Source organism: Tursiops truncatus, chromosome 12 (assembly GCF_011762595.2).
Source record: "Tursiops truncatus isolate mTurTru1 chromosome 12, mTurTru1.mat.Y, whole genome shotgun sequence".
Classification (NCBI taxonomy): Eukaryota; Metazoa; Chordata; class Mammalia; order Artiodactyla; family Delphinidae; genus Tursiops; species Tursiops truncatus.
Window position 1 is genome coordinate 19,183,754 of NC_047045.1, and position 144,179 is coordinate 19,327,932.

Below are 144,179 nucleotides of genomic sequence, written 5' to 3' on the forward strand. Positions count from 1 at the left end.
CTTTTCTGTTAGTTCTACCAGCCTTCACCGGTCTCTGATTCCTCCCAGTTGAAACTGTGTTCATCTTTTCAAGCCCGACTCACAAGCTACTGTGTCCACTGAGACCATTCTAATTCTCCCATACACGTTCTTCTGACGTCACGGCAAACACCCTCCTTTCATGGCATTACATGTGTTGTGTCAACATTACTGGGTTTTGTGTATTATCAGATGACTTTTGAGGGTAGGGAAGTCTAATTGAATTTTGTTTGTCCTTGGTACGTTCTCCTGGGCCATAGGGCTTGTCCAATAAACCTTGGAATACACTTCTGAGTGAATGAATGCACCCTAATTCCCCTACCCTGGGGCAAGGGAATTACCTAAAAATCCCGACAAGAAACAATACATGATTTGGGGGTGTGATCCAAATTTGTAGTTCTAAAGTTGAAACTGGATTCCTCAAGTGCCAGTGGCAAAGACAAACTGTGTGGAGAACAAATGCACCTTGTTTGTAAACAGAGTTTGCAAAGATAAACCCATATGTGTTTTCCAGCTGGAGCTCATAAGCAATTTCCCCAGGGTTCAGCCTTCAGTGTGAGGGAGTCCCCCCTGCAGATGAAGCCTTGCTGTGTTAATGCTTAACACACCTCTAGATTGGGTTACACTGTGGAGGCTCCACATGCTTCTAGAAGAGGGTTTGCCTGGAAAAGCTGTAACTACAAGCATCCTTCTATGCCCCCATCCCGTTTCTTGCCTCCAGCTGAGGGTTACTGTACATAATTCTGAATATAACTACCTAAGTTGTCTGCAGATTTCTCACCCTTCCTTAGTCCTGGATAAGTGGTGACACCCTGGCCCGAGCACCGGGTGATACTGCCCCCGTACTTCCATGTTACATACTCTTAGCTGAACTGAGCAGAGTGGATTCTGTGACTCACAGCATATAACACCATCGTTAAAGAGTAGCAACATTTGATCAAGTCCAGACTTTAGCAGGTCTTCTTTTTGCTCTCTGGGAATTAAGATATGTCAGGTATGAAAAAGCTGTTCAGCTGGAGAGTGGATTTCACTGTAATTTTCTATGATGTATTTGTAAGACTGAGTTAAGAGGCAGCACCCAATGCAGAGGAAGTACCCAATTGAGTGCTAGTTCCGGAAATAACTTTTGTAAGACCTAAGGTAACTAGTCATCCAGGTTTTCCTGGGACAGAAATGTTTCCCAGGATGTGGGATATTCAATTCCAGAATGAGGAAAACCCCAGGAAGACCAGGACAACTTGGTCACCCTAACAGCTGGTGGCTTGACAAAGTTACAGAAGAGAAGCTCTTTCTCAGGCACCAAAATTGTGCCAAAATGCTTGTTTAAACACTGTATCAACTCCATATAGATTTTCTTAGGCATATTTATGGGTCTATGTCTCATCTTCATATATTTTATATCTATATATGGCTATTAGATTGAATCATGTGAAATTGACAATATTCAACTATGTTTGACAAAACCCCCCACCAAACCCAGCCTTTTCATATTCAACCTATCTTTATTTACATCTATTTTCCTAGGCTATGTGTTGAGCACCTTTCATGTATTAATATACTTAATTATCCTAACAACCTTTGCAGATTAACTGTGGTTACAACATCTGGTAACAACAAAGAAGCTAAGAAGTTAAGCAAAATATATAACAAGAAACAACAAATTAGTTGCTAAGTTTTCATTACCCACTGAAGACCAAGTATCTTCAATCCTTATCAGTAACTTGTAAGGTGGGGCTTTACTGTACTTATTTTATAGATTAGTGAAATGGGATAAAGAGAGTTTACACAAGGTGCTCAACTTTCTTTGGACAGCATTGCTTGTTTCATGCTTCCCTTCACCAGGCCACTTTTCTTCTAAGAGTATGCTGGCTTCAGGCATGACCTTGATCTCCATGGATTTAATTAAATACAGTTGTTTTTCAACATTGTGTTGTGAAAAATTACAAACGTATAGAAAATTTGTAAGAATTTTATAGTGAACGTGCTTATTTCTATGACGTAGATTCTATAATTGTTAACATTTTTCCATATTTGCTTTATTGTATATCTACCGACCTGAGCATCTGTCTAATCATCAAATCATCTTACTTCTTGATGCATTTCAAAGTGAGTTATAGACATCACTACATTTTACCCCTAAACATTTCAGCATGTATATTATTAATGAGTTCAATATTGATTTATAGGCTTCTTTTTTAAAAAATTGAGACATAACATTGTATTAGTTTTAGATGTATTCGGGCTTTTTTTAAAGATAAAATTCACCTAAATATTAAATATACCATTTGATGACTTCTGACAGATGCATATGCCTACATATGCCCATACCCTTATAAAGCTGTGGAATATTTTTATCACGCAGAAGATTGCTTCAAGCACCTCTCTAGTTAATCTTGACCCCCACTTCTACCTTCAGAGGCAACTAATGTTCTGATTCTTTTCGCCATAGATTACTTTTGTCTATTCTAGTACGCCATATAAATCCAATCATACCATAAGAGCTACTTTGTGTAAGACTTCTTTCAACTAGCATAATTATTTTGGAGAGTTCATCCATGTTTCTGCATGAGTCAACAGTTTATTACTTTCATTGTTTTCATATTTATATTATCCCATTGAACGAATATGGCACAGTTACTTTATCCATTTTCCTGCTGATGGACAGCGGAATGAGTTATTGATGGGTTGTTTCCAACTTTTTACTATTGTGAATAAAACCTGCAGTGAACATTCTTTTATAAGTCTTTGTGAAGACATATGATTTCATTTCTTTTTTGTAAAAGCCTAGAATTGGAACTGTTCACCCATAGGTAGTTACATCTTTAATTTTATAAGAAGTTGGCAGACATTTTGCCAAAGAGATTGTGTTCTACCAGCAACGTATGAGAGTTCTGGTTGTTCTATGTCCTCACAACTTTTGATGTCAGTCTTCTTAGTCATTCTGGTTGCTGTGTGTCAGTCTCTCATTGTGGTTTTGATTTGCATTTCCCTGATGATTAATGATTTGATCATTTTTCCATGTGCTTATTGGCCATTCATATATTTTCTTTACTAAATGACTGTTCAAACTGTTTGCTCGTCTTAAACTTTTTAAAAAATTGAGCATGAATTCTTCTTTTTTTTTTTTTAATTTATTTTGGGCTGTGTTGGGTCTTCGTTTCTGCGCAAGGGCTTTCTCTAGTTGTGGCAAGCAGGGGCCACTCCGCATTGCGGTGCACAGGCCTCTCACTATCGCGGCCTCCCTTGTTGTGGAGCACAGGCTCCAGACGCGCAGGCTCAGTAGTTGTGGCTCACGGGCCTAGTTGCTCCGCGGCATGTGAGATCCTCCCAGAACAGGGCTCAAACCTGTGTCCCCTGCATTAACAGGCAGATTCTTAACCACTGTGCCACCATGGAAGCCCCAAGCATGAATTCTTAATGGCAGCAATATTACTCCCAAGTGGATGAAAATGGTGTCTTGAGAGGAGGGGTGAAAATATCAAGTATTACAATGGTTTCTAGCCATACAAAGGGCCACAGTACATAAAAATATATACAGTATATTTGTCGTATTAAATTTTAATTGGGGGGGAATAGGGAAACAAATGTCTAAAATGTCTCCTAGGGAGAGCTGTAATGAAAATAATGTTGAGAAACTCTGTGACTGGGTTGTGCAAATTTTTTGTATATTCTCTATACAAGGCCTTTGTCAAATGTATTTTTAGCAAGTATTTTCTCCCAATCTGTGGTTTGTTTATTCATTTTTGTTATTGTATCTTTTGATAAGCAAAATTTTACAGTTTGATAAAGTTTATATTATCATTTTTTTAAAAAGATTGGTGTTTTTTGTGTCCTGCTTAAGAAACCTTTGCTTACTTTTTGCTTGTGAGGAAATTCATATTTATGAATTTTCCAAATATTTTGTTGTTAATTTCTAATTTCATTTCGTGTGGTAGTAGAAAATACTTTGCATTATATCAATCCTGTACATTTATTGAGGCTTGTTTTATAGCCTAACATAGGATAGTCTGTCCTGGAAAATATTCCATGTGTACTTGAGAAAATTGTGTATTCTTCTTCATCTTCTATTTGTTCCATCCATTATTAAAATTAAGGTATTGCTGTCTACATTATTATTGATGAAGTTCTGGTTCTCTCTTCAATTCTGTCACATTTTAGGGTTCTGTTGTTAGGTGCACGTATGTTTATAATTTTATGTCTCATGATGAGTTGACCCTTTTATTGTTGTAAAATGCTCTCCTATAACAATTTGGATAAATATAAAATGTCTCTAATAATTTGTTTTAAAGTCCATTTTTTTCTGATATGAAAGTAGCCATTACAGGTCTCTTTCTGTTACTGTTTACACAGTATATTTTTCCTATCTTTTGGTTTCTTATCTATTTACATCTTTGAAACTGTATCTCCTCTCTATAGCATATAGTTGGATCATAAAATTTTACAATTTTATTCCACCAATCTCTGCCTTTTGATTGGAGTGTTTAATCCATTTATATAATGTAATTACTTAAAGGTAGAATTTACATCAACCATTTTAAAGTTTGCTTTCTTTTATCCACATCTTTTTTTTCCTCTATTTTTCCATCACTGCTTTCTTTTTTTGTTAAACATATTTTCTAATACACACATTAATTTTCTTGTTTCTTTTACTATATTTTGAGTTATTATCTTACTGGTTACCCTGGGGATCACAATTTATATCTAAATTTAAACACTTTATTTCAGATTAATATCAACCTAATTTCAATAAAAGCTTCTCTTCTATCTGGCTTCATTCCTGTCCTGCTCATATTGCACTATTGTGTGCAAATTACATCTTTATACATCACATACTCATCAACACAGTCTTATAATTATTGCTTTTTAAAGTTGTCTTTTAAATCAGATAGAATTACAAAAAAAGAGTTAAAAACAAAAATATACTGCCTTATATATTTATCTATGTAGTTATCGTTCCTGTGTCTCCTTATTTCTTCACATAGATTCAAGTTACTGTCCAGTGTCCTTTCATTTCAAACTGAAGGATTCTCTTGAGCATTTTTTGTAGGGAGACCTGCTAGCAACAAGCTCTCAGTTTCTGTTTACCTGGGTGTGCATTAGTTTCTCTTCCATTTCTGAAGGACAGTTTTGCCAAATACAGAATTCTTATCTGACCACACTTTGAACATTTTATCTCACTGCTTTCTAATCTTTGTATTTTCTGATGAAAAGTCAGATATTAATCTTATTGAGGATCATTTGTACATGATGAGCTGTTGTTTTCTTCATACTTTCAAGATTCTCTCTGTCTTTCTTTCCACAGATGGATTACGGCATGTTTAGCTTTGAATATCTTTGTGATTATCCTACATGAAGCTTGCTGAGCTTGTTGGATGTGTAGATTAATGGTTTTCATCATATTTGGGATACGTTTTAACCATTATTTCAACTATTCTTTTTTCCCCTTTCTGATTTCTTCTGGAACTCCCATTGTGTGTAGGTATACTTGATATCCCACAAGTCTGTGAGACTCTGATTATTATTATTTTTTATTCCTTTTTCTATTTCTTCCTAAGACTATGTGATCTCAACTGGCCTACCTTCAAATTAACTGATTTTTCTTCTTCTGCCAACTCAAATGTGCTGTTGAGTTCCTATATTGAAATTTTCATTTGAGCTTTTGTACTTTTCAACTCTACAATTTCTGTTTTTAAAATAATTTTTATTTCTTTATTGATGTCTTCTATTTTGTGTGATATTGTTTTGAGTTTTTCATTTTATTATTTGTACATGGTTTTCTTTGATTCTCTGAACATATTACAAATAGCAGATTTAAAGTCTTTGTCTAGTAAATCCAACATCTGGGAGTCCTCAGGAACAGTTTTATCAACTTCATTTTTTCCTGAGTCTGAGCCCGTATTAGTCAGGGTTCTCCAGGGAAACAAAACCAATAGGGGATCTATCTATCTATCTAACTATCTATCTAGATATATCTCCTATATACACAATTGCTACCTTCTTTAATTTACCCCACATTCGTTTTCCCCATGTTACTGCATGTGCTAGGCTATGTTCCCCTCTGCTTCCACTTTTTCCACTTGTTTCTCACTTTGGTCTCTGTTTTTAAGGGTAAGACCCAAATCTCTTGGCCTTCTCAATGCCTCCACCTAGTTGGAGATCATCAGATTAATGACGTTAGTGGTCACTTCTTCTTTCTGATCTTGCTGACCCCTTTGACTATCTTGAACTATAACCATGCTGACCATCCTGGCTTATGTTTTATACAGCCCCCACACTCTCCATTTATTTATTTATTTCTGACTTTCAGATGCCTTTAGCTCCTTCTAATTTACTGGAAGAAGCTGTTAATATCCCTCGATAATTTTTCTCAGAAAGGACAGTTTAATACTTTCTCAAGTACAGGCCCCTTTCTGTATGCTTTTTACTTATTTCCCTTTCCAACATTTTTGTTCTTTCACAATTGTAAGATAAGAGACAAAATGCTTGTATTTTCCATGTGGGAACTACTACTCATATTCATATTGTTGCTGCTGAAAGACCTTCTTTTAAACTTTTAGACTTCTCACTGCCTTGAACGCGCATAAACACTCCATGCTTTAGGTCTATACACACAAGCTGAAACCCAGCAGCACATAGAGTAAAAATACATTTCAAAAACTGGTTATTTTAAATTGCTAGCAAAAAAATTCAAACTATTAAGGTCTTTTTTTTTTTTTTCCTACACCCTTCTCTGAATTTGAAGATGTGTCATATAACACATATCTGAGATAATGTGGGAGCAGCCTGGGAATGGTAACTGTGCATTCTTAAAACAACAAAAATGTCATGTAGCACTTTGGTTTAGATAAGTGAACATTTGGGCTGAGGACAAGATGTAGGCAGAGGATACTAAAGCTCCAACTAATTAGGGAGTTATCACTTGAAAAGTTACATAGCTCTGGGTCACTGAAGTAACAGCTATCAAAGGAAACTTCTGGGAGCCATCTTGCTTTCATTTCACAATCTTCTGATGACAGAATAAGCATTACGATATGGTAGCACGTTCCTTGAAATATCACTGCCCTTTCCATGTCAGTGACAGAATACAAGGATCATCAAGAAACAGACAAAAACATTCCAATAGTTTGAAATGCTGTGACTTTTCAATTGATTTTATTAGAATTAACTAGACTCAGCTCAAATTGCATAAAATTAAACTTCTTGAAAATGATAAAAGCAAACAGTGCCTGTTGCTCATTAAAACTCCAAAAAATATTCAAAAGTGTTTTGACGTCTGTTTGTCTCTGTCAGGATAAGGACTTTCCTAATGATCATAGGAAATCAGAAGTTAGAGCCATAAAGGGTGGAATAAGCTTTTCATCTGTTTTTAAATTTCTGAATATGATATGTAGGCATAAAGGAGCCATAAAATTCCATTGTCTCTTTTAATTTAAGCTACATTATAGTCATCTCTAATGTATAAAATATTGATGCATGTCTTCAGGGTCACACACATATACACGTAGAACACATTTTTTATGAAGGTCACAATCGGAAATACGGTCGTAAAATATGAGCATTTCGATAACTAAATGTAGCAGAGAAATTAAGATAAAGAAGAGATCATTTGGGGATTCAGTGGTCAGGAAGAGTTCATGATGAAGGATGTACTCCTTGAAAGATTAACATATTTAGAGGTGAGCAAATGGCAGTAGCATAAACCAAAGCTGGAGGTTGAGATCCACATTAAGTAGGACCTGTATAGGAGCCCAGCCTTACTGTAATAAGGGGCTCAGGTAGGGAGTAGTGGGACGAAGCATCCTCTGAAGCCATGTTGCAGTTACCTATCAGACCCGTTCTACTTCCTATGTCAGGAGATGTGGGCAGCAGCATCTCTGTTGCTTGTCCTTGTCCGGCATGCTGCTTCATGGCAGAACTTCCATGGCTTCTTAACTTGTCCTCTATCTCCCTGCTCCTTCTTCCCCCCACTGCTTCTCCTTGCTGGCCTCATTCCTCAGCTCTCACAGCCCATTCAATCATTCAAGCGCATATGATTGAATCCTTTTGTATTACTGGAGCTCTTTTAAAATTTAACCTTCCCTCATTTGGAGAAGAAAAAACAAATGAAGTAGCTCCCCAAATCACACGACACAGCAAGATTTTAAAAGATAAAGACATTAGCACCAAAAAATATTTTAAATACATAAATAAAGGCAAAGGCAAAATAAAATTTTAACTGTAACTACTAATGATGGATTTTAAATTTGGCTCTGAGCATGTTAGCAAGCAAAGTGCAGGGGGCAGGGGCACCAAACAGTATTTACAGGATTTACACACCTTAGGACTCTTTACTCCATAGGTGGTTATTCTGGTGTAACCGAAAGTCTTCAAGACTGGAAATAAAAAGCATATGAGCCTAAATTCTAGTCTTAGCTCTGCCAGTAATGGCTGTGGACACTAATCACTTTAATCTCATGAGGTCTTAGTTTGAACAGTCAATAAAGCCCTTCCCAGCTTGAACATTCTACCATCCTAGTATATAAAGTTTTCTAGCAAACATGTCCCTGTGAAAACCCAACTAGAAAGGAATGGAAAGTGCAATAGAAAAACTTCTAAGTGTCTATCTTCTTCAATCCCTGATGATAAATGTATTAAGGTAGGGGACAATACATTAATAGGGCTGTTAGATTGAACCATATGAAACTGCTGATTTAGTTCAAATGTAGGCAAATATTTCATGTAGTTCAACCTCAAATAGTGTTTCATATAGTTTCATATTGTTCATATAGTTTCCTACAGTTCAACCCAGTAAATGTTGTGTTAAATTGAGATAATCAGGGATACTTCAGCAGGAGGTGTTGGCTTTAATGTCCTTGAATCAAGGCAAGGAAGGAATAGTGTTGGCAATAAAATGAAAGGAGGGACTGGGTCCTTGGGCTTTAGACTTTAATAGTTGTCAAGTGTGGACTCCCTAAAGCCAAGCCACCTGGGTTCAAGTCCTAGCTCTCCAACGTTTCCAGCTGTATAAATTTGAGCAAATGATTTAATCTCTTTGGGTCTCAGTTTCCTCACCTACACAACTGGAATATCCAATTGGTAGGGCTGTTTTAAGGATTTAAATAGATAGAAAGCTTAGCACACTGCTTGACAACTGATTAAGTAACTGTTAGCTGTTAGCTGCGTTGACTCTGGGTGGGCAACTCAAGAAAGTGCACAGAAAATGTGTAGGCAATGACTGGCAACCTGAGAGATACAGTGGAACCATCTCTCTTGCTACTTGGTAACCTATAATATAAAGGACACGGGAACCTGGCTTCCTGGCCAGTGACTCTCGGAATTTTCTAAACTGAGACTCAGTCAGAAATGCAATTTACATCCTAACCTGCTATACACACATGCACACAAACATACTAAAGCAAAATTTTACCAAAAAACTAACTCTTACTGTGTGTTTTGCATTTTGATCTATTCTATTCTTCTATTCTATTCTATTCCATCCTATTCTAATTCTATCTTTTTTTTTTTTTTTTTTTTTTTGCCGTACGCGGGCCTCTCACTGCTGTGGCCTCTCCCGTTGCGGAGCACAGGCCCCGGATGTGCAGGCTCAGCGGCCATGGCTCACGGTCCCAGCCGCTCCGCGGCATGTGGGATCTTCCTGGACCGGGGCACGAACCCGTGTCCCCTGCATCGGCAGGCGGACTCTCAACCACTGCGCCACCAGGGAAGCCCTCTATCTTATTTTTAGACACTGATTCCTAACCACTAAATTGATTTTATAACCTAGTAATGGGTCTCCACCCAATAGGTCACATTTAGGAAAGTACCAGACTGGGTCATATTTAGCTTTGAGTAAAAGAATGTGTATTCTGGTCCAACAGGACTGAGAATGGGCTCACATGGCAGTGTCAGGGAGAGAGGGAATGCCACTGCTGCACTTTCTACCAGCTATGAAAGTCAGTCTACCACCACCGCATCCATATTCCTGCCATACCGGCCACAAGGATATATACCAGGTACGTTTTAGCCAAATGTTAATGTGTAGATACAAGCAACTCATTTCACTTTTATCCAGAGACTCTAAGATAAAAGTTTACATCATCAAATGCAGTAGTGAAATGATAGTTTAGATATTTGTAGTTCTTATTCTACCGGGTTTTCAGCGTTGCGCTTATCATTGGGTTAAAAGTGCAATTAGCAAGTGTAGCTTTTCCTGGCAGGCTGTCTAGCAACATCTTCCCTACACACCAGCATGTAAGTGATATTCATCAGTACACACCACATCTTTCACAGTAGCAATTTTGCTTTCAGCTTATGAAGCATCAATACGTCACCATTTTTTATTCGCATTGCACCAAAAGATACTTTCTTATATACCAAAGTGCACGTAACAGTGTGGTAATTCCACAAATAAATCATTATTACTTGATAATGTGTTTCACCTTTAAGTTTTCTATGAAGGTTAGCTACATCCTTATTCAGAGGATCATTCTGAAAGACATCTTCTAAGTAGTGTACATTCAAGGCCAAGGGAAGGGTAGAACACACAGGCCCGGGAAGCCCACCTGTGATTCCTGGGACCCGGATAGAGAAGCAAGGTCTAGGCAAAACCATAGCATCACGAATCTTACTCGTATCCAAATTGTCTCACAATATTCTTAAAGTCCAAAGAAAAAAGCCAGAGGTTTTTTAAAACATCCTCAGTTCAACACGTTCCTTCTTTCCTCTTCCAGAAGTCATCGAATGGTTCCCTCCTACATGCAAAGCCTTTTTCTAGGCTCAGTGAAGGATAGAGAAGAGCCATAAAACATGACCCTCCCTGAGATGAGTGGGATAATAAGAAGTAGCATTCCTGAGCTCTTAGCTCGTGCGGAGCACTGTGCATTTTCTCATTTGATTCACGTAACAATTCTGAGGTGTAGGTACTATCGCTATCCCACATTATAGATGAAAACCCCGAAGCTTAGAGAGTTTAAAACGTCAGTAGGTGGGGCTTCTCGGTGGGGCTTCCCTGGTGGCGCAGTGGTTGAGCGTCCGCCTGCCAATGCAGGGGACACGGGTTCGTGTCCCTGTCCGGGAAGATCCCACATGCTGCGGAGCGGCTGGGTCCGTGAGCCATGGCCGCTGAGCCTGCACGTCCGGAGCCTGTGCTCCGCAACGGGAGAGGCCACAACAGTGAGAGGCCCGCGTACCGCAAAACAAAACAAAAAACAAACCTCAGTAAGTGGAAGAGCTAGAATTCAAATTCAAGACAGCTGACTCCAGAACTCATTTCTTCCATGATGTATCAATGGGATTGGAAACTGGTCTAAAAGGTTGCAATCTGATGAACCAAAGAACTAGTGACAAACACTGCCCAAAGCCAGTTGAGTACAGACATTTTTTTTTCTCACTTGGGTATTCACAAGTGAGAATATACATAATAGTCTCATAGTATTTTGGGAAATTCATAAAAAGGGTCCTGCACAAAAGTTTTCTGAGTGCTACAGAGACTGTTAAATGTGTCCTCTCTTTGCATTCATACTAAATGTAGCATTTCTACTCTTTATATGGGCCACAGGATCAGTAGATTTTACAGAGAAAACAGCCTATGTCTCACTTTCTAGATGAATTTCAAACTGTGTCTTTATCCAAGGCTGACTATATTTATAATGTCATGTAGGCAGCCTGGCCATTTTTAGACGGTATTAATTCACTCTATTATGTTCAAGGTCCAAGAAAGGTGTCCAGTTTCTCTCTCCATCTCTATTTATAATAGCTCTGCTAGCAAAGGGGATGTTACATTTCTACTTGCCTGGATATATGCATTTGGATTTCCAAAGAATTCATGTAGGGAAAGACTTGTGCTCTTACTCTTTGAAGTATGCCATTTTTAAAGGCAAAATATTATATCAAGAGAGATTTATGTACATAATATAATGGTCCTTACAGCTTCTGGTCAATCAGGACAGGAGGTCACTGGTGGGTACTAAAGGAATTGATCTACCTAGAGATTTTCAAGGATGAACTTGCCTCTTCAGGGCTCACAAAGCACAGGTCCGTCATAGATGAGACACACTTCATGCTCTGAGCCGTTAAAACCACAGGACCACCATTGCCAATCTTAGAGCAGCAGCATTTCTCCGACTGTGGTCTGGGATTGCTTGGTTCAGATTCATCTAAGGAGCTGGTTAAAAAAAAATGCAGATTCCACGTGACTCTACCTGAAGTCCTAGGTGAGGCTCTGGGATCTTCATTTTAAACAGTCTTCCCGAGTAATTACATTTTGAGGAATGCTGGTCTCAATAGTAGCTCTGTGAGCCTTAAGAGAATTGGAAGCCAGTGTATCTTCAGTGCATACATTTTGAGAAATTACAAAAGGTTTCATCAGGGTTTTCTAAAGCAATTTCTGCGAAATAACAATCCCAAGAGATGATTTGTAATAGACAATTTCCACGGTCAAATAAGTTTGGGAAAATTCCTTCCAAGATCCCTCCTCTTAGAGGTTCCTGTCCTACATATTAAATGTTCTGAGAAGTACTGCAGGAAAGAAACCTGTTTAACTAAACACAAGTGTTTCCCAGGCAGGTTGCACCACAGAACTTTTCTTTTTGGAATAACACTTGCTGATTTTCCGTGGAACTAGTATTCTTCAGGCTTACTTTGGGGAAATGCCAGTTGCAGGCTAATGGTAGAATTTCCAGAGGAGATGAGCTAGGTTTGGAGAAGCAGGGCCCCAGCTTTAATTCTTGATTCTTAGGAATCCTTATGGAAAGGTGAGAAACCCCATAGCTTATTAATTACACTTCACATCTGTGTGGTTTTTATGGTTCCACAGGCCCCTTTTCACACCTTTTCTCGTTAAAGAAAAATCCTCACTTGATTCCTGTGAGCCAAGCAGATCGGGTATTATTATCCCCATATTACAAGTGAATAAATACATTTATGGAGGGTAAAGATTTTGCCTCCCCAGGTCATGCATCTCTGACTCTTGTGCTTTCTTCATAGCATCCAAGCTTTAGATGACCTGGCAGCTAAGGTTCCCAAAACATATCAGCCTCTAAAATTTTGCTACATTCAGTAATAATGTATTATCTCTTTAATGGAACTGGTGATGATACCGATTGGCAATTGGTAGAAAGACCTATGAATTATTTTTCCAATAGTGGTGACGAATTGCCTTGAACTCAGGTCCCCTTCTTCATCCTTTCTGTACTCAGTGGAGTCCAGTGGTCCAGGCTATTATGTACAGCCATGGCTGTGGGAGGGGGGATTTGTAACTGGGAAGTTATTTTCATCTATGTAACTTTATTTGGTCTTTATAAGACATGAATTAGATTGCTCCTACACTATGCCCTGATTGCATGAGTTAACATATTCCACTGATATAATTTGTACTTCTTTTAGCACATAAAACCTAAGGCTTTTAAGGGTTATTATCCTAGTACATTTTGTCTTTTATTTTTATGGCTTTTTTTTTTTTTAACATTTTCTACAGCTTGACTTCTCTAGGGCTTATTCTAATTTCTTTTAGTCCCAAGACTTAAGGGCTTTTATTCAAACATGACAGCCACAGAAATATTTAGACTAATAGCTAAATTATAAGATGTTTAAACACATCTGTAATGAACGATTCCAAACAGCGAGCGTAGATCTGCATGTACCTGGGAAAGTTTTCTGCCTGTCCAACAGCCTCGATAATGTGGATAAATGACACATTCCTAGATTTAATATATCTTCTCCTACTCTCTCTCATCCATCATCTGCAATTCAGTCTTAAAGTTTGTGACAAATTTGGGATATGACTATAGCTTGGTGTAAATTTCAAGGATTATTGAACATAGATAACTGAACAAATTTCCCCTAGGTTTTAGTTTCTATATATCTTTTTCAACATCAAAAAATTTACCAAGTTGTGCCTAGCAACTTCTTTTCTTCTGGATTAAACTGGGCTTTATTTTCTTAGGCTTTTTAGCTACAAAATATAGATATTTCTAGAAACAGTCCATTCTCCACCCCAACCCTGTAGTCTCTTTTGTTATGACTGATCCAGAGAAAATAAAAATGCATCATGTTTGAAGTCTATGCCATTCGAGGGTAAACCGTGTCTTGCTTTGAGTCATATTATATGTTCATTATATCTACAAAAACAATTTGGATAATAAAAGTGCCAAATGTTAACTCAAGCTATAAACATACAATGGCATATTTACATCATGCATCAAACTTTTCTAGATTTCTTTTCTTAATGCTTCTCATCTTGCACTAAAATTCTTAACCCATTTGTTCCATGATTTATGGGATAGATTAATTATTTTTGATTAATAAAAATTGGAAACTTTAATTGGACCCTATTTGAGGTTTGGTTGCATTAAATGAATCTACTGGTGATCAAAAATGTATTTTTAAAGGGAGTTTAGGCTAATATATCAACAAATGAGGAGCTATAAACATGATTAATATACACATTAGACTTTCCTTATCACATTGTGCTGGCAGTTTCTATCCGGTCACAGCTGAAATTCCATTGAGTTCTTTCTCCTTTTGTATAAAATACAGATTATGTGGAGACAGCAGTCTGAGCAACTGGAGTTTCATCTTGTCTGCCCATTAATTATTAATGCTGTTTCAGTACTTCTTATCTATCACTGCTGAGAGATGGAGGGCTGTATTTTTATAGTCATTTTCCAGTAAGAAAACAGGCGGGATGGTGCCTCTGCACTTGGCAATACAGAAAGGATCAAAAGTACTTGCATTTTTATGAATCCTTGAAAAAGGAATGTTCTAAATCACTCATTTGACTATTATCCTGAAAGGTGTTATGATTTTTGACGAGTAAACGAAAGCCGAGAAGAGCATATGTCTATTTTGACAACTTTTTCCAAAATACCGTGATTTCCAAGGTATTGCATCCAGGCCACTGGGAGAATTGGAGATTATGCGTTGCCCAGGTTACATCGATAGGTCCATGTGAGTACAATTTAGCTTTAAGGACTTGATGGTCCTATAGAGGTAGTGTTGTGATTTGAGCCCAGGCTGCAATGCAAGGACATTAGCCAGGCCACTTTGGGCAAGTGACTTAGAGTGTTCAGTTTCAGCTCCCTCATCTGTATGAGGATACCTTTTTAACGGGGTGGTGAAAAGGATTTAAATAAAACAGCATTTAAATGCATAGCAGGTTTCAAGCAATGGTAGTAAACCCTGAAACTTCATTGCTATTGTCTCTTTTGTTTACTAAAGTCAGTGAAATGTACAACTGTAATTTTCAACAGGAAATAAAACAAGAAACTGAAAAAGTGGATTCAAGGAGTACTTCAACCACTTAAACTTTTTTTTTTTACATCTTTATTGGAGTGTAATTGCTTTACAATGGTGTGTTAGTTTCTGCTTTATAACAAAGTGAATCAGTTATTCATATACATATGTTCCCATATCTCCTCCCTCTTGCGTCTCCCTCCCACCCTCCCTATCCCACCCCTCTAGGTGGTCACAAACCACCTAGCTGATCTCCCTATGCTATGCAGTTGCTTCCCACTAGCTATCTACCTTACTTTTGGTAGCAACCACTTAAACTTAATTGAAGCTGTGGGCTGAGAGGGAGTGAGGTGGAAAGGACGGAAGTAAAATTCCTGGACTAGGATAGTCACCTATTCTGATGAATAATAGAAAAGTAGGAGATCTGATTTACTAAGTAGAATAGGATTTGGGCTATTGAGACACTTTTCTATAATTACTTGATGACCTTAAACAGATCACTTATGTTCCCGCCCATTTTCAATTTCTCCTTTATTAAATGTATGGAGGAAATACTTGCTATCAGTGAATGTGTGGAAAATCTCAGCGCCCATGAGAACACACACATAGCACACACACTTGCATTTCTCTGAAAGTTTACATATACCACAACAGCATTCTCCCAACAAGTAGCAGAGACCACAGATTGTCCCCCAGGATCCATTTTCCTCTTCATCCTTTTAGATAGAGAACACCCATCCTCCAGTTCTGTCAGGGCTTGTAGCCACCCAGCCAGAAACTCCCTTCCAGGTCCCCCTTATGGCCAGGTGTGACGAGGTGACTAAGTTCTTGCCATTTAAATGGGAGCATAGTGGTGTATGTAAGTTCTGAGTCACGTCCTTAGAAAGAAATTTGCTTGCCCTCCATATCTCTCTTTCCCCCTTCTCACAGGCTGGGTTTGGGGCAGTGACCTTACATCAACCATGTGGACAGGGTAAAATCCTAGCAATGTGCAAAGTTACAACATGGAAGGGACCTGAGTTACTGGATGACCTTGAAGAGAAGAGGCACGTACGCATTCTATCCCATGGACTGTAATGCAGAAAAGAAATGAACTTCTATAGTGTTTGATCCATTCCATTTGGAGTTTATTTTTTTTGCAGCAACTTACCTTAACCCTATTGAAACAAGTTGGCCACATCCTTCCTAGGTGTTAGGGCTCTTGCCGTGGATGACTAACTAACAGATGTTTGTAACTTAAAAGAGTAAACCTCCTTTGTGATGCAAATGGATCTGTCAATCATTGTGACTTGCAGCAGAATGTAGTTACTAGTTCAAAAATAAAAGATAATTTTTGATACCTACTGAAAAAGTTGTGGCATTTATTTATTCTTTATCTTTTATTTTTGGGGGACAGATAGATGAAGGAAGGAAGGAAGACTGAGGGTCGTACAAATAGAAATTGCTTGCTGATGGTGTCCTGGCTTTTGTGGTAAGAATGCCTTTTAGAGAATCTGGGACAGAAAGCAATACTGTCAAATCTGACATACATGACAGCTGTTGATACCAAAAAGAGTGAAGTCTCTTTGTACCAATCCCTAACTCCCTTCTCTGCATGTATTACTACTTCCCATAGGACATGGTAATTATTATTTTGTATCACAGTGCTGTGTTACCAGCCAATAGAAACACAATAATATGGGTGCGTACACCAGTATTAGCACAACTTTAATCTATAATAAGAACGAAATGCCTTTGAGCTGTCTGCACTAAACTTAATATGTAACATGTCATGATAAAAATAATAATGATAAAAATTGATATTATGGGGATGATAAAGGGATCCTTTCACCTCAAAAGCATGGGCTTAATTCACGGCCTATATCTCAAAAGTTTAACATCATTTTTCTAGTCAGGTAATGGATTAATTTAGGACAAATGTAGTGGTTCATCCTAACTCCCTTTATAACGTGCATGTGTAACTCCTCTCCCAGCCAGGGGGATCATGTGAAACTAACTGGCCCACACTTGGCTTTAGCAGAAAAAAAAGTCTAAATAACTGAGCTAATCAAACCAGTTATGTTAAAAGTACATATGCAGAACCCCCAATGTTATATACTTGATTTCCTGCTACCATCATTACAACACCTCATAAGAAGTTAAGAAAAGGAATATCATATATACTTTTAACATAGAGAAGGCATTAGTGGTTAACCAGTTCAAATCTTTGTGAAAAATATTCCCAAAGTATTGCATACTCTTCCTATGGAACACTGCTGAGCAAATAATGGGCATTTATGTATTCTGTGGTGTATCTGTGGCCTAAGAATTAGTCAGGGGCAAAAGTTACGTCCCGTGTTTTAACTACCAAGTGATCTTCCTGGTCTGATTAAACATATAATTTTAGAAACAATTTCTAAAAGACAGTAAACATTTCATGCAAGAATCCGTTGAGCTGCTGCTGAATTCCTGGTTCCATGGTTTCTCTTTATAATATCTGAATTAGTTTCACGGGTGAAGCTATAGTCAACTTCTAAAACGTGGTAGTGAGAGATCTGGCTCAGTGACAGGACAACCCAAATCAGGAAATGAGGGAAAATAACAACCCAGAGAATAATGGCTGAAAGAAGAACATTAATGCTAAATAATGAAGAAGAATGTAAACAGATAAGCGATTCAGAGAGCCCTAGACCTTTAAAAGGCTGAAAGAGGGATGGCAAAGATAAAAAATGATAAGACCTGTCAGGAAGAACAAAGTCAATGTGTGTACATTATTCAGTTTAAGGAATTAGAGTCACAAGGTCAAGTGTGGGTAACATTAAATATGAATAATGAGGAATAAAATCAGTAAAAAGCAAAGCTAGTTTCATAAATCAATTCCAGAGCAACTTGGCTGGGGGATGGAAAAAGGAGAATGGAGGATAACCCACTGTAGCCTGTTGAAATGTCAAGATCTATTACCAATTACTAAATATCAATGCATTCGTGCAAAATCTCAGTGTTTGGGGTCATAAAACGGTGCACGCCATTGACCAAGGGGAACTAGAGAATTTGCACTTTGAAGTGTGTTTAAACAGAACAAAATAAAACCAAACAGAAAACACTGGCATTTGTAAGAGGAGGGAAATGCATGTGAGAGGGCAGGAACACGTGGGCTCCCATCACTGTGCGTTATCCCAGGGTGGTCTCTGAGCTGACCTTGAAAGGAACCCCCTTTTCTGCCTCTTTGGCAGTGTGGACAATACTAAGGAAGAAGCTGCTATAAAGGACAAGCAAAAGGGGAAGGTCTGGAATGAAGACTTGGGCCACAGTCTATACGCCAAGGTTAAGGGCCAGAACTCCTGCTCTTTATGCCTTCCCACTGGAGCTGTAGAGGCAGGAGGAACAGGGATGGCCCCCTTGAGGAAGAAGGGGAACGCTGGAGTCAGCCACTAACACCAGCTTAAAGCCCAGTGTAAACAGCGTGCCGGACACATGTGGGCTGCCGAGAGAGTGGTGATGAATAAGCCTATAACCAGACAAGGACTTCAAACAGGAGGAGGCTGAGCGGTGATGAAAATGATTCAGTGCCCTCACCAATTACTCGGGAGAGGCAGAGAATGTGAGGAAAATAAAGCAGTGTCCATATTTATCAAAGCACTTGACAAAGGAGAGGAGGATGCACAATTAGAGAGAACAAATCATCGGGACAGGAAGAGGGAAAGGAACGAGGCTGTGGACGGTGTGAAAAGAAGAAATCTAATGATGGAAGAGCAGCGCTATAAGATGGTAGATTAATTCACTCTCACTGAATTGCAGTGAATCCAAACTAATGTTCCAGTTCCAGTGTTTTAATCCAAGGGAATGTAGACTCAAGCACTGGTCTCTACCTGTTCTGGGATCGTCTCCATTTGCAGGCTCTTTCTCCCTTTAGGAAGGGCTGAGATCCAGCAGGTACCCATGGGCAGAGCCTGACCAGGTGTTACAGTACATGTAACATACTTCATTGGGCAGTGTTTATAGAATACCTGTTGCTACAAGGTTTGACTATCAACCCTACCTTCAATTATTCTTTGATAATACAGATCTTCCTTGACTTACAATGGGGTTACCTCCTGATAAACCCAGCGTGAGTTGAAAATATCTTGTCGAAATGCATTTAATACACCTAACCTAGAGCTTAGCCTAGCCTACCCTAAACATGCTCAGAACACTTACACGAACCTACAGTTGGACAAAATCATCTAACAGAAAGCCTATTTTATAATAACGTGTTGAATATCTCATGTAATTTATTGAATACTGTACTGAAAGTGAGAAAAAAAATAAAAAAACAACGGTTGTATGGGTACAGATGGTTTTAAGTGCATCCGTTGTTTACCCTCCTGATGGCAGGGCTGACTGGAAGCTACAATTCCCTGCTGCTGCCCAGTGTCACAAGAGAGGATTGTACCACACCAGGCTAGCCTAGGAAAAGATCAAAATTCAAAGTACGGTGGCTACTGAGTGAATATCTCTTTTGCACCATTGGAAACTTCAAAAATCATAAGTCGAACCATCCTAAGTCCAGAACTGTCTGTATTCTGAACCCGTTTGAACTAAAACTTTTTTTAATTTATTTTTTTAATTAAAGTATGGTTGATGTACAATATTCTACAAGTTATAGGTATACCATAATTGTGAATTCACAATTTTTAAAGGTTATACTCCATTTATAGTTATTATAAAATATTGGCTATACTCCCTTTGTTGTACAATAGATCCTTGCAGCTTATTTTATGCATAATAGTTTGTACCTCTACTCCTATATTGCCCCTCCCTCTTCCCTCTCCCCACTGGAAACCCTTAGTTTGTCCTCTATATCCATGAGTCTGCTTTTTTGTTTACTTACTAGTTTGTTGCATTTTTTAGATTACACATATAAGCGATATCATACAGTATTTGTCTTTCTCTGTCAGACTTATTTCACTTTGCATAATACCCTCCAAGACCATCCATGTTGTTGCAAATGGCAAAATTTCATTCTTTTTTGTGGTTGAGTACAATTTAATTGTATATATATATATATACCACATCTTCTTTATTTATTCATCTGTTGATGACACTTAGGTTACTTCCATATTGTGGCTATTGTAAATAATGCTGCTATGAATATTGGGTTGCATGTGTCTTTTCAAATTAGTGTTTTTGTTTTTTCTGTATATATACCCAGAAGTGGTATTGCTGAGTCATATGGTAGTTCTATTTTTAGTTTTTTGAGAAAACTCCGTACTGTTTTGCACATTGGCTGCACCAATTTACACTCCCACCAACAGTATATGAGGTTTACCTTTTCTCCACATCCTTGCCAACATTTGTTATTTGTGTTCTTTTTGATGATAGTCAGTCTGACATGTGTGAAGTGATATCTCACTGTGGTTTTGATTTGCTATTCCCTGATGATTAGCGATGTTGAACATCTTTTCATGTGCCAATTAGCCATCTGTATTTCCTCTTTGGAAAAATGTCTATTCAGGTCTTCTGTCCATTTTTTAATTGGGTTGTTTGTTTGTTTGTTTGATGTTGAGTTGTATAAGCTGTTTGTATATTTTGAAAATTAAGCTTTTGTTAGTCAAATCATTTGCAAATATCTTCCCCATTCTGTAGGTTATATTTTTGTTTTGTTGATGGTTTTCTTTGATGTGTAAAAGTTTTCAAGTTTAATTTGGTGGCCTTTGTTTATTTTTGTTTTTATTTCCATTACTCTAGGAGACGGATTTTAAAAGATATTGTTGCAATTTATGTCAGAGTGTTCTGCTTATGTTTTCCTGTAGGAATTTTATAGTATCCAGTTTTATATCTAGGTCTTTAATCCATTTTGAGTTTATTTTTCTATATGGTGTTAGAGAATGTTCTAATTTAATTCTTTTACATGTAGCTGTTCAGTTTTCCCAGCACCACTTATTGAAGAGACAGTCTTTTCTCCATTGTATATTCTTGCTTCTTTTGTCATAGATTAATTGACCATAAGTTTGTGGATTTATTTCTGGATTCTCTATTCTGTTCCATTGAGCTATGTGTCTGGTTTTGTGCCAGTACCATACTGTTTTGATTACTGTAGCTTTGTAAGTATAGTCTGAAGTCAGAGAGTGTGATTTCTTCAGCTCTGTTCTTCTTTTTCAAGATTTTAGCTATTCAGGGTCTTCTGGCTATTTGGGGTCTTTAGTGTTTCCATACAAATTTTAAAATTATTTGTTCTAGTTCTGTGAAAAATGCCATTGGTATTTTGATAGGGATTGCATTCAATCTGTAGATTGCCTTGGGTAGTATGGTCATTTTAACAATATTAATTTTTTTCCAATCCAAGAACATGGTATATCTTTCTATCTGTTTGTGTTATCTTCAATTTTTCATTAAAGTCTTATAGTTTTCTGAGTACAGGTCTTTTACCTCCATAGGCAGGTTTATTCCTAGATATTTTATTCTCTTTGATGGTAAATGGGGTTGTTTCCTTAATTTCTCTTTCTGTTAGTTCATTGTTAGTGTATAGAAATGCAACAGATTTCTGTAGAGTAATTTTTTATGCTGCAACTTTGCTACATTCATTGATGAGCTCTAGTAGTTTTCTGGTGGCATCTTTAGGATTTTCTATGTATATTATCGTGTCATTTGTGAACAGTGACAGTTCTACTTCTTCCTTTCCAATTTGGATTCCTTTTATTTCTTTTTCTTCTCTGATTGCTGTGGCTAGTATTTCTGATATTATGTTGAATAAAAGTGGTGAGAGTGGCCATCCTTGCCTTGTTCCTGATCTTAAAGGAAATGCTTTCAGCTTTTCACCATTGAGTATGATATTAGCTGTGGGTTTGTCATAAATGGCTTTTATTATGTCAAGGTAGTTTCCCTCTATGCCCACTTTGTGGAGAGTTTTTATCATAAATGGATGTTGAAGTTTGTCAAAAGCTTTTTCTGCATCTATTGAGGAACAAGTGCAAAGTTCAATTGGGCAAATGTTAGGCTTGAAGAAACAGACAAAAAGAAAGGGATGACTAAGGCCAGGGAGTCCTACTTGTTTAGGGTTGGGGTGCCAGCAGATTTGCAGTGGCCCCTTCCAAAAGGATGGAAAGTTACTCCTGCATTTGGCCACAATCAGTCACAGGTAAACACATTTCCCCCCATGACATTTGGACTAGTTTTTAAAATATAGTGTTTTATAGTTTTTGAAAAAGGAAGTGTGATATAAATCTCTACTATGCCAGTCTACCAGAGTGAGAGCAAAATATCTCAGAATGTGAAACCCTGTGGTCTGACACCAGGATATGAAGTGCAGAGAAATATCAGTGGCACCGATGATTTTACACTCTTAGATCATGATTTTTCTTGCAGATCCTACATCTTGTTGGACTTATCCTCTTACCTGGGTCACTAAGAACCTTGGGGTTATGTACTTAGCTTCTTTAACAGGCCCAGCACATGGACAGTAGTTAATGAGTAAATGAATGTTTGTGGAATGTATCAATAAATTTAAATGGCACTAAAATGGTGCCAAAGGATCTCTGAGAACTGAGAAAAATTATTCGTAGGATCCTCAGAGAATTCTATAATTGGAGGAACTTTGTAGACTGTCTAGTTTAGCCACCCTCCCTGAACATCTCAGGGACCTCTCCACATCACAGGATGGCCTTCTCTTCTTATGGTGAGCTCTGACTCTTACACACATCTGCTTCCTGTCACTCCCCAAATCTTTGTCTCCACCAAAATGAAAGCCATGGGTAGAATGAAATAACACTTTTGTGTTGAGTTTTATCTTCAAGCTTGTCACCAGCTTCCAATCTCTAGGGGCCCAGGGCCCCATAGTGTGGCATGACAAGCCCCTTCCAGCACTGTGGCTCCCCTTTAGAACTCCCGTCTCTCACCTTCTCCAACCTCTAATCAAATACACAGGTCTGGCATCCTATTTGAAATAAATCTAATAAACAATCTGTACACTTTAAAATAGACTTCCTGGGAAGAATGTCTTACCCTGAGGTGTTCTTTACTGATAGGAACCTATAAACCTTAACATATAAGAGTGAAAAACTTTGAGGGCAGATGGAACCCTCTTTACCCCTCAGATCTCACTCTGTGGGCAGCTTTGTGAGTTGGCTCTTCACCTTATTTTGTCCTGACCTTCCACTAGATGGAAGACTAGAACATTTTGCTCCCTTGCTTAGTTGCAATTCTCAGGCACTTATTTTTGAACATATTCAAGTATCTAGATAGAGATTTTTTAAAGTTCTTTCTCCCTATTAAATATCAATGCCATAAAAAAGAAAATAATTTTCTTAGTTTTGAGAAGTACACAATTGCTACATCTTATAACTCTGTGTGGGTTTCCTATAAACAGCAGGTGTAATGGAGATTCACCAGAAAGAGGCTGGGTTTTGGAGTCAGGCTGTCCAAGATTCGAATCCTAACACATGTGCCTTTGAGAAAGTCACTTCTCTGAGTCTGTCTCCTCACCTGTAACGTCAGTATAATGATACCACATTCCAGGATGCTTTTGGAGTTCATATATTCCTGGCAAATAGAGGGCACTCAGTCAATATTTATTTCCTTTTCCTACCCAAGAAGAATTTTTGTGGAGAAACTTCCCATTAAAAATCACTTATTTCCTTTAAAAGAATAGGTCTTCATTGACCAATCTATTAAGCTACAACAAGAAGAGTAAATCCGTACTTTGCCAGACTTTTGCAGATCGGGAAAGGGCTTTCCATCAAAGCCTGTCCCAAATTGGGGTGGTGAAGCACCTGTGTTATTAACAAGTATGAATGGGGCTGTGCCTCCACCATACACTTTGCCACCACACCACTCTGCCTTGACTCAGAAATATGACTTAACTTGGACTTGGGAATCTGATTGACTGCTAGAAACAAATGTCATTCATTCCAGCATCACCCTGGAGACACTCTGCAGCCAGCTGAGTTCATACCATGGCTAAACCAAGTGACCCTGAAAGCCACTGTAGTCACTGCAGCAGCCCCTGGAATCATCCTTTACCAAGAGGTCAATATTCCAAAGTGGGATTACAGAATACCAGGCCAGCTCCGGTGCAGAATTATTCCTTTCTCCCCCATCTTTATTTATGCTATTTATTTTACCTCCAAAATACTCTCCCTTCATGACTCAACTTTTCAAAATTCTGCATAAGATTCATTTACTTCATGAAAAGAGCTGACCATCTTTAAAATCACTCTTCCAGCCTGCAGGTCTTTCTGCAGGGATTGGGTTACGTCTGGGAGTTTATGTTCCATGTATTTGTGTCACTTACTGTTTTTATTAGTCTTTTTTTATATTTAATTTAATTTAATTTTTTAATACAGCAGGTTCTTATTAGTTATCTATTTTATACGTATTAGTATATATATGTCAATTCCATTATTAGTCTTGTCTCCTTAAATATTGTAGATTGGATATTTCATGAGGTCAGGGGTCACTTCTTTGTTGACTTTGTAAGTTTCCTTGATGTTCAACACAATATTTACAATAAGATTAATTCACTAACTGATCCTCACAGAATTATTTGCCAGTATCTTGTCTCCATATAAAATAATCCCTTGCCTAGGTCTTCTTCATTTTTTCATTATTTCATTTCTTCCTTCCTTCGTTCATTCATTTTTTCATTCAATAAATAATTAACTAGATTCCAGTTAAGCTCTAAGCATTGGTCTAAGCCTTTGGGAAGCACAGGTGAATACTATATCCTCTTCTCTCAAGAGCTCCCAATCTTGCTGAGAAAGATGAATGATTGTGATGTAAATGGTTGGTAATCAATGACTATGACCACTGTGATATAAAGGGGCCAATCACTAACTGAGTAAAAAAAGGCCACAGAAAGTGTCCTAGGGAAGGTGGCAATGGGGAAGCATCCTCATTTACGCATATGAATTTTTCATACAAACAATATCAGTGGGGTTGTATTCCAGGTTGAGAGAAGAATACAGCCATCTCTCAGTATCCATGTGGGATTGGTTCCAAGATTCTGCAGGTACCAAAATCCATGGATGCTCAAGTTCCTTACAAGTCAGGGTTACACACCCCTACATGGGCATATACACCCCTTCTGCAGATGCAGAACTCACAGATACGGAGGGCCGGCTGTGTGTGCAGTAGCATTGTGTGTTTAGCCATGGGGCACAGGCAGAAAGTAATCAGTGGTGGGAAGTAAGGTTAGCGAGGTAGGTAGGGGGCAGAACCATGAAGAATCCTGGAAGCCATACAGGGGAATTGGGACTGATTCCTTTGGACAGAAGTGTGTCGTCAATGACTTTTCAGTCAGAGAGATGGGACTTGCTGTCCTCTTAATCACCTTTTAATCACTCACATCATCAGCTGAATTAGACTTATCCTAAGAGGCAGTTTGACAATTATGTGTTGGCTGGGCAAACCACATGCTGTTTTTTTTTGTTTTTTTACAGAGGAAAGCTGTCTAATGACCAGCCCTGAGATAGCATTTCAGAGAACAGTCAGCACCAGGAAGGGAGAATGAACTTCATGTTCCCTGTTTAACACGCTCCTCTAGATCCACAGTGGCAAGAGAGCAGGGACCCTGTCTGTTTTGTTGACCCCTGTATCTGGGCATCCAAGTCAGGGCTGGCTCACAGAAAGTAACCAACAAATATTTGTTGAGTAAATGAATGATTTCATGAATAAACCTGAGTCAAGATCAGATCATTTTGGAGCAGAAGTATCTCTTTTTTATTAAGCAAGAATTTGAGTTTGTTCACTAGAAATATCTAGTCCCCAAGGAAGTTGGTTTCTGATTTATATTTCTTCTTCTCCAATCTCCACTGATGGCCAGGCTGGTACTATAATAGTAATTAAACTCTCCTGTCTGATTTTTCCTGACACAAATATTTGTTTGTTTGTTATTTATCCTTTTGTCCAAATGAACATTCTTTTTTTAAAAAAATTGAGCTACAATTGACATATAACATTATATTAGTCTCAGGTGTACAATATAATAATTTTATGTTTGTATGTGTTGTGAAATCATCATCACAATAAGTCTAGTTAACATCCATCAACACACAAATTTATTTCTTGTGATGAGAATTTTTAAGATCTATACCCATAGCAACTTTCAAATATGCCATACAGTGTTATTAACCATAGTCACTCTGCCATACATTACATCCCTAGGACTTATCAATTCTATAACTGGAAGTTTGTGCCTTTTGACCATCTTCACCCATTTTACCCACCACATACCCCTGTCTCCTGGCAGCCACCTATGTGCTCCCTGTTTCTATGAATTTGGTCAAATGAATATTCTTAATTCCTTCAGATAATACAAATGGTGGTACTTGGGTCAAGATCTTAATCCACAGAATTTTCTCTCACTATAATTACTTTTCGAGGTAGTTAAGTAGATTTAATAAGTATTGTAAAAATTGTCAAAAATATTACTCAGCCATAAAAAGAAACGAAATTGAGTTATTTGTAGTGAGGTGGATGGACCTAGAGTTTGTCATACAAAGTAAGTCAGAAAGAGAAAAACAAATACCGTATGCTCACACATATATATGGAATAAAAAAAAATGGTTCTGAAAAACCTAGGGGCAGGACAGGAATAAAGACACAGATGTAGAGAATGGACTTGAGGACACAGGGAGGGAGAAGGGTAAGCTGGGACGAAGTGAGAGAGTGGCATTGACATATATACACTACCAGATGAACAATAGATAGCTAGTGGGAAACAGCTGCATAGCACAGGGAGATCAGCTCGGTGCTTTGTGACCACCTAGAGGGGTGGGATAGGGAGGGTGGGAGGGAGACGCAAGAGGGAGGAGATATGGGGATATATGTATATGTATAGCTGATTCACTTTGTTATATAGCAGAAAGTAACACAACAATGTAAAGCAATTATACTCCAATAAAGATGTTAAAAAAAAAAAAAAGAATCCTCCTGCCAATGCAGGGGACATGGGTTCGAGCCCTGGTCTGGGAAGATGCCACATGCCGCAGAGCAACTAAGCCCGTGTGCCACAACTACTGAGCCTGCGCTCTAGAGCCCGCAAGCCACAGCTACTGAGCTCGAGTGCCACAACTACTGAAGCCCCTGCACCTAGAGTCTGTGCTCCGCAACAAGAGAAGCCACCGCAGTGGGAAGCCCTTGCACTGCAACGAAGAATAGCCCCCGCTCACCACAACTAGAGAAAGCCCACACACAGCAACAAAGACCCAACACAGACAAAAATAATAAAAATAAATTAATTGTTAAAAAAATTTTAAAAACTAAATATGTTAGATGATGATGTGTTAATTAACTCAATGGGGAGAATCTTTTCACAATGTATACACATATCAAATCATCATGCTGTATACTTTAAATATCTTACAATTTATTTGTCAATTATACATCAATAAAGCTGAAAAGAAAAAGATACAATTATATGCTATCTACACTTTAGATTCAAAGACAAAAATAAGTTGAAAGTTAGAAAATGCAAAAAGGATATAATATACACACAGCAATGATAAAAGAGCTGGAGTGGCTATATTGATACCCTAAAAACACAGTCTTTAAAAAAAAGTTACTAGACATATAGAATGACATTTCATACACCAAAAGGGTCAATCTATTAGGAAGGTATAAAAATGATAAACTGTATGCACTTACAAAAAAACTCCAAAATACATGAGACTAAAATTGACAGAATGTAAGGGAGATATGGACACTTTCTGAATAATAGCTGGAAACTTCAATAACCCACTTTCAATAACTGATAAACCAATTAGGCAGAATATCAACAAGTAAATAGAGGACTTGAACACTGTAAGCCAATGCGACCCAATAGACATTTATAGAACACTCCATCCAGTAGTAGCAGAATACATGTTTCTCAAATATGTGCAAGTCACTCTTCAGGATAGCCCATAGGTTACACTGTAAAATAACCTCAGTAAACTTAAGAGTATTGAAGTTATACAATGTATGTTCTGTACCTACAATGAAATGAAATCAGAAATCAATAACAGAAAGAAATTCACAAATGTATAAATTAAACAACACACTCACTAATACCATGGGTCAAAGAAGAAATCACAAGGTAATTTAGAAAATACTTTGAGGTGACTTGATACAATATACCAAAACTTATGGGACGCCGCTAAGGCACTGTTCAGAGGAAAAATTATAGGTAAATGCCTATATTAAAAAAGAAGTTCTCAAATGAGTAGCTTAATTTTCCACCTTATAAAACCAGAAAAGAAGAGCAAAATAACCTCAAATCAAGCATAAAAAGGGATATAATAAAGTTCATACCATAAATAAATGAACACAGAGTAGAAAAGCTATAGAGTAAATCAAGTATATCAAAGTTAGTTCTTCAAAAGATAAATGAAATTGACATATTTTAGCTAGGCTGACCAAAAGAAACAGAAAGAAGACTCAACTACTAAAGTCAGAAATGAAAGAGAGGCTATCACTACCAAACTTATAGAAATAAAGGGGATGACTATGGGAATACTATGAATAAGTATGTGCCAACAAATTAGATAGTCTAGATGAAATTGACAACTTCTTAGAAAAATACAAATTACTGAAATCGAAGAAGAAATAGAAATCTGAATAGACCTGTAACAAGTGAAGAGATTGAATAAGAAACTTCTCAAGAAAAAAAAGTCCAGGTGCAGATGGCTTCAGTGGTGAATTCCAAAAAACATTCAAGGAAGAAGTAATACAATTCTTCACAAATTCTTCCAGAAAATAGAAGAGGAGGAAACACTTCCCCATATATTCTGAGAGGCTAGTATTACCCTAATCCCCAAAACAGACAAAGATACCACAGGAAAAGAATGCAACAGACCAATATCCCTTATGAATATACAGCTAAAAATCTTCAACAAAACGCTAACAAACTGATTCCAGCAACATGTCCCATGAGAGCAAGATTGGCTTAACATATTAAAATCAATTAAGGTAAGACATAATAATAGAACAAACCCATAAAATGTCTCAACAGATACAGAAAAAGTGTTTGACAATTCGAACACCCTTTCATGATTAAAAAAACAAACAAACAAACAAAAGACACTCAGCAAACAAGGCATGAAAAGAAGTGTCCTCAAACTGATAAAGGGCATCCAAGAGATGCCTACATTTACATCATCCTTAATGGTGGAAGACTGAATGCTTTCCCCTTAGATGAGGAACAAGACAAGGATGCCTGCTTTCACCATTTCAATTCAGCTTTGTACTGGAGGTTCTAGCAAGGGAAATTAGGCAAGAAAAAGAAATGAATAAAAGGCATCTAGATTGGAAAGGAAGATGTAAAACTATTTCTATTTTCAGGTGATATGGCCTTGTATATAGAAAATCCTAAGAAATCTGCTGGAAAAAATAATCCTTAATAAACAAGTCTAGCACGGTTGCAGGATGCAAAATCAATATAGAAAAATCAATTTTACTTCTATACACTATCAATGAACAATACAAAAATGAAATTAAAAAGATAATTCCATTTACAATAGTGTCAAAAAATAAAACACTTAGGAATAAATGTAATACAATAAGTGCAAGATTTTTACACTGAAAACTATAAAACATTGTTGAAAGAAATTAAACAAGACTTAAATAAATGGAAATACATTGCATGTTCATGGATCAGAATATTTAATATTGTTAAACGACAGTAATATCCAAATTGATCTACAGTTTCACGCAAATCCTATCAAAATCCCAGCTAGTTTGTTTCCATGAGTTGACAAGCTGATTCTAAAATTCATATGGAAATGCAAGAAACCAAGAACAGTCAAAAAATATTGAAAAAGAAGACCAAATTGGAGGACTTACTTTCCAGTTTCAAAAGCCACAATAATCAAGACAGCATGGTACTGCCATAGGAATAGCCATATAGATCAATGGAAGAGATTTGACAGCCCAAAAACCACTCTCACATTTATGGTCAATTGATTTTCTAAAACAAAAAGTGTCAGAGAAATTCAATGGGGAATATTATCCTCAACAAATATCCATTAGATATCCACAGGCAAAGTATGATGTTGGTCTCCTTCCTTTTCTTCAAAGAAGACATACAAATGGCTAATAAGCTCTTGAAGAGATGCTCAGCATCATTAGCCATTAGGGATATGCAATACAAACCACAGTAAGATATCACTTGATACCACTAAGGAGGCCATAATAAAAAGGGTAAGCAATGACAAGTGATGACAAGCATGTGGGAAAATGAGATCCCTCATACACTGGTGGAGAGAATGTAAGATGGTTAAGGTGCTTTTTGGAGAACGGCTTGGCGGTTAGAGTGGATTTTTGTTTCATTTAATTAACAAATCTTTCTCAGATCCCTAACACATGCCAGTCATTTGTACTAAGGGCTCGGGATACAAGATAGCTAAACTGTCATCCTTATTATTACATGAAGAGAGATCTGTAAACAAAAGATCGCAATACAGAGTGCCACGTCCTACGTACTAGGCTTGATGTTGGAATAAAGGAAGAGAATAGCAAGGAGCTCAGAATGACTGAAGGGGTGGGTCAGGAGTTTGAACCATGCAGAGCAGATAAGGTGTAATCCTCTAGGCCACTGAGAGCCACTGAAGTGACTTAAGCAGTAGCACATCTGCCCTGTCAGAGAACCCTTATGGTGACAGCCTGGAGTACGAACTGGAGAAAGACAATGAAGACCTAACCTGTGGCATTATCCATGGGATGGACAGAAATATGTAGATTCAAGTGACGTCGCTGAAGTAAACTCTAGGGGGATTTAGTAATCACTTGAATGTGGGGTGAGGGAAGTGGAGAAATAGTAAATAGTTCTCAGATAGTGGTATGCCGGTAAATGTTTAGCAACTGCCTCCCTGAAGAAAAAAAGTGTGCATATATAAAAATACATAAGTTTATTATAAATTTTACTGATATAAAGTATGTATAGTACATAATTTTAAAAAAATAATAAAAGTATGCAGTATTCTTCCCTGTAAATTTCATTAGGCCAATTGATTCTCACAGAATGCTTTCATTTCATTAATTTTTGCTGAAGTCATATCTGTGGCTCATCTATAGTTGCAATCCACCCATAGTTTGACAAATGAAGTTGCATGCCAACCTGCTAACACTTTACCCAATAGAATTATTTCCATTAAGTCTGACAGGTGGCCTGCTATTAAACTATTTCCCACCCTCCTACAAGCAATATTCAGTAAACTGAAACTTCTTCCAGCTTCAGCACTAGACATGAAAAGTTGATGCTTTTAACTTGCATTATTAACACTTTTCTCCATCACTTTCTTAAGATTAGACAGCCAAAAAAAAACCCCATCAAGCCCTGATGTGCGGCATTTGCCAGTTTCCATGGTGAAAATGTTCCCACTGCAACTGATTTCAAGCTACCTATGTCATGTCACGAACCAGGGAGTTAGGAAGCAATGCATAGAACACCCGTGATATAGTATTTCCAATATACAGGTACAGTATAAACTCGAGAGCCTAGGAAACAGTAAGACTATTGGGAAATGGTGATTTTTCAAATATTTCTGACCTTTGGTTTTAGCATAATTTATTAAACTATAATTTTATATAGTTTAAATTTTAATGATGGCTGTTTTAACAACTGGTTTGCAAAGTTCTGAGTTTGTAAAAACTGGCTTGTGTGGGCTGGTATGAACTGGCTCCATGCCCCGCTACCAGCAGATGGTCTGGCTTGGGTGACAACTTGGAACTGAGGATGAAAGGACATACACTTTGGATCAGGTAAATACAGCACCACAAGAACACAAAGTTAATCTTTTTTCATATGTGTAGCAATAGTGGACTCAGTTCATACATCAAGACCACCACCAACAAAAACTTCTGGCTTAAACAAGATAGAAGTTGGTTTCTCCAAAGGTATGGACACCAAGCGGGGAAGGCGGGGGCAGGGAGTGGTGGTGGGATGAATCGGGAGATTGGGATTGACATATATACACTAATTTATATAAAACAGATAACTAATAAGAAACCTGCTTTATAAAAAAATAAAAACAACAACGACAGAAAGTGCTAGTTTGGCACATATTGAATGAATAAACGCCCCCCCCCCAAAAAAAAAGAAGTTTGTTTCTCTCTTAGGTAAATCCAAAGGGAGACTTTGCCGAGGCTGCCCTAGTGCCATGTTTCCATTGAAATATCATCGGCCGAAACATAGTTACATGGCGCTTCTAGATTCATAGAAGACTAAGGAACATAGTCTTTCAGCTGGATGGCAATGCCTGGCTATGAATCAGAGTTCACATTATTAAAAATAGGGGCTTCCCTGGTGGCACAGTGGTTGAGAGTCCGTCTGCCGATGCAGGGGATGCAGGTTCGTGCCCCAGTCCGGGAAGATCCCACATGCCGCGGAGCGGCTGGGCCCGTGAGCCATGGCCGCTGAGCCTGCGCGTCCGGAGCCTGTGCTCCGCAACGGGAGAGGCCACAACAGTGAGAGGCCCGCGTACTGCCAAAAAAAATAAAAATAAATAAACAGATGAATGAATATTAGGAAGAAGCTTACAGTCTCTACCCCAAAGTTTTCTACCCCATTATTTTTCCATTGACTTACCAATGGTAATAGGAAGAAAACACAATACACCTTAAAAGAGCTCAACCCATTCAGAGAACAACATTTGAGTACCTAAAGTGTGTTCTGTTCCAGTCCAACCGGGTCTGCCATCATCAGACCTGGCATGGGCTGTGCCCCAAATAGGCTGGAGACATTTTCTCCTCGTTATCACCTTGTTAAGCAACCCCCTGCCTCTCAGGCATGTTCTGGGGTCTTAACGAGGTGATAATGAGGAGAAGAATGATGTGGCAGCTCTTGGTCTGGTCTAGTCCTCATAGATCAGAGGAGACCCACGCTTTAATTAAAAATACTTTGCTTTGATATAAAACTTTCAGAAGACATATTTTTTCAATGTACCTGATTAGAAGGAAACAGGGAGAAATGTGTATTTCTATAATGCATATCTTGGAGATGTCTTTTCTCACTATCCAAGCGAAGAGAGGTGTATTCCTTGATATTACAAGAAAAGACACAAAATTGAACAGATAGGGGTAGGGAAAGTGGGGAGAGAAAACAGACTTGAAGAAAAAGAAGTCTAGGCAATCTACATCTTACAGACAGAACATCTAGATTTTCCCTCCATTTTCATCTTACCATTTGGTGCTCTGTGGGCCTATTCTCTCTAGAAAAGTGTTTCATTATATCTGTGTGTTCGGTCCACTAGTGCCACTTCAACTCATTATACAAACCAAATAATTCATTTAAAATGTAAAAGGTTTATATGCTATTTGAAGAATATACTTCACAGTGATTAATTTGAAGGGCTTCCTTTATTTCTTTAGAATGTAATTTTGGATTGTTTGCTGAATGTAAATGATAGCTTCTTTATTGCCTACAAATGATATTAAAATCAACTTCATCAGTGCTAAAGATAGTCAGTCAGTGATCACTTCTGCTTGACGGGGAAATCTATCAGTAAATGCATGCATTTAAATGGTCTTTCTTCTTAAGAGGTCAAAATACTTCCCTTACTTTTAGGTGTTCTCAGTTTATCTCAGTGAGATAGTTAATAAAGAAAGAAGGAAGGAAAGAAAATTTATAGCCACTGTGTTACACATGGTGACATGGAGTACTCCTTTTCACGAAGCAAAGCATTGGATCACAGCCCAGAAGACCCATCAGCACTGTTTCCCAGTGGCCGTCTATCTTCATGACAAATCCTGACCACCCAACAGTCCATTTGGCTGTGGTGAACACAGGGGGACGAAGAGAAATGGCCAAAACCCACCACGCTGACACACCATCATGCCACAGTCCATTTGTTCAGTTGTGCTTAAAGTCTGAAGCAAATGGAGTTGAAGGAATTTTCCCAAGGCCAGTTCCTCGTAAATGATAGATTCACTTCTTCACCTATTTGGCCGTGTCACACAGTTGATTTAACTATTCCACAGACAATCCCATTTTATTATTAGAAAGTCATTACACCTTCATCTGATTTTATTTTCTGGTCAGTCCCTCTGTGGCCCATCAGTGTCACGATCACTCTTCTTTACACCCTCTCATAAAGAAAAAAAAAAAATCCAGAACAGTATTTTTCTATCTGAACTAAGCTACTTCTCAATAAGGAACTTTCAGGATTGCTAATGCATGAAGTGTCTTGCTAACATCTGATCTTGATTTCTTCTATTAACTTCATTTCCATTTTTCTAAATATTTGATTAAAACTTAAGAAAGAAGAGTTCTATGGCTTTGTTTTCATTGACAGGTGGAAGTTGGAGATCACTTCTAAATGAGTATAATCAACTCTAGTTTGTTTTCATGGAGAAACGCAGGAGCAAGGATTATTCTAAGTAGTAGATGATCAAAGACATATTCATGTCTTCTTGAATAATCATAACTTTCTTGTTAAGATGCTACATTAATTTTTATCCTCTGACCTTTTAGCAAACAATTGTGAAGAAAGAAGTATAAAAATCACAATCTGAGTAGCAAAGGAAAAGCTCAAACATTCCCCAAACATAAAACACATTACACATATTAAAGTGTAAATATATTTTACACTTTAAAGCCAGATTGTTTTCTGTCTTTAATGAGTGTAAAATACAGATTTGACAGACACAAAATCAATATGAATAGCATTTCTATTTAGCTTGAGTCTAGAGAAACAGCCTGTTCTTTCAGAAAAGCATTCCTGTTAAAGAAGAATAATTTCACTCTCATTTCTCATCATACGGAAAGTGACAAGATTGAATTAAAGCAAATACTCAGATTTTTACATATCCAATTACCCTGAAGCCAGGATCTAGACTAGCAAATTAGAATACTGTGTAAATTTCTCTAGCAAATTTACAACCAAACAGATTATTTTGCTGTTTAAGTAATTGGGATTGGACAAACCCTCCAAACATCAGGTAACCGTGAAACCCGGGCACTAATGTTACTCTTTCAACATCAGCTAGAGCATGAATGAGGAAGTATAAATGGCACCAGAGGTGGATGTCAGTTTTGATTTCTAGCCCTAAATCGGCCACCAAAGAGATGTGTGGCCCTAGGCAAATTACTTCACCTCTGTTGGCCTCAGAATCCTCATCTATAAAATGTGAAAGCTGCGTTAAATGACTTTTAAAATCACTTCTAGTTCTGTGGGGTTTATGCCCAGGAGGAGAAAGTGAGGGCGACAGATCCCCTCGAGCAATGTGCTCAGGGTTTTATAATAAAACCCAGTCCGGAATCCTCCTCTCCTTTTGCTCTAATTATGTCCTTTCTTTCCCACGCACTCCCCAGCACACCATTAGGAAGTACAATGAGGAAGAAAGAAAAACCTCCTGTTGCATGCAAAAAGCAGATCTGCCCGTGGTCAAGGGTTGGGTGAGATGGAGCCTTTCGCTAACGATATCGGATTATATTTTAATTAGACGTCAAGTTCTAAAACCACGAAGCCGACGTGATAAAGAGCAGGCTATTCAGTGTCCCAGTTTCGGAGTCCTGATATCTCTTAATTTATGTACTGATAATCTCCTGGTAATTCTCGGGGTGCTGCCGCCGAGGAAACATTCCAAATTCTCTCCTGCTCCGCCCGGATTTGCTCCCGGCCCGTCCCGGAGTTTCCCCCATCCTGCCCGGCTCGGCTCAGGCTCAGCTCATTTAGAGCCAGCGCCTCCCCTCGCAGCCAAACCGCCGGCCTCTGCTGGAGCCGGGTGGCGAGCGGACCGCAGCGCATCTGCCGCGGAGCCTTTGGTGGAAGTGTGGCCAATTAGTCACACGTTTGGTGTTCTAATTAGGCGAGGCTGGGACTTTGGAAAATGTGCTGTTGATTTAGGTACTTCCTCAAACAATGCGAAATTGTGTTACGTGAAATTCAATTAGTCTTTTTCTAAACGTTTCCACATCTGTTCTTCTTTAAGCCTAAAGTGATGAGGAAAGAGAAGTGAAAAGCCAGAGTCTCCACTGGTGAAATATGTTAGGCCTCAGGGACCAGCCCTTTCCCAGCATTTGACCCTGAACAGTGATATACAGGAAGGAACAAAGTTGGAGAGCTATCATGGTGAAGCCCTTTTAAATAAATCATTAGAGAAGAAATACTGCAACTGCACGGGAATGTAATCTCGTATGATGGCCGTAAACTCAGCTTTGTTTGAAAATGGATGGCATGGGGGAGGAACCATTAAGAAGTAAATGATTATAAATTCTGCCTTAAAGGTATTCTTTGTGGCCATTCTGGTTATATTTTTATACAGAGTCTTAAAAAAAAAACTTTTGGTTTAATATTTCATGTCTGGGTCCACCGTCATGAGTTTTTGTCCCCTCATATCTACTGAAATTTTCCATAGGAAGTTGAGAACAGCCTGAAATCTCAAAACACTTGAGCATTAAAAAAAAAAAAAAAAAAAGGAAGAAGAAGGAGAGGAGGAGGAAGAAGAGGATGACGAGGAGAAAGACAGGGAGAAGAGGAAGGCAAGATGCCACTTGGTCCAGAATGTTTCATAGTCCCCGCCTGAGCCGCTACTGTCTCCTCGTGATGGCGTGTCGCTTGGATCTTCGCAGCTCTGTGCTGCGCCAGCCCGGAGTCCCTCGTTCGCTAATTCGCTAGAGATGCTGGGGTATTGCTTCCTAGCGTCTCTTAATGCCAGCCCTCTCCCAGCAGTGCATCTAACACCATGTCCAGTGTGCGTTTTCACGTGGTAGCACACTCGGCATATCCACTGACTTTGCCAGGAGACAGGTGGCATGGCTTGAAACCGCAGGCTGCCGCAGGTGAAGGGATACATGCATTTGATCCTTGTTTCTGTTATCACCTTTTCCGTGACTAACATTTCAAAACCTTATCTGTGGCTGGCAGCCCATGTTTCAGTTTTTGTCAAAGCCCGGATGTAGACTGTACCATTTTCCAATGATATATCTCCATAAGATTTGTGGAACGCTAAAGGTGGAGTTGTCAACACTACCTTACGGCACCCCGGTGCATGTCAGAAAAGGAAAATAGTTTCAAAAGTGATAGCATTATTTTGACCGATGACACACTCTTTTAAGACAAAGACTTATTTAACTTAAAAAATTTCAAGTAAAGAAGCCCAAATGAGGCATTACCAGTAAGCAAGGTGATTTACCTGGTGTCTAGGGCTCACGAACGAGAGAAAGGAAGATTAAAAAACCAGAATGATAACACTTTTAAAGCTAGTCGGGGTTTGCAATTTTTGTTAACTAAAAAGCATCTTGAATTTGATGACTCATTTAAATTCCCATTCACCAAAGGGATTACGTTCCTCTGAAGATAAACAACAAATATTTCCAGAATATAATAAAACCAAATGAACAAAAGGAAGATGCAAACAATTTAATACATTTAAGTAAAATAAAATATAACCTGTATGGTTTTCAGAATCAGTTTAAAATTCTATGTAATGGAGGTTACAGCAACAGATGTAAATAAATTGGTTTTTTATTCTAGAAGGTATCTGTAAACCTTAAGATTTCAATAAGATTGTCTAAAATCTGGTTTTGCAGGAATCTTGGTTGGTAATTATTGTCTATTTATCGTTTTCCCACTTATGGGATTATTTACCAATATTGTAACCTCCACAACTATTGTTGAATAGAAACTCTGCTTTAGTTCCTCAATTTATCTTTACCTGCTTTGTTTGTGACTTAATAAAGTTGGATTAACTATGAGACAACATTAACCTCACAGAGCAACATTATTTGATTTTTAAAAACTCTTTGTTAAAAGGAACAACAAACTTTAAGCTGAACGTTGATAAAAGAGAGCATTTAAGTCATGGCTTCTGTAAAGACAAACGAGCCCCACCTTGTGCTACTTAGAGTCTCGATCAGATCATCCATCATTGCTGAATTTATGCTCTTCTTGTAGCATTTAAACAAGATCACTGTGGACCTGTCCACTCTGGCTAGCCTGAATAAAATTAGCCCATGTCACCTTGCTTCCTATTGGCTTCTCATTAGATGGCGATGCCTGTGTTATCAGTTAACAAAATGACATCACTCATCCCCATGTTCTGTGAGCATATATGCTATGATTAGTACATGTCAACTGATTTGCAGTTATAACCAGCACAGATTCAAAACCATTCTTCCCTCTAAAATACCAGTCTTGGGGAGAAGCATCTTCAGAACGCTGTGGACTAACTTCGTGTACCAGCGACCAAATGCCTAAAATAGTTTTCTCTAGTTCAAATAAAAATTAAACTTCATGTAACAATGGCAGGTCTCTGGGGAGAGACGGGAAGCAGGTCTGCAGATGTTGCCACTCCAGGTCTGCAGCAGGTCTGCCCCTTGCCTTTGGAGAGCTGTGCTTGGTCAGCTGAGGGGCACCCGTGCTCTCCTTATTTGCACAGAGTGGCGTTCAGAGTCAGTTTTCAATGCATCCCACATGTGTTTGCCTTTTGCCGACTCTGAGTTGGCCTTGTGCTGGGCCAGGCCTGGCTCTGGGGTTATCTTTTATTTTGATAGACAAGATGTCATGTTTTGTTCTCCTTTCACAGCACAATTGTGAATGATACCAATTAACTATATACGTAGATTTTTGCCATGTATAAATAGTATCTTGAAACTAATTTTTCTAGTTTTAAAACTTAAAATTGCTCTCCTAAACTCTTTTTTTTTTTTTTTTTTTTTTTTTTGCGGTACGCGGGCCTCTCACCACTGGGGCCCCTCCCATTGCGGAGCACAGGCTCCGGACGCACAGGCCCAGCGGCCATGGCTCACGGGCCCAGCCGCTCCGCGGCACTTGGGATCCTCCCGGACCGGGGCACGAACCCGCGCACCCCGCATCGGCAGGCGGACTCTCAGCCACTGCACCACCAAGGAAACCCCTAAACTCTTGACTTTTTATTTAAATTGTTGCCTATTTCCTGGCTTATTTGGAGAGTGAATTCTATAAGGGCAGGCATTGCAGTTATACATGTCTATTTCCTTGTGCCGTAATTTACTGAACACATATTATCTATTGATTTGTTTTGATTGATGATCCTAAGTGCTACTGAGTTTGTGCCATAGCATGATGGCCACAAATTCCACATCTCCAGATGTTAGGACCACCTCAGAATTGGATCCCAGACCCCAAACACCCCTAGTTTCTTTTGTCTTCTGTTGTTAGGCTGGTGCTACCAATGATTCTCATGTGTATTTTACACTTGGGGTCTGGGATGGCTGGGAAATTATAGAAGGATAGATTTCCTAGATACACTCAGAGGGGAACCAACTAACAAAATTGAAGCAGAGGACAGCATTGGAGATGGAAAAGTATATTGATGGATTAAGAAAAACTAATTCATCTAGAAAGAACTAAGACATAAATAAGAGTTAAGTTGTCAAATAAAACACAAGACAAGTCACACACAGCATAGAATTAAGTGCCTGACTCTGATGGATGGGTAGGGTGTGAATAAATGGAGGAGATTAAAAAGGTATTTCTAGGCATTTCTGGTACAGAGTTTGACATGAGCTAAGTAAGGCAAGGAAGCAATTAAGGTGGCTGTCCTCACGCCTCATGGGTGGGTCCTCACGCCTCATGTCCTCATGCCTCTCCTTCTCCATCTCCTTCCTCTTTCTCTTCCTGACCTCCAAAGCCTCAATCTTCAGACCTCTTCTCAACTTTACATACCCTCGCACCCTAAGGGATGCCGTTCAGTTCTACTGCTTTAAAAGCCATTTGCATAGTGATAATTTCCCAATTTTTATCTCTCCTGGCTTAGATATCCTGCTTATTCAACATCTTTATTTTATGTCAAATAGCATGTCAAAGCTATACAAACTTGCCCCAAATTGAAATGTTGATTTCCCAGCTCCTGCCTCTACAATCTGCTCCCCAAATCATTTAATGAATATTCTATTCTCTCACTTGCTCCTACCAAAAATCTTACAGTCATGTCTCACTTCTCTTTTTCTCTCATTCTGAATCTATCCCATCAACCACTCTTCCCACTCCCCTTTCAAAATATATCCAGACTCTAATGACTTCTCATTACTCTCATGCCACTATTCTGGGCCAAATTGTCATTCCCTTTCACTGGGATGATTGCAATAACTGGCTACTTTCAGACCGAACCAGAGTGTTCCTCTTAGAAAGAACATCAGGTCTTGTTATTTTGTGCTCAAACCCTCTCATGGTCTTCCATGTGTCTCATTGGAAAAGCCAAAGTCCTTACCATGGCTTAATCTGTCCGACCCGAGTTCACTCTCCCGTTATTTGTTTGTTCCTCTCCTATCCTCCTCATTCACTCCACCCCGGCCACACTGGGCCCCCTTGCTCTCCTTGAAAACTCCAAGCACATTCCCACTGCCAGGCCTTGGCATGTGCTGTTCCCTCTTCCACTGTCTATCCACATGACCTGTGATGTAGCTTCCCTCCACTCATCTCTGCTCAAGCAGTGCCTCACTAGTGACTATCGTGACCTCCCCTTCCCATAAAATACCTCCCGAGCTTCTAGCTCCCTCTGTGCTTTATCTATCTTCATAGCCCTTATCAATACCAGTCCCATTAAATTTATTTGTTTGTCTGTCTCTTCCCTCCAGAGTATAAACTCCGTCAGGTCATGAACTTCATCTACCTGGTTCAGAGATATAATCCTGAGTGCCTGGAATAATGTCTGGACCATAACAGGTGCTTAATAAATATCTATTGAATAAATGAGCACATGAAGGATGACAGAGAATAGATGGATTTTTAGCTAGACAAAGAATTGTCCTTGGGAAGTCCTGGGTCATCATGTTGGAAAGTCAGCATGGACTCAGATGGTGGGAAACCTTTAATCTTAGAGGGAAGAGTATGGATTTTATTCTCTAAGTGCACCTATTCAAACTTTTTAAGTGGGGATCTACATCATGAATACAAAATTTGTGGGTTACCAGTCTGGTGATACCATAAACTGTAAGGTGGATTTTAAAGTTGATTGGAGACTTTCTCAGTAATCCAGGCTTGAAAACCCTGTGACCAAGGGGATAAATGCAGCCTTTAGATGAAATTAATTATAAGTTGAAATATACTTATCATTTCAAAGAACTAGACTTCTTAAAGCAGGAATAAGAATGTCTACGTCATTGAAATCCTGCTAAGGTGCAGTAGAGGTTTGGGTAGCATCCACTTAGCCACAGATATCCAGTGAGATGTCAAAAATCTCATTTAGCTATCCAGAGAGACTGCCCCCTCAATGCCCCGAACAGCTGCATTTCTAGAAACAAGAGGGTCTCTTTTCTACATTCCTTCAGTTGGATGGCATTCCTCACCTGTGCTCATCTGAGCAGCCAGAGGTTTCTGGAACAAAAGATGTGACCCTCAGGAGAAGAGGAATGGGACGGATGAACAGTGCTGAGAACTTGCCTGGGGAAGGTTTCATCAGGCTGTCGGCTCTCTTGAAAAGACAGTCAAGAGACTATGGCTCATGGGATCCCACAACCTTGAGCAAAAAGGTAATGATAGTGAAGTAGACTCTGAAGATTCCCCTGGCTCCAGTGTTTCTGTGTTCTGCTGAAGTGACTAATTCATCCTTCTAGGCGCTCACTTCTTAAACTTTACCCCAAGAATCAATTTATCATCTTCATGTCCAGAGACTACACATCTACTTTCTTAATTCAGCTTCTTGAAGATCTAGAATTTCTCCAATGTGGGAGTGTCTCTCTTTCCAGACATTGGCTCTTATAGTGGGCGATCCAACTGGGGGGAGTTTTGTTGTTGTTTTTGTTGTTTTTCCTACGTTAGAAAGAGGTTCTCATTCAAAAGAAATGCACCTTGAGTAGGTATGATTGCGGTGAAGATTTTAATGATTATATTATTCAAATTGTTACGGGATCAGAAAATCCAAATGCCTCTTTGTGTCACTAGTAGGGGAAATTCAAAAGCTTTTGCTTTATCTAAATGCTGAAGGTCTATTGCGGCTCTGACATGGGGTAGTGAATATTATCCTCTCACTGATGCTCTTTGTGGTCTCTTAGCCCATCATTAGTGACTCTGAGCTGACTCACAGAATTAGCAGGTCCACCCATCAGTGACTGTAAAACGTTTGGAAAATGTCTGGGAAAGTGGCTGTCATTAGTTCCCTATGAAACAGTCATTTTCAATGTGAATCATGCAAAATATTATGATGAAAGGGAAAGGATCCTATGAGCTGTACCAAACATGTGTCAATTGGTACAGGCATTATCACGTTTGAGAAGTCTCTGTCCTTAACGGTTTGGAATGTGGGAAAATCTAGGGTGATCTAAAAATAAAACGGCTATGTGATATATGAGCCATCAACCACAGAATCCCAAAGAGATTTTTAATTCTTATGACCTAATTCCAGCCCGCTGCCAGTGTCAGAGTAACACTGCTCCACCTCCAGCTTAGAAAGCAGGACACAGGAGGAAGGTGTATTTAACCTGATTTCGGGGGCATTGCTCATGGAAAGGACCTAGGTTTGGCAGTAGAAGGCCCGAGTTAAAGTACTTGCTTTGCAGTTGTATAAGTTTATCAACTCAGTTAGAAGTTGGGCATTGACTTTTGCTTGTCTGCAAAAGAGTTGATAATAATGCTTGCCTTACTGATAGCAACAGGATCCTTAGGATGTGCAGATAAAATAATGTGTGTGAAAGGGCTTCATCAATTATGAAGCAATATGAAAAAAATGGCCATGCTTTCTGCAGGTGTTCATTATATTTAGTGTGGATTAATTTACTATTGTAGGTATAAACCAGTGTGAACAAGAGGAGCCTGTAGGAAAGGATCACAGTTACAGAAGGAAACGAACTCCTTGGATCCCCTGACAACAGCGCCTGGAGCATTAGCTCCTTCCCAAGCCCACCCTGGAGTTCAAGGGAGGTGATCTATACACTAGTCTTTGTTTTTTCCTTCTAGAAAGTTTATTGTTTCACTAATCACAAATACTGTAGGATTAAACATCTCAAACCAAATTTCTGTATGGTGTGGGATAGGTCACACCACATGAGATAGTCGGTTGATTCAGTATTTTCTTTTCCACCTAAATTATATTAGTACATTTTTTGTAAATCAATGACTGTATACATATGAGTCACTTTCTGTTACAGTTATCAAGTTGTCTATTATTATGCCAATACCACACTGTATAGACTATTCTTACATTGCTTCCATCTTAGTTAAGTCATTAACTAAGCAAACGTGATGACACAGAATCGGAGGCTGGGGATATGACCATGAACAAAACAGAACTGATCCTTGACTCCTTGGAACTTGCATTTAAGTAGAGGAAAGAGAATAATCAAACAATCATCCAAAACTGCAACTGTGGTTAGTGCAAATAAGGAGAAGAACATGGTCTAAGAGCACTTGGAGAGTTGTCCTGGTCAGGTAGGTCTGGAAGGCTTCCCCAGGGAAGGGGCCATTAGGCTGGGATCTGAAGGATGCATGGGCCATGATACAATGAAGAGGAAGAACAGAGCGTGTGTTCTTTTTAAACAGGCTTTATGCACGGAAGGAGCTCAGCTCATTCAAGAACGGTTAGGTTAAAAAGTACAAAATTGCTGATACTCAATTTAAGTTTTTAACCCAAAGAGGCAGCGTTTCATATAGTTATGCGTAATAAATGTATATAGTTATAAATAATATAACTAATAATAAAAATTATTATTAATAAGCGTAATAAATGTATATAGTTAAGCATAATAAATGTATACTAACGTGGCTACAGGGCAGAAAGTAAGAGTAGGCTTGGCATAGGGAGGTAGTAGAGGTAGGGAGGAGTTGCTCATGAATATGCTTCATAGGCTGTGTTGAGACTCTTGGATTTGGTCCCAATAGCAGCGGAAGTCTCTGAAGACCCGTACTTGGTGATGACGACCCTGGCTCTAATGTGGATGATGGAACAGCTGAGGCTATTTGTACCTGTTAGGATGATACTGCAATCACCCAGGAAAGAACTGCTCGTGGCTTACAGCCTTCTTACTCAAAAAGGGTGCCTGTGGACCAAAAACATGGGCATCTAGGAGGCTGTTAGACATGCAGGCCTGCTGAATCAGAATCTGCATTTTACCAAGCTCCCCAGGTGGTTCACTTTTACGCATAATAAAATCAGGGCTTAGACTACACTGGAGGTGGGTAGATGGATAGAAGGGAATGCGCTCAAGAAATATTAAGAGGGTAAAGGCATACATATTGGTGACAGATCAGATGTGGGGAAGCAGTGAGGACAAGATGAGTCCTAAATTTCTGACTTGTACAATTAGATGGAAAGGAGGACTTTCTCTAAGATCTATGCACTGGAAAAAGACCAGGTTTAGAAGGAAGGATCATGCGTCGAGTGTCGGATTTGCTGAGTTTGAAATAATTTTAAAGCACTCAAGTGCAGAAGTTGAAGCTGCAGTTGGATATATGGGTCTTAAGTTCTGAGGAAAAATATGGACTAGAATTCTACATTTGAGTCATACATAGAGGTGAACATCAGCCACGAAAGAAGTAGGAAAAGCGTATTTAAGTCAGAGGCAAGGGTGAGAAGTTCCCTGAGACAAGAGAGCATGTCCTTGACTCAAAGAATTGAGAGATCTTTACACAGGCTGGGAGCAGAGTGCGGGGGCGGGAACTCGGTGAGCGGTGAGGCGGAAATGTAGACAGGGGCCAGATCATGCCAGGCCCAGAGGTCTCCTCAGAGATTACTGAGATTAGCCAGTCATGAGAACACTGATATGGAGGGAAGAGCTGATCAGATTTACTTTCAAAGGATTATCAAGGCTGTTTGTTCCCTAGAGAAAGGACTAGAGGGACCATTGCTCATCTTCTGGAGGAAGAATCTATACGGTCAGGCACATGATGCTCTAGAAATTTCTTTTCTTGGCTTCTGAGCCAGGACCTCTCCCCTTACCCAATTCCACTGCCACTGCTCACACTGAAAGCAGAGGGGAACGTTTTTCTCACTAATGTTGCCCCCTACTTTTAGATTACAAAACAGCAATACCTTTGCCCTTAGATTCACACAGAAATTCTGTGAGATGAACAAAAACTTTGTTCCAAGGTTAATGGACCTCTTCTCATTCAAGTGTCCGTCATGTATACTAATCTATGGTGCATGGACCCAGAGCACAGACCAACTGTAACTCAGTCTGTAAGTTTTGTCTCCAGTGTATCAGCATCATTCCATTCTTCCCAGACATCAAAATTGTTTAAAATTCCAAATTGCCTACTTCTGTCTGTGCTTCCCAATTCTATCATGTCTGTTTTTTCCCATCTGGAAATAAAATCTGGCTGTTTGAATCCAGAGCACAGATCTTTACAGGAAGACTGACCCACATATGCCAAGTGGTACTTGATTTTACCTGAAATACAGAGATATGTTGCAAGAAAGGGGCAAAGCAAGATCTGTGGAAATACTTGCTTAGGATTGGGGGCAATCCCTAGCAAGTTATAACTTTTCGTTCTCAACAGGTCACTCATTACTCATGTAGAGTAACTAGAATGTAGGGAAGTATGTGCTCTGCTTGGTGCACGGCAGCTGCAGAGCAGCCTGGCCACCTGGTGCAGAACTGATGTACAAATGGTAAAACCTGTACGTGGAGCATAATAAAGTGCACAGACTCCGGAGCAAGATGCCTGGGTCTGCATTCTGACACCAACATTTACGAACTGCATAACTTTGGGATTGACATATATACACTAATATGTATAAAATGGATAACTAATAAGAACCTGCTGTATAAAAAAATAAATTAAATAAAATTTAAAAAAATACTTTGGGTGCCTCAGTTTCCCCTTGGGTAATATATAGAGTTGCTATGAATAGTAAATGGCTCAATATTCATAAAGTGCTTAGAAGAGTGACTGGCACAATGTAAGTGTTTGTTAAAGAGAAACTTTATTTTTTATTTGTTTCAAATGACCAGATTTTCCAAAGGCATCATTCATGGTTCTTGAAATAGTACTTCTTTTCCATCACCTGAGGGTCTTCCCTACCCATCACCCTCAAGGAGTTATTAGCTGTAGGTGAAAAGGATATGGGAAGATTAGAAAGCACCATCCCTAGACTCCAAGAAAATTTCCAGAGGAAATTTTAGGATCCACTGTCTGGGTTGTATTCTCAAATATCGGATAACAGTGATGTCTGTGTTCCCACGTGGATCTGCAGCAGTTCACTCTGTCACTTTAGAGTTTCCTTTAAATTAAAATCAAATCATTCTGATGATATACAGTTTCATATCCATGTAACTCTTTTTCTTCAGATGCCACCATTGTATAAATGCACACACAACTTGCTCTGCCAGCAGTCTCTGTACATTGTGCAGAGATTTTGAAAACAGCTCTTTTACCAGGGTTACCCCCATGTCCCATTTATTTTCAATTCAGGCCTGGGATAGAAACCTGCTAGGGATTTGTGTCACAAGTACCTTAACTTGACTTGAGTCAGTCTCCCCTTCACAGTCTTTTCAAAGACTAAATGTCAGTGTTTCTCCTAAACCTACTCAGGCAAAATGCCCTTTCTTGCATAACCGTGGTCTTCCAGTGGAAATAGTATATGGTAAACTATTCATGTCTGAGTTCATTTTTGAAGTAGAATGGCCTCAAAGGCAAATATATTTACTGCAGAGGAACTGTATGATTGTCATCTGAAGGGAGATTTCAATATATACAAAATAATAATTTCTTGCTACACAATGAAGACATGTTCTGCAAAGTTCAAAACTTGAATTATTTAGAAAGTGTCTGTAAATATTTTCTAACAGTCCATTGTCAAGCCCTTCAGCAAAATTCTCAAGAATAACAATTTGTACTATTCTGGAAGCCTTAAGTGATTTTAGGAATCTTTGAGAAACTCTTTCAAACCCAGATTTAAACATTAAGAATTAACATGTCAATTTTAAATGTAATATCAAATATGATCCAAACTCACTCCCTTGATCAGTTTAGTCTAGGAGCGTTCACAGTATTCACTTGGGTTTTTCAGTTTGCTTTACTTTCATGGTTTTGGTCTTAATTTTGTTGTAGTTTCTAACTACCTTTCAAACATTTTTTTTTATTTACAAAACTAAAGCCAAGTCTATACTAGCAAATTGAAGTTGAAAAGTAAGGCACTTTTGAGGATAAGTTCAGTGGAAAACTATCTTTCTAGTTACTAGCTTTTTTGAATCACTGACAAATATTCTCTGATTGTCTAAGTTCTCAACGTTTTGTTCATGCTTTGACCCAGACTTCACTAGGTAGACTTGTCCTAAATCCTGGAATACTACAACAAACTCTATTCCATTTAAAATTCCTATACTAAATAAGATTTTCTTGTATTTTCAGCAGATGTATATATTTTGTGTCTTATTCTAAATGCATGACTTACACAAAAGTATTTACATAGAACTACTCCTTTTTTCAATAACTATTTTAAAAAGTAAAAAAACACGCCAACTTATCTGTGTATCATCTCAGGTTAAAAATGTAATAATAATATAAAAAAAAAGTGAGTACACAGATTCAATCTCAGCATGTCCTAAACAACTAAATAATGATTACATTGTTTTGCCTTTTTTAGTAGATATATCTCAAGATAACTAGATTCTTCAGTTTCTTCCACGTCCATTTGACTTTAAAATCTAGGTTCCCTTTACATGCCTTTGGAAAATTGAAAGAAATGTACCTCTTTATTTTGACTTCTGAATTACAAACGAAAATTCTATCATTTTTCCTTTGTTTTAGTGAATTCTAGCTTCCACGAGAGGAAAGTGGTCCCTGACATCCAGGAGTTGGGCTGGCACCACCAGCTAGGCCTTGGCTTTCTGTTGAACATAAGCCATTTCAAAAAAACACCAACGTCAGCCAAGGCATCCTGCGTCCATGTGGATCAAGACAAAAAATGAGAGCACTCCTTGATCTTTCCTGAACACAGACAAAAACAGGAATATTTCCAACCCACAAAGATGACCAAAAGTTGCCCCGTCGGGGCTACATGAGTGACTGCTGCTTCTTCACCAATTACAGCCTTGCCCTCTCTAGTCTTCCCTCCTTTTAGATAAAATTTATTGATATTAAATTACAGAATTACCCCCACTTCCTGAAGTGACCCAACCAGAGAAAAGCCCCCATGAACTGTGCCCCAAATCACCTACCACAAGCCCAAGACCTGTAATAATTTCTAACACCCACTTACTGAGATGCCCACCATCTCTCTGGTGTGCGTTCTCCCTCATTGCAACAAGGCAACCAGTTCAACTCCTGGTGTATTTCTGGTGGTCTTGGACTGGAGGCAGTAACACGAAGCAAGACCCTAGTTCCAAAACATATTTTAAAACAGTTTCACTTTAGGTAGGACATAATTTTAAGCAGTTATATGGTGTGGAGAAATTCTAAATCTCATGTTAGAATTCTTCTAATCAATTTATGGTAGTTTAATGTAAATTTGTACTTCTTATAAAACAGAGAACCAAGTCCTTGTACTAGTCAGTCATTTTCACCTTTGTTGAGATCTTTGTGGGATGTGCCTGACAGATCTGCGGGCAGAGATGAGGGTGAGGGTGAGCCCACGTGGATTATATGGAAGTCTGAGAGCCTGCCTCCAATATTCTCTAGGAGAGAAAGAACTGACTTGGCTGTCCATGGTCCTAATGTAGAAGTTCGTGCTGGGAGTTGAGGGTAGGAGGATACCATTTTGCCTTACTTTGGTACGAAGGAAAAATTACTTCCTTCCTCCCCTCCTCCCTTCTTCCCTTCTTCCCTCCCTCCCTCCCTTCCTTCCTTTCTTTCCTTTCTCTATTTGCTTCTTTTCCTCCTTCCCTCTCTCCTTTTCCCCACCTTCTTCTCTTTTCCTTTCCTTTATATGTCCTTACAGTGCAGGGAATGAATATTAATCAAACACTCTCAATTTTTATTTCCTGGAAAATAAAATTTTCATAAAATTCATATACAAAGTAGATACAGAAGGATGATAGCAATATACAAATATGGTGAATTGGTAAGAGAGTAGCTGAATGATCTTTTACCATTTAAAAGAAAATTTTATGTATTGAAATATTTTCAGTTAGCCTGATTTTATAACTTCTGATAAAAAACAATTTTTTCAGTTCACTACAAATAGCCTCCCTCTCTCAGGTCCCTCCCTCTCTTTAATACACACACACTTTGCCCTTTCCCTTAGAGCAGCGTAAGTGGTTTTGAAGCGCAAACCGAGGTGATAGGACTCGAAAAGTCAAAGAAAGTGAAGCTTCTCCTGTTGTTTCTTCTGTGTAGCCTGGACTCCTGCTCTTTGAGGACCCCTCTTTGCTGCACTTTAGATAAGAGTGTTGAGCCCCTAAATTCATTAGCAAGGCACAGAGCAGCTTCCCCGTCCTTTCACAGGCTCAGGTTTCATTCTGTGCCAGGAGTCATACATCACACTCGACGGTGTATCTCCAGAGCCAACTGAGGAAAGTGCAGAAAAACTGCTGTTAACAAGGGACTAATCACATTCGACCTAAATTAATTATTGGTCACTCAGGACTGGTGAGCAAGGGCCACACAGATGGCCTCTGACTCACTTCCCACCTTTGAGGAAAGAAATATTCCAGTTTGGTGCACATGACCGCATAAGATAACAAGAGGCAGGTTATTTCTGGTCTACTGGTCTTGAATTTACCATATTTGCTAATATGACATGGGGCTTATTTGCATTAACACTGTAGGTACATTGTATTTTGGGGAGAAAACATGAATGATAGTCACTTGGGATGGAGGTCATTTCACAGCAGTCAGCATTGGGACCAGTGAAGTCAAGCCAGGGACCTTTAAAATGCAATTCAGTCAAACGAACAGGTCATGGATCAGTGAGCAGGTGATGGAAGGTGTTCGTGAGGAATTCAGATTAGCACAAAATTCAAACAAACCACAAGAAACAGGGAAGAGAGAAAGCAGGACAACCTGGAGAGCAGGAAGCCATGGTCTCAGCAGGGTGGAGAGGAAGACCCTGATAATTCGCGGACTCTATGCTCTGTGCAGGCGAAGATAATGATTGTTCATTTGCTGTGTATCCTCAGAGCCGGCATGGTTGGCACACATCACATGACAATGAGGTTTTTCGAATTAAAAATCCTCAAACCATTTGAATTTGTTCTGTTATTCATTCGTGAAATGTCATGCTCTTGCTAGACATCTACAAAGAATTCATTCAACTCGGTCTTAGGTGCTTTAGAGCACCTACTATGTGCCAGACACAGTGATAGACACTAGAAAATATATAAACCGTGGCTCCTGTTCTCAAGAAATTTAGAGTAGTGTCTGAGGCAGAATTGTAAATAGGCAATCACTAGCCACTCTGGGAACTGTAATAATAGAAGTACGGAGATGGTAAACAGGTAGAACAAAGGAATTACTGATTGACTCTGTCAGGGAAGGGCTTCCCAGAACAGTTTTAAAGTATAGATAGGAATATGTCAGATGAACAAATTGCAGAAAGCACAGTAGGAAAAAGAAACAGCATGTACAAAGGCAGAGAGGACTGAGCAACATAGCAAACTCAGGGAAGATGTAGTTAGTTCATTAATGCTGGAGAAAACTAGAGAGCTATGAGGACACTGTAAGGCCAATGTAAGGTCCTTGAGTTTGGGCAAGGGTAGTGGAGACCCCAAGCAGGGCTGAAAACAGAGATTTGCATTTTAATAGGACAATTCACCTAACAGAAAAGAAAAGAATGAGGGTGAGGGAGAAGATTGGAGACAGGAAGGTCAGGAAATTAACCCAAAAGTCCATGTAAGAGATGGGAAAACACAGAACTAAGACAGTCACTGGGAAGGTCTACATTCAAGAGATATCTGAGAGATGGGATACGTAAGAGTTGATGTTTAATTGGATATGGCCAAGGAAGGAGAATATAAATATTTAAAATATCGTTGAGTTGTAAATATTTTTGAGACTGGATAGACGTTGAATTACTAAAGGGGTTAAAGAAAATTGGATGAAGTAGTTGGGAGTGGGTGGAAAGATAAGGAGTGGTTTAGGTCATGTTGAATTTGACTGCTCATGGGACATTTTGATAGGAATTTTTAGTAGGCAATCAGATTTTTCAGGTAAGCTCTATGTTAGAAACACAATTGGGGAACTTATCATGCTATAGTTAAAGGCAAGAGCATGAATGAAATGGTCTAGGAAGAGATGTAGATTGAGAAAAGAAAAGTATTAAAGATACATCTTGGTGAATACTTATATTTAAGTGATGAGTGAAGAAAGAAGAGTTAGTGAAGAAGACTAAGACGAAATAAAGAGGTGGGGAGAAAGGCAGTGTGGAGGAGTAGATGCCCAGGAAGAAAGAATTTCAAGAGGAAGTTGTGGTGAAATAGATATTGAGGAAGGTAGGGAAATCAAATAAGAACTGAACATGGTACATCATATAAAATGATTAGAAAGATATTAATGGAATGGTCGGGTTAGAAGAGAAATGCCAGTCAAAGACCATTTAGAAAATAAGGATACTTTAACCTGCATGGTATATTATTCTTTGAAGAGTTTGACTGAAGAAGAAAACAGAAATAAGGCTGTAGCAAGAGAAAGATAAAGCTTCATAGGAAACCTTTTGTTTGTTTTTGGGTGGAAGAGAAGTGAACCTGTTTGGAGTGAGAAACCAAGGCTGTAGGGTGGAACAGAAGAGAGGGGAAAATAAAGCGATATTACAGAGATGAAGGAGAAAGAGGGGATCATTGCTTTTGAATTGCTTTGAAAGGGAAGGTTGTTTCTTTTTCTGAACCTCAGAGTGATGAGGGTGAAAGTGGACAGCATTTGAGTGCATTTCTGTTTGATGACATCACAGTTACTAGAAATTAAAGTTAAATCAAAAAAAAAAAACAAACCATACTAGTGTTTGAATAATTATCATGATGATCAAAGTGACCCAGAACCATTTTCATTTTCATCAAGGATGTCTTTTTCAAAGTCTGCTTGAATACGACGCGGTGAAAAACCAAAGGTTTTCATCCTCTTTTCTTTGTCATAAACTCACAATATGATTATTATCTGGCATATTCTAAAAATAATTCACTGGTAAATAAAAGCCAAACTAGTGGGCCTTCCTATATTTCAGACTTTTTGAAATTAATTAATTCCAGCCATGCTAGAATTTAATTTTCCCAGCTCAGTAATTAGCATGGCTTCTTGCATAATTGTTTGCAGTTATTAGCAATTGATCATAATGATGATAATTTGTCATTAGCTGACCAGTCATTCACCTGAGTGGCATTATGTAGACCTAAATTCAGAAGTCATGATCTCTTGTGCAGTAGGAAAGCCCACTTCCTCAATAACCACTCAAAATCTGTACAGACCACCTTTTCTAACACCAGTGGATACCATAATCATATAGCTAAATTTCAAAGCAAGAAATCTAAGTCATCACTGACCTAGTGATCACTATTGAGATTTTGATTAGGACTGCTTTGAATCTAAACATCAACTTTAGGAAAATTAATATCTTTACAATACTGAGTATTCTAATCCATAAACATGGTGTATTTCTCCATATATCAAGGTCTTTAAAAACATTTCTCTTAACAATATTTACAGTTTAGTGGTCTTACACATTTTTTATTAGATTTATTTCTATGAATTTGCTGTTTTGATATCATTATAAAGTATTCTTTAACCTGTTTATTATGTAATGTTATTGATATATAGAAATTCTAAATTCATTAATTAATGTTAGTGGATTATCTGGGATTATTTTGCCTTTTCTGCATAAGAAATCATGTTGTCTGCAAATAATGATAGCTTTAATTCTTCCTTTCTAATACTAATAACTACGATTTATTTCTTTGCCTAACTGTGTTGTCTAGGACTTCTAGTACAATGTTGAAAAGAAGCAGTGATAGTGAGCATCCTTGTTTCAAGATAACCATTTTCACCTATAAGTTTACCTGCCGTAGGTTTTTATTTATATATTTGTTTTTTACTTGTTATGAAAGTATAATGTACATACACAAAAGTGCACATTATAAGTGTACAGTGTAATGATTTTTCAAAAATGAGACAATCCATACCCACTATCCATATTAAAAAACAACATTACCAATGCTCTTAAGCCCCCTTCACGCTCTTTGACAAGGTTCAAGTACCCTTATGTCCTTATTCTTACAAATCAGCCCGCACTCAAAAGGGAAAGGAATTAGAACCCACTGCTTGAAAAGAGGAGTATAAAAATTTTGTAGACATATTTTAAAACCACCAAGGTGTATGTCTCCATTTATTTAGGTCTGTAATTTCTCTCAGCAATATTCTTTAGCTTTCAATGTATAGACTTTCACATAGTTTGTTAAATTTATGCCTCAGTATTTCAGGTTTTTTTGAGGCTGCTGTAAATGCTTTTTGTTTTACCCCACCCCCCTATTTTTCATTGTTTGTTATAAAAATAAAATGATTTTTGTAAGTTGAGCTGATATCTGTGACCTTGTTAAATTCATTTAATGATTGTAGTAGCTTCTCTGTAGATTCCTTAGGATTCTCTAAGTACACAATCATGTTGTCTGCAAATAAATGTTCCATATCATTTATAGTAGAGCCAGGAAACAGAAACCATACCAATTATTTTAACAGAGAGTATATATATTTATAATACATATTGAAGACCTCAAAAAGCAAAAAAGGGAACACAGAGATAACAATAGCAGGAAACAGCTACCACACTCAAGGCTTGGGGGAATGAACAGAAGAGGTTAGAATTAGTAAAACATAAAAATTTAGAGGAAGGAGCCAGGACACTGAAATTCACCCCTCTGAGAAAGGAGTGCTAGTCAGTTGGTGCTAGTCTCTCTGAGTTCAAAGGAGGGTTCTCATGAGCTTTAACCCCAGCCTCTGAGGAGGGGTTCTGAGCTGGCTGCTTCTGGTGTCTCTGAGGTGGCACAGTGAGGCTAGTTCTCTCAAGAATTGGGAAAACTGCAAACTGGGCTTAACTACCATGACTGGAATGAACTACCACAGTTGTTATCAAGAAGTGAGCCTGGGGAGCCATTGACAGGAATGAGAAGCAAACAGGAAGCTCACATAAAGCAAACAGGAATAAACAAATGTCTTCTCCTCCAGTATGCTCCTCTAGATTTATATCTCTAGATTTATCCCTAGATTCATAGCACCCTCTATTGACTCTATTAGAAGCATTTAGCAGGTTGTCAGTTGGCAAAAGAGAAATGTGGAGAGTCCTTCATGTTACAAGCTGAATATTGAAGAAGGGGTTTAAAGTTGAGCAATATTACTTTAATATATGGCACATGGACAGGGAAACCAGAAGAAAATCGGGAGACCTCAAACTCAATAGCAATTGCTTCCCTATGAACATTTGTCAAATTGGAAACCATCTCTAAAGAAGAGCAGAGCTTTCAACAGTCTTATAAGCTAATGATTAGAGTTTAGTGCCTCAGGCTTTGAGTTGATAATTTGGAATGGCCAGAAGCAAAATACATGTAGATGGACTAGTACCATATCTGGCAAACCAGCCTTGATTTATACAATCCCTAATTTATCATGGGGATCAGCCACCAGTAGACAGACTAGCCAGATGGATGGGTGACTCTATTATCTGAAATATCTACAACTTTGCATATATATTGCTGGCATTCAAATAAAATTAAGGGACTTGCCAAAGAAACAAGACCTCATAACCAGAAAACAAGAGAAACAAACAACAATAACCAAACCAAACCAAAGATGACCCACATACTGGAGTTATATGACAAGGACTTCAAATAACTATGATTAATATGTTCAAGAAAACACGGATAAAATGGATGGAAAGATAAAAGTAACCAAGAAATGGAAATATGGTATTCAAAATAATCAAATGGACATTCTAGAACTGAAAAATACAATGTCTAAATTAAGAAATCATTAGATGAGTTTAGCATCAGACTAGACACAGCAGAGGAAAGGATTAGTGAAATGGAAGAAAACTTAATAAAAAAATATCCAAATTGAAGTACTCAGAGAAAAACATAATTAAAAACATAGAAAAGGAGAGTAGAGATGTGTGGGATAGATGAAAAGGGCCAACATATATATAACTGGAGTTCAAAAATGAAAGCTAGAGAGGCCAGTGGAGAAGCACTATTAGAATAGATAATAGACAATACATTTTAAAAAATTATGTAATACCTCAACTCACAGATTCAAGAAACTCAGTGATGGGCTTCCCTGGTGGCACAGTGGTTAAGAATCCTCCTGCCAATGCAGGGGACACGGGTTCGAGCCCTGGTCCGGGAAGATCCCACATGCCGCGGAGCAACTAAGCCCGTGCACCACAACTACTTAGCCTGCGCTCTAGAGCCCATGAGCCACAACTACTGAGCCCATGCACCACAACTAATGAAGCTCGCACACCTAGAGCCCGTGCTCCACAACAAGAGAAGCCACCTCAATGAGAAGCCTGTGCACTGCAATGAAGAGCAGCCCTCACTCACTGCCAACTAGAGAAAGCCCGAGTGGAGCAACGAAGACCCAACACAGCCAAAAAAATAAATAAATAAAATAAATAAAGAAAAAAGAAACTCAGTGAACCCCAAACAGGATAAATCAAGGAGTGTAAATATAAATAAAATAATATTATATACATCATAATAAGACTGTTGAAAACTAAAGATAAAGAGAAGATTCTTAAAAGCAGCCAGAAAAAAAAAAAATCCACATTACCTTCAAATAAGCAACAGTAAACTGAGAACTGACTTTTTAAAAACATGGGAAGATAAAAGGCTGTGAAATGACACCCTTAAAATACTGAAAGAAAGTAACCCTCCAATTGAGAATTCTATATTCATAACAAATAGCCTTCAATAATGAAAATAAAATTAAAATATTTTCAGACAAAAACAGAATGTGTCACTAGAAAACATGCACTAAAAGAAATAAGAAAGATTTTTTTTTTTTTTTTGCGGTATGCGGGCCTCTCCCTGTTGTGTCCTCTCCCGTTGCAGAGCACAGGCTCCGGACGTGCAGGCTCAGCCGCCATGGCTCACGGGCCCAGCCGCTCCACGGCATGTGGGATCTTCCCGGAACGGGGCACGAAGCCGTGTCCCCTGCATCAGCAGGCGGACTCTCAACCACTGCGCCACCAGGGGAGCCCCAGAAAGAGAGATTCTTAGACAGAAGAAAAATTATTTGAGAGAAATCATTGAGTGTTCTCTGAATATAATGGAATCGGGCTATAAATAAATAACAAAGAGATAACTAGGAAATCTCCAACCTCTTGAATATTAAATAATGTATATCTAAATAACACACAATCCAAGAAGAAATTACATTGCAAATGTTAAATGGTTTAAATCAAATATGATTAATATATGCCATTTCAAAATTGGGGAAGGGGTGTCAAATGAGTACTTTAAGGAAAATACATAACCTTAAGTGCATATATTAGGAAAGTTAAAATGACTGAAATCAATGATTTATGCTTTGTCTCATGAAATTAGAAAAAGAAAAATGAAATATCAAGGGAAGGAAATAATAGATAAGAATAGAAATCAATGAATTACAAAACAAAGTTCAGAAGAGGGAATCAATGAAGACAGCAGGTGGTTCTTTGAAGAGATTAATAAAATTTATAAATCCTTGGCAAGACTGATGAAGAAAAAAAAGAGAGAAATCATAAAATGCCAACAACAGGAATAAATAAGGTAACATCAATACAGAATTTGCAAACATTAAAAAGATAACAGTGAATGTCTTTATACCAATATATTTTGAACTCTTGAAAAAACGGAATTTTTCTTGAAAAACATACTTTATTAAAAACTGTAAGGATAAAAAGACAAATCTGCAAAATTATAGGAAGGGAATAGGAAACCCGAATAGCTCTAAGTAGTGGGCTAAATGGTGCCCCCCCTCCCCCGAAGATATGTCCACCAGGATTCTGTGAATACAACTTTATGGAAAAAAGATCTTTATAGATGTAATTAAGTTTAGGATCTTGAGATGAGGTCATCCTGGATTATCTGAGAGCTCGAAATCCAATGACAAAGGCAAGGAAGGATTGGCCACTAGGAGTTTTTGGAGGAACTGTGGCCATGATGACACACTGATTTTGGACTTTCTGGCCTCCAAAACTGTGAGAGAATAATTTCTGTTTTTTTGTTTTTTTTGCAGTACGTGAGCCTCTCACTGTTGTGGCCTCTCACGTTGCGGAGCACAGGCTCCGGACACGCAGGCTCAGTGGCCATGGCTCACGGGCCCAGCCGCTCCACAGCATGTGGGATCTTCCCGGACCGGGGCACGAACCCGTGTCCCCTGCATCGGCAGGCGGACTCTCAACCACTGTGCCACCAGGGAAGCCCAAGTTTCTATATTTTTTAAGCCATCAAATTTGTGGTAATTTATTATGCAGCCACAGGGAACGAATACACTCTATAACTTTTTAATTAATTGAATCTGTTAACAAAAATCCCACAAAGAAAACTCCAAGATCAAATTGTTTGCTAATGAATTCTTCTCATTATTTCAGGAAGAAATAACACTAGTCTTATCCAAATTCTTGCAGATACTAGAAAGAGAAGGTGAATATTTCCAACTCATTTTATAAGTCCAGCAAAACCTTGGTACCCAAACTTCAGAAGGCCAATAAATTATAGGAAAAGTAGAGACCAGTCTCTCTCATGAACATAGATACAAAAATCATAAATGAAAATTAGCAAACCAACCTAGGGTTTGTTCTAGGGATATAAGGTGATTTTAAAATTTATGTACTTAATTTATACAGAGAGTTTAAAACTAGGGAAAACTAATCCATAAATTTGAAAATCAGGATAGTTTTCATGTTTGGATTGACTAACAGTGATATGTGACTAACCAGTGATTTCTGGTAGTTTGATAATGTCCTGTTTTTTGACCCGGGTGTTGATAACAAGGGTGTGTTCATTTTGTAAAAACTTATCAAGATGGTCCTTTACGATTTGTGTACTTTTTGTGTCTATGTTATAAAACTTTTACGTTAAAAACCTTTTATCAGTAGTTGTCAGAGTCGAGTTATTAAAGCTAAGAATTTGAGAAACCATGTATGATTTTAATAGAATATTGTGGGTGACATAAAATGTAGAACTGTGGCGTGAACTGGCTGCATAGACAGGAAAACTAGATAGTATCTGTGATTGCTGTGAAAGAATCCTTATTTCTTACAGCTGCATGGCTGAGATTTCTAATGACTAATGCGTTATACACTTAGATGATGAAAACAACACTGATGAATTTACAACCTTGCTATGACTCTTATGTTAAAGTTGGGGCATTGATTCGGCTATAGTGGAACTCTGAGGACTGGTCCGGGGACATCTGGGTAGATATTGGTGAAGCTGTATAAACTGGATCACCAAATTCTGCAACATTCCTTTTCACTACGAGAGCCTTTCCTCTCCTGTCTGAGGTCATTAGCTTTCTCTTGTCTAAAGAATATCAGTGACACCAACTGGAGTAATTTTCTTGCAGGGAAAAACTGGTCATCCTCAAGACCTCATAACACCTATCACTGCTTTCAGACCTGGTCTCTAATGGATTGCTTGGTTGATTGATTAAAACCTAGAATCAATGGTGGCCTATGTTAAATAAATAAAGAGTGAGATGCTACAACTGCCTTGACAAACTATAGAGGAAGAAACTCGTAGGCATATGGAGGCAAGAACACTGGATATTTACTAAGTGCAACCTGGTCACCCACCCCTTAACTCTGTTCTCTAATGGGTCCAGCAGACATTCCTTTCACCAAGACTTTGAAAAATATACTATTGAAGGGCCAACTGGCATCATTGATATTCTCTGTAGTGACCCTTCTCTTCAGGCCATAGATGACAGTGGCAGATGCTAACATTGAAAAATTCCCCCTGGATTCTCTGGGGACAGTTGGATCCTTTCTTCAACGATGTCAGCAGCAATTAACCACCAGAAATAAGGTATGCATGGTTACTCTAATGCATGGTAGGGCTGGAATGGTAATCAGAATCGTTTGATTTGCAGAGAGCTTTGGTGGTGGTTAATTGGTCATGTTGTCTCTATGATTGAGATAGGTTGACAGTTTATGCAAGTCTTACTTAATATTAATACATGGTAAAGACTCTTAAGTCTGATGAACAGAAACCTATTCTGTGTCACTATATTAGAAAACCATGATCTAATTCAACTCTCATACCTGAGCAAGTTCACAGACTTAGAACCTCTTGATAGAAGGAGAGAGAGTCTGCTTGAAGATGGACCCAGCTACATTCCCAGAAGTTGATGTGAATCGTTCTCCTCCTCTTTCCCAAAGTGAGATGGACCTATTTACCAGGGTGACTTGTTATTGGAATAATGGACATTTTCAGACTATCAGTAAATACTGGATAATAGCTTTGAACTGCTGCTAATTCTTACGGGTCCCAAATCACACAGTGATCCAGTATTCATAAATGTGAAGTAACAAATGGATTTTTGATCTGGGTCTGGCCAGAGGGTCCTGAACCCACCCCAAGGTTATTTCCTTAGTGCCTAAACGCATAACTGGAGTAGACGTAACCGGCTGCCAGCAGAATGCCCATATTCATTCCTCAACCTGCAGAGATATAGTTATTCTGGGAGGAAGGGCCAAGTAGAAACCCTAAAACTGCTTCTCCTTATCAAAATAATAAAAAGTAATGAATCAAATCAATACCACCTTTCTAGAGAAATTTGAGAAATTAGCGCATCAGCAAAGATTCAAAGATACACAGTTCACAGAAGTTCAGAGTAGATCTGGCTCTGTCCTTCCCTTACTTGGAGTGATTCTGGTACCTTTTAGTCAACACAAGCTGAACTCCTGGTCATTATTTCCTGTTACCAGCCTTGGAACCCAGCAGATGTATGGCATATCTGCTCCATACTTGGGCATTGTTCCATTTCTGGTCCACAGTGATGCTGGTCTTATTTTTGAGCTTACCGATGTAATTTTAATTTTCTTTTTCAGAGCTCATCCATCATTGTTATATGTTTGGAGCACAAGGAGGTATATTGATGCTTGAATTTACTGTACTTCTTAACCTGACATCACCAATCATGAGGTTTGTAACAAAATCACTAACCTGGGCAAAAATCTGCTAACTTGTAGATTGTAGTGAATAATAACCAGTGCATAATTTTTGTAATAGATCTTTCAAAGGGCACTGATATCTTATTCTACAGCACTTTTATGCTTACCAGGATATAACTGTAAATGCAGCATGATTTTCATTTTTTAAATGATACCGAGAGGGATACATTTTGAGGCTAAACCATAAATAGCTTTTACATGAGTAAAATAGCCCAAGTGAATGGATTCTTAATAATTGCAGGAGCTTTTTATTGCAAATGGATTCTGGCAATGTGGGAATTCTTATGACAAAAGTAGAAAGAATTTTTCCTGTTGGGGATTTTTAAGTTTTGTTCTATAGCTTATTTTGAATGTCCCTAGACATAATTTGGTGACTTCAATTGTTTAAGGCTGAATTCCCAAACTTAATGCACCCAAATTATTCCAAATTTGGATCAGAACTCAAGTATTTTTATTCTATGGTACCAGGCAACATTCTACAATAACGGGTAATTTGGAGTGGCAACTGGGGCTTTTTAGTTCTGAGCACTTAGGTCTGAGGTTTTCCGAAATGAAACCTCTCAAGAATAGGGACTACTTTTCTTGCTTTCTCACTTTGTCTCTCGCTGGATTTGATACCCAGTAATAACACAGAAAATGCTTATTCAGTGAATGAGTAAATCAAGACATAACCATAGATAAAAAGTGTTTGGATGTAAGTCAGACAAAAAAGTAGAACTGGGTTTGATTTATCCAGGCCATTTCATAAGTTTGGTTCAGAAATAATCAAAATGCATGACCCACAATACATGTTTAATAATCTGACACACGGTAAGTGTTTAATACATGCTTATTATTAAAAATACTCAATAGTCAAGCAAATATTTTTGGGCTTAAAATAACCAATCGCTGAGTACATCATTCACAATATAGATACTATTATTGAAAGAAATAATAATGAATAATTTTGTGCATGTAATGAAATTGTTTCCCTTTTCTCATTTTCTAAAGTTTCTCTTTCCAAAGGAATAGGTTTTTTTGGATTGAAATGGTAAGATCAATCTTAAATGATTTATTAGAAAAATAGTGCCAAAACATATACTGGCATTTGGGAACATTTTTTTTACTTTCTCTATTCTGTGATGAAATCTGGACTTACTAGACACAAAGCTAAGAGATAATATAGCAATTATATCTTTAATTTAGGGTATACGGACAACTGATGAAGACATTTCAGGGGACCCAGAATGCAAATTACTCAATGCAGGATACCTGCGTTAACTAGTAACTGCCAAGTCTCCCCTGATCTTGTGGCTGTGTTAATAGGACCCACACACAGAAAGGCTAAGCATTCTTAAGGTAAGGGGGTAAAATTCACTCGTAGTACTTTGTTCATTTACATACATTGTGGAAATATCTCCTTCCACTCAAGTCACAATCAGTATTTTCTATGAAAATGATACATTTATATCATGGATTTGTTTTAGAGGAGCAAATTAACTTGTGAAGTATGGCAGAGACAATGCTACATGTCCATCAGACAATTTCTTTTTCCTTCTGGATACAGAGGGTGGCTGGTTTCCCAACCACGTGACTGACTTTAGCCAATGGAGAGGGAGTGGAGGTGGTGTGTACCTCTCACACAGTCTCTAGGGTCTTTTCTCCAACCCCGACCCTTCCAGTCCCTGAGAATCACTCACTATGGTATCAGTGAGATAGGAACTTTTTTGTTTGTTTGTTTAAGCCACAGAGATTTGAAGGGATAATATTTTTCAATAGTGACTATCTGGTTTATACTTTATGCATCACAGCAATGTAGCCTGTTCTACCTTTGGAGAAGGAAGAGGGAGGTTGTCCTTTGTGTGGAGTGGATTTAAAAATAATGCATTTTTCTTTAAGGCAAGTCTAAACACAACATTTTAAGTCAGTTTAAACTGTATTAACTATCAAATATGAGGTTTTCTTAATCATGTGTTTTGTGCACCTTAAAAAATTTGTGAAGCTTTCTTTAGCTTTAAAATTATTATCTGAGTTATTAAAGTTACAAGTTCCAGGCCTAGTTTTCCTTAAGCTTTCAAGTCTAGCTTGCAATCTTATTGTTTTAAAGTCCAGTACAGCAGTCACTTTTAAGAGACTTTGAATAATTTACAAACTTTTAATAAAATTCCATTAAATATATTAAATGGCATATGTACATTTAATATGTTTGATTTCTTTTGGGGGGGGTAGCTCAAATATCTGACTTAACAAACCTTTCCCAGGTTCTTGACATAATTCATGTATCTAATGATTTAAACTTATAAATATGATGAGAATTAACTTCCCTTAAATGTTATAAGGCTATATATATACATAGTAAGATTTCAACTTGAAAAGCACAATTTAAAGCAGTTAGTTACTCAATTATTCATTCTAAATTAAGAATTTTAAAAACAGACCCGTTTAATAGGTAAAATTCTCTTACATATTGCAATGATATGAATTATTAAAAGTGCACATATTCTTAAGCAGAAAAATATTAATGCTGTGTATTTGATTCTTTTAAACATTTTATACTTAATTACAAACCATCCTGAACTTAAAAGATTCCAGCCTACTAAGAAAACAATGATGTCTCACCAAGCAAAATTTGAGGAGTTCCTTCTTATCCACTTGGGGTTGTATGAACCAGAAATGCTACTAGATACTTTTTTTTTTCCATTAAATTTTTTTTTGTATTTTATATTGGACTGTAGTTGATTTACAATGTTGTGTTAGTTTCAGGTATACAGCAAAGTGATTCAGTTATATGTATACATATATCTATTTTTTTCAGATTCTTTTCCCTTATAGGTTATTACAGAATATTGAGTAGAGTTCTCTGTGCTATACGGTAGGTCCTGGTTGATTATCTATTTTATATATAGTAGAGCCACTTTCAAAACAATTTTACTTTATCACAGAGTATAGTTGATTGACAATGTTGTATTAGTTTCAGGTGTACAGCAAAGTGTTTCAGTTATATGTATACATATACTAGATTGTTGATGGTGACACTGATGGGTTTACTGCAGGGATTGCTTCATAACTTACTCCTTGAGTTGTTCTTGTGGCCTCCTTTGTAGTCTTCATCCCTAGGGAACTCAGACAAGGCTGTTTATTTGATTCTTAAATTGAAATAGACTTTTAAGCTTTTATTGTTTCATTTTCTTCCTGTCTATAGGACTATGCAAACGAGGTCCAATTGAATTCTCTCAAGGCTTAGATGAATCACAACTTCCAAGGCCTTTCTATGACAGTGACATCAAACCAGTGTTGCCCCATAGGTAGGCCCTCTTATGGGATTAGTAAATATGATTAAGCCTATTCACTGTATACTCAGACTGAGCAGTCTGGCTCACTGAGGTTCACACACTTGGAATCATATGAAGCATTGCATCTCCAACAGATAAAGACCTGTCCCTAAGACCCACATCACGGGGCCTCCCCACACACTAGTCTTCAAGTGGAACCCAAAGACTTGCTCAAAGTTGCTTTGTTATCATCTAGTCACAGAAAATAAAAATGAAATTAATAGAGAAAAATGTTCTGTATACGTCACTAGTTAAGGGCATGGCTAACACTTTCTCCATGAACTCCTGAGTCTGGGTCATTGTTCTTACTCAGCAAAGCTCTGGACAAACTTAAGATGTGCAGAGAATCAAGAACCACAGGACAGAGAAAGGCAGGTATATAATCTCTCTGCCTCTGAAAGAGGACACTCTGCCACGTCTGCCAGGTCAGCCAGCTCCCAGCACAGAGGCTGAAGGGGGAGCCCTCTCCTATCACCTTTGCAACATCTCTACTGCTGGTGAACTTATTTCTCTGAAATGAGACCCTCAGAGCTGTCCAATAAAACTAGTGACTCCAATTACAAACATTTGTGATGTCTAAGTTTATTACTGCTGAACAGATATTGTCGTCATGAACGCACAAAAGTTCAATTTCAAAAGCGGAAATGTCTAAGATGTTATTTAAGGGTTAAAAGAAAGAGAAAAAGGAACGAAGATGTTTTGCTTTCCCAGATGACGGACACCACCAGAGATTACTTCAGGGAAAAAAAATTAGTCCTGAACTGTAATGACTTCAGTTCTCAAACCCAAAGTTGAGAGAGATCCCACAGTTATTAAAGTTAATAAATCAGAGAGAAAGAGAGAGATCCTACACGCAAATCTGGACAACTTTTGCATTTTTCCACACAGAACTTAAAGGGTTTCTCTCCACTTTCCCTCTCCCTTCCTTTACCTCATTCACCATGGGTACCTTAAAAACAGCATGTGCATCATGGGACACACAGTTTTATGAGATGTAATTATGGTACCTTATTTTTAAGAGTTTAAAAGTGCATCTTTATGGCCTATGCAGCCATGGTAACTTTGATGTGTTTGATTGACATAAAACATGCATTGGCATAAAACATCTCCTCAAACTGTAGAAATGTGGAGATGTTGCTCACTCTGCTCTCCCCTCCTCCAAGTGGCATCCCCTCCACTCTTCCTGTCCCTCCTCATTTGTTTAGTAATATTGATCAGCTGTAGTTAGCAGAAGGCAGTTGGTGACCCCAGAACAGCTCTTCTGGTTGTTGTAAAAGCTAAAATGAACTGAAATAAAGAGTATGATTCATGAGCTACACATGCGTGTGGAACTCAGAAGACCCAGCATTTACAGATCATTTTAAAGGTAATCTTTCATATGTGAGATTTACATCGTCCCAGTTTGACTTTTGATTTGTTTTTTTGTTTGTTTGTGTTTTGCGGTACGTGGGCCTCTCACTGCTGTGGTCTCTCCAGTTGCGGAGCACAGGCTCCGGACGCACAGGCCCAGCGACCAGGGCTCACAGGCCCAGCCACTCCGCAGCATGTGGAATCTTCCCAGACCGGGGCATGAACCCACGTCCCATGCATCGGCAGGCGGACTCTCAACCCCTGCGCCACCAGGGAAGCCCTGTTTTTTGAGTTAAGTGAAAAGGGTTGCCTTTCCCTCTCAGATAGAAGAGGTGTTTTTGTATAGCCGATATAAATACTTCTAAAGTTTTATAGGGTGACTAATACCCTACAGGGATAAACCAGGCTGTCAACTTTCCTGAGATTTTTGGCTAGAACTCCAAATGTTGGCTAAAGGCATCAAGGGAAGATCCTCATCTTAGGAAAAAAGGCTTTCTATCCTGAGACCATAAATAAGTGTATATGGAGGAACATATGTTCACCTATTCTTCCAAAATAATGGAAAGCCTAGATTCTAAAAGAAATTCAAAGTAAGTTTATATCTAGCTATATTTTAGTTTTCACTAGAGTATAACTTCATTAATGTTGTCAAACAACCAAATAAGTATTGACTATTTTTCCTTGAATATTGCTTAGAATTCCTTAAAACAAGATTGGCTACTTCATGAAGCAGTCTCCCATTTGTTAGAGCAGAGAGTTCTGAGTTGGAAAAGAGAAAGTTCTCTGACATCATATTTTAAACTAGTAATTCATGTTTCAATGACCTCTCTGTTGGTAATAAGGGCTTTTTCTGACGATTTCCCACAAAAGCTTACCTCAAACACTCCTTCACATTTTACTGAAATATCTTGTGTAAGTGTTTACTGAAAGCAGCCCCAGTAGTCTTTCATTCTTTAGGTTTTTCTGACCAGATGTCTATTTTCAGTTACTGTGTGTAGCCACTAATAACTCTTCCCTCGGGTGACTGAGGAAACATGGTGGCCTGGTTAATTTATTTTCCCTCCCCATTTTCCCACAAGTAGACCAGGAATTGTTGCCAATTAGTCAACAAGGATTTGCTAAGTGCCCATAAAGTAAAAGTGGTATACTACATTGGACATTTTGGTCAATACATCCTGAGAAAACATGTAGAGGTTTAACACAGAAAACCCCAGCTCCCTAGTGTCTAAGTTCCCAAGACCTTCAGGTCTCCAGAACAATTCTAGGCCCAGAAATAACCAGAAGAATGAACAAATAACTCTTGCAGCACAGTTCTGAATTTCCAGTAACCAATAAGTGACAGCAGAGAGGAACCAAGCTCCAGACACACTGTGATTGGCCCATTGATTACTCTTAAGGAAAGGAGCATTATGATTGGCTTGTGAAGGTTATAAAAGATCATTCTGCACCTCCCAGCACCAGCTTTTTGCTAGTAACAAGTAGGAAGCAGAAGAAGTGAGATATAGAAAATACAGAGAGAAGAAAGAAGAGAAGGAGGCATCTTGTTAAATCCCCACGAGGCGAGATGAAATTTTGAGATTATTAATAACTGGATTCTTTCTCCTTGTATTTGTCCCTGTCTCCTTTCACTCATTCATGATGTTAGCGAGCTCTGTGTGTCCTCTCTACAGGGAAGAGCAGGAAGAGCGAGATTGTCTAGATTTGTTTTTAAAAAGCTAATTCCATTTCTCTTAATATTCTTTCAGCAGTGGTTTCCAAAAGATTCAAGAGTGAAAATCTTCCCCCAGACAAACACCAATTGAACACTACACACACATATATGTGCTCCAGTCCGGGCAGGAGGTGGGGGCGGGGGTTGTTGTTCCAAGGAAGGGGCACCAAGGGCTCTTCTCCTGGGCAAGAGCCCACTGGGAGGACAAATAGCTCTAGGGTGCATCTGGGATGATCACGGGAACTGCGTCCCTGGCCTTGTCAAAGATGACCAAATCCTAAGAAAAGTGGATGCTAATGTGCTCCAGGTGCTACTGCTGGCTTGGACATACAGGACATCAGTGATGCTCGTGAAACTCTGCAGACCAGTGGTCCAAACTGCCTTCCCCGTTCTCCAGGCAACATGCAAGTCTTCCCAGTTGTGATGTGAGTGGTTCCAGGGACAAATGCTTTGAAATGTACTACAGGCCAGGCAAGGAGGCTTAGAGTCAGAAATAAATGTACATTATGGCAAATGAAGTTAGATTTCTTGCATACGTGAGTCTAGAGAATGAGACTCACACCTTCTGCACTCACAACAACCACATGATAAGTAATATTATTTCTATTTTAAAGATTGGGAAACATAAGTGAGAAGTTAAGTAACTTCCATTAGGTTATGCCATTAGTAAGTGATGCAACTGGGATTTGAAGACAAGGGAGGGGATGCAGAGGCCAGCAGCCTGCTGATTAGAAAATAAAAGGAACAAGAAGCATTTCTTCAGGAAAGGGAAGAAAGTAGAGATAAAGAAATCCAGTGTCCCAAAGGACCAAAGAACCAAGATTAGGAGGAAAAGTCCCAAGTAGTGATGAGAAGCCCCTAAGAGCATGTATTAGCCCTGCTAAAGAGAAGAACCACATAGCAGTAGTTCTGTTATGATGCAATGAAAACTTCACACTGAGAAATGCAGTTAGAATCTGGCTCTGTTGGCAAACCAAGGCCAATGGATAGAACGCTGGGTGCAGACTCTCAGGGAGCTGTGTGCAGTCCAATAGTCCACAAGTACACTGAGATTTATATATATATATATACATGTGTGTGTGTGTGTGTGTGTGTGTGTATACACATATATATGTATATATATACTTTAAACATTTTATTTTATATTGGAGTATAGTTGATAACAATGTGTTAGTTTCAGGTGTACAGCAAAGTGATTCAGTTATACATATACATGTATCTATTCTTTTTCAAATTCTTTTCCCATTTATATATTGAGCAGAGTTCCCTGTGCTGCACAGTAGATCCCATTGTAGCACTGTTCACAATAGCTAAGACATGGAAGCAACCTATACGTCCAGAGATTCTATTTTTAATGTGCTTCAACTCAAAGCAATAGAGGAAAAAATTGATTTTCTAGAGGGTAAAATCTAAAAGGAGGTTGCTTCACCTTTCACTCGCTAATTTTATAACAAAACATTTAATACTTTGACTAGAGGTCATGCATCTACCTGACTTCATTCAACCTTAATAAGAAAAAAGATAATGTACCACCACTCCTCCTCATGATAATTAAAAATAAGAAAGGAAGGAAGAAAGGAAAGAAGGAAGGAAGGAAGGAAGGAGGGAGGGAGAAGATAAAGCACTGTCCAACATCAAGTCCTTTATCAAGTTCCACAGTTTCTTCAGAGGTTCATGACATTTTAACTCTTTGCACCGATATTCTATCCCTGATAATCATAATAGTGATCAGATAATATTAAACTATATTTAGTGAACTCTGTTATGGTAGCGGGAATTCCCATGCATACTGCACCTGTATAAATTGGTAAAAATAAACTTCTATAAGGTAAATTGACAACATGTAAGAAGAGTTTTTAGGGCTTCCCTGGTGGCCCAGTGGTAGAGAATCCGCCTGCCGATGCAAGGGACGCGGATTCGTGACCCGGCCGGGGAAGATCCCACATGCCGCAGACCGGCTGGGCCCGTGAGTCATGGCCGCTGAGCCTGCGTGTTCGGAGCCTGTGCTCCGCAACGGGAGAGGCCACAACAGTGAGAGGCCCCCGTATCGCAAAAAAAAAAAAAAAAAAAAAAAGAGTTTTTAAAAACTTCTCTCATTCTCTGACTCGGAATTTTATTTCTTAGACTTTATCTTAGATCTGTAAAAAAGCTACATTCATGAAGATATTAACCCTTGTATGATTTATAAATTGAAAATTGGTATTTAAATACTATACAGTCAACCACAGGGGAATTAAGTAATTTATTGTAATATATTGTTGTTAAGTAAAATTACAAATACGAAACCCATTTAAAATATGGAAAACTGTTCTTACAAAGTTTAGAGAATATCAGTATAAAACTTTTACTTATATGTTGATTACAACTATCTTAAAAATACATATGCACGTGAGAAAAGACTGGAAGAATATAAACTAATACTACAAAATGTTAACTGTGATTATTTTGAATGAGGATATTACACATGACTGGATTATTTTTTCTTTATTAATTTCTATTTTCAATACTTAATTATAGTTTTAAAGTATCCTATTTCCCATATTTCCATTTTGACAGGGAATAAAGCTTAAGTCAAACTGTAATTTTAATGAAAACTAAATTTAATATTAAAATAAATTCAGGTAACTATTTATTATATTTTACCATGATTTTTAATATTTAAAATGTTACATTTTCAGAATTTAAAGGAATAACCTTGAGCTATTTGGGAAAATAAGACTATCTAGAATAACTCTCACTCTAAAAAATCAAAGTTTTACTGAAAGGCAAAACCAACCACATTTCTCTACTAACTATTATTGCTATGAATTTTAATTTCTGTATACACATGAACACATGTTGCATGTGTGTGCAAATCTGGGATAAACACATCAACATATACTTTTATTTTTTAAAAAATATTTCCAGTATTTGCCTCACCAAAGAATATCTAAAGGAATATGGAAACCAGATTCAAACATACAAATATTACCTGAAATCTGGATAGATCCACAAAATAAAAACCTAACAAGAATTTTTCAGCCAGATTTCTTTCAAATAATGAAATTATTGAGTACATATGATACCTGAGTTTCAAACACATTGAAATCCATCATTTGTAAAAGGAGATGTAGGGTTGGTCCTGCAGTCTCATTCCCATTAAGATTTAAATGACTGATGATGCTTAATTCATTCACTTCCTGGAGAATTTTTACATTTCAGCAGTGAAGGAACTCTTACGTGATTGAAATGAATCATTGATAGTACAGTCTCAGCAGTCAGCAAGTTCAGTGGCAGGAGAATTTGGGGCTAAATGAAAATTCTCTGGAGTCCCGAAACTACGTGCTGAAGATAACCATTGATTTAAACTCTGCATAATGCTGCTGGTGGCTGTTTGCAAGTACACAGCTATACTTCAGAGATTCAGATACTTCAACACAAATGTGTCCAACGTTTGGGTTTGGAGCTTTGGGGAAACTTTTCTGATCCAATATTACCAAGACTGTAAACCCATCTGCATAACATCTGGAAAGGACTGTTTGTTTTGTAGGCTAGTAACTAATTGACATGACCTCATACTTTTCTTTCTGCATGTCCACCTTTCATCTCAATTTAGTAGTATTACTAATAAAGAGTTCAACTCTTCACTTAGAAGATCGCAGGGGAGAGAAACCTGATAGACACTACAGAACTGAGAACAGAGAATTTTGATGAGAGAATTGAGAAAAACACCCTAGAGTGGCTAATTAGGCAAAGAAAACTGATGACCTTAAATTCTTCAGCTATTTGTTGGTTCTTCCAGTCTTACACCTCAGACTGGTTAGACATAACCCTAATCAGTTAGGCTAGGGTTATGTCCTCAACAGAGTTTCCAATAAATGAGAAAGTTCATAAAAGCTGACAGGCAAGAAGGTTAAAATTATTGGCTAAAATAAGGTCTGGGCTTCATAATAATAAGCCTCTTCAGGATGTTATCAAGTCTGTATTCCATTACCATTGATAATTAGGAGGTCACTACATAAATAGTTTATGAGTTTGTCAAATGATTTTATAGTCTGTGTGTGTGTGTACCAAATTTCATGCCCTCCGAGATAAGGGCTGTGTTTGTCTCACTTACTGTACTCAGTGCTATGCGAACTTCTGAAAAGAAAGTCCACATTTGGGATGGTGATCATGATGATGAAGATGGTGATTTCTATGGTAATATTCCTCGAGTCCATAAGAATAACCACAGTAGTGGAGATGCACCATTTAAATGACCGCAACATGTCTCTTTGTGAAGTTGTCTAAATAGCTAGTTGTCTAGGGTATATACCTGGGAGTAAAATGACTGGGTTGTATGGTGTACGTATCATAATCATTATTGGCATCAACAAATTATTCTCCATAGTTATTGTGCTGATGTATACATCACCCAGAGAAGTTCTGTTTTTTTAATCTCTTCATCATTTGTTCTCAGACTTTAAAAATTTTACCAATCTGATAAGTATGAAGTGGTGTCTTATTTTATTTTGCATTTTTCCAATTCCTTCTGAAGTTGGTCATCTATTCTTATATTATTGGCTTTTTGCATTTCTTCTTTAGTGAATCGTCCTTAAATATATTTTTGCCCAATTCCATTGGTTGTTCAGCTACTTTTAAAAAATTGATTTTAGGAGAAATCCTTATAAAGTCTTGACAATAATGCTTTGCTTTTACGTTGTGCAAATGTATTTCCCCAAACTATTGCTTATTTTGGCATTTATTGTGTTTTTTGTGATATACAATTTTTATCTTAAGGTGGTCTTTTTATCTTAAGGTGGTCTTTTTATTTTTAGAAACATCTCTATTTTATGTATATATATATATATATACATATAGGTAGATAGATAGATAGATAAGTCTGGTTGATTTACAATGTTGTAAATTACAATGTTGTATTAATTACTACTGTAATGTAGTATTAATTACTACTGTACAGCAAAGTGACTCAGTTATACATGTATATATATTCTTTTTCATATTCTTTTCCACGGTTTATCTTTTCCATTACGGTTTATCATAGGATACTGAATACTGTGCTATACAGTAGGACCTTGTTGTTTATCCATTCTGTATATAAAAGCTTACATCTACTAAGCCCAACCTCTCACTCCGTCCTTCCCCCATCTCCCTCCCCTTAAGGTGGTCATTTTAATCAATCTCTTCTTGCTTCTACTTTCTGTGCCTTAAGTGATTTACTCCTGTTCAATGTCATAAAGATGTTCTTATTTTTTTCTCTAAAGATGTTCAAGTTTTTCTTTCCAAATTAAGGTATTTTATCTACCTATATTAATTTTGTGTATTCTGTGGATTGAAGATCTAATTTACACTTTCCTATATCAATGGCTTGTTGTCCCAGTACAACTTATTAAAGAGTCCATCATTTCCCTACTCCTTTATAAAGCCAGATCTGTCACAAAATGCATTTCCATAAATGCATGGGTCCATTTCTTAGTTCTCTCTCTGTCCCATTGGCTTGTCTTCCTGTGCACCAATACCACACTGTTTCAATTATTATCTTGTTGTGTAATTCTTGACTCCTTTTTCTTTTTTTCTCAATTTTTATTGGTTATTCTGTGCCCTTTATTCTTCCACATAAATTTTAAAGTAAGCTTTTCAAGTTTCACAAAAATCCCTTTTGGAATTTTGATAGGAATTATATTAATTTATAGATAAAATGTAGAAAGGTTGGTGTATTTGTAATATAGATTCTTCCTGGTATACTGTTCTATTTACTTAAGTCTTTTATGTTTTACAATAATGTTTTACTATTTTCTCAATAAAGAATTTGCACATTCTTTGTTAGATACGTTATGAGATACTTTACAGTTTCTGTTGCTTAGAATATTTAATAACTATGATGTCATCAATATTGGTGAGCAGTGTGATGTTCTACGGGATGTCAAGATGATCAAGGTCCCTGTGAGTTATACTGTGACTTATAGCAGTTAACAAAGCTCTGGGGCAAGCCAGTGGACGTATACTACTCTCCATATCTTTTCTACAGAGCCCCCTGATTGAAAGCACTCTGGTTGCCCTTGGCGCTCACTGTGCTACAAAGTTGCTGGGTCATTTTTCTTTCCTATTCTTTCATTTCAAGGTTTGTTATGTTGTAATCTGTGGCTGAAAATATCAACATTGAAAATATTTGCTACTCTGTTTCTGTTATCTGTCCTTTTTGCCTGTTTGTGCCCATTATGCTCATATAATTGCTTAGGTATTTTTGACCATAAGCTACTCATTTTCTTTGGAGAATTTTTTGTGGCAATCTTTGAAACCTAGGATTAAAGTTCAGTCTTCTAGGCAAGATTTAGTTTTGCTTCCACATGGCTCCAGTCGCCACTTCTTGAAAGTATGGAACCATTTTAAATTTACAGCTTGAAGTTTTTTGGGTCACCCAAGTGATGTGAATATGGGCTGCACATGCATATGAGGAGAAATTATTAATACAACCCATTGATAAATCTTATTTCCACACCTTGCTTTGTACAGGAATAAGGCAACTTTTCCTGAGTGTGGCAAGGTGGAGAGATTTATTTCTTGTTCATCATTTCACCCTGAAGGTAGACTTTTAAAGTCCAAACTTAAAAGCAGAGGATCTCCTATTAGCCTCCAACCTTGAGAAGGCCTGGGCTATGTCTCCTGAACTCCATCCCAAGAGTTAATGAAAATAAAAATATAAGTCACTCAGGTTTGAGAAAGAACCTCAAAGCAAAAGCTGCTTCAATATCTCTGGGGCTAGATTTTGGTCTTACAAGTCTTTTTTTTTTCCCCTACATTTCCTACCCTTCCCCATCACACAGGGTAATATCTTCCCTAGTCACACCAGTTACACAGGGTAATACTTTCCTTACCCACTTCCATCAGATCCAGGCCCATAAGTCTTGATTGTATTTTCATCTTTTTTGATGTTTTTAAGAAAACAAAATTTAAATACTTAATATAGAATTTTTAGGTTTTCTCCCAATGGGAGGGACAATCTGAGTGTCTAATAAGGTACGGTACAAAACACAAAAGTGTACACTTACATTTTTAACTTGCTTACTTCACTCAACAAAATCTAGCATTACACAATGCCTTGATCATATTCACAAACATTCTAAGAGAATTCTTCTATTCCCCTTCCTAATTTTTTTCTTCTTATTGCCTTTAGTTCTGCCTATTTACCCCATGTTAGTTTTCTATTGCTGCTGTAACAAATTACCACAAACTTTGTAGTTTCAAACAATAAAAATGCATAATCTTGCAGTACTATAAATCAGAAACTCAACACAGGTCTCACCAGGCAAAAATAAAGTTGTTAGCAGGGTTATATTCTCTTTTGAAGGCTCTAGGAGAGAACCTGTTTTCTAAACTTTTCCAGCTTCTAGAGGCAACCCTTATTCCTTGGCTTGTCTCCATTTATCTTCAAAGCTAGCCATGGCAGGTCCCATCCTTCTCATACTGCACTCTCTCTGACATTGTTGCATCTTTTTCATGGCATCCAGTAAAGGATCTTGGATTTTAATGACTCACATGATTAGATCAGATAGCACCTAAGAAGGGATTATCCTGAATAATCCTGGATAATCTCTCCATCTCAAGGACCTTAACCTTAATCATATCTGCAAGGTCCCTTTTGCCATGGATATGTCATGGGAACCTGTGATAAGGTAACATATCCATTTTTAGGAAGGGAAAGGAGGGTGGCATTTTTCTGCCCACAGAATCCCCAGTAAAAATTTATTATTATTATTATCAATTCTTACTTATATTTACCGATATACTTTCTAGGTTCTTTGCTCATTGTTGCTTATCCCTTTCTACATTTTTTGGCTTAAAATTATTTTCTTAAGGAAGAATATATTTTATTGATTCTCTTAGCAAATATCTATAAATAGTCTTTTTAATCTGTCTACACCTATTTTTGTCATATAAATGATGGTTTACCAGAGTATGGAATTTTAGGTTCTCTAATTTTTCCTCCACCTTATTAAGATAGTATTCCACTGGGATCTAGTATCTGTTGTTGCTCATGAGAAGTCAGTTTTCAGTCTGGTTGTATTCCCTTGTATGTAACTAATTTTTATCTCTGGTAGCTTTCAAGATTTTTCTCTTTGTCTTTGATATTTCTCAAATTCATTCCCATAAGTTTAGTCTTGAATTCATTTGTATTTATCTTAGTCAAGACTCTGTATATTCCATCAAGTTGAAGACATGTCTTTCCTCAATTCTGCAAATGTCCATTTTTTTTTACTTCAAATATTGTCTCGCCCTGTTTTTATAATTTTCTTCTTTCAGAAAACTTAATAGATGTATTAACTATTCTATCTCAAGTTTTTTATCTTCTCTTTTATATTTTCTATCTTTTTTACTCTGCCTACAGTCTGAGTAATTTTCTCTTGTATATTTTTCAATTCACTAATTCTCTATAACTATAGTTGTACTTAATCTCTAATACCTTTAATACCCTAATTCCTAATGCCTCTAATTCCAGTGAGTTTTTGCCTTAGTGTTTCTATGTCTTCTTTTACCTCTATACCAAAGCTTTATTTACCTCTTAACCTTCATTAATCCTCTGTATGGAAAGGACTCAATATCTTAACTACCTCTCTCTGCTTCTTCCTCAAACCATACTTACTCAAGCCATGGAGCTCACTGAACATTTATGGCCAATGCTGTCTAACCTCTCGTTTGCCTGTGCATGCCTCCCTCCTACTAGTTGAGATGTACACTTACTGAGAGCCCATTGTGTTCATCCTTAAAACTGATTATGCCTATAAGATTTTACCATGTATGTAGGTAAATTAATTATCCACATATTAATGAAACAGGGATGTGAAAAGAAACTTGTTTATTCTCTGAAAACTAAGTTTAAACCTGTGAAAGATTTGATAAAAACAAATTGCAAAAATAATCTTGTTGAATTAGATAAGTACAAATAACAAAAATGTGGGCAACATAAAAATCTAGGATGCTTCAGCCCTCAAATACCTTATAATTTTTTATATATTAATTTATATTTGTCATTTTATTTTATATTTTTTATATATTTATATTATTTATACTTTAATTTATTTTTTTATATTTCACTCAGCTCTAAATAAATGGGTACTGGGCATCTAGATGAAGCATTATTGATAAAGCATCCCCAAGGAAAACCACAAGGCATGAAAATACTGGCAAATCAGTGTATAGTAAAGTGAAATAAAGCTTTTAATATAGAGATATTTATGATTCCTGATTTTATCTAGTTTTTTAAATTAGCCAAACAATCCTTGGTTCTAATTATGTCGACTAGAAAGAATGCTCTTTACTGTTTGTAAAAGATATTTTTATACATTACTTATTGGGGATGCTGCATGGTGACCTAAAGAAATGCTTTCAGCAGTTTAGGCCCAATGAAAAAGGATTTTTAAGGATCTTAATAAACTAATCTCCTCTCAATAGGTAGAAAGAGGATAGATAGAAAAATGGAGAGATAATTTGTAAAGTGCAGAGATAAGTGTTACAGAAAAAGGACAATGAATTTCAGAAGCAATGGGTGATGGTCAACATGAATACATATTGAATAAAGAAAAATCACTGCACTTATTATTTTTATTAAAATATTTGAGCTCTATAGAAACAAAAGAATTTACAACATATGTACGTTATAGTCCTTTCTTAACTACTTGCAAGACATAACATTTGTATACAATACAGAGAGCTGCATCAAGCATACAGCATATAACATAACTCTTTCACAATATTTTCTTCTAGACAATGCAGTTTGAAAACTATTTCTCACATATTTAGAAAAGGATTTACACAGGTATCTCCATATAATTGTTCCAACAAGAAGTTCATAATTAGGTACTTTTATGTGTTGATGAAAGTGCTCTAGATTGTTTAGAATGAAACATGTAGGAATTGTGCCAGTGCCAGTTGTAGGCCTGTATGCCATTGCCTCTATTTGTTGTGTTTCTCTTGCTCTGCTCCATGTTTCAGGGTCAGGAGGTGATAGGAAATGGAGCAGAGAGGTAGAATACTGGTCCTTGCAGGTCATGTTCTTAACTTCCATATAAGCTGGCTTCCAAAGGGGTTCGGCCAATGGGAAACACAGCTAGAGGCTGGAGGGCAAGAGGAAGAGTGAACTTAGGGTATTTCTCATTTTCTTTCCCTCCTCTGGTGATGACTCTGCAGTGGCTGTAACTCCAGCTCCCAACTCCTGCCATGGGCACCACTAGCACCCCTTCCTTCCTTTATGTCTTCAGCTGATGAGTGGTAATGGCTTCCTGCTATTGCTAAACTTTGATTACCTCAGCATCCCCTCTTTAAATTCTCAGACTCTCCATCATCTATGTAATCAATCCCTACACTAAATCCCCCTCTGTTGTAAATATTCCAAAATCTTTGTCTTCCTGGTGAGTCTGTGATTGATACAAGGATTAAGTTACAGTGTCCAAATTCTAGAATTTAAAAATTTTGAGGCCTTTCTGAATATTTATCTAAAATTCTACTGCATTTATGGGCTGTAAGATGATATTTAGTTTAACATGTAATACTTTAGCTCTTAAAATATGCTATTTGAGGTTATTTATTCATTAATTCATAGAGTTCTACAACCATCATTTGGATTATAATTGAGATTCAAAGAAATTAGAGTTGACCCTTGGACAAGGTCACGGTTAGGGGCACTGATCTCTGTGCAGTTGAAAATCCACATACAGCTGGCCCTGGGTATCCTCAGGGGATTGACTCCAGGACCCTCAGGGGATACCAAAATCCATGGATGCTCAAGTCTCAAAGACAACCCACTGTATCCCAGTTCCGCCGCATCTGCAGATTCAACCAACTGCGAAAATGTATTACTGTTATTTATTAAAAGAAGTCCCTGTATTACATGGACCCTTGTAGTTCAAACCCATGTTGTTCAAAGGTCAACTGTAATTAGGTTGCATGGCTAGTCAAATAACTCTAAAAGTTTTGAAGCTAAGTAAAATGACACGTATTTAACTACAGAGCTGACCACCAATGTTGCAACATTGTATACGTAGTAGATGCAAAAACTTAATTGTTGATCTGTTTTGGAATTAGTTGATATAAGCCAATTGAATACATTGCTATGTGCATTTTTACCCCTTCGTATATGCCGTATGTCACTTTATAAATGACACCATGTCAAGCTCTATCAGATGTATATGATATAGAGAGGGTGAGAATGTATAACTGAGTTCCGCAATAATCCAGTGTCATTTTTAATTTTAATTTTCCTCTTTAAATTTTTTTTTTTACCAGAGTTGCTAAGATAGTGAAATTGATGGTTTTAAATTCTTTCTTCTTTCACGCCCCCTACAAAATCTGTGCTGGAGATACTAATAACAAAGTAAAATCCTAAAGCCCTATCTCCAGAGGAGTGCAAAACAGCAGGAAAGGAATAAACTGTAGGCTTTTGAATTATGAGGTGCTGACTGTAAACACTTACCCAGACCCACCAAGCTGCTCTGGGTTCATCCCTTGACAGAAGCTTCAAGGCCAGTTGCTGACAGTTTGAGAATTTAATTTCTGTACTTAAAATTTAAATACTGTTTTTTTAAATTTTCTGGGACAAAAATTAAAATGTCTCTATATTCTTAGACCCAAGAGAAACAATAATGACACAAGAAAAATGAATATCCAATGATATCTAAGCCATTGACAACATTTCATTCTTTAAAATGGAAATATTTGATAAAAGAAGCAATTCTGATGATGTGCTGATCACAAGGAAAAGTATGGTTATTCTTGGATGTCTCCCCAAATAATAGTATAAAGAGGACACCTAACCTTTGACTTGCTGAAACAGAGACTATTCCCTATGCGAAAGCACATTTTAGAGCAGTGAGATAAAACAGAGAAAGCAATTAGCTCTTTGTTCTCCTGCCATCTGGAAATAGCTAGCTGGGCAGCCACATGAAGTAGACTCTTGGGTACATAAAGAAAAGGACTAATAGGAGAGCAATGTTATTTGGCAGCCTGGTCTCTAAACCAAAAAGTGATGTCAATATTGGTCACATAATTATATAATGACCCAGTAGATGGGTGATCTGAATTAATCAGAGCACGAGTAGAGCATTTGCATGTCTGTAGACCTGGATTCTCTGATGCGGTTCCCTTACCATGTACCGGGTGGCCATGTGTCCATTTCACTCTGAAAAGTGGTGATGTAACCATGGGTGGTATCTTCCTTCCCACAAGTGAGACTTAACCATGCCCAGATGAATAATCTCAGCAGGTCTTAAAATTCCTGTACCTGGCAGTACTCAGTCAACTTAATTGAGCATCATTCAGGTTTTTTGTTTTGTTTTGAGAATAACGACATCATGGAGAAGAGATGTGATGTAAGGCCTATATTAAGTCCCAATATATGTGCTGCCGTGACATCTGGTGCAATCAGGAGGGACTCCTCTGCCCTAACTGTAAAATCCCCTCCGTACTCTATTCTGCGGGTGAGGTCTCCTGGCCAAACAGCCCTCCTTATCAAGGGGACCAGGCACAGTGCCTGCTTATTCCTAGGTAGTGGGCTTTAACTCCCTGCCGGTCTAAGGAATTACTCAAACAAGTCAATCATATCCTCCTGTGGAAACCAGAGGGCACTTCATCTTCTTGATACATCTACAGCCCCTGGTTTATCACTCTGTTCCTGAGCACAACCTTCATGTGGCCCCCCATGGCATGCAGTGTCCCACCCTCTGGGTTGTGAGTATATGTGACTAACAAACTGCTGTTGATCTCATCCGTCCAGTGTTGGGTATTGTTGGTCCACCTTATAATCCTAGGGCGGGAATCCCTCCCTCACCAACAGGATAAAGAGGAGGTGATTAAAGCAGAGTCAAAGTTAACAGTTCTTCTGAGCTGATGAAAACATTCCAGTGTTGCTTTCATAGCTTTCTGAGAATCAGTCTTCATAGTTTATGATAATTACTAATACTACTACTGATGCTACTATTACTGCTACTGGCTTTTATTTATTTATATGTCAGACACACGCATTATTCTATTTAATCCTTACCCTCATTTTACAGCTAAGGAAACTGAGATAGAGAGAGGTTAAAATAATTTGCACATGGTCATAGGGTTAGTAACTGGCAGTTTCAGGTGTAAACCTAACTGGTTGTTTACTTTGCTTGTCTTCTACCTTCAGAGCTTCTGTGCTTAACCACAGGATTATACCACCATCATCATTTGCTCTAATCATTATAATTCTGGAGAGCCTCAAAATGATGGTTAGAACTCACAAAGAGTTGCTTAAAAACCACGGATAAATGGCAAACCACTTTAATTCAATTGAATTAATGAATACTTGAATTGTGACAAAATGCTGGATACAATATATGGTTGTTAAATTTAATTATTGATTTCTTATTAAGTGCACTTGTGTCTAGAGTTGGTAGGACATCCTACCAAGTCAAATAAAACTCCCAAGCAGAATCAGTAAATACATGTAAAGTGAAAGACTGTATGAAAGAATGAAACTAGTATTCTTGTTTAATAATGTACAAACTACTATCTAAATGGCCAAAAGTGCTCTAAAATTTATATAGAAAATATCGGCAAATGAGAATATAAAAATGCAAAAAATTAAAGATAAAAGGAAAACAATTAGTGTCATAGTCTCTAACATATTTTAAGATGATTCTAATTTTAAAACATTTTCTCCAGACACTCTTTTGAATTCCCCATCCCACTGTTTTATTTGGAATTTGAACTTTGTAACAAAGAGAATTTTTTTTCAGAGTCAGCAATTTCGAAAACAAAATAAGAGTTATTGCTTAGATGACCTGGTTTATTTCACACAGAACCAGGCAAATGGAGAATGAAAACTTCTGTTTCTTCACTTTTATAGATGGAAGATGCACCATGGGAAAGTTGGCCAGCTATATTTTTTGTCCTATACACACTTCATGGCCATGGCCACTTTTCCAACATTTCCTGAACTGGACCTACTTGCCTCTCTTTGGTATAGTCTACAGCAACTTATTTACTTCTTCAGGAGAAAAATATCGAGACAATTTGCTGTACATTCATGAATAACTAAAATAATGTGGGTGTGTGTTTACCCACTTGCTGTTGGTTGGCTGGTTCCATAGCCTTCTTGACCATGTGGCTTCTACTAACACTGTTGCCGTTCAGAGTAGAGAGTTTCCTCACTTCGTGTGTGGACAGGTCATGCACATGAGGCAATACTTGTGTGCAGAAGTTATTTTCAAGGTATATAACAACCAGTACAACACAGGCACCCACTGAACAGAAAGGACAATGGAGCGGAGGCTGGAGCCATTAACTATTTGCTAGATTATGGGGAGATCCAATGGGTCCAAAGGGAAAAGACAAAGTTACACATGGGAGGCAGCAGATATTTTTGAACTGGGTCAGAATTATTTCAATATTTTAATAAGAAATGTAGCTATACTTGTGTATTCTTAGTGTATATCATTCCTAAATATGTGTGTCTATTTATTATATAAATGTATACATATATATATATATATATTATGTAAGTTATAATGCATGTATTCACAGAACGGTTGAAGGGGCTTTTTAAGTATCTGGAATTTTCTTTACAACATTTATACACCAAAAGTCTCCTATGACTCCAGGATCTTATCTTAATTAGTTGTACACCAGAACTCTTTAGTGAGACACACTGACAGATGAGTGCTGATGAGGAAATTTATCCAAGATGTCATTATTTATTGTATAAGTTAATAGAAAGAAATTTTAAAATGTTTTGATGTGGCTCCTTTTGGGGGAGACCTTTTCTGGGATAAAGAAAGCGAATTAGTAAAAACTACCGATGTTCTTTTCATCTTCATCATAATTAATTCTACCTGTGCACCATTTTGGGTCCAGTTTCCTATACATATTTGTAATGTGGGTTTCATTTCCATAAAATGGGAACATAATAAATATAGGGTTTACTAACGATTGTTTTATGTGGCTGCCAATCTGCCAGTCGCATTCTTAATTATTGCCAGGAAACTAGGCATTTTCCAAACATATGTTTTAGATTTAAGACTAATATGTCATGTCAGCCCTCTCTACTGGACTGATGGGAGCCCAGTGGGACTTCAGAGTGTCTGCTTTAGTGGGTGACTTTTGGGGGTTAGCTAAAAGCCCTAATAGGAGGAGATAGAGCAAAGCATCAAAAGTTTCTGAGAGCAAATTCTACAAAGAAATACATCAAAGAGTTATGCTTTCATTATAAACTGATACTTTTACTAGACAAGGATAGAGATCGATCTTCCTTTGGAAGCCATGGAGTAAAGGAAACCAGACCCTAAGCTACATTAATGAACCTAATTGCAAGGCTCTTGTCTTCTTTGAACAACATTACCAGGAGTTTTGCCTCAAAAAAAAAAAAAAAAAAAAAGTGTATGTGGCTTTTTCATTAGCCTGTGCAAACCTGGTATGTTCCATCAAAGAATTTATTCCATGACTTGGAAAAAAAGGAAACTGAAAATCAAAAAGATCTGGTCCAAATGAGCTAAATTTCTGAATGTTCCCCTCAAAAATGTTTTTCAAGTCCATGGAAATACCTTTTGGCAGTTTGAGTTTGCTCATCCAACACATACTTTGCTTATGACCCATAGTTCCCTGGTCTTGGCCAAAGAGCTCAGATACCTGTTAAATACACATGTAAGCATGAAAAAAATTATTATTGACATAAAAATATATCTTGTTGTTCCCGAATTGTTTTTTTAGAAAAAAAATATTTAGCATGTAATACCTCAATTCTGCCTTTGGATGTTCAAGTGCTATATCTATAGGGCTTAGAAGAGGTGGGCATTGAGTTCTGGGCATTGATCTTTTTCCCTAAGAAAAGTTGGGTAGTTTTCTATTAGATTTAATTATTTATTACCCTTTTGAGTTTTTTTTTTAAATGAGTATTGTCATTAATTCATAGAATTCTGAATGCAGATATGTTTTATTTGAATATTTGGTTAAAGTGGGAATTATTCGAGCTCTGTGCTAGCAATGTCTTCATGTGGCGAGGTGACTTCTATAATGACAAGGTCAAACACAAAAATGAATACAGGACATTTGCTGGGCATCAGTTCCTATTCGAAACATTATGCTCTCTTCTTGAGAAATGGAGAATGATACACGCAGAGTTTACTTTTCCCCACCAAATGCATTGCAACTGCAGCCAACACTTTAGAAATGGTATGTGCATATATCAATACATAAAGATGACTCAATATTTAAAATGGAAGGAAACGTCAACATCTATAGCTGATCAAGCATACTCTGAAGAGAAGAGAAAAATTGTATAATTGTAGAATAGCCTTAAGGCTCAAGACCAAGTAAAAAGCCTTGGAATTCAGTATTGTCATTATTTACTGTATATATGTTATTGTCTATTGAATACTATATACTCAGCTCAGTGTATTGAGCTGAAAACTAGGATTCATCAGTCTGATGAATTACACTTACATCTGATGCTTGACTTTAATAAGCCACCCGAGATCATTTAATAAACAGTATGTGAGATAATTGATGATGATAATTGATGATGATTCAGTGCTTCACTCCTTTGGAAATAAGTATTGAGTTGAGAAATTTCAGGGGAAAATTAACATTTTATTTCAAATTTCTTTCTTAACAATTGGGACATTAGAAGAGGAAAACAAATGACTAGGAAAATATTTATTGGTAAAACTAGGGAATTTCAAAAGCTATCAGGTAACTAACCAATATGATTTTGTTCTCTTCCTTCTCCTCTTCCTCTTTCTTCACCTTCACTTTAGAATTTGGGACCTTTAATAGAAAGCATTTAGAAAATAAATCTCCTCAAATTACAATATTTACAAATAAAACCTAGCCTATCTGCCAACCTGCCTGAGGAATTTGGCAAAGCTCTGGGGTAGGTGTGTAGTTTTCTCCTGTGTCACTGCAAACACCAGCAGAGAAGGAAAAGTAACTTCTCCCTTAATTCATTGTTTCAGGTCTTGAAAGTATTTCCCAAGCATGCTTTTGTTGATAGGGTCAATTTATTGATTGGTTGATTTGCTCGTTTGCTTAACAGTAAGGCTTTCCTTTAGCAAGTGTGACTAACTCTCAAATAATGTACTATTTAGAATTGTCACAATCCCAAATGGATAGAACACAGGCTTTGTGGGTTTGAATCTGTTAAGACCCTAGACAGGCTTTCTGATCTTTCTCATCCTTTGTGTTTTAATACGTAAAAAACACACTGTGTGTGGCAGTAGCTCCCCCAGAACTGCCACAAGGAGCAAACACGACAGTGTATGCAGAGTGGATGCACAGTGCCCGGCACTTGGGCACCCTACAATAAATGGCGGTGATTCTGATAGCTGTGAATCCTTGCTTTGCCAATTAATCCTCCTGCACAAGGCACTGCTCCATGGGGTTGGTGCCTGACAACCTTGTTAGAGGAGTATTCTCCATCCAAAAGAAAATTGCCAGGGATGACACAGATCTTCTCCCACCGGATATATCTCCCTCAGGGTTTGTGAAACTTAAACCCAGCATGGACTGTGGATATGAGCTAAATTATTTTGTGATGAAATGTCCAGAATCAAAAATTCCTTTGACCCCAGAGCAACCCTGAGATAGCAAACATTTTAGAGGGAATTTGGCTAAATTTCAGAGTTCTGGGCATTGATTTTTGACTTCTTCTTATCCAAGGACCACAAGCAGTTGAGGCCAGGGTTGACCATCTGGATTGCATCATCTAACATTTGTTTGTATTTGTGCATTTTGTAGTATGCGCTCTTTTACATTATCATGGTTGGGTAGGAATTCCCCTGAAATTTAAAAATTTAAATTATAGCAGCCACACTAAATTGTCTCCTAGCATTTATATTAAATTCAATTTTTTAGCTATTCAAAATTTATTCAATGGGCTTCCCTGGTGGCGCAGTGGTTGAGAGTCTGCCTGTCGATGCAGGGGACACTGGTTCGTGCCCCAGTCCGGGAAGATCCCACATGCCGCGGAGCGACTGGGCCTGTGAGCCATGGCCGCTGAGCCTGCGCGTCCGGAGCCTGTGCTCCGCATCGGGAGAAGCCACAACAGTGAGAGGCCCGCGTACCGCAAAAAAAAAAAAAAAAAAAACTTACTCATTTTGTTATTCATTCAGTCATTAAGCTCTACCCATATAATTCTATTATTTTACCTGGAATAGCTATTTATCTCTGACCATCAAACTCTTACCAATCCTCAGGGCTCTTTCCTCCCAGATGTTTACAATAACCTCTCTACCAGAGGCAATATATCCCCTACCATAGCACCTTCATAGAATTCAGATGTCATGTGCTACCCACTACCTTGGATGACAGTTTTATATATGGTATGTTTTATATCTGCCCAAGAAGACCATAAGTTGCTTGAAGACAGGCACCTATTATCTTTATATTTTCCGTAGTACAATACCTTGTACATAATTGGTTCTCAATAAATGTTCATGTGCTTCTGTGGTTCCCAAAAGGTTAGACAGTTATTGACAGCAAAGTGGTTTGTTTGTTTGTTTAAAAAAAAACACACTGTATTATTTCTGCCGTGTCCTGAAAGTAAACATGAAAAAAATTCCTCTGACTAATGCAGAAATTACAGATAGGTTCTTTCAGGGGAGGGATAGCAGAGGTAAAAACATACTGTTCAGTTCTTCCTCCTCTTTTGCCATGAATGGTGTTTGGACGCATCTGTGATGTGTCCTGAACATGTCACCACACATCAGAGAATCCCTGGGGAGAAATGTGCCGTGAAAGAAAGGCAGAAAGGATATTTCTTCTTTTCCTCTACTTTTGATAACAATCCCTAACTTTGAACATAGTCACTGTTTTGAATTCATTTTTCAGGTCTTTCTCCACAGCCAAAAGGTTGTATAGATTTGGGATCCATCGGTGAATGGCTCCACAGATTTTTTAAATAACAAAAATAAAAGATGCTGATTAAGAGGAGAGTTTGAGGATTAAAAACACACAAATAAACAAACCAAACACAGGTGAGCCTGTGTCCACCCTCACAGGTCCATGAATGATGGCACAACTCATCCCTAAGACAGGCTTGGGCACAGGAGAGGGAAGACCCTCCAAAGGACGTACTGACGCAACTTCCCTGAAAATGAAGGAAAATATATCTTTAAAGGGAATACATCTCCAGAGAATATAAAAACTAATTTGATACGTACTGGTAGTTTTAAGATTAAAAAACAGATTGAGCACTTAGAGCAAATGAAAGGCAGGAGCATGGAGCCTCAAGAAAGAGGGGATAACTCTTAAGGAAGGACATTCCTTACAGTACTGATGGAATCTATTCAAATGGAAAGGAACTGAAGTAAATAATCATCTTTTTCCTTTTTGTAACTTATGTTACTCATTAAGATCAAATGGTGCCAACTTACACTGAGAAATATTGTTTGTTTGGCATATAAATGAATGAATCAATGAATGTATTACCTCATTTAATTCAGACAACAATCCTGTTGTTAGGAATTATTGTCCCAATTATATGAGTAAGAAAACAGACTCATAAAGGTTAGATAAGGAGCCCAAGGACACACAGTGAATAAGGAGTAGAGCCAGATTTCCAACCCAGATCTTTTGATTCCAAGCTGAGCTTTTTGTTTAACAGGAAAATCATTGCTTCTCTTTTAAAAGATAAATCACTGTTGTTGGCAACATTGTGCGTTGGGTGGACAGATGATTCAAAGGCTTGTCCAGAGGAGTTCTGGATCCACCTTAAGACCTTTAGAATCAATCATCAGAATGGAAACAGTTTAATGACAGTCTGGGCAATGACCCCATTACGTCCAACAAACTGGGGAGAAAGCCTTCAGCTTGATTCACGGATTTAACTGTTGTTTCAGGCGAGGCCTGAAAGGAAAAGAGGTTTTGTCAATTATGTTTTAACAGAGTGACTAAGTTGTGAGCATTTCCAACGAAGTGTTTTTTTTTTTTCTTCAGAGGTTAGTTTTACTAGCTTTGGAGACAATGACTCAGGCATCCTTTCCTGCTTTGCTCTCTAATTGAGAGACATCATCTTCAGAAAGGGAGGGGAAATAGCCTTGATTTTGTGCAAATCCTCACTCACACCGTTCCCCTAGATGGACTTCTAGAAATGTTATCAAGCCGTTAAAGAAAGTTGATGAAAGGAGAAAGTACATGGCCTGTTACAACCAGCTTCCCGAGAAGCACGGGCCCGGCCCTCTGACACTATCTTTCAAAGGCTCCCAATGTTTTCAGACACACATTTAATCAAACACCTATTTATTCCGTGACCCCCTGGAGTACCAGTCAAGTGCTGGTAGGTTGTAAGATATACAGTTTTATCACCGCTTTCCTAACACGTGAAGAGGACCACAACCAGAGCTCATGGTGAGGCAGAGACGGTCAGGAGAGGAAAAGGTGAAAGCAATTTTTCCAAATTGGCCCAAACAAGAGTTGTGCTATGCAATTTCTCTTTTAGTCTGAAAACATTATATTGTTTAAAAACCTCACCATCTGTTTTATAGGCTTTTGGAAGAAACTGCCTCGACGCTGCATCCCAGGTAAAGGAGAGCATCCCTGCTCCCGGGACTCCAGACGGGCGGGGACACCGCGGAGATGCGGACGAGTGCCGCCGGGGAGCCGTGGCCGTCTGCAGAGGCGCTGTGATAGTCAGCCCCAGAAGAGATGGATTGTAGGGGCATTGAGGCTTCATCATCACCCAGGTGTTTTCAACAGAGTAAAATTCCTGATTACAGAGGAATGTGACGAGGTTTGTTTTACACAGTTATCAAAAACTTCCAACATTTTAAGAGACTGAGCGCTGAATGTTACCCACTGGCAGAGCGTGGGATGATTGTACTGATGTGTAACCTCTCTTTAGAGCAATAAATGAGATGCTGTATGGAAATACTAAAACAGGATGAGCAACGGGGCCGTCCATCCGCCAGATGGCTCCCAGACTTGTTTTTGTTTTTGGCTTTAAGGGTTCTGAGAAAAAAAAAAATTAGTTGCAAATATGTTGAAAATCAGAGTTCACATGAAAATGCAGATATCTGGCTCCTCTTTTTAAACTGAGAGATCTAGCAACCTGGGGGAGGCCCACATTTCATCATGATGTCAGCAAACACCTGACGCTGAGAATCCATGGACCCTTAGAGGGACATGGGAGGGAGCATTGGCCAACATCACAGTTCCCTACATTAGCTTACTTAAGCCATCTAGGTACATGCCCTGTATTTTGTTTTGAAACCCCAGTAAATAAATGGAAGCCAATAACCCGACCCTCAAACCTGGAAGATATAACTTTCACTTAAGAAGCAGCAAGGCAGCAATTAAATGGCAATGTAACAGGGAATAAAAGAGTGCGGTTTAAGTCATCCTAGGCCTGCACCTTTAGAGTTTAGAATTACCTGCAAAATAAATTGGTTGGAATAAACATGTTTTACAAAAAGAGAAGAGAAATATGAGCATTCACCCCAGACCTTGCAAAAGGGCAACTGTAGAAAGGGGACTTTAGTTTTCCTTTCTCACTCTTTAAAAATTATCTCATCGTGAATCTCTTCACAAATAATAAAGTCATGATTAGCTTCAATTATCATACCCTGTCAATTTTGTCAAACCACCTTTTCCAAAAAAAATTCTCTGGTCAGAGCCTTTAGTACTTTATTTATTTAATTTTTGTGGAGTATAGTTGATTTACAGTATTGTGTTGGTTTCAGGTGTACAGCAAAGTGAATCAGTTATACATATACATATATACACTCTTTTTAAGATTTTTTTCCCATGTGGGCCATTAGAGAGTATTGAGTAGAGGTCACTCTGCTATACAGGAGTCCTTATTAGTTATCTATTTCATATATAGTAGTGTGTATATGCTAATCCCAGTCTCCCAATTTATCTCTCCTCCCCTTTCCCCCCCCGGTAACCATAGGTTTGTTTTCTATGTCTGTGGCACTGTTTCTGTTTTGTAAATAAGTTCACTTGTACCATTGTTTTAGGTTCTACATATAAATGATATCATATGATATTTGTCTTTCTCTGTCTGCCTTACTTCACTCAGTATGACAGTTTCTAGGTCCATCCATGTTGCTGCCAATGGCATTGTTTTATTCTTTTTTATGGCTGAGTAATATCCCATTGTATATATGTACCACATCTTCTTTAACCATTCCTCTGTCGATGGACATTTAGGTTGCTTCCTTGTCCTGGCTATTGTAAATAGTGCTGCAAAGTATAAGCCCAGGAGTGGGATTGCAGGATCCTATGTTAGCTCTACGTTTAGTTTTTTAAGGAACCTCCATACTGTTCTCTGCAATGGTTGTACCAATTTACATTCCCACCAACAGTGTAGGAGGGTTCCCTTTTCTCCACACCCTCTCTGTCATTTATTGTTTGTAGATTTTGTGATGATGGTCATTCTGACCAGTGTGAGGTGATACCTCACTGCAGTTTTTTTTGCATTTCAAAGTAACTAATTCCAGTGGACATTTCAGACCTTAGCCTATCTGGGCATTCATCCACCTCTATGGAGATCTAGACCCTCTGTGGAGATCTAGATGTCCACTCTACAGCTCCACTTGGGATCTAGATGTCCGGCATATTTATATGGAACCCTTGATTATCCCTCCAAACCTCCATCTGCACCAACATTCCCCATCTCAGTAAATGGCAACACCACCCCTCAGACTCATAAAGAAAGCTGGTCAACCTGATACCTCCCTTTCTTTTTACCTCTACATCCAGTCAACCCCCAAAATCTTGGTCTTGGTCTTCAGAAACAGCCTCTTCACTTCTTTCCCTAGTTCATCTCTTGCCATGCCCTCTCATCGGTCTTGACAGCCAGGTGACCCCTATAAACCAATAGCCTGATAATGACCAGCTCCACTTAGAACTCCTCATAGCTGCCATTGCCTCTAGAACAGTTTAGAATTCTTAACATGGCCCTCAAGGCCTCACCTTGAGCCACTTTCCCCACAACTCACTTCACGTCAGCCATGATGGCTTTGTGGTTCCTTCTTACTGCAGCTCCTTCACACATGCTATTCCCTTTCCTGAGATGCTTGTCTCTCCTCCTCTCCCTCCCTGATCTGCACCCTTCACCTCACTAACTCCTCATTCTCTTTCAGGGCTCAGTTTAATGTCACTTATTTAGTGAAGCCTTTCCCACCTCTATGAATATAAACCTCACGACACCTGGACTTTTCCATCATAGCACATATCTGCATTACAATTATCCAGTTGCTTATAAAATTTTGATATGTCTGTCTTCTTCTTTAATTGTAAGACCTATAAGTATGGAGAATGTCTGTCTTATGCACAAACACATTACAATATTCCCATCTGCCTGGCACATAGTGGGTGTTCATATGTTGAGTGAATGAATGAATAAGTATTACCTATCTGTCGGATATAAACCTTAAATGAAGAAGACCACCATGATTCAAGGCGTACTGTTTTTAGGGATCCAAGACAGCAATAGAAACATGCAGGACAAATCATAATTCCAGACACTAAGCCATAGTGATGAACAACGATGGCTAGGGAGTTTGGGACTGACATGTACACACTGCTATATTTGAAATGGATAACCAACAAGGACAGGAAACTCGGCTCAATATTATGTAACAACCTAAATGGGAAAAGAATTTGAAAAAGAATAGATATATGTATATGTATAACTGAATCACTTCGCTGTACACCTGAAACTAACACATTGTTAATCAACTATACATCAAAAAAAAATAAAAAGTTAAAACACTCCATTTGCATGACTAATTAGTGAGATGATCATAATCACATACAATATCCTAATTAAAAAGGGCATATTCACTGCCTACAAAATCACTGTAGGGAAATCATGTCTGTACATGAAAACTTTGATGTCTATATATTTTCTTAGCCTGTTTATTTTTGGCCCAGTAACATCAGATCTTAGTTTTATTTTGACTATTGTATTTCATGTGTGTCTGTCATATGGTGGTGTTTCATATGTTGCTTGTTGTGGGGAAGAGCTAAATGATTCCAAACTAAGTTGGTTCAATATTAAAATCTCTCTCTATATTAAGTCAAATGTATTGGTTAATCTAACAAAATATTGGTTGTTTAACACTTTCAAATAATTTTCAATTATAATTGCCTGGGGAGACTGGTTTTGTCCACAGAAACAGGTCATCTTTCTTCAGTTATTCCTAAGAACTTTTATTTCATCCATGGGTCTTCTGTAGTTCTTCTGATTGTTCAAAGATGTACACAGCCTCAGTTAGCACAGCAATGTTTATTGAATGTGTACTCTGTGCCAGGTACTGTTCTAAGTGCTTTATACGTGTTTATCATTTAATCTAACAAATCTATGAAGCGGGCGCTACTGCCAATATATTCCACATTTTACCATATGAGAAAACAGAGGCACAGAATGATAGGTAAGCCATCCAAGGTCATCGACTAGTAAGTCATGAAGCTAGGATCTGTACCCAGGCATTCTCTTTACAGGGCCTGCCTTACTCTCAACCTCTGTGTATGGCAATAGGTCTTTAAATGAATACCTTATTTTTAACTTTAAATTTTGTTTCTATTCACTGTAACATTGCCATACATCTCCTTTAATTTTCATGGATATGTTTGGAAATTATGTCATAGAGCAAGCTATCATTTTCATGTTAACGCAATGACTTTCTATGTCACGTAATTATCATTTAGAATTTTAGCTTTATGTTGCACATATGCTATACATACATCACCAGTTAGGTTGTTATCCGATCATTTATTCCAGTTACCTAACAACTTTAAAATGGGGAATGTGATCATCTTTTTTGCTCTGCCTTCTTTTCTAACTCCATGATACGAAGGTTTTTACAGGCTGTTTTATACGATCTATGACACCTCATTCTCCAGATGAGTCAAAGGTTCTTACCCAATAATTTTGAGATTTCCTGAGAAACCAAATGGCACTGAATTCTAGGCCTGTAACTCATGTCAGATTCTGCGGTTACCTTGTAACTTATCAAATTATTGTCACCCTAATCAACAGAACCTACAGAGAGAAAACTTTCTCCCTGGGTTGCTTTTCTGGTAGCTTGAAGACTGAAATAAAGGACAGTGTAAAAGTGTGCTTGAAGCAACATTTGCTTCATATATATTAAATGAATTCTCAAGGATGCACTGCCCTGTGGGAAGTCAAACCCACTGTGAAAGCAGAAAATGACCATTGACCCTTTCTTAGAGCAAAATCTCCTGCTTCCATCCCACCACTGAACTAGAGTCAAGACCCTGAGACCTGAGAGCTTCCTCGGTAGATAGATTCCCACCCCAAATGAGCCATGTACTCATTGCAACCAAAGAACCAGCAGAGATCTCTGGGGCCCTGGAGTTCCGCAGTTCCCAAGTGCTCCTGCAGCCAAGACTCCTTTTATCTCCTCTCCCACATCTCAGCTGTGGACCATGGCTTTGGAAAAAATTGTTCAATTGAACTGAATATGTTAAATATAATTAACTATATCTGCCAATGTTCTTCATCTAAGATCCATATAAATATGGATACATATATAGTCTGAGCTTCTGATCCAAGATCTTCACCCCACAATAACTTGAAATAATTACTAACCCAAGGCAAGGAAACTTGAGATTATACAATCTTAGAAATAAAATTCAGAAATGCCCTTAGAACCTGACTGTTGTCTTCAAGGACGTTTAGGTCTGGAAAATGATGATATATCCAATCTGGCATTATACTGAAGACCATAGAGACATAGAGACCTACCCAAGACCAGACTACGGGGGAGACCAGAAACTACGCATACAACGTATCCCAAGTCTAGCCAGCTCAGCAAGGTACAGGTCAAGTCATTTGGGAGAATATTTGCTCAAAGCTGAAATGGACTATTCTGCTGAAAACCTGCTACCAAGACAAATTTCATATCAGAAAATGAGAAACAGCATCTAAAAGAAATTTGCAGGAGTTAGGTTTGCTGAGTATAATATGACACGCTGCGAAGAGGAGTGAGAATACAGAGAAGAGTCTGGACGTGGCTATGAACTTTCATGAAAAGTGGGGTAGATTAGGATTCAGCTGACAAAGACTAATGCAGGAGGTGAGAAATATTTAGAGTGAGTATTCATGTCTTTACAGAGGAGGAGGAAACCCAAGGAAAACAAATTACATCAGTTAAGTCTAACAGGTTAGAGATAAGAGAAGCAAAAGTGCCAAGGGAGATAAGGTAAACCCAAAGGGTTAAAGAGTATTAGGAGGGCAAATCTATCAGGAGGAAAGGATGATGAGAGAGAAATTGGAGCTTTTAATAAATGAGCAAGCACCCAGAATTAATCACAACTCTGAAATATGCTGAGCTGCTGAACTCATTTTTTAAGTCAGCCCTCTTGGTGGGAAAAAAAAACAAAAACAAAAAGGTAAGAAAAAGAAGAAGTATGGTGAATTTGAAAGGAATGAAGGTCTTAGGAAAAATGCCACTGACATAAAACAGAAAAGGATTATCCATGTGTATGAGCCCGCATGAAATCAGCCCATCCCCTTTCTCTTTAATGGCAGTGGTAACTACAAGACGATATAAAACAATGAAGAAACAAGTGCTAGGTTTACTCAAGCAACTGGTTATTACTAGTTCCCAAGTTAAACTGTTTGATTGAATTAAGCCTTTTCTAGGGGTTATAGATGCTAATTTTAGACCTAGAACAAACCTCTAAAGATATTTTGGTCCAGTCCTTTAAATTTTGGACAAGTAAACTCTCACTCCCATTTTAGAAATGAAGTAACAGTGGTCACAGAGATAGTTAGTAGGTGCTGGAACTGAGACTAAAATCAAAGAGCTCTACTCTCAGGCAGAACTTTCTGGATTTCAAACTGATTGCTATTAAAAACTATCACTTATAACAAAGTGAATCAGCTATACATATACATATATCCCCATATCTCCTCCCTCTTGCATCTCCATTGTAAAGCAATTATACTCCAATAAAGATGTTAAAAAAAAACAAAACAACTATCACTTATTGGGTCCCCACCATGGGCCAGTACTGAGCACACTGCAGTACAAGAAATCCACTCAACAATCTTGTGACTAATATGTCCTACTCCCTTACAATGAGGAAACTGAGAACTAGGGAAAATGAATAAATGTCCAACTTTACAGTTGGTATGTGAAAATGTACTAGTTACTATTGTCTGGAAGCCTAATACAGAGATACATTCTGTTTTGAGATATCTTACTAAGTGAAAGAAGAGCTTTAAAAGAAAAGAGAGAGGTTATTCACCTTTCAAGAAGTTCACAGAAAAGCAATGACCATAGCGTTCCTTGGTTCCTTCAAATATCTTAATATCTGTAGCTATTAAGTTCCCTGCAATTTTATAATTTAACAATGCTAAGAAGACAAATGGAAACAGTGGCATCACCACATTACATTTCAATTACAAATCAATAAGCTCAAACGTGATTATCCTCAACTTTTCAGGAATACATCTATTTCAAACAAAATAAGACCCACCTGTGGAAACTAGAATCAAAGAGAAAGTGACACTGTGATTCTGCACTTTCTGGGGAGAGTTCCAGCTATGCTCCCAGGCAAACAAAAGGACCCAGTGAGCAAAGAGACAGAGCTAGGACCTTCACATCACGTGGAGCGGGAAGTTTACTGGGGGATTCTTTGCTACCATCATGGCGATGCAGGAGTCACCTGAAACGTAGCAGCCACTACATCCCACTAGTCACCTGGCTGTCAGCTTGCCAACCACAATTCCCTTTCTCCAGCTCAGAGAAACAGGATATTACACTTCTTGGAACGATGAGGAAAGAATCCAGGCATGGGATGAAAAGAAATATTTATTTCTTGAACACCTTCCTCGCTGCACAGGAAAGAAATGGCCTGACAATATCTTTTTTTTTTTTTTCTGGTATGCGGGCCTCTCACTGCTGTGGCCTCTCCCATTGCGGAGCACAGGCTCCGGACGCGCAGGCTCAGCCGCCATGGCTCACGGGCCCAGAAGCTCTGCGGCACGTGGGATCCTCCCGGACCGGGGCATGAACCCGTGTCCCCTGCATCGGCAGGCGGACTCTCAACCACTGTGCCACCAGGGAAGCCCCTGACAATATCTTTAATAATAAGATACTTTACCCACTAGTAAGTTTCTAAACTCATTTTCACCAAGGAGCACACACACACTTAATTATCCTTACATATTGCTTTGTATCTTCTAAGTAATTTTCTTCTAAAGCAGCCAAACTAAGGTGTAAGCAGGCAGGCTCTGGAGGTGAAGGGTCCTGGCTTTACTCGGTCAAGTCTTCTCTCAGACCCCAGTTTCCTCATATGTAGAATGAAAATAATAATGCTACTTAGTTCATGATCATCATAAGAATTCAATGACATGAAACACATAGGATCCTCAGATGGTGTGCACACAAAGGTCTTAAGCATGATACCTGGCAGAGGGTAAATGCTCAATATACAATAGAAATTATTATAATCATTTTAAAATTAATTTAGCAGCCCACACCAATCCACAAACAAAATATGCTTTTCCCTCTTAAGGATCATTTAAATTCTCCTTTTTTCTTCTCAGTTAAATAAAATTCTCATTTTCTTTGGTAAAGCAGTTAAATGTATGCGATATCTGTTTTGCATATTTTTGAGAAGAAAGTATTACAAATATAGTCGATAGAGGGATACCACAAGTGTAGACCAAGACATGTCTAACATCTTTAACTGGGCAACCGACTAAACTCACGCTCCATCCTCAGTGCTTCTTTGAGTACAAGCATTTCTAATCTAATCTAGTCCTAAAAAGAGAGTAATTGTCTAAGCAATGGCTTTCTTGGTGTGTTATACTGACACTGGGAGATATAAACAACTAACATAGTGCTAAGCCTGATTGGTGGCTAAACCATGTCTGAACCTGGGCTTGAGTTTCATAGAAAACAGGGGATGTTTCCCAAGCCTTTTGGAGAAATGGGTGCAGATCACCAGAAATTCAGCACAAACTGTGGAGTTGAACATTATCAGTGTGAGCAAATGAATGAGCATAATAAAAATGTAATTGCTATATATAAGCAATTTGACTCCACTTCTCTGTCTTCATTACAAATCTTTCAGGGCAACAACATTGCCTCTTAATTTCAGCAGACTAGCATCTTAAAAGCAAATGCCTTCTGCCTCTGAGATATTTTGGAGAATGAAGCCATGAACCCATCCAATGCTTATGTAATGCATGGGTATTTGACATCTGCCAAACCCTCTGCCAGGGAAATCCAGACACTTGCAGCCAAAAAGTTAACAGCAAAAGAAGGCAAGGAACTCTGGAAAGTGATTAGGGAAAGAAATAATGACTAAATACCCAACTCAGTAGAACGTAGCAGGCTCACTGGGGGACTTTTGAAAGGAAGGAGGGTGAGGATGTACAAACGCACTGTACGTCTTGTCTAAGAACACTATGGTGTCGTCAGAGGATGAGTTTTAGTATTACTCAGAAAGATAATAAATGTGCCTCCCTGGAGCAGATACCATTGCTAAAGCTGATTTTCCATCATTAAAGTATTTATGATGACACAAGATTTAAATTTGTTCAGCCTCAAAGCTGGCACTGTGGTCTCACCGAGCCAGTTGGAAATCCTCTGAGCCCATGCCATATCTTACTCCCACCAGCCTTTGCTTCTCCTTCTTGCTGCCGTTTGTGTACACAGTGCTATTGTATCCCTTGCTGCGGGCCTAACAAGTTTACAACTTCTTTAAAATTCATCTAAATATGACAAATGAAGCTAGAATTTAGAAACACATTCACCAAATATTGTGCTGATTTTTAGGATGGCAACCTGCACTCTCTTCTGTCTTGGTGTTTCCTCCCATACAGATTTGCGTTCACTCTAATCCAAGAGGAAAAGGTAGACAGCTTTTTAATTTAATTTTTAGGGTCTAATTAAGGATTGGTCACCATAGAGTGTTCTGTGGTGTTTAGTTACTAAGGACAGAAATACAACTGCCTGTGAAAAGTCCACGTAGTATACAGATGGTGTTCTGAGAAATCTTAGGCTAACGTATAATCTTTCCTTTTGGTTATCCCATTGGGATTATTGAATGTAGATCTGATTTTCAAGAGGCAACTGTTCAGACAGGATTTCCATAACCCAGGCTCTCTGCCCCAGCTGACCATCAGTGACATGAAAAATTCCTCAGCAAAGTTCAGTGTGATTCTAGGCCAGAGACCAAACATAATTCCTTCTTCTCTTCACCACTCCTATTTAAAAATGTAAGCTTTTGAGTGCTTGGTCATCCTCTACAAGAATGTTCTTGCCGTCCCCCCTTGGTGCCCTGCCCTCCTGCCTGCGCGGTGGCAGCTGAAGCCAGGTCCTGCACCTCTGTCCTCACACAGGCCCCTGCTCTTTCCTCAGCCATTTGCTTTTCTGGAATCTCCTCCCTGACTCAGTCCCCCCCACCAAGATTGCTGTTATCAGGGCTCAAATACCAGTCACTCCCCTATGAAGTAAGAAGAGATACCTTGGCAGCCCCAGCGAGGCAGGAAAATGCTGGCATCTCATCAGTTTTCAGGGTTAGAATTTCACTGTCAAGCTCACTATCTGCCCTTCCCTCCCAGATAAACAGGAGACGGAGGCTCACAGCACATTCCTTTCACGCTCACTAATTCCCAAAGACCACTCTTCGGTCGGACACCAGAGGATCTCTGAATCCTGTTGCTCAGGTGGTGCCTCTGGTAGAAATCAGAAAATGTCCTTCCTGTCCTCTCAGCTGGGATGCTGTGGGCAAATCAATAGCCTTGTCAGTTAACATTCAGGACTGGGCATTTTACACTCATAAGAAACCATATGTACAATTCAAGTTATTTAATAATAGGATATACATTGGAGATTCACATGCATATGAATCCTACTGCTAGAATTTCTAGTCTAAAACAACAACAGTAAATGTACTTATCTTATTCAGAAGTTTAAAATGATGTTTTTAAAAGTAAATAAAATTCAGGAGTTAAAATCTTCCATCTCACCCAAACTGGCTTTAGACAACTTGCCAACATTGTCATATTCCATGGGTTTTCCCCCTTTTGTTAAGTTAAATTCTACTCTCAGAATGCTTACTCAACAGCATCAAAAACTCATCCTTTAAATTGATCAGACACCTTGATTCGCTCCTCTCCAAAGTCTCCTGCCGAAGACAAGGGGAGTCATAAATGTGGAATGGAGGTGGGTGTCTGCCTACAATGTCTGCTTTTCTCTTCAGTGTCTTCCCAGCATCTTGGATAAGATTCTTTTCTGAAAACCTCACATGCCATTGTACTCACCATGAATCTTCTCCATCTTCTTTGATCATCAGTTTGTTCTCACCCCATAAGTGTAGATATTCTTCTCCTTGGCCCTCCTCTCATCTGTGCTGGAACTTTCCCTTATATCAAACATCACTTGAATTTTCTATCAGCTTCTCTGGATTCACAGGTCAAACCAATCTCACCTTCTTCACGCTTCTACCTAACTTTTCCTCCTCCTGATTTCCTTCTTTATTCTCCTAGAGCCTCCTGTCCAGGCTCTAAACTTTAGAACTATCTTGGACTTAACATTTCTCTCCCTCTGTTTCACCACTAATCACTGCCACATTCCTTTTTTTTCTATGTCCTCAATGTCCTTCTCATTTTCTCTTAAGTTCATACCATCTCCACTCTCATTAGGAAGTCATTCATTATCTCTCTCCTGACCTGCTATAAGTGCTTTCTGGCAGGTCTCCCCGCTTCCAGGCTCTTACTTCTCTCCATCTCACTCGTTAGGAACTTCCTGATGCCTGGCGCTATTCTTGCCCTTGTTCTGCTCAAATGCTTTTGTTGTTTCCCCATTCTCTATGGGAAAAAAAGTTGAAAGTCTTGTTCCTGACAAATGTGACCCACTGAGGTATTTTTTTCCAATCTATATAACACTTCATTTTTCATCCTATTAAACCTTTTTACCTAGCCCCTTTTTTTTCAGTCTGAAGGAATTCCAAGTACTTAAAGATACACAGCTCTCAACTTTGTTTGGCCAAACTTACCCCAACAAAAAGCCTCTTTCCTTCTCTGCCTATCCTTCCATACCCGAATGCCATGAATTAACCCCTGATTTCTCAGATGGAAGATAATCTTTTTATCCTCTATTCGCCACAATGCATTGTACTTCCATTATGGTAGCGTATAGTAGGAAGGGATTCTTTGAACTGTAGTAACTCATTTGCCCATTTAATCACATCTTCCACATCACCAACTTGAGAGTAAGGGTTTGTCTTTGCATATATCCACAGTAGCCAGTAAAAAGCCATGAATTCAGTAGAAAATACTTGAGATGAACAAATGCATCACCTGAACATGCAAATCTCCTCACACATAAAAGACATTTTGCCTGGTCCGTAAAGACTCAACATTTAAATAAAGTAGTATTTCTTGCAATATATACCTCTGGTTTTTCTTCCTCAAATATGGTATAGTGAGTGTACGAATGGGAAAAGGAGATGAAGTTAAGAAACATGCCTTCAGCAATCCTGAATGAAAGAACTATCTACTCCTAGTCTTAACCATTAAATGTTGTTGCTTCATTTCACTCTGTAGAAGGCAGACTAATGACTCCCCAAGGATGTCCCCACCCTATTCCCAGAACCCATGAATATGTTAGGTTATAGTCAAAAGGGACTTAGCAGTTGTGATTAAGTTTACTAATTAGATGACCTTAAAATAGGGAGATTATTCCAGATTATCTACATGGGCCAGTGTAATCCCATGAACGCTTAAATACAGAAAAAGTGGTTAGTCAGAGTCAGAGAGATGTGGTAGAAGAAGAGGCAGGAGAGATGCCAAGTGTGAGAAGGAGTCAAACCACTATTTCTTTGAAATAGAAGGAAAGGGGCCATAAGCATCCAGAAACTGGGAACAGCCCTCAGCTGACAGCCAGGTTTCAGCTCCTCAGTCTTACAATCACAAGGAACTGATTTTTACCAACAACCAGAATGAACAAGGAAACAGATTCTGCCCTGGAGCCCTCAGAAAGAAGTGCAGTCCTGGTTAACACCTAGTTTTTACCCTCGTGAGCTCCATATCAGACTTCTGGCTTACAAAACTTTGAGATAATACGATGAATTATTTTAAGCCACAGTTTGTGGAAATTTGTTAAAACAGTAACAGAAAACTCCTGTATCCCCCAAGTGGCTATTCAGATATGCTTGACCTATGGTAGGTCGAAGTGGATAAAACTAAGAACAGAGTGTGCATACTTGTTGAATTAGAAGGCTAACGGCATGCTTGGTTATTTTTTGATATGAAACCATTCCAAAGCATTATAAGTAATGTGGCTTATTCATTCTCCTTTTTAGTCAATCACTCTTTCTACAAGCATTTCCCAATTGTCTACACTCACAGTATAATTTTTCTTAGAGTTTGTGTTTGTGGTTCAATTTCGTCACTAGCCATAACATATAACCTGGAAAATGGCAGGCACTCAATAAATATTTAATGAATAAGACTAAGTGTGACTCTGTCATTCAAACTCTCTCTACCTGAAGTTCTTCACTGGTAAGATATGGATGGTAATTTAATTTACAGGGTGGATTCAAAGACATATGCCTAAGAAATTTTTAGAAATGGGTCATTATTAATTCCCAAATATTATTTTTAAGATCTAAATCTTGATCCTTTTGTGCCTTAACTTACGTATTCATCTTTGCACTTTCCTCTAGGGTCTCTCATTTCACACAATAACTTTTGTAAAGGACTATTATTATCTGGTTTCTTTCTGGCTCAAAATTCTCTAGTAGCTCTCCACTGCCTTTAGGGTCAAGTCCAAATTCCTCAATCTGGCATGCATAGTCTCACAGCGTGCCTATCCAAAGAATCTCCTCTCCCAGTACTTCCCAGCCTAGCCTGTACTCCCTCCCTCAATGCAGTCTCTACTCAAGTAAGGCTCCCCTCTGATCCTAAAAATGCCCCATTCACCCTACATAAAGTCTTTGATCTTGTGCTACCAGGTCTGCAGTGTCCCTGTCCTTTCTTTTCAATCCATCCTATCCCTCAGAAAGAGTCTTATATCTCCCTTCTAATAGGACTTTCCTAAATATACCAACTCAGACTAACTCCCCACTCCCAGATGTTGATCCTTATCTTGTTATAATAATTTGGCTCCAGGTCTTTATTCCTACTTATTTCATATTGGTTGGTATCCCTTCCTAGCTGTATCACAGAGAAAAGTATTCACAATTTATGATTTTTAATATCTGCAGCACCACACCCCACCTTGGCAATAATTCTGTGTTCAGAATAAATGTTGAGAAAAATCACGAACATACAGAGTGTTTACTATGATCTAAAAATCATTATTTACAATAATGATCTAAAAATCAATATTTATAATAGCCAGGACATGAAAGCAACCTAAATTTTCATCAACCGAGGAATGGATAAAGAAGATGTGGTACATATATACAATGGAATATTACTCAGCCATAAAAAAGAATGAAATAATGTCATTTGCAGCAACATGGATGGACCTAGTGATTATCATACTAAGTGAAGTAAGCCAGACAGAGAAAGACGAATATCATATGATATCACTTATATGTGGAACCTAAAAAAATGGTACAAATGAACTTATTTACAAAACAGAAATAGAGTCACAGACATAGAAAACAATCTTATAGTTATGAGGGGGAAAGGGTGGGGAGGGATAAATTGGGAGTTTGCGATTGACATAAACTCACTACTATATTTAAAGTAGGTAACTAATGAGAATCTACTGTATAGCACAGGGAACTCTACTCAACACTCTGTAATGACCTATATGGGAAAAAAATCTAAAAAAGAGCGAATGCACGAATATGTAAAACTGATTCATTTTGCTGTACACCTGAAACTAACACAACATTGTAAATCAACTATACTCCAATACAAATCTTAAAAAATAAATAAATAAAAAATAAAAATTATTATAAGTGCTCTACAAATTTTATCTCATGCAAAGTCAAAACAATCCTGCACTTGTAGGTATTGTTTTGTCTCTGTCTTACAGATAGGAAACTAAGGCCCAGAAGCTCAATATCTAATTATTTATATGCTTTTTAAAAAAAAAAAAAAGAAATACAGTTCACATTGATGTACAATACTATGTTCCTTTCAGGTGCACTACATAATAATTTGACATTTGCATACATTGTGAAATGATCACCATGATACAGCTAGTAACTGTCTTCCCTGTACCAAGTTATTACTATTCCTTATGCTGTATATTACATCCTTGTGACTTAATTATTATATAACTCGACATTTATACCTCTTAATCTCCTTCATCTATTTTGCCCACCCCTTCACGCTCTCCCTTCTGGCAACCACCTGTTTGTTCTTTGTATCTACAAGTTGCTTTTGCTTGTTTATTTGTTTTGCTTTTATATTCCACATACAAGTGAGATAATCTGGCATCTGTCTGTCTCTGTCTGACTTATTTCACTTGGCATAATACCCTCTATATCCATTGATGTCATTGCAAATAGCAAGATTTCATGTTTCCATGGCTGAGTAACATTCCAGTGTGTGTGTGTGTGTGTGTGTGTGTGTGTGTGTGTGTGTGTGTGTGTGTAAAACATTTTCTTTATCCATACTTCTATCAGTGGACACTTAGGTGGCTTCCATATAGTGGCTATTGTAAAGAATGTTGCAATGAACACTGGAGTGTTTTGTTTTCTTTGGATAAATACCCACAAGTGAAATTACTGGATTATATGCCAGTTCTATTTTTAATTTTTTGAGGAAATTCCATACTGTCTTCCATAGTGGCTGCACCAATTTACATCCCACCGACAGTGCACAAGGACTCCCTTTTCTCCACACCTAGCCAATGTTTGTTAGTTGTTATCTTTTTGATATCCCAGATACATGTATCTCTTCTTTGAAAAAATATCTATTCATATCCTCTGCCTATTCTTTAATTGAGTTGTTTGTTTTTTCGATGTTGAGTTGTACGAGTTCTTTGCATATTTTGGATATTAATCCCTTATTGGATATATCATTTGCAAAAATCTTCTTCCATTCAGCAAGCTGCCTCTTCATTTTTTGATAGTTTCCTTCACTATACAAAATCTTTTTAGTTTGATGCAGTCCAACTTGTTTATTTTTGCTTTCTTTTCTCGTGCCTGAGAAGACATATCCAAAAATATTGCTAAGACAGTGTTGAAAAGCATACTGCCTGTCTTTTCTTCTGGGAGTTTTATGGTTTCAGGTCTTACATTTAAGTCTTTAATCCATTTTGAGTTTATCTTTCTATATGTTGTGAGAAAGTTGTCAAATTTGATTCTTTTTCATGTAGCTGTCCAGTTTTCCCAACATCATTTATTGAAGAGTCTGTCTTTTCCCCATTGTATAGTCTTACCTTCTTTGTCATAGATCAATTGATCATATAAGTGTGGGTTCAATTCTGTGTTATCTATTCTGCTACATTGATATATGTGTCTATTTTGGTGCTAGTACCATACCGTTTTGATAACTGTAACTTTGTATAGTTTAAAACCAGGGAGTGTGATACATCAGGCATTGTCCTTCCTACTCAAGATTGCTTTTTGCTATTAGGGGGTCTTTTGTGTTTCCAAACAAATTTTAGACTTATTTGTTTTAGTTCTCTGAAAAGGCCATTGATATTTCAATTAGGACTGCATTAAATCTGTAGATTGCCTTGGTACCATGGTCATTTTAACACTATTAATTCTTTCAGTCCACAAGCACAATATATCTTTCCATTTATGTGTGTCATCTTCAATTTCTTTCATCGATGTCTTATAGTTTTCTGAGTACAAGTCTTTTACCTTCTTGGTTACATTTATTCCTTGGTATATTATTTTTGATGCAATTGTAAATGGGATTGCTTTCTTAATTTCTCTTTCTGCTGGTTCATTATTAGCGTACAGAAACACAACATATTTCTATATTTTAAGTTTGTATGCTGCAACTTTACTAAATTCATTTATTAGTTCTAATAGCTTTTTGGTGGCATCTATAGAATTTTCTATATGTAGTATCACATCATCTGCAAACAGTGACAGTTTTGCTTCTTCCCTTTCAAAGTGTATTCTTTTTATTTCTTTTGCTTTGTCTAATTGCTGTGGCTAGGACTTCTAATACTATGTTGAATAAAAGTGAGCATCCTTGTCTTGTTCCGGATCTTAGAGGAAAAGCTTTTAGCTTTTCTCTGTTGAGTATGATGTTGGCTGTGGTTTTGTCATTATGGCCTTTATTATGTAGAGGTATATTCTCTCTATACTCACTTTGTGGAAAGTTTTTATCATAAGTGGATTTTAAATTTTGTCAAAACGTTTTTCTGCATTTATTGTGATACTCATAGGATTTTTATTCTTCAGCCTGTTAGTGTGGTATGTCACATTGATTGATTTTCAGATACTGAACTATCCTTGCCTCCCTGGGATAAATCCCACTTCATTATGGTATATGATACTTTTAATGTATTGTTTAATTTTGTTTGCTAGCATTTTGTCGAGGATTTTTTCATCTATGTTCATCAGTAATAGTGGCCTGTAATTTTCTTTTTCTGCGATCCCTTGTCTGGTTTTGGTATCAGGGTGCCGCTGGCTATAGTGCTCATCTCCACTTCACTTCGTTCTTCTTCTAGGGGTTTGTCTTGTTCCTTCGTTTGGAACATATTCCTCTGTCTCCTCCTTTTGCCAAATTCTTTGTGTTTATTTCTATGTATTATGTAGGTCAGTTATATCTCCTGATCTTGGAGAAGCGGCCTTATACAGGAGATGTCCTATGCATCTTGGCAGTACACACCCCTCTTTTTGTCAGAGCTCTATGTCTAGGGGTGCAGCCTATGTGGGCTGCACGGGTCCTTCTGTGGTGATGGGATGGCTGCTGTGGGTGTGCTTGTCAGCAGGGCTGACCCGTGGTCCCGTTGGTTGCCAGGCCTTTTCTCATGGAGTGGCTGCTAGCCTGCTGTGCAGTGCGGCAGTGTTCCGGTGCGGCTGGCTGTGGGGCCTGGCTTGCCGTGAGGTTGCTTTCAGCCCTGTGGTAGGGTGGGTAAGCCCCCAGCACTAGTAGGCTAGAGGGAGGACTCCAAAATGGCTCCTGCCAGCACCAGTGTCCTTGTGGTACACGAGCTTCTACAAACTGCTGCTGTCTGCTTCTCTGTGCCCAGGAGGAGTCCTGGTTGCCTCCTGCTTCTCCAGGAGGCTCCCCAAGATCAGCAAGTGCAGCTGACCCAAGGTCTTTTCAAATTACTGTCTCTGTGTGAGGCCTTGGAGTATGTGAAGTCTGGGGCACACCCTTTAAGAGCGGAGCCTCTGTTTCCTGCAGCTCTCTGGCTCTCCCATATGCAAGCCCTTCTGGTGTACACAAAGGCACACATGCATTAAGCCAGACGCCCTGGGTACTTGTCTTTGCAGTGCAGGACTCCTGGGCTGGGGAGGCCAGTGTAGGTCTTGGAACACTTGCTCCTTGAGGAGAATATCTGCAGTTGTGGTTCTATGTTTGTGAGTCATCTGTCTGTGCATGTGTGTCTTGACTATATTGTGTCTCTGTCCCTCTTACCCATCTCATAGTGGTTCCTTCTTTTTATCATGAGTGGTGGGAAATGTTTTCTGCCAGCTTTCAAATAGTTCTCATAGATGGTTGTTCTGTAAATAGTCATAATTTTGGTGGACCCGTGGGAGGAGGTGAGCCTGAGTTCTTCCTACTCTGCAACTTGGCCATATCCTACTCAATATTTATTTGTTGTAGGAATTAAGAAACTATGAAAGTAGTCTATAAAATGTAAAATGATTGGAATCTGTAAAATGATTGATGATTAGACTATAATGTAGTTTATTTTAAGAGAAAATCATGCTTGGGAGGTTTGAGTTTGTTTTATTTTTACATAATGGAGGGTAGTATATGTTTAACAAATAATAGCAAATCAAGAAGACTATGCAACATACATCTTTTAATAATAAAGTGAGGTTGAATAAATAATCAATGGCACAAGTCCCAAATACTCTTGTGTGGATTTCAGATTATATCCATTACAACAAGCTACCCTCCCCAGGCTAAAAAAGAGACTGAATTTTAGTTATGTTCGGCAGAAATGTAGAGTTGTAATCGCTCTCTGTTTCACTGTAATCTTCATTTTACCAGGTTCCTAATCCTTTGCCCTATGGAGTTATGTAGAGATTTTTTGTTTCTGTTGTTGTTGTCATTGTTGGTGTTGATGGTGGTGGTATCTACTTTATCTCAAAAACCACTGCAAAGCTCTAAGAAAAGCCCCTGTGGACACTGATGTTCTGGAAGAAAATTCAGCCCACTCCAAAGCTAAGACTTTTCATGCAAGGACTCACAAGAGCTTCACACAAGTTATGTTAATACTAGTGAGTCTTCCCAAATGCATGTCTGAAACAACCATTGTCCGCAACAATTAAGGAACTAGCACAAAATATACAAGATCCAACTTCTGGCTCCTTGAATAATGTTTACATTGTTGCCATCAACCAGGTGATAATTCTCAGCTCAGAACTCTTTGTCAGTTATCTTGCACTTTTAAATGATTTATTCACACTGAGATTAATTTATAAGCTCCATCTAGCTCATCAGGCGATAATAAAAATAGACTGTCTCAAAAGCAGTTTAAGTAAAGGTCAAGGAAATCTTAGAAATTTAGCTTTACTGAATCAAAGCAGCTGTACAAGCTTTTCCAATCAGGATGACAAAAGTGTTATCTGCAGTCCCGGGCCCCTCCCGGACCCTTTCTATTCTTATCTCCTGTGCCATTCACCACTGGGAGAAGCACAGGACCTGGTATAAATTCTATGGTGGAACATTGTTTTCAATTAAAGATAAACAAAAACATATTCCTTCCAGATGGGGATACTTGATTCTTCCTATTTTTCCATGTGAGAAATGAGGCAGAAAGATCCCGTAGTTCTTCTGAAATGTCATGAGTGTTTTACTGGGATTGGCAGGCCTCCACTCTGAAACAAGGACTGCCAGGGCCAGTGGCAATTCGCTGCCCTCCCTCTTTCCTGGCATCTAACTCACCAGCAGTCACATAAGGACACATTGATCTTTCTACAGCTTGCTGGGCAAGGTATGGCAGCGGTCTTACGAAGATAAAAGAGATTATCAACTTGCCAACATAGAATCTTCTGCCAACTTTTAAAGAGACATGAAGAGGAGGAAGAAAGAATAACAAATTATGAACTAATGGGAACCCACTTAATATAAAAAACATAGTGAACCCTCTTCCTCCACACAGATAGATGGTTTTGCCTTGGGGGCAGATTTAATATTCTGTGGTGCGTAAGACCTAGTCGATTTGGATACTGTGGCTTCTCGGTGAACCCACTGTTTAGTGCTTGAAGTTGAGTGTCACAAATTGGCCAGCCTGAATTCATCTATGTTTTGGCTTTAGCCAGTTTTTTTCAATAATTTCGCTGCTCTATGTATTTCCTTTGTGATGGAGACCCTTAGTGAAAACAGATAAAAGGCACTTTAGATCAAATGTGACCCTCAGTCTTCATGTTAGCCTACATCCGAAACAGATCCCAGAACTTGGAATATTGGCACAACATTTCCTTCAGCTGCATAAAAGTGTAGTGGAGAGGAACAAGCAAAAGACCAGCCTAGGTAATAGTGTGCAACAAGGGAGAAGATGGAAAAGGCTAGCAGAGGTTTGAGATATAAAAGCCCACATTGTCCGCAGAACATATTGAGACATATTTTCTGCCTGAAACAATAACAATCATAAATGAACTATTGTTAACACAAAAATACCAAATACTGGTAAGAGCTGTCATTTTGGTTTTCTTTACACATGATAAATTACATTTGCAAATTAGTGTCTGATCTGAGATGACATGGAACAAATGGTAATATTTACATTCTGCACATTATCCTTGTCAGATTAAGCTGCAGTTGGCCAGTGTGGATATAAAGAGGCCTTGGGAGGCTTGTCTGCTAAACCAGCATGTAAATTGTCTCTAAGCCATCCACCGTCTACATGTATTATCTCCTCAAACCAGTAACAGCCGTCCCATTTGCATGTCAGTTTTGCCAAGTTAGGGTAACTTTACCAGGTGAAGAGAAATCCCTCCAAGAAAGTACTTCAAAGCCGATTAAGGGCCACACGACACATTTTGTAAGAAGTTGTCAAAGGCTTCCTATTTCTTTAGTAGTTTAAGAGGAAAGGAGGCAGAGGAAGGAAGTCGCATTTAAGTGCCCACAATGCAGTTATGCCTCAAGGTGAGTCAGGTTACCCCATTTTATCCTCACAAATTCACCTCTAATATAGGCATCATTATACCCATTTTACAGATATGAACATTGAAGTTCGAAGACATTTAGTTATTTGCTGGTACAGTTAGTGAGGACAGAGTATTTGAATCAGGGGTAGCTGATGCTGAAAACTTGTACCGTGTCATTCTGACGCTGGCCTTAACTAGAAATGTCTGAACAGGGTGGCAGGTCCCAGGGGGTTCTGGAGAGTGTAGCCTTAAAGAAAAGAACATCGGGTTCCTATTGCCCCATCACTTTATATTGCAGAAATGTGGTTCAGGGGGAGGGGTATGTAGAAACACTGCTAAGCTCCTTCACAGGATACAGAGCTGACAACAAACTTCCCACCTATTTTCATCATAAATAACCGCAAGGGAGGCTCAGGGAGTCTGAAGGTAGTTTAATGTGACTTCATATTAATCCTGTCTTAAAGTTAAGCCTCACAGACAGGAAATGCAAGATGGCATGAGAAAAGAGGTTGCGTTTCTTGATCCTAAAGTTTCTGGAGGAAAGAGGGTAGCAGAAAGAACCAATGCAGTATCTTGTGCTTGTTTCAGAAAAAAAACAAAACCGAAAGAAAGGAAAAAAACACCTTATGATTAGATTGGCTGATTTCATAAACCCAACTCTAAAATGAAGTCATTAAAAGGTAGATCTCATTGTGAAACCGATTTTAACCAACCAATTGCAAAAAGACATTTTGAGACATTTCAGGAATTTTAATTATGGATCGGGTACCAGATGATATCAATGAATTATTGTTGTTAAAAGAGATAATGACACTGTCGTTAGATAAGAAAATGCCCATTTTTAAAGAAATATGTTCAACATATGTAAGGATGAAGCAACACTGGATGGGATTTGTTTTCAAATATTTCAGTTTAAAAAAAAAAAGTAATCCAAAAAACAGAAGTAAGATGGAAAAATCAGGATATTCCTTGATTTGGGGTAATGGAGCTCAGAGGGTCTATTAGGTAATTCTCATTACATACATGCGTGTTTTAAAAAGGTCATAAAAAATAAAAAAAATAAAGTCTCTTGAAATACAGATCTGATTCATTCAAAACACATTTAAAATGCAGTATGTTTTAAAGTGTGTTTGAATTTTAGGCTTCACCAAGTTTACTCAGCCAGGCTAATTAGCGGACAGCCCTGGGAAGGCCCGCAGCAAGATTCTACAGTCTGTCAATAACTTCTGCTGGTTCCCGAACAAGAAACCTTAGAGAAGTTACTATTACGACATGAGGAAGGAAGTGCTAAAATTGTCAGTGTTAATAAGACATGTTTAACTCCCTGCTCAGGGAAAGAGGTCTGTAAACTACAGAAGAGAGTGGCGTAACTATAAATCATACTTTAGGGTCTACCCTTGCTGTGGGGAGCTACTGCTTCACAGTACGCCTTCCATTGCTCCAATTTTCAATCAAAGCCAGGATGCTAGCCCACTTTGCTTACAGAGAGAGTTTCACATGCTCCGGAGGGGTCACAGAAGGTACTGGGGAAGAGGGGATATGAGCTGAGAAAAAGACTCCTTGGGACAAAGGTCACATTTTCTATCCTGCCGATAGCATCCACGTTACCCAGGGAGCAGCTCACATCTGGGCTCCACAGAACCTGGTGTCTAGACCCTGCTCCCCAAGGACAGGAAAAGGCAGCAAAGACAGAGAGGGGTGTTAGCAGAGCTTCAGTCACCAATGCATCGTGTTTCCAAAATGTTGAAGACTTTTTAAAAGAAAGCATCTTTTTAGAAGAAATTTACAAAATACCTGTTCACTTGAGTGCCAAGAAAGATGTGTAAATGTGATCACGGGGAAGATCCAGGTGAAGTGGGAAAGCAGAGGAGACCATATTGTGATGGGGACTTTTAACAACACAAGGTATTTTTCAAAGTGAGGTCAGAAGCCACCACCTGAATCAGAATCATTTGGGATGCTTCTTAGAAATGCAGCTTCATTGGCATTGCCCCAAACCTACTGTATCAGAATTTGGGAGAGTAGGATCCAGGAAGCTGCATTTTAAGTGAGCTCCCCAGATTCTCCCGTGTAGTAAAGCTTGAGAACTGCCATTTCTCTTCTTTGTCTTCACCTATTTCTTCATCTTCAACGTCCATCCATTGTCCCCCTCCCTGGGCGTTCCCCTTGAGGCTTGGTCCCCGACCTTCATTTTTTTTTTTTTTAGCTTTGTAGTGCCTAATTCCTTCATTTTCCCATAAACTGGGCTCAGAAAGCCACTACTTGATGGCGTCTTTCATATCTTAGTTATGAGCACCTCATCCCGCCCCTTCTCTGAGCCCCCATGGCACCTGTTTCTCCCCTGGTACAACTTACTATGTGGTATTGTAGCTGTCCATTTACTTCTTACACACCAGTTCCGCCCTGGATGAACTGCTTGGTACAGGGTAGGCATTCAATAATTGTTTGTGGAATGAGTCAATGGATGATTGTTTCAGACTCATAATTCTTACTACTTAACGCTAATTAAGTAAATTTTCTTTCTAATCGTCCAAAATGAATTTATGCATTCCAGCCATCTTACCTACCACCTACCCGATCATCTTTGTAACTTGGCTAGTGTTTGAGCATACAGGGAAAACATGTGATTGGTCTAGCTTGGCCCTGTGACTACCTCTTGGTTATGAGAGGATAGAGTATCTTGCTTTACTTCCGAACCGAGAGGACCCAGAGTGGGAGAGAAGCTATTCCTCAGAATGAAATCATCATGCTGCTGGAAGGGCAGTAAATGTTTGGAGGCAAAAATACCAGTTAATGTTAATAAAATGTCTAATGAGCCCTTAACCTGGACTTCATGACTAAACTCATTTGGAAATTTCTGTAAATGTTTACATGGCTACAATTTTCTTTAGATTTTAAATAAAGTCCAAGACACAAAATAGCTAGAAGTACTACAAAGCCTTGTATGTGAAAACACTTTTCTCCAAAATCCAAGTGTTTTGGAAATTAGTATTTTAAAACTCAGCAGGAAAGCTTGGCTAAATTTACTTGTCCATTCCTCTGTATTTAGGAAAGAACATTTAAATTTTGTCCAGTGGTTAGAGAAAAAAGATGCTTCATTTTGAATTCAGTGTTTGTTGAGATATGGATAATGAAGTCCTCGGAGCTGGGCAGATAAAGTTTATCTGGGATGTGGAGCAGGGCATACAACGATCCTTCATCCCCTTGTACCTGCTTGCCGGGCAGAGCTCAATCCTGCGTGAATCCAAACACCTGCCTTCTCTGGGCACCTGTGGACAGACATGGATTAGTTCCTAAGGAAGATGGATAAGTTTAAGACCACTGCCCTCCCCAGCCATCTTCCCATCACTATCCCTGGTCAGTTCACTCTCCCTTCTCCATAATGACTATTTCAAAACTTCTCTGCTCTCTTCAAACTTCCACAACTTCCTCCTGCTTCTCTGATAAAAATTTCTTCATATTCAGTTTATTGTTACATACTAGAGCCTGCAAGCAGGATAGAACCCTATCACCATTCCTGGACGAATTGATAAGCCCGCACACAGCACAATTTTCTTCTGTGATTCCCAGTTGAAGAGAGAGGTTGCGGGGAAAGGGCAGGGGGGACGTCTGTTTCAAATGGCCCATCACATTTTTTAGATAAAAACAAATGCTTCTACAGTAAAGAAGTGTAATCCATCAATCTTGATACAAATATCTCTAAAGAATGTCCAACTACATTACTCTCATTTGAAGATCATTAAGAACCTTTAGATTTATAACTTAATATTGGGTTTATGAATCAATCTTCTATGTCTTTGGGACATAAATCAATTCCTTAGAGCCTGATCATTGGGATAGAAATAGCAAAACCAAGACTTTCAAATTGCAGTGCTGGGGACCAGATTCAGAATCCGAGATGGTCCCCAAATATTGCAACACCCTGTGAGTCTTGGCCTAAAAGGTTCAACCTGTCTTACCTATTTTTATTATCACCATTAGGCAATTTTTCTGTTTTTCACTTTTAGGAATGATCTGACTCAGAACACCAAGTTTGTTTTTTTTCTGCGGTACGTGGGCCTCTCACTGCTGGGGCCTCTCCCGTTGCAGAGCGCAGGCTCCGGACGCGCAGGCTCAGCGGCCATGGCTCACGGGCCCAGACGCTCCGCGGCATGTGGGGTCTTCCTGGACCGGGGCACAAACCCGTGTCCCCTGCATCGGCAGGCGGACTCTCAACCACTGCGCCACGAGGGAAGCCCCAGAACACCAAGTTTGACTTTCTAAAGGGTGATACATCAACCTCCTTTCTTTTCTAGTGATTAGTGACTGTAGAAAGCACAACGCTTTTCTTTTATTTTCTTTGCTGTTTCCAGTGGAGGAGATGAATGGCTCCCCTTCCTGAAAGTCATTCTGAGGTCAGGAAGAAGAGGTTAAAATGAGTGGGCGTTTCAAGTTTATTCACATTCACTGACTCGTCTTTCAGGTTCCTCTCAAAATAAAAATTCTGTTTCTCAACCAAGGCTGGATTTAAGTTCAGATTTGTCTCTCCAGAGAAGCTTTCCCAGACACCCCTATATCACCTGGTACTGCCTTTCAGGTTGAGGACATCTCAACCAGTGTTGTAATGACTAGCTGACCTGAGTCAGCTGTATTTTGATCTGTATTTTGACTGTATTTTGATCATCTTTTTAGCCTCAGAATGTGGATCAATGGTAGATCAATATGTGTTTGCTGAATAAATGAATGCAGTGTAATCTAGCTCAGTGCAGGTAATAAAGGAGTGGCCAAGATGAATTTCTGAAGCCGCTTTAATAATTTGATTTTGAGAAAAAATTGTGAATCTAAGGAACATTAGCTCTGGCTCATTTTGGAAGTGAATAGAATAGCAGTTTTTAAAATAAAATTATACCGTTAATATACGTCTACTCAAATCAGTTATTGTTTCACTGCGACTGACTCATTTAGTGAGAACAGCAAGTTAACATATTTATATGTGTGCCACCTAGCTTTGCCCTCTCTACCAAAAAATATAAAGTGAGTCACTGTGTCTTCCACACATCTGCTATGTTGGTTTTATATTAGGTCAACTTAGCCGAGTTGGAACAACATTTCCCCAAATTCCCATCCTCTATGGCCCCCAGTTAAGGAAGGGCCACAGGAAAAATTTGCACAAGATTTAGAAGACAAAAGTGATGTTCGTATTACACCCTGAAGATTGGTACAAAGCATCAGGTGCTGATATCATATGGTATTTGTCTTTCTCTTTCTGACTTACTTCCCTTAGTATGATAATCTCTAGTTGCATCCATGTTGCTGCAAATGGCATTATTTTGTCCTTTTTTATGGTTGAGTAGTATTTCATTGTATATACGTACCACATCTTCTTTATCCATTCATCCGTCGATGGACATTTAGGTCATTTCTATGTTTTGTCTGCAAGCAGAGATTGGTGCAACATTGTAAATCAACTATACTTCAATTAAAAAACAAACAAAAAAAGCACCAGGTTCTGTGGTAGTTTACACCTCTTGTCACTGGGGTGCTTGCTCATGGAGCAGCAGCCAGGTCCACAGTGCCTCCTGCTGGATCTCTTCCTCCAATTTCTCCAAGCCCTGGGCCCATTGCATATACAGCTTCATGGCAAAGGTACTTACTTCTTCAAGTCTCCAAGGCATTGAGGTTGGAGATGGTGAGAGACAGAGGCAGGTTCCAATTTGCCTAGGTAGGTTCTGGTTTGTCTTCACAGGTTCCAGTATGACCATGCTCTCCTCCACTTCATGTCTAGTTTACTATCTTAACAGCTGGTCCTGTTGGCCTGCAATGACTTCAGGTCCACACCAGATATAGAGGCAATAGATTTCCATAGATTTCTTCACCACCTCCCATCCTTGTGTGAGATCTAATCTCTATAGTAGATCCCTTATTCTGTATCATTCAGAGTTGTCCTACTTCCCTGATCAAATCCTAACTGATATACATGTACAGGGCATCACCTTGTCCTGCCTCAGTCATTCTGTATAACACATATAGGTTAATGCAGAAGAGAATCAGGAGTTAGACAATCTGGGAAGGCCACACTACAGTTTATCACGATGTGTTTGCTAATTAGGAGTCAATAGAGCCATTTCAATTTTATGAATCACTTACAGGCCTGCAACATTGCACAATCCCCAGTGACGCTTGCGGAGCTGCCCAGTCTGTACCTTGTTGAGCTGTAGATGGCAGCCCTGGCAGAGAAGAATATTGCAAAAGGTTCCTCTTTATAGAAAATAGTCATTTTCAATTTGTAGCAAATCACTGATCCATTCATGTGGAACCATCCTTGACTCAGGCCAGATGGGATTTAAAGCAATCCAGTGTAGTATAGCATGTCACTGGGAAAACAAATAGAAAATACAGTGCATTTGAAGGATTTTTAAGCCATTAAAAGCAGGAGAAATTAATTGCATCAGCCAATTAACTTGACTATTCTAATAATATATTTGCTGCAAATTGTCAGGTGATTTGAGCTCTGTTCTATTTTCCTGTTCTAAAGCCACTCAACTGTGAATTGGCAAACCCAGAGAGTTACCAAGTAAATGGATCAATAAGCGCCCTCTCTATCATCAGAGCCTACAGAGGAAAGTTTTCTTAAAATTAAAGGCAAGACTAAAACAAAGATCCAACACCATAAAACTTTTGTGGGCACATTTAAACTCAAGTGCCCACTCTATGCTTGAGAGAAACATATCTTCACATATTAAAAGGTCACTGATTCTCCTGCCTTGTCCAAACCCATCTTCCCTTCAAACTCCCACTGTTATTAGCCATCATCTTCTAGTCCTTCTTGCTGAGACCTGGGACTGGTTCTTGCAACTTTCTGTTAACAATGTGCCTTGCATATGGTAAGCACCTAATAAACAATTTCTGTGATGATGGAGATCTCATGTCTACCCAGGTCATATTTCTACTCTCCACCCACGATAAAGATAGTATGGATATTAGACCAAGAGCACTGGAATTGGAGTTCCTTGTAGAACTAGCTCTTCCATTTGCATAAACTTCCACTTTCTCAGGACCTCTGTTTGTCCTTCCTCTGTAGATAATGCTTAATATTCTTTACATCACACAGAACAGAGTTCTCCTACGAAGAAATCTACTACAGTAGACTTCTCAGCATGCAGCGCCAAAGAGAGCTGGCCCTGGGGTTTGTCTTGTCTGAGTGGATTAACAACCTGCCAGGACTGATCAGCTGAGACCTTCAAAGCAGTGCAACGGAGGTCAGATGCTCATCTGCTTCCTGCCGTCTTTTTCGGCCAATTAGCAGGTCTGATTCTGTCTTCAGTTAGAGACATAAAACCACAGCAATTGGCTTCTGAGAAGTATCTGGCTATGTCAACCAGGCACCTGCTAGCACTGATTTACTCACCCCTCTAGCATGTTTGATGAGATTTGTAAAGTTCATCACAAGACATTCTGCTATTGGGCCTAAATTCTTAGGAAGAGTTGAAATAGTTTCAGAGAGAAGAAACGTTGTTTGTAGATCAGAACAACCAACAGATGGACCCCCGCTGGTCCAAGGGCCCCAAAGCAATCTTAGCCTAAGTGCCTGCCAAAGAGAAACCCTGAGAAAAATCATTTGCAGAAAGAGAAGAAGAATATCCAGTGTTTTGGAATAGTCCCAGGTAATTTCACACTCATATGAAGCCCTGAAATATTATTGTTAATCAGGCAAAACCCTTCCAGCTTGGAATTTGTTTATTTTCATACACAGTGATAACTCAGGGGATATTGTAGCAATAGAAGGTTTTGTATGTGAGTGGCAGCTGTCATCTCATCTCTGAAGATGTAAGACCATTAGACTTGCTTGTTCGCCTCATCTTGGGTGGTGAAAGTCATTGTCAGTTGTGTCCAAAAGACCTTTGAATACCAGAGTTTTATGAAAGAGATTAGTTCATTTTTCCCCTGATACTTTTTTTCCACATACAAAAAATACCTTAGTACATAAGTTACAAGGACCTCTGACTGATAAGTGATTTATACTAAAAACACTGAACATAGTCAGGAGAAAGCAATCCCTGCTATTTCCCCAGCTTGGAATTTGGACCCATTCCAGGCATTTCTCTCTGAATCAGGCCCAAGGATCCCCATCTGGGGTACTTGCAAACTGATGAGATCTTCTGCTTCATAAAAATCTTATAACTTTACTGAAGCAGAAGTAGGCTGACCTTATTGTAAAGGTCTCTGAACAAATTACTCATCTTTTTTTCTAATTTAGTTGAAAATTTAAGGTTCCTTTTCCACATTGTGAAAGTGGTGGAGAATGTGTTTTCATATAACCTCTAGCATTAAACCTCACACATCACATCTACTTCTGCCAGAATCGAACTGGACTTTCTGAAACAGGCTGGTGCCGTCTGATTAGATTCATGACTCTTTCGAGCCAGGCTGGCTGATGCAATCAGCAATCTATCCAGGATTGCTTGCACATAGAAGCTGCTTTGTTAAACACTGTGCAGGAATCTGTCCATGAGTGGGAATCCACCCCAGCTCCAGATGCTCACGCACTTCCTTGAATAATCAGGAGTCACTATGGGTAACTTGAAACAAATGGAGAACATTTACTTGCGAAAACTCACATTCCTGGTTTATTTTCACAAAATCGCAAGGTTGGAGAGTTCAATAGGTCATTTTATCCGCCCCTCTGTCTCCGGCAGGCTCTTCATCTCAACAGTACCAAGTGGATGGTAGTCTAATCTAGGTTGAAAGGGATGCAGAAAAGGACATTTTTCAGCCCTACCTTGGCAATGCTCTTGAATCTGCCCTTCCCTCCCCCATTAAATGTCCTTTGCTATGACCCTTCTATCCCCAGGAAAACTCATTTCCCCTTTTTCCATGTTCGTAAGAACTGGAGAACGCTACCAGCCAGTGGACATATTTTCTTCTCACTTTCTCGCTGGGGTGGGTCTCATTCACTTCCACAGATAATTGCCAAATCAGAGAAGCTGTCCTTTGCAGAGTCTTCTCTGGTGAAATTAACTTGGACTTGTGCATTTCATGTCTCAAATTAGACCTCCTCCAACCACACCCTAAGTTCAATAAATAGTAAGTAGTAAAGATAAAACCCAGAGGCATTAGTCATTTAAATTATATAGGCAATATTTTGGAACACACTACACAACTGAATCTAAGTTCAAAAACAAAACAAAACAAGTGAATAACATCTGTTGTGAGGGACAAAGAGTAGTCCCACTTTTAATATAATATGTATTCATGATTTTTTTAATGGGAAAACAAAGGAAAGTGCACACATACAAAAGTTAAAAAGCATAAATAATCCTACTAAACACACATAACTACTGACATCTATTTCTTTCCAGATTTTATTTTTTTAATAACTTCATTCATTTGTGCAAACCCTGCTGCTAAGTGAAAAGTCATTAAATTACAAAACTGTTTCCATTAATTTTAATGGCAAAAATGACACGTTCCACCCCGATGTAAGGTATCAAACGACTTGTACAGATAGAAAAATATATCAAATTAATGATGAAATCAGTTTCTATAAATAGCAATCATTGAAAAGTAAATAAATACAGTCTGATCATAAAATTTAATGTAATGAAGGTTTATTGTACTCACCAAAGGGGAAAAAAAAAAAAAAAAAGAAAAGCCTTGATTATAGGTGGGTAGCCTGGAGGCAAAGTGTAAGCAAGTCATTTTCTGGAAAAGGTGGTGAGTCAGTGATCGACTTTCACACAGGCAACCTTTTTGAGCTCCTGGTTATCTTGCATATTTTAATGCAAGCTAAAACACTCTAAACTTGAATGGCTCAGAATAACAAACATTTATTATTTCTCATTATTCTGTGGGTTAACGGGGCCGTTTTTTTGGTCCCAGCCAGCTTGGCCGATCCCTGTTGTTAGCTAATGACTCAGCTGGAACTGGTTGGTTTAGGACAGCAGCGGACAAACTTGTTCTGTCAATATTTTTCGGCTTTGCAGGCTCTGTTGTCTCAGTTGTAACTACTCAACTCTGCTATTGTAGTGTGAAAACAGCCAGAACAACATGTAAACAAATGGGTGTGGCTGTGTCCCTTGCTTACCCCTGGTGTAGGATGGCCTCATTCATGTGTTTGGCAGTTAGCAAGTTGGTTGGTCTAGGGGATGGTCCTCAAACTTGAGCATGTCTTAGGATAACCTAGAGCATGAAAACACAAATCGCTGGCCCCCACCTCCGGAGTTTCTGAGTTAGTAGAACTGGGGTAAAGCTGGAGAACTTGCATTTATAACAAGTTCACAGGTGATGCTACTACTGTTGGCCTGGGGACCACATCTTGGGAACCACTGATCTACAACATCTTAGCTAGGATGGCTCATCTCTGCTCCATGTATCTTTCACTCTCCAGGAGGCTACCCTGGGCTTTTTCTGGGTGGTTTCAGGGTCCAAAGAGCAGCAGGAAAGGGCAAACCCCAACGCACAGGTGCTTTCCAAACCTCTTGTTACATTACATTTGCCATTGTCCCATTGGCTAAAGCAAGTCATATGGCTGGGTTCTGTCATCGTGAAAGAAGAAAACCTAATGGTGGAAAGAAGTTTGAACAAACTGGATGTCGTCACTACAACAAACTACCACACAGTATAAAGTTAGAGAACAGAAACACGTCTTTAGAACAAAATAAATGCTGAGCACAAGAGAGCTTTGAAGCACATGGAAAGAGCTCACATGCCCAATAGAAAGGAGAACCATAGAAGACACTACCTTTTTATCCCTTTCATTTGATATATATTTGCAAAGCAAAGCATCTTGGGTTCATCCACTCAGGGCACACAATTCAAATTTGTTCCATATGATATTCTCCAATTAGAAACTGCTGTTGTCAAGTAATGGGTCTTTGCCTGAAATCACAATGTCAATACATGACTTCTGCTAGCATGTTTATTTAGTGGGCTTTGGGGTAAAAGAGTTGTTATATTGAGATAAAAAATGTGACTGCAAAGTAGAAAAGTAGTATAACCTTTCAGAAATTGTTTTAGCAAAAGGTTAACTAGCAGTTGTAATATGAGATGAGTTTGGGTATGTTAAATATTTTCATGATTTCTAATAAAGAAAAATGTAAGAAATTAGTTCTATTTCAATTAAACTCACACAAAATGCATGTTTTATGGATGACAAATGAAATTAATGGGTTCCACTTTGGTCCTAAAGCATTTTTCTGGTGGGGCCCCGGGTAGGGACATAGAATGGAACCCTAGGTACCCTCATTATGTTATGAAAGTCGGCATATGGCTCACCCCTTCCCATTGACCTCATAGTTTCGTGACAACATGGCTTTGATTTATAAAAGGTGTCTCGTCACGGTTCTATTTTTCAGGAATCTGTCTCTAAATGAAACACTAATGCTAAAATGAGTGATGCCAAATCCAAATGGCTTACAATATGTCTAGTGTTGTTTTTTTATGAGATGCAGAAGTATTTATATATTTCATTATAAACTGAAGCACATTGAACTTTTTTGTACTTCCCTTTATTGGAGATTAGAAACGTTAGTTTTGTTTACATGACAGTGTGGCTCCAAAACTGATGACAGACCAAATGATTCTATGAAGAGTCTTCTTTCTTAAACTAGGCATAGAATTAAAATACAAGTTGGAGAATAAAATATGCTACCTATACAGAAACCCTGAAAAGAGCTGTGAGATAAACGGATAGTAAGCCCATAATTATGGCTCTGAGCACTTGGTTAAATCCGGAATAGAAAAGACATTAACCCTAACCTCAAGGGACTGGCATTATAGGTGAGGGTCAGACAGGCAAACATCATGTGGGCCAATAAACAAAATATTTATGAGACCAGAAAAGTAGCAGGTTGAGGGCTGTGCTGCAGACTGGAAAGTGAAAGGGATGAATTAGAAGGCTCCCCGTTTCCCCCCTGGGTACAGATATATGTAGATTATCCCATCAAATGTGTGTGGTTACTGTAGTAGGTCTTATGAAAGCTACTACCTGGACGTGCTAGCTGGTATAATGAAAAAGAAAAAAAGCAAGTTAATCTTGTCCCTGGACCATAAGTCCTCTTCCTCCGTAATTTCCACCTTCAAATTCTCTCAGTTGTAGGTATGGCTATCATCTAGACTGTTTGGAGGTTCCCAGAGAGACTGCTGTAAAAGGGGTCCCAGCTGAGGAGCTTTGGATTCAGCTTCTGAGTCAAGGGCCAGAAAACAGCCTTGGTTTACCCAGTTTTCCTCCACCTACCAAGTGGCATAAATGAACTGTTAAAAGATAAACTGAGGCACATTAAAATTCTGAAGAGTTTACTTCATTCAAAAGTGATTCATAGGGCTTCCCTGGTGGCGCAGTGGTTGAGAGTCCTCCTGCCAATGCAGGGGACACGGGTTCGTGCCCCGGTCCGGGAAGATCCCACATGCCGCGGAGTGGCTGGGCCCGAGAGCCTTGGCCGCTGGGCCTGCGTGGCTGGAGCCTGTGCTCCGCAACGGGAGAGGCCACAACAGTGAGAGGCCCATATACAGCAAAAAAAAAAAAAAAAAAGTGATTCATACGGCTTCCCTGGTGGTGCAGTGGTTAAGAATCCACCTGCCAATGCAGGGGACACAGGTTCAAGCCCTGGTCTGGGGAGATCCCAAATGCTGCAGAACAACTAAGCCCATGCACCACAACTACTGAGCCTGTGCTCTAGAGTCCACGAGCCACAACTACTGAGCCTGCGTACCAAATTACTGAAGCCCACCTGCCTAGAGCCCATGCTCTGCAACAAGAGAAGCCGCCACCCGCCGCAACTAGAGAAAGCCCGCGCACAGCAACAAAGACCCAACGCAGCCCAAAATAAATAAATAAATAAATAATTTTTTTTTTAAGTGATTCATGTATGGCAGCCCCAAACCGGAAGCGGTTTGGTGTGCTCCTCCTACAGAGACTAGGAGCAAGGCTTTTTATGGAGAAGATAAGGAAGCACAGCCTAGAAATTATTTGATTGGCTACAACTTAAACAGTTGCCTTATTTGGGAAAGCCTAGCTGGTTGTTTCTTATTGGTTGTTTTTAAGTTTCATTTTCTAAGGTTCCAGTGCACTGACTCGGGCTTAGGTTTTTGGTTTGTCTGCTAGGTTACCAAGGTATCCTCATAGATAACAAAAGCCACTGCAGCCTAATGGTCTCCTTGTTTAATTATATTAAGAAAACTCATCCAAGCATCAGTACTGTAACCCTACATCTTCTCCAAGCTGCTACCTCTCTGTAATAACTGAGGACATCATGCAGAGTCATGACCCATTGTGGTTCAGCTTTTTGACAATCACATTTAAGAACGTGAACACTGACTTGCTGACACACTAAAATGCATGCTGGCGAGAGGGGTGTTACTTTATGAAACCCCCCATGCATTCTCTTAAAAATGGATTATGTTATAGGATTTAAAACAAAATGGTATCCCTTCACAGTCATAGATAAAAGGTATTGTCCCAATATTTCATTTTGTTATGCTGTGACCTTTCAATATTTGGCTTCTATGCTATCTTCTTGCAAAGTATTTCTTAACAGAGGGGGTATTTGGTGTACAAGGATAAATTAGGAGATGGAACCCCACAATGGGAATTTCTGGGAGATTGAATCTTACAACTTGTTTTTTCACAAAGTTCTAGAGACTTGTTAACTGCTTTGGGTGTCTCCAGGGTGTCATCAGTTAATTGAACTCTGGCCTCGTAGAAGTTGATTGATATGCAGGTGATTGAAGCAGTGGCAGTGTCTCTTCCTGAAAAACACCAGTTTTTCTCAGCTCCTCCAGAGAAACGTGCTGGTGAGAGAAATGAGTCTGCTCGTTCATAGATCATGTATTACCTACTCATCACTTGGGAGGCGGTGCTTGTCAGGGACAAAATGGAAAAAGATGTAGGAAGAAAGATATTTTAACGCTACAGCACTGTTAGAACACTTGTCATTAACCCATTTCCCCCAAGACACTGCTTGCTTTTTTTTTTTTTAAGGAAAACAAGCCGCGTGGGGTTTAGCTGGAGCCTGCCTATGTGGAGGTGTTGAGGTTTAAATGTGCTTTGGCCCCTAACTTCCTTAAAATAATGGACCATCATTCATTAAGTACTTTCTCTGTGCAGAGCACACACATGTATAGGCTTTCTGTACATTTTCTTAAATTATTCCTCACCTCAGCCCCATTTAGCAAATAAGCAAAATGAGGTTCAGAAAATTTCCCATGATCTCAGAGCTAGGAAGGGCAGAGCTAAGATTCAAACTGATGTCAGCCTCACTTCAAAGCCAATGAGAAATTCTTGGGAGTTTATTTTATTGCTTCACTTCCTTACCTTTAAAATATATATATGGAAAGGGATAAGAGGAAGCAGTAGAAAAATGGGGGTAGGGTTAATATGTTAATATTCCTGACAAGATTGTCCTGAGCAAGAATTTTATAAGAAAGGTTAAACGTGGATTTGTGAGTGTGTAAATACAGTCTCCGCACTTACAAACTGCAAAAATCCCTCAGGGTAAAGGTAAGATGTATCTCGAAGCAAGAGTCTTTTATCATTTTTGACTGACTCTATGGAAAATACACAGCTATATTATGATCCAAACAAGGGGGGGGGGTCCTAAGAAGCTAGGAAAAGTCTGCAGTTGCCTCTTTATTTAAATGAGAAATTTTAATTCTATGGCTTCAAGATTGCTAAAGTACTGTTTTTTATTAAAAAAGAATTTGCATCGCTTGAGATCTTATGTCTTTTCCACATGCCACGTGGCCTCTGTCCTTGGGGGGTGACACACGTATTTCCTTTGAGAGCTTTGGAGGTTATAGGCAACAACCACTCCACCCTTCTGATAGCCACTTTCAGAAGCAGAGATACTAGCTGTCCATCCAGAAGCCATCCTTTGTCCTACCCTGAGACATTAGGTGCAGCCCGAGAAGAGTGATTTTTGGATTTACCCCATATGTGGTATAAATGATCCTACTCAAGCAGCTGAGGAGTACTTCGCTAGTAGAGCATTTCTTTTAAGGAAGTTGACTTTCCTCTAAGGAATATTAGAGGAAGGTGGTATCATGTAGTTGAGGGTGGAACCTCCATTGTTCAACCATGTCCATCCCCCATCTCCATCACTTGTTGGCTGTGGAGCTGAGTCATGTAATGCCCTTATGCATTTTTATAAGAGATGATAATTAAAGAATTTTTGTGAGGATTAAATAAAAAAATATCACTTGCAAAGCATTTAAACCAGTACCTGACCCTCAATAAATCTTATGACTTGTTAATATTGATAAAGAATTCAAGCCATGTGTATTTTTCCTTTCCAATATTTTCCACTTAATTTCTCATGGTTGTTTTTTCTGTGTACTCTTCAATAATCACCCCCTAACTCTCCATTCAACTTCACATTCTGGATGGATATTTTTTGACTGTCATGATTTTTACTTATTCTTGGTCCCAAAAGAAGAATTCCCCAATATTAAATCCACACCAAACCAAATCATGTAAAGTATCACAATTCTTTAACCCAAATCAGAGCCAATATTTCTTTTTTTTTCCTGTTTTAAAAAAATAATCACATCATATTCCTCCTCTAAATCTGTACATTTGTCAAGAGTTTGACATATTAAAGTAACCAGATTATTTAAAGTGAATTGTCAATTGCCACCTTATACAAAACCTTTGTTATCTGTTTTCCCCCAGTTCCACACCATATTCCAGAGTCTGGCAGTGCTCTGAAGGAGATGATACTGTGAAACACAACTGCTTACCCCCGTGATGGATGGGAAGGTGGTGGGAAACTTACTGAAGAGTTTACTTTTCCAAGTCTGAAATGTTCAAAGTAGACATGTGTTAAGTCATCCATCAGAAATGTGGAATGCAATGACAGGAATAACCAGATGCCCTGTAACAAGATGCCACAGGGCAAACATGGAAAAATGAAATAACTATACTTTTCTCTCTTTGTGTAATAAAATACTGCTTATAACCTGAAGTTTTACTCACACTTGTGTACAATTATTACTTTCCAAAAGACATGGCAAGAATCCTAGGAAAAAATTCCATAACAACCTCAATGTTGACAAAGGAACTTAACAGTATTCTAGTTATTTTTTTCTTTTTAGGCATTGATAGAAAGGAAGGGAAAAGGACTGCTTGGTAAGTCCACAAATATACTTTTGAAAGAAGAGTGGTTCTTTGTTGCCATGGTAACAAATAATGTTTTCTTGCTTATGGTGTTGCCCGGTGGATTTGTGGTGAAAAATTATTTTTTCAACACATAACTTTATATGAACACATACTGTTGGGCAAGGAGGAGAGTTACCAGAAGAACACAACATGGTGAAATCATAACACACAAGGGAGGATAGAAAGTTGAACAATAATTAAAATGAAAAAAAAAGCAACTTTTAAAATGAAAAACTTATTACAAATATAATGTACTTTTTGAAACTTCATAGCCATTGTCCCTATCATTAATACTTGTTGAGTAGCTAATGCTTGTGAAAGTTCGCTGTAAAAGTGAGGTGATGCTGGGGTCAGCAGTTAGTAGAAGGAGTTGTGTTGCCTGCTGTCCACACAACACTCCACCAGGATCCTTTTAGAACTTACGAGGACCTGCATTTCAAAATTTAGTGAAACGAACACCTAAAATCCCTGAACCCTCAGGAAGAGCGACTTGAGTCTTGGAGAAAGACGAGTGGCTGAGAGGCCCACTGTTTGGGGTTGAGTAAGAATCCACAATTTCCTTCTTTTTGTGTTGGGAATAAAACCTTCTCTCCCTAACCTTCCCATAATAAACCCTCTGTGAGTTAAAAGCCCGTCTTCCCATATGCTCATGTTGTTTTTGAGCGGAATAGCCTACCCCTGCCTCATCTTCTTTTAGCTATTATGTGATTACTTAGTCATTCAGCAAACTGTTCCCATCCTCCAATTTATCAGCACTTACTCCTGAAAGCTATATGGAAGTGTGGTTCAAATTCCGTCTTTGCCCCAAACTTGAGATAGTTAATGACTCTACAGCAAAAGCTTCTCTTTCCTAATAATTAAACGGGGAGAAAAAGAGTGTCCATAGAGGAATATTATGGGAATTAAATGAAATCAGGCACGTTAAGGGCTTGATACAGTGTCTGGCACAAAATATGTTTTCAGTAAATGTTAGCTGCTAGTATTATTACTGCGTGCCGTGTTCTATCCTGCAAGGTCAAGTTCATGTCCTGTCTCCTCCATGAAGCCTCTCCCATCACGGCAGCCCTCATAGAGCTTCTCTCCCCAAATCCCAAGCATAGGCATTACCACCCAGTTTTAATCACACATGATAACACTAATGATGGTGAAACAAAGATATAATTCTATACTGCCTCGTGTTTTAGGATTTTCTCCTCCACTAGAAGGTAGAGTTCTTGAGATTAAACACTAACTTTAGCTATTTATTCATCTTTAATTTTAAAAACATGTTCTCTGCACATTAATATGTTCCTGGAACTACAGAGGGTGATATAGGACATATGAGGATGATCGTGCCAAGGTGCCCATCACTGAGAGCACTCAGTCTAGTAAGATTTAAGACACGTCTGAGCAGACCAATGGGATAAGACCGTATAGAGAAATAGAAAGTGGTTTAGGTGATGCAAAGAGAAAGAAGTCAACCCTGGGCTTAAGGAAAGCTGGGAGGAGGAGGAAACTTCTCCCTTTCTATTTAAACTGAATAGGAGAAGATGTACAGGGAGAAGGTTGGAAGATCTGACATAGAGAAGCAGTGAGTAAGGAAGAACTCCATACAGTAATGGGAACAACATAAGCTTGGTGAAGTGGGAGCTATCTAATTTTCCCGGGGTCCCCAACCCGGAAAAAAAGCAGTAAGAGAGGTGAATGGAAAGAAAGACGGAGATAAAACATACCTGTAGGCCTATTTTAAACCATGGTCTAAAAGAGACCTCTGGAAAAAGATCTACAGAGGTCTTTCCATGTCTGATATGTTTATTCTAAGTAGCACAGCAAATCCAGTAGTTGACAAAGTTACAGAGTAGTATTACATTTGTCTCTGCATATCCATATCTTCTCTCTGTATCTTTTACTAAGACTTTGTAATACAGCCCCACCCCTTCCATTAAAAGTCACTCTCTCAGCAGCCGCTGAACCTGCGCGTCCGGAGCCTGTGCTCCGCAACGGAAGAGGCCGCAACAGTGAGAGGCCCATGTACCGCAAAAAAAAAAAAAAAAAAAAGGCACTCTCTCAAATCTGCCATTCACATTATAGTATAAATTAACTCCACAAAGCCTAAGACTTCCATGTCACTATGAAGGTGTACTTGTCAAGGTAGGAGGACAGAATATATTGTGCATTGGTTTCTTAGCTTTATATATAAATATTTAGACCTCTATTTGTAGTCTTGCTAGGACCTCAGAAACATTAGGGGCAAGCGTAACACTGTGAACAGGTTTGCAAGTACTGATCCCAGGATCACGGCTCCCTGCCTTTTGCCTCAGTTTGATGGCTGACCACTGTGTTTCAGCAAAGGAGAACCCAGCTTCACAGTGGCTGGTCACTTTGAGTTAGAGCAGAAATTACTGTTCATTCTTAGCTTCCTCAGCTCAATATACACCAGGACTTCCATAAACCAAAAGTGAGTTGTAATTTTCACAGCCAAGCTGTGGTCCCAACAAGCATGACAACCATAATGGTTTTCTAGCAAATGTTGGCATTGCTGGTGCCTGTAACGGGGTGGAAAGGGAAGGAGAAGTTTCTGTGAGCCTGTTATCCACATATTTGCTGTTCTTAGTATGACTTGCCTTACCACATGTCTTTATTTTTATAGGAAAAGAATTATGTCGAAGCCTTGAGTTTTATGGTACCCAATAAGTGAAGTTTCTGGGATATCTCCTAAACAGCTACAAGGTGAAGTATAAGAATGCTGGTTCTTGGAAAATACTCAAATGGATCTGGCAGCTTACTGTCTGAAAAATGGTCCCAAAATAAAGAAATCACCTCCTCCTCCTTCCTACAAGACAGCCAGTTTCATGGGAAAAAAAAAAAAAAAGAAAGCACTGTTCCACTACAGAGCAGGAAATGAAGAATACTTTATAACAGAAATGATGTGGGAAATTCTTTATGTTGGCAACGTGCAATTTCCCAAAATAGAAGCTGGCCAAAACCAGTTTAACTATTTGGGAATAAATATTGTGGCATTTTTACTTACCCAGAGTGGTCAGCGAAGACTCTTCAAGGCTGCAGAAGACAAATGCCAAAGAGGGCTTGTCCAGGCTGTGGAGTCTGTTCTCCCTGTGATGCCCCAGAGACAATGGAATTGCCATAGAATTACCGAAAGTTATTTGAAAAATTACTTTTTCAGATTACTAGAGATCTGAAAAGTATGTCTTCACAGGTGTTCAGAATTTTACTTGAACGATTTGATTATCTCAATTATGTTGAAGTCTTTGTTAATATTCCAGATATCTGTAGAAACCTGATATATTTCATTTACTCCCTTTTATTTCTTTAAAACAATCCTTTTCTTAATGCTGACAGTGTCAACATTAACTCAGATTCTATATATGAAACAGAGAAACTATGGTAGTCATCAATCTCTCCTTTCCATTTTCAGTCTTATGTGAACTAATTCATTTAAAAAAGTAATATGCTGTCACTTCCTCTCAAAATAAGGCACATATTGAGTTCACAAAAAAAAATTGATAATTTAATTTATAAAGTTTCATACACACACACACACACACACACACACACACACACACAGCTTTCTGGGTTCTTTTGTGTCTAGGAGGGTATATTTGTGAGACTAGAGGGCCTGTCCTAGCAGTTTATGGACAAGCTAATTGCCTGAGGGAGCATCTAACACGTGGCCTGGTCTCCCAGACTCCCTGCTGGAACCACAGACCTCACTTGTCATTTATGCTGACATCAAGATGTTTATTCATTCATTACAAAGTGAGTGCTGGTGAACACCCCATGGACGTTGATGATGTAAGAAGCAAAACTCCTTACCTGAGGAGAAAATGAGCTCCGGACTCAAGGCATAAATCAGTACTGAGAATGAAAGGTGAGAATATGTCTTGAACATTCACCCTGAAGATGGTTGTTTAATAAGGACTCTGTAAAGCAAAATAATACGTAAAAATATACGAAGCCAAAATGGTAGGGCAAGTCACCTACTCTTCTGGCCTTTACCAAAAAATACCATTTTTGTCATTTCTAAAAGAAGCTTAAATTCAATCATCTTTGAGAATCTCTAAATAATATTGCTAGCAAACAAAGACAATACGAGGTGCCCATGTACATCTTTTTAATGGCAAGAGACAAAAAGTAACGACCTTGAGTTTGAACATTAAGGACAATCCCACTCCTGATATGCCAGCTTTTACCAGTTAATTTGGAAGCTTGGGAAGAAATCACCCTTTGATTTTTGGTGAAATGTTCACTCCCCAGCTTGTCAACAAACTCCTCTTGAGATAGTGTATTTTTTACTCACGCATTCAGCCCAGCTTGGTCTCAGCATGGAACATCTTGCACGGCCCAGGGTTTTGCAAGGAATCCAGGGAGCTGTGAATGTCAGGCATGTTTAAGTATGATCTTGAGCACAGGGGCTTTCAGCTTAGTCTTTTGTGGAGAGATAATGGTTTACGTTAGATTGATTATATGCAGACTGAGAAGTGTATCTTGTGCAACAACTCTGAGGCGTGCTGAAAGATAAAAATCCCATTTGCTGCATTTTATATTGGTGGTCTCTGACGTGGGCAACACAGGCCTGCATAGTCCTTGTAAATCACAGATATAATGAGGGCCAGATAGCAGCTCACTTAACTGTTGAATGAAGTAAGTGTTTCTTTACTTCAGACTGAAGGATGGCATATTTGCTATCTCAAACCCTATGATATCACGTTGAAAGAAGTCTTTTATTTATATCTCTGAATGCAGACTAGATAGCTGGTTAGTTATGTGAACATTCCTGGTGTTGCACAGCAAGGTTTGAAAGGAAGTTGTATTTACTCAGTTTTATTTAAATTTTATAATGCTCTCCCTGGAGAGCCTTTAGTACTAGTGATGAGCTGCTTTCCAAGTTCTTCCTCTTTCCATTTTGCCCCCAGCCCTCTGGGCAAAGAACAAAGGCAACCCTGTGGTTGCTCATCAACATTCGTCTTTAACTGGCTACTGGGTTCTCAGACGAAAAGCAGTATAATTCCAGGAAGCAAGAACAATTCCAGACCCAATAATCCTGCGTGAGTGGAACATAAACCTTGTGTGTGAAAACACCTTTGCTTCTAATGTTTCATTAATCTCAGTTTTATAGGCAGCAGTTTATTTTATGTCTAATAGGGGTATTTCCAAGTGTTTTATAATATGATGTATTTCTATATCTACCAGATGAATGGTAATTCCAGTGTTTTAAGTGGAGAAACAGGAGCACAGAAGGATTACAAGGACCTTGGTGCTGGAGTCACCAGCAGAGTTGTTTTCTATCGGTGCCATAAACACACACACACGTATATACACACAGATATACTCCCACACAGTCACAAACACACACATTGGCACACACATATGCTCACAGACATACACATACACTTTCACATGGAAATATCCATACTTACACTCACACACTCACACACATATATACACTCACACACTACACATTCACTCACACACATACATATACTTGCACACATACATGTACAATCACAAGCATGAAGACCTAAAGGGGAAGGCTCTCTGTATTACACTAGCTGGAAGAAAAATGACCTGATTTATGCCAGTTTTATAACATAATACCATTTAACTTTTTCTTTTCAAACACATTTAGTAACTTCAACAATCCAAAAGAAGTCATTTGTTTAATGTATTGATTGTTCAGCAGAAATACTTAGGGGATTTGTTTTAATGAAGACTGAAACACAGTGTAAACACTAAAAGTCCAAGAAGCAGCTCCCAAACAAGAGTTTGGCACATAGTAGGCATTTAGTAAAAGTCTGAATTTTAAAAAAATGTTTATTAAAAAGTATTGTAAAAAAAAAAAAAAAAGTATTGTAGACTTCAGGTTAAACATGACAGACGGAACAACTCTGTTTATCCCCTTTCCTCCTGAAACTCCATTCAATGAGAAGACAGCAAAAAAATAAATAAATAAAATAAGATATAGACCACAGGGACAAAGACACATCAGAGGAAATGAAAGCAAACAGATACATCAAAGGAAATTGAAGAAAGAAATCTAAAGAAAGACTGAAAATTGATTTCACAGTAGAGAACTCAGAAACATACATGCTTATAGGGGAGGAAGACATCAAGTCATAAACAATTCACGCTACTGAACTGAGCCAGGCCCAGGAGTTGGGGGTTCAAGGTATTTATGGAAGCCAAGGTGGGGTGCAAAAATGAAAGCAGGACGATCGGTTGAAAGTCTGTATTGAGGCCCTCCCAAGTCCTCTCCCTGGTCCAGGAAAGTGGAAGTATACTCTCTGGAGAAGGCTTTCACTTGGAAGACAGAGATCTAAACAAACAAAAGTAACTGCAATTGGAGGAGACACAGCAATGGACAGAGCTGAGATGGTTGTAAAAGACCAATATTTGTTGATAAGATAAAATATTGCAGCCATGAAACAACAGAATGTTATTGAAAAATGATAATGGCTATTCAGGGAAGAATAAACTCACTGAAATCTAAAACATATTAAAATAAAGATTTCAATAGACGAGTTGGAAAGCAAAGTTGAGGAAATACCCTAAATTTAAAACAGAAGGACAAAGAGATGGAAAGAAGGGAGCAAAAGAGATGAAAATTAGATGTTTTATTCCGGGGAGGGGTCAATATGTAACTAGTAAGAGTTCCAGGAAGAACAAACAGAACAACTAGAGGAAAGTAAATAATAAAAAAATAATACAAGAAAACTTCTCCAAACTGAATGATGTGATGTCCAGATTTAAAAGGATCCAGCGTATATCCCAAACAATTATGAGAAAGATCCATAATCAAGCATGTCATCATGAAATATTGCATCATCTAGGTATTGGGAGAGGTCAGTAAAAATCCCAGAGAAACAAAACAAAGCAAAACTAGCCAGTGAAAACAAATATCAACAAACATACCCAAAAAAGACATGAAATAACATTAGAATTCATAAAAAAAAGAGACTCCACTCATGAGAAGGCAATAGAGAAACACTTTCAAATTCCGAGGGGGGAAAATGATTTTCAACCTAGTTCCTATACACAGGACTGTTAATCAAGTGAGGGTATAGAATAAAGACACAAGGTTGATAAAATGACCTCACTTATGTCCTTTTTGGGAGACTGTACTGACAAAAATAACAAACCTTACATAATATTCAGTGTGTGCCAGGCAGTGTTCTAAGCATTTGATATATAGTAACTCACTCACTCCTTGCAGAATTTCTGTGAAGTCATAACTCTTATGAAGAAGTTGAGGCACAAAGAGGTTGACAATCTTGTCTATGGTCACCCCAGTTAGTAAATGGACAAGAAGGGGTATGGATTTCAGCAGCCTGGTCTCAAAGTTGCTGTTCTTACTGTCCTGCTACACTTTCCCTCAGGAACACTGGAGAGAGAAATAAGAGGCAATCGAAGTATACCGTGTGGCTCAGCTGTGAATAAAGTCACATGGTCATAATAATGAAAAACTTGAATACTTGTTTAACAAAAGCTACATAACTATTTTGAGATGTATGAAGAAGTGTGAGTCTGTGTGTGTGTGTGTGTGTGTGAGTCTGTGTGTGTGTGTGTGTGTGTGAGTCTGTGTGTGTGTGTGTGTGTGTGAGTCTGTGTGTGTGTGTGTGTGTGTGTGTGTGTGTGTGTGTGTGTGGTGCGGGTACATGGTGTGCGCTGGGAGTAACTAGAGAGTTACTCTAGTTCTCATATTCCACATCTTTCGCGGTAAACTTCTCATCCTTCACAGTACAAAGTGAATGCATAATCTCGCAAACTGAAAAACTCACAAACTGAAAAACAAACGTGGTTCATCTCTGCCTAGAATATATTAAAGACTCCATAAATGTTTGTAAGTGAATAGATGAATGTTCCAATATACATTCATTTGTACATTTATATAGTACTGTTATTGAAAGACTGGACAAATAGCTTTTAGCTATCTCTGACATGTTATATGTGTCATGGACAAATTTTTCTGACAAATTTAAGTAAAAAATTGCAATTTTAAAAAGAATATGCGTATGTGTATGTGTATAATTACAAATATATAGAATTATATACATAGAATAAAATCTTTGCCAGGATAAACTCCAAGGTTCTAGCAGTCGATTGGGAAGAAGAGAATTTTTTATTTTACATGCTGCTGCATTTTCTAAAACTTTGCAATGAGTATTTGTTACTTTGTAATTAAAAATTAAAGATTTTAAATGTATTTAAAATGTCACCAACAATTAATTTTTAAAAGATTGAGTCTAAATTCTTAGGTTTTGTGTTTCAACACCTTGAGTGTTAACACCTTAGATAAAAAACATTGCTTCAGTCAAGTATAAAAGTAAGTCGATTTTGGCTGACAATAGATTAAGGGACATCACTGTCATCAGAGACACCAATCACTTAGAGACTCTGAAAGTTGTGGGTTGTGGCTAAACTACTGGAACTCTGGGCACAAAACCTGGAAAGCTGGGAAGCTGCTTTATGGACAGCTAGGGACCCAATAAAATTTTGACAGCTCAACATTTCCCCAGCTTCCAAGCCAATGGCAGTCATGTGAGAGCACGCCAACCTTAAAGGGCCATAAAACCTGAATAGATATCTTTGTATGTCATCTTCTGTTATCAGTGTCCAACACATAAGGCAACTGAAAAGTAGCAAACAGACTTTTTTATTCCCATCCAGAACCTTTCACAGAGACTCCTAGACACACACTCCCACTCTATTGTCTGAAGTTCTGGGTGGGCTCCTTCATGAAAGAAACATATCACAGGGGAGGGTGAAGACTTGCCAAGACTCTAAAACTTTCACTTGCTGTATTTGTTTTTTAATGTATTTATTCCAGTTTCAAGGTAGGGTTTTGCTCATTTCTTCCCTATCCCCCAAAAATTTATGAAGGAAGAAAGGTAAAGCCAAGGAGACTTGCTCTTCATACAGACCTCATATTCGGGTGCGGGTGGAGGGTTGTTTGGGGTTTTGTTTAGGTAGTGTCTTGGACTAGGCATATGGTTGGTTATGTACACACAGAGTAGGGAAGTGAAACATCACTGATCCTTTAATGGGAAAGCTTAAAGTAAACAGAGTTTTTCATCTACGTTATGCCAAGAGCTGGAATAATAAATAGAGATAGGAGGTAGCCTCATACTCAGCCTGTTTCTATTTGTGCAGTTGTTAACCATAAGGACGGTCGTAACCCTTGCTGGGATTTGGAACAAGTGCCTTGCCAGTCACCGCTCACATCATTCCAGACTTGGAGACTAAAATTAGTTGACACTGCTCAAGTGTCCAAACTATGATCGATTGTCTCAACTTTCAGGGCAGACACTTGAGTTTGACTGGCAGATCAAAATGGCAACTATCTGGTTGGAGGGCCAAAGATCATGCTGTGTCTGTATCTTATTATATAAACAATGTTTCCAAGAAACGAGCAGAGAAACCAGAATAAAGATAAACTGGAAAAGAATACCAGAATGACCAAAAAGTTCATTGCTTAAGTTTAAGTTTGAGACATATTTAATAAAACTGTTTTTCTAAAGCTTATGTACTAATAAGTCCTCATGTATTGTTCTGAGCAGAATAATTAAGAATGTCTTATAATTATGTTTGTGTCTTAAGCTTTTGTTGTCAGTTCTTTTGGAAATGATCTAAGATGTGTAATCTACAAGGCTGGATCTACCAACATCCAAGTTTTGTAGAAGTAAAATACTGAGTAAATCATGTTTGAAATAAATAATGACAAACTCTTACATACAGATTTGTGTGAAGAGAAAGATGTTTTGACAGTAGGTGGGACAGAGTTTATGAATGTGTTTTATACTTACTTAATATTTTTCGAAAAACAAAAAGTTCTTTTTCTTTTCTCAGCAAAGCCCAGCTTCCTCATCTCCTGTCTTTTCCTTAACCCACTCCATTTGGACTTTTATTCTTAACTTGTCACTGAAACTGCATTGATCAAGGTCACAAATATACTACACCATGCCAAAGTCTACATCACTTATCTTTCTTTAGCCTCTAGATAGTATTGACTATAGTCATGGCTCCACCCTACTTGAACTATTCTGTGCTATAGTCTTCCATAACACTGCAATTGCTGGCTTTTCCTTCTACCTCACTGGCCCTCCTTTTGGGACTTTTTTGCAGGATTTTTCTCCTTTCTTATAACTCTTAATCTGGGAATGCCTCAGGGATCTACTCTCTTCCTTCTTCTCTGTAATTTTCCCTGGGTGTTCTCACCTAATCCATGCCTTTTAATAGTATCTCTACATGCATTCCAATGTTCTTAGCAGCACTATTTATAAATACCCAAGACAGGGAAGCAACCTAAGTGTCCATCAACAGATGAATGCATAAAGAAGATGTGTATATGGAGACCTTCAAGAAGGCGGAGAAGACATGGAGATCACCTTCCTCCCCACAAACACACCAGAAATACATCTACATGTGGAACAACTCCTACAGAACACCTACTGAACACTGGCAGAAGACTTCAGACTTCCCCAAATCCAGGAAACGCCCCACATACCTGGGTAGGGCAAAAGAAAAAAGAAAAAACAGAGACAAAAGGATAGGGACGGGACCTGCACCAGTGGGAGGGAGCTGTGAAGGAGGAAAGGTTTCCACACACTAGATGCCCCTTCGCGGGCAGAGACGGGGCGTGGCGGAGGGGGAAAGCTTTGGAGCCACGGAGGAGAGCACAGCAACAGGGGTGCGGAGGGCAAAGCGGAGAGATTCCCGCACAGAGGATCGGTGCCGACCAGCACTCACCAGCCCGAGAGGTTTGTCTGCGGGTCGGGACGGGCGGGGCTGGGAGCTGAGGCTCGGGCTTCGGTGGGATCCCAAGGAGAGGACTGGGGTTGGCTGTGTGAACACAGCCTGAAGGGGCTAGTGCACCACAGCTAGCTGGGAGGGAGTCCGGGAAAAAGTCTGGACCTGCTGAAGAGGCAAGAGACCATTGTTTTGGGGTCCGCGAGGAGAGGGGATTCAGAGCACCACCTAAACGAGCTTCAGAGAAGGGCAGAAGCCCCAGCTATCAGTGCGGACACCAGAGAAAGGCATGAAATGCTAAGGTTGCTGCTGCAGCCACGAAGAAGCCTGTGTGCAAGCACAGGTCACTATCCACACCTGCCCTCCAGGGAGCGTGTGCAGCCTGCCACTGCCAGGGTCCCGTGATCCAGGGAAAACTTCCCCGGGAGAACACACAGAGCACCTCAGGCTGGTGCAATGTCACGCCGCCCTCTGCCGCAGGTTCGCCCCACATTCCATACCCCTCCCTTCCCCTGGCCTGAGTGAGCCAGACTCATCAAGGAAAAAAGGGAGAAGACTCAAATCAATAGAATTAGAAATGAAAAAGGAGAAGTAACAACTGACACTGCAGAAATACAAAGGATCATGAGATTACTACAAGCAACTATATTCCATAAAATGGGCAATCTGGAAGAAATCGACAAACCCTTAGAAAAGCACAACATTCTGAGACTGGACCAGGAAGAAATAGAAAATATAAACAGACCAATCACAAGCACTGAAATTGAGACTGTGATTAAAAGTCTTCCAACCAAATAAAGCCCAGGACCAGATGGCTTCACAGGCGAATACTATCAAAAATTTAGAGAAGAACTAAAACCTATCTTTCTCAAACTCTTCCCAAAATCTAGCAGAGGGAGAAACACTCCATAACTCATTCTACAAGGCCACCATCACCCTGCTACCAAAATCAGTCAAAAAGAAAACTACAGGGCAATATCACTGATGAACATAGATGCAAAAATCCTCAACAAAATACTAGCAAACAGAATCCAACAGCACATTAAAAGGGCCATACACCATGATCAAGTGGGGTTTATCCCAGGAATGCAAGAATTCTTCAATATATGCAAATCAATCAATATGATACACCATATTAACAAACTGAAGGAGAAAAACCATATGATCATCCCAATAGATGCAGAAAAAGCTTTTGATGAAATTCAACACCCATTTATGATAAAAAAAAAAAAAAAACCTCTAGAAAGTAGGCATAGAGGGAACTTACTTCAACGTAAGAAAGGCCGTATATGACAAACCCACAGCCAACATCGTTCTCAATGGTGAAAAACTGAAACCATTTCCTCTAAGATCAGGAACAAGACAAGGTTGTACACTCTCACCACTATTTTTCAACATAGTTTTGGAATATTTAGCCACAACAGTCAGAGAAGAAAAAAAAATAAAAGGAATCCAAATCAGAAAAGAAGAAGTGAAGCTGTCACTGTTTGCAGATGACATGATACTATATATAGAGAATCCTAAAGTCTCTACCAGAAAATTACTAGAGCTAATCAATGAATTTGGTAAAGTTGCAGGATACAAAATTAATGCACAGAAATCTCTTGAATTCCTATACACTAATGATGAAAAATCTGAAAAAGAAATTAAGGAACCATTTCCATTTACCATTGCAACAAAAAGAATAAAACACCTAGGAATAAACCTACCTAAGGAGACAAAAGACCTGTATGCAGAAAACTATAAGACACTGATGAAAGAAATTAAAGATGATACAAAAAGATGGAGAGGTATACCATGTTCTTGGATTGGAAGAATCAACATTGTGAAAATGACTCTACTACCCAAAGCAATCTACAGATTCCATGCAATCCCTATCAAACTACCAATGGCATTTTTCACAGAACTAGAACAAAAACTTCCACAATTTGTATGGAAACACAAAAGACCACGAATAGCCAAAGCAATCTGGAGAAAGAAGAACGGAGCTGGAGGAATCAGGCTCCCTTACTTTAGACTATACAACAAAGCTACAGTAATCAAGACGGTATGGTACTTGCACAAAAACAGAAATATAGATCAATGGAACAGGATAGAAAGCCCAGAGCTAAACCCATGCACAAAAGGTCACCTTATTTTTGATAAAGGAGGCAGGAATATACAATGGAGAAAAGGCACCCTCTTCAATAAGTGGTGCTGGGAAAACTGGACAGCTACATGTAAAAGAATGAAATTAGAACACTCCCTAACACCATACACAAAAATAAACTCAAAATGGATTAAAGACCTAAATGTAAGACCAGACACTATAAAACTCTTAGAGGAAAACATAGGCAGAACACCCTATGTCATAAATCACAGCAAGATCCTTTTTGACCTACCTCCTAGGGAAATGGAAATAAAAACAAAAATAAACAAATAGGACCTAATGAAACTGAAAAGCTTTTGCACAGCAAAGGAAACCATAAACAAGACCAAAAGACAACACTCAGAATGGGAGAAAATATTTGCAAATTAAACAGTTGACAAAGAATTAATCTCCAAAATTTACAAGCAGCTCATGCAGCTCAATATCAAAAAAACAAAAAACCCTGTCCAAAAATGGGCAGAAGACCTAAATAGACTTTTCTCCAAAGAAGATATACAGATTGCCAACAAACACATGAAAGGATGCTCAACATCGCTAGTCATCAGAGAAATGCAAATCAAAACTACCAAGAGATATCACCTCACACCGGTCAAAATGGCCATCACCAAAAAATCTACAAACAATAAATGCTGGAGAGGGTGTGGAGAAAAGGGAACCCTCTTGCACTGTTGGTGGGAAGGTAAACTGATACAGCCACTATGGAGAACAATATGGAGGTTCCTTAAAAAACTAAAAATAGAACTACCATATGACCCAGCAATCCCACTACTGGGCATATACCCTGAGAAAACCATAATTCAAAAAGAGTCATGTACCACAATGTTCACTGCAGCTCTATTTACAATAGCCAGGACATGGAAGCAACCTCAGTGTCCATCAACAGATGAATGGATAAAGAAGATGTGGCCCATATGTACAGTGGAATATTACTCGGCCATAAAAAGCAACAAAACTGAGTTATTTGTAGTGAGGTGGATGGACCTAGAGTCTGTCATACAGAGTGAAGTAAGTCAGAAGGAGAAAAACAAATACTGTATGCTAACACATATATATGGAATCTAAAAAAAAAGAAATGGTTCTGAAGATCCTAGGGGCAAGACAGGAATAAAGATGCAGACATAGAGAATGGACTTGAGGACATGGCAAGGGGAAGGGTAAGCTAGGACGAAGTGAGAGAGTGGCATGGACATATATACACTACCAAATGTAAAATAGATAGCTTGTGGGAAGCAGCCACATAGCACAGGGAGATCAGCTCAGTGCTTTGTGACCACTTAGAGGGGTGGGATTGGGAGGGTGGGAGGGAGATGCAAGAGGGAGGATATGGAGATATATGTTATGTATAGCTGGTTCACTTTGTTATAAAGCAGAAACTAACACACCACTGTAAAGCAATTATACTCCAATAAAGATATTAAAAAAAAGATGTGTGTGTGTGTGTGTGTGTGTATATGTATATATATACATATATATACATATATATACATATATATATACACACACAATGGAATATTACTCAGCTATAAAGAAAGAATGAAATATTGCCATTTGCAGTAACATGAATGGACCTATAAAATATCATACTAAGTGAAATAAGTCAGACCAAGACAAACGTTGTATGATATCACTTACATGTGGAATCTAAAAAATAATACAAATGAATTTATTGACAAAATGGAAACAGACTCACAGACATAGAAAACAAACTTATGGTTACCAAAGGGGAAAGGGGTCAGGGGAGGAATAAATTAAGAGTATGGAATTGACAGGTACACACTACTATATGTAAAATAGATAAACAACAAGGATTTACTGTATAGCACAGGAAACTATATTCAATACTTCATAATAACCTATAATGGAAAAGAATCTGAAAATATATATGTATATATAGCTGAAAAAAATAGTGTATCTAAACTGGTGATTTTCAAAATCTTATTTTTCAACTTGACCAATGTCTTAAGCTCTATGTTTATGTATCCAACTGCTCCTTCACAACTCTAGTTGTCTAATTTTCACTGCATACTTAACACAGACCAAACAGAATTATTAAATCTCATCCTCCTTCCCTAATTCACTGTCCCCAAGTCTTCTCCATCTTGATAAGTGGTACCACTATCCATCTAGTTGCTCAGACCAAAATCCCAGGAGTCATCCTTGATTCCCCTTTTCCTCTCACATCCTGTCTCCAATCCATCAGCCCATTGTTAGGTCTACTTCTAACATATAGTTTGAATCTGACCACTCTTGCCCTTTTCATTGCTACCACCTTTGCCCAAATTACTCCTATCTGTCACCACAAATCTTTGTACCCAGTCTTGTGTCTCCACCCTTGCCCCCTATAGTCCATCCTTCACCTAGAGGCCAAGAGAACTCTTAGAGTATAAGCCAGACCTTGAAACTCCCCAGTATTTCTTTGCTGATTATCATATGTCAAGCATTGTGCTAGAATCTGTGAAAAGGGGAAGGTCACAATTCAATACAGGAAATATAGGCACACTGTACCTCTAACCACGATCAGAGTGACAGGTGCAAAACTACTGGTATAAACAAACATGAAGAAACTAATTTTGACTAGAGTGGTAATGGTTGCTATGGAGCAGGCTTAGAGAAATTATTAGCTGGTCATTCACACAACAATGATTTTTTGAGTGCATACTATACCCTGCATTTCATAGGGGAAATTATATTTGAGTTTTGCAGCATAAGCAAAACTTGAGAGCGATATTCTCTGCTAAAGAACCAACATCTAAAAAGAAGTTACACATTCTTCTGAGATTTGTGAGTGGTTCAGTATGCTGAAACTAAGACTATGGTTAAGGAAACCACAGGGACAGAGCCTAGGAAGGTTGGGAGGGTCCACATCATGTTGGACCTGGAAGGTCCAGCCAGGTCAGAGAGTCTAGGATTAGCCTGAGGGCCACAGCAATCATCAAACATGCTTTGTTCTGTTTTGTCTTTTTAACAGTGGAGTAATATGATCAACTGTGTGTTTTTAAATCTTCACTCAAGAGCCAGGATGAAGCATGATTAGTGGGAACATGACAGAAGTCAAGAACAGTGAGGACGCTGCTGACAGAAGATGGTACAGGAGCAGTGAGAATGGAGAACAAGAATAGGGTTAGAGTATAGTTCCCTGTGCTACAGTAGGTCCTTGTTGTTTACCTATTTTATATATAGTAGTGTGTATCTCTTAATCCCCAACTCCTAATTTATCTCTGTATAGCATAGGGAACTATACACAATATCTTGTAATAACCTATAATGAAAAAGAATCTGAAAAAGTATATATACATACATACATATATATATATATATATATATATATATATATATAACTGAATCACTATGCTCTACATTTAAAACTAACACAACATTGTTAATTAACTATACTTCGATTTAAAAAAAAAACTAAAAAAAAAGAATAGGGTTAGAAAAAACATCACAAACAGCTTGCAAATTCAACCTTGTCGTAATGTTTTGTTTGAACTACACGCAATGTAAGCTTGTTTTGCCTGAATTCGTTGCCAAGATTTTAAAATCCTGAGACTGATTTCACATAAAATCGAAATTTCCAACTCCTCCTTAGAAATTCAAAATCTGTAGAGAGACAGAAAAAAAAAAAAAGAAATTCAAATCTGCAGTACTGAGTCACGTCCACACCACAGCACTCCACCTGGCAGCAAAGAGCCCTTGCTCTCTTCCTTAGACAGAGTCCCATCCCCATGGCGCCACATCCCCCTCAGGCAACATTTGACATTTAAGAGACATTTGAGATAATCCAAGAAAATCAACAGATCCGAGTGGTTGGTGGGTGAGAGAGTGATGGGGGAGGGGCAGAGTCCCCTTCAGGGCAACTGAAGATGCAGAGATCTGAGACAGGGTGCACAGGTTTGAGGAGTAAGATAGTTCAGTTTGGGGCATGCTGCGTGAATATATTGTTAAATTACTCTATCTTCCAGTGACGTGTTATTAAAGGAAAAACCATCGCCTGTTATAAGCTTTTAAAAACAGATGACTAGGGGCTTCCCTGGTGGCGCAGTGGTTGAGAGTCCGCCTGCCGATGCAGGGGACGCGGGTTCATGCCCCGGTCCGGGAAGATCCCACATGCCGCGGAGCGGCTGGGCCCGTGAACCATGGCCGCTGAGTCTGCGCGTCCGGAGCCTGTGCTCCGCATCGGGAGAGACCACGCAGTGAGAGGCCCGAGTACCAAAAAACAACAACAAAAAAAGAATCTTCAGACAACAACAAGAAGCAGCAGCAAAAGAATAGAAAAAAATCTTAGGTTAGAAAGGACATTTCAAGGAAAACATGAAATACAGGGAACTGAAAGAAAAGAAAGCACTGCATATCGAAATTTGTGATAAACAGAAAATTTAAACATTCAAATGTTTTCATCCTAAAATAAGCTTGAAAACAGTAAGCTCAACCTTCAACACAAAATCTAGGAAAAGAATAGAGGCAACCACCCCCCCCAAAAGCCATTATCTCCCCACCAAAAAACTAGAAGGAAGAACATAAAAAGGAAATAATACAAATCACTGACATAAGCAACAGCAAAATATTAATCAAACTAAAACTGGTTCTCACAAAGATCAGTATGATAAACATCTGATAAGGCTGACCAATAAAAGCACTAAAAAGTGTTTTAAAAATTAAATAAGCCAATGCATAATAAAAATGGGAGATAACTATAAATAGAGTTTTTTTACCATCACAAAAGAATGTTATAAATGACCATATGTTAATAAATATGAGAGCCCAGGCAAAATGGGACACATTTATGAAAAAATATAAAATGTCATAATTTGCACAAGAAGAAATTTTAAAAATTGAGTAGATCAATAAACAATCTCTACAGACATAAAATGTTTAAAAATTAATTTCCATTGCCATGTCCTGTAGAGCCAAGCCCAGTTAGTTTAAAATGTGAGTTCTATTAAACTTTTAAGAAACAGAAAATCCCTATTTTATACAAGTTATTGTGGGGGGAAAAAAAAGGAAATCTGCCTGATTTGTCTTATGAAACTAGTATGAAATGTATTCCAAAACTAAATCTTTATTCCAAAACAAGATGAAAAGAAATGAAGAAGAGAAAATATAGGCCAAATTTCCTTTTTGAACTTAGGCGTAAGAATTCTAAATAGAATATTAGGTAACTAAACCTAATAGGATGTTAAAAATAATTCTAAGAATCCAAGGTTTAACATGAGAAAATTTATCAAGATAGTTGGCACATTACTGGAAAAAATGAGGAAGTCATATTATTTTAACAGAGAAAAATATTCAATAAAGCTTAGCATACATTTATAGTTTTTTTAAAAAAATAAAAATAGGAATAGAAAGGAATGTTTTTAACAAGACAAAGCCAATCTACCCAAAAAAGTAGATCAAACAACATAAGTAATAAGGATGTTTTAGAAATATTTTCATTAAAGTTAAGAATAAGATAAGGATAGCCATTATTATTTTCTATAAAACATAGAAACAACAGAAGTCCTCACATAATATAATTAGAAAAGGAATAGTAGTTATTTGCAGATGTGTAGCTATTAACTCTACCCAGGGCTCCAAATAAAATCAACAGACATTAGATTTCAGTAATGTTGTCAGATATAAGATCAATTTACAAAAATTTACTTTTATATCTAGGGAATTTAAGATGCTTTATTTATAGTAAAAAGTGTTAAGTCTATTCAGGATGTAAAAGAACTCCAAGAGTAAAGAATTCAAAGTCACTCTCATACACTGCTGATGTCATTGTAAAATGGTGCAACCCCTTTTCCATTAGTTTGGCAGTTTCAAAAAGTTACACATACATCTACCATATGACCTGGCCACTCCACTTCTAGTTATTTACCCAAACGAAATAAAACATATGTCTATACAAAGACTTTTATTTGTAAAAACCAAAAACTGAAACAACTCAGGTGTCTTTCAACAGGTGCTTGTTTTTAATCTACACAAATGAATACTACCCAGCAGTAAAAAAGGAATGAGCTACTGATACACACAACAAAATGAAGGAATCCAAAAACATGCTCAGTGATTGAACACTTCAAAAAAAAAAAAGAGTAGATATTGGACTTGTTTTCCATTTTTATAAAACTCTAGAAAACACAAACTAACCAATAGTGATAGAAGACAAATCAATTATCACCTGGGAGTTGGAGGGGTAGCAGGAAGCAGTGGGAGAGAGTGATTATAATGGGGCACAAGGAAACTTGGGGGAATGATGGATGCATTTATTTTGATTGGGATGATGATTTATAAATATGGTAAAATTATCAAATTGTGTACTTAAAATATGTGCAGATATTATAGATCAATCATATCTCAATAAAACTGTAAAATAAGACATCATAGCTAGATTTCCCCCCCCCCCAGGGGAACGTGACAAAGTGATTCTAAAATTCACGGGAAATTTTTGAAGAAAAAGAAGAGATTCATTCAGCCAGATTATTAAGACCCCTTCTGAAGTCATGGTAATAAGTACAATATACTACTGGCACAAGAACAGATTAATACAAACTTAAACTCAATAAACAGCTTATAAATATGTAATTCAACTTGCGGAATGATGGATGTAGCATCACGAAAAGTGGATGACTCAGTATAGATACTCTTATGAAAGCTAGACGGAGGAAAGTAAAATCAAATCTCTAGTTATTAATGGTGAGCTCTAACCAAATCAAAAAATAAATGTAAAATTTAAAAGCTATGAAGGTAACGGAAAAAACATAGAAAAATGCTTACTTTGGTAAGAAGAAGGTCTCTTAAGACAAAACCTTTGAAAACATGTCATTGGAGGAAAAATCAATGTACTTTACATCAAATTTAAAACAAAGGTAACAAATCTTTAACAGACTGAGAGAAGATACTTGTACCTTCTAAAATCCACTAGGATTGATTTGTAATATACAAGAAACATCTACCAGTTAATAAGAAAGCAAGAAATTATTTTAAAATGGCAGAAGAAGTCTCATCTAACTGGCTAACAAATATAAGAACCTCATATTCAATCAGAGAAATTCACATCAGAAACAACAAAATTTATTTCTTCATACCCAGCAGATTTGCAAAAGTCCGAAAGTCAATACCTATTGTTGGCAAGAGTATGGGGTACCAAGAAACCTTACGTTATGGTGAAATGTAAACTAGAACAGCCATTCAGTTCTCAATGAAATTATCTCTGCAAATGTCCAGTGACTTAACAATCTCATTCCTGGATATACTCCTAAGAAACTCTCACAGATGCATAAGAAGACATTTATGAGGATGTACATATTATACTGTTGTTTGTGCTAACAAGTCAGTGGGAACAACCTCCGCATTCATCAGTAGGTGAATTAATAAGTAAAATGCATACTATGAAATACGATGTAGTGGTTAGGAGCACTGAATTCCATATATATACAACAACATGGGTAGATATTAAAAACATAGCCTTGA